Source organism: Papio anubis, chromosome 6, assembly GCF_008728515.1.
Source record: "Papio anubis isolate 15944 chromosome 6, Panubis1.0, whole genome shotgun sequence".
Classification (NCBI taxonomy): domain Eukaryota; kingdom Metazoa; phylum Chordata; class Mammalia; order Primates; family Cercopithecidae; genus Papio; species Papio anubis.
In genome coordinates this window covers 140466476-140610654 of record NC_044981.1, presented here as the reverse complement: position 1 = coordinate 140610654, position 144179 = coordinate 140466476, and the positions used below count along the sequence as shown (strand labels likewise).

General features: G+C 36.9%; 1 protein-coding gene and 1 long non-coding RNA gene across 11 annotated transcripts; one reads left to right on the top strand and one right to left on the bottom strand.

The window, feature by feature from the left end:
• The first annotated feature begins 28792 nt into the window (after positions 1-28792).
• Positions 28793-143768, top strand: PKIB (cAMP-dependent protein kinase inhibitor beta). 10 transcript variants are annotated; one of them, XM_009206183.4, is made up of 7 exons: positions 28796-29236; positions 51873-51957; positions 79340-79406; positions 96033-96098; positions 118458-118562; positions 135582-135758; positions 142987-143512. In XM_009206183.4, exons 5-7 carry the CDS (start codon positions 118478-118480, stop codon positions 143052-143054), a joined length of 330 nt encoding a protein of 109 aa, XP_009204447.2. In that variant the 5' UTR covers positions 28796-29236; positions 51873-51957; positions 79340-79406; positions 96033-96098; positions 118458-118477; the 3' UTR covers positions 143055-143512. The 10 variants fall into 10 exon arrangements, with proteins under 10 accessions (XP_031523320.1, XP_009204447.2, XP_009204446.2 ...); XM_031667460.1 differs by lacking the exons at positions 79340-79406; positions 118458-118562 and adding an exon at positions 118836-118896 and having other exon boundaries at positions 28793-29236; positions 142987-143768; XM_009206182.4 differs by lacking the exon at positions 79340-79406.
• LOC116275372 lies at positions 101051-131663 on the bottom strand. The gene is made up of 3 exons (XR_004184424.1): positions 130872-131663; positions 119260-119337; positions 101051-101339 (listed from the first exon to the last, which is right to left on the bottom strand). It is a non-coding gene; the product is annotated as an uncharacterized LOC116275372 (long non-coding RNA).
• Positions 143769-144179: the final 411 nt, after the last annotated feature.

The window sequence follows — 144179 nt, the reverse complement described above, 5'->3', positions numbered from 1 at the left end:
TTGCAAGTTTCCTGAGGCCTCCCTAGCCATGCTGAACTGTGAGTCTATTAAACTTCTTTCCTTTACAAATTACTCAGTCTTGAATAGTTGTTTATCAGCAGCTTGAGAATGGACTAGTACGCTTCTCCGGCTCAAACCCTTTCAAGACTTCTCATGACTTCAGAATCTAGTCAGGAGTTCAAGGTTGACAAAATTTACCTACCACCTACTTTCCCAAGTTTGTTTTCAATGACTTCCTTATAGTCTTCTTGCATTCTAATAAAACTGACCTTTCCACTGATGCCCTGACACAACAACTGCTTTTCTATCTTCGTATCTTTGCATTTGTGTTTGCTGTGCATGGAATATCCTCCCTTTCCTCCTCTACCCATATGCCCTAACCTATCTTCATCCCTCTGTAAAGATCTCTGGTACATCAAATTCTTAGGGGCTTTTCCCTTGTTTAAACTTTTACCGTATTTTTTTAAATTTTTATGCTACATCCTTTCTGTTACAAGAACATATAATTTTAATTATCTATACTACCTTATAGCCTTTTCCAGAGCAGGAATTTGTATATTACTCATATTTATGGCTCTTTAATCAATAATTAATAAAAAAGCAAAGTACTATTTTTTAAAATATCATGTATTTTATGATTCATTCAAATTTTAAAATTTGAGATGTATCAGTTCCTAATGAAAAGTACTACACAACAAAATGAAAATTATCCTCTAGTATTTTCTCTAGGCCCCATGTATCAAGATCAAGTTGTAAATAAAGAATATTTTTACTGCAAATAAAGCAGCCACCTCTTCAGTTTCAGCTTGGAGAAATCTGAATTATCCTCACACAAGCAGCCACATAAATAAATTTTATCTGCACCTTGACACAACGTGTTTAACAAATGTCAATTAAACACAGCTGGTTTCTTCTCATTGAGAGAAATTAGGTGCAAATAAAAGAAGACATTATATATAGATACATATTGTAATTAGCCTTGTTCTGAGATTATTAAAAACAGGTCTTAAAGTGCTTTCTATACAGTAAAATTAATACCTCTCATTTTAAATTTTTAAAGTAAAAAATTATTCTCAGTGAATGTATCCTGAAATTATTTAATCACTATTTTTATATTTGACCTGTGTTGCTAGTTTGATATATAAAAGTGTTTAAAATTTGTTTTTCTATCTTCAAAAAAAAAAAAATAGAAAGTTCTATGTGAACATAGTCAAATTCAAACATATTTGCTTGAGGATTCTTCTTTAGGCAGAAATGTTTCACGTGGCGTCTAAGCATGCAAACGTTTTCTACTATCTTAAATTATATATTACAGAGAACAAATAAAGCTCTAGAAATTGGAGCTTGGTTGATTTTGACGGGAAACTGGGAGCTCTGGAAAATAATGCTGGCTTCTAATGATGTTATTTGTTTTCATCTATTATATTAAGTAAAGGTAATTGCTAAGCTTATTGCCCATTAGTATGTTATTCATTAAGTGAATTATTAAAATACATTTCTCCTATGTTATGCTTTTTCTCATTCTCTTCTTTTTCTGTGAGATTAACTGGCTTTTTCCTTACCATAATATTGAAGTGAATTGTTTGCCTGTGTAGGGTTTGCCCCACCTCAGATTGTAAAACCTCCCTGAACACTAGGCTTTTCAGGCTGCTGAAACTTGGGGACTGGTATTGTCCTGTATCATATCTATATGCACTATACACTACAAGCAGCAGAAATTATATTATTTTGTCTTGTATCTTCTTAGTTCCCAGTATACCACCTTCCCCCACCAACTTTTAAAAAAGATTGAATCTGTTTTAGTGAGCCTCCTGAATGAAATGTTAATGGATAAATGAAACAGTAAGCATTGTTTGTTTTTACCGATTTGCACTGAATATCTTGTCTGACACAACCTGTGGTCAATCTGTTTCTTTTATACCCTCTAGAAAACATGTGAGTCGTAGTTGATGGGGAAACAGTCATTATCATCAATTCTTGTCTGGGCTACCACTAGGTGGATGGTGCAGATTCTACATTACAGACTGTAGCCTGCCAAATACCCCGGATCTTCCATCAATCACAGGCTGGAGATATACCTCGAGTCCCACCAGAGCCAGGGACCTTTAGTTATTGCACAGGTGGGATATCAACTCACTCTTCAAATAGCTCTAGTATTTTTGTGGAAATAAAAATTTACTGCATCACACTGTGATTTGGAAGAATTTAACCATTATACCACCATCGTCATTTTTCTATATGGAGGACAGAATAGATGTTTCAGGCAATTTCCTGGTATTGCAATGTAAGATTTCCTGGGAAATGCTGGTTTCAATATAGAGAATTTCCTCTTCCTTTATCAGTCATCTTGAAGTTGCTTTTGTTATAACATTTCTTTTACAATATAAGACTATCCTTTCCAACTTGACTTATGATTGTTAGTCATTATTAAAACTAGGCATTGTTAAGCAAGAAAAGCTGAAAAGAAAATAAGAAGTCATACAAATTACTTGGTCAGAGAGCCTCACAAAGGACTTAAATAGATTTGGAATGAAAAAATAGGAAGACTAGGTTAATTTAAATAACTTGCCATATAAATGTTGGAAAACAATTACCAACATCCCTAAAATTTTAACCATCAAGATCAAGGTTTAAAATGAATGCATTTTCTCTTACACAAACCTAAGCCTCCTTTCAATCTGCTTTGTTCTTTTAATTCTGTGATTTACCTAGGTGCATTTGCATTTATTGTATTTTTTTTTCTGTTTTTCTTCCTTATGATATCTTTATCTCCTTTGTGGGCAGGGGCCATTAAAAACCTTTAATTGTGCCAGATGTCTCTGGCTACTGAGTCAACATTTGCGGATTGAGCCATGAAGGTTGAGCTATGAGGATACTGCCATCTTTCTATCCATTACAAATACAATGTTGTTTTTTTTTTTTTTTTCTAGCTTTCTATCTCTGTGGGCAAGTGTGGTCTGAATGGAAGGTGAGCAGTGAGTATAGGTGTGGGATACAACATCATTTTAACTTTTTAAAGTGTTTATGTCCTCTTACAAATTTATACTGCAGAGATGCTCTTTTGCCACTATGAGCCACATAACATGTGATGTACATTAGCAGTTACTTGAAAAACATTTGTGCTTCTTGATCGATGAGGACTTTGTAGTTGCTTATTTTTTTGTCATCCTTATGGAACTAACATGATAACAGTTACATCCTAATAGAAAAAAGTTAAAGTCCTAAAATCATCCAGGTCATTCTTAAGCAGGGCTGGAATGTCTCAGAATTTAGTAACTATTCTTCACCAAGCAGAACTTAGTCACACCACTGTGGACTTCCCTTATTTTCTCCTATTTGCTACCAAAAAAGCAAGTGAAAGAATGTGAGAGAGCGATAAGGCGATGTGGTTACTGTTTAACAACCCATCCAGTTGTTGGCTCATGGCTTTCATCCAGATGAGAATGATTAGGAATGACTCCAAAGGCCAAAAATGTTTATATTCCAGAATGTTACATTCAACATTTCTGAATCCAAAGTCTGAATTTTATTTTTCTCAAAAGCCATTTGTGCTAATGTTTGTATTATAAATATGTCCTTCAAAGAGGTTGAGTTAGGAATGGTATTTTCTGCTGGAGGGGCTAGACATATAGATATGTAACCAGTTATCTTTTATATCCTATGTTCTTATGACAGAAGCTACCTTCTTTGCAGCTATGGAAGGTGTTGATAGAAAGTGCATTTCCTTTGTACTGCTTGCGACAAAGGAACTCATGGCCAGGTTAATATTACATATAAACATGTTTAAGTACAGACTGTAATAGAGGCTCCACGAGATCAGGGATTTTTGGATTTTTTGTTCTCTTAAGTATCCCAAGACCTAAAACAGTACCTAACACATAGTAATTACTAAGGAAATAGTTACTGGATGAAAGACTAGAATATGGTCACATTATTCTTGCATTTTGTTTTCTTTGGCTATGCAAGTTGTATCTTATTTTCCTGTTTTCATAATCATCTTCTGAATATTAACACTTAGTCATATGAAGAAATAGTAATATAAGATATAGAATAGTCTTAACAATCAAGATAGAAAAAACATATCTCAAATGTTTTCTTTCTTTTCCTTTTTTCTATTTATCTTAAATAGGTTGATTATGTGGGTTGATGTTTTGATTTCATTGTGTAATACACTGTTGAGGTCAAACAAACTAAGCTTTAGTGAAGATTATTTTGAAAGAAACAATACAGCATTTAAAAACTTTATTTGCAAAATATGTTTCAAAAACATTTTATTTCTGGCCTTAAACAGAAATCTTAATAATATTTTCTACATTATGCAGGCAGCAAACAGTCAGACAGGCATGCCCAAGCATTTCTATGGAAGGACTTACACATTCTTAACAGCAATTTCAATTGTTCCCAGAAGCGAGAATTTTTATTCTAATAATGACATGGGTAATATGCCAATAAGGTACATACTAAAGGTGAGACCTAAAATTCATCTTGCAAAATACAATTATTCACAAATGACTCTCTGAAATACCTCTTTAGGATTCTTCTTTGCTTTCCAGGCTGTTCCATGAAATTTTTGCTATTACTTTAGAATGCTATTACATCCCTTCCCCTTGCTTACTTTAAGAAAATTCCCTCACGCTGAACATGCACATATACATTTTGTAATGTTAATTCTAGTCTGTCTTTTCAGTTATCTTCTTGGCACAAATATCACTTCTAATAAACACCATTAATCATAATTATGGTATTAATATCAATAACAATGATTACCCATTCTAGATTAGTTTATTCATTTTCATTGACTTAAAGTGATTGCTTCTTGACTTGACAGGTAAGCAGTTCCTTAGAGACCTCTGAGACTAGTGAGAATAGAGCAAAGAGGCCAACTGTTAGGCTTGTCACACTTCCTTTTTTATGCTGGGCTATGGCCTCTTTTCATAGTTTCACTTGGATGAAGAACTGAAGATTCAATAGTTAGTGTCTTTGCAGTGTGGGAGGGTCTAACTTGGGAGGTCATAAAAGAATGAGGGAAAGTCTTATCTGTTTATTTCTCTGGTATTTTTCTGGTAGCTGAATTGATTTAATTTTACCTGTGAGAGATTACACATCATTAATGATTTTGAGTGAGGTAAATGGCTATTGAAAGGTTGACAGTGTGAAAAAACTAATTAAAATATGTACAGTCTAATCAGAAAGAAAATATATGAGAAAAGAGGAGAATGTAAAAATGGTTAAATTATTAAGCATGTGCAAGATCTCAGGATAGTATCTCTACCTTATTGCTACATATTTCACCAAATGAGGATTATTTTTTTCTTATCTCATGGTAACATCAAATGAATAAGTTCAAATTTACATCTACAAACCAGAGATTAAATATGTCAATAAAAAAGTGAAATATCAGTTGGAAATGACAATCATAAATTAAGTAAGCCATAAATAGAATTTCAAAGAGGCATTTTGATTTGTGTGAATGAATTCATTAAATAAATATTATAGCAGCAAGTTAGAATCCTGTAATATACTTACTATCTAGTGGGATTCTTTTCCACTGCATTCCAAATTTATAAGAAATATGCAAAAATTAAGTAAAGAAATAGATCTCAGAGATTATTAACTTTTATGTCATGTAGACTTAAATACAGTTTTAATGAACAGAACCAAAGAAAAATTAAATTATATTTACCATTGTTATGCTTAGAAAAGTGGCTTCAATTTATTAAGAAAGAATCTTGAAATGGAAGATTGAAACTAAGTATGAATTGTCTGATTAACTTACTGTTATCTCAAAATATTAAGTTTATTAAATACTGTATTCACAAAGTGTTATTGAGATAGGAGGTGGGATGCAACTGTGGAGGGTCTCGGACACTGGGACACGAAGGGGACTAGCTAAAACTGGGATGGAGCAGAAACATCTCTCCATAAGACAAGCCCACCAGTGTGCCATGTCAGTTTACCATTGCCATGGCAACTTCTGTAAGTTACTGCCCCTTTCCATGTCAATAACATAACAGCCTGAAAGTTACCACTCTTTTTCTAGAAATTTCTGCATAATTTGTCCCTTAATTTGCATATAATTAAAAGTGGGTATAAATATGACTGCAGGACTGCCTCTGAGTTGCTATTCTGGGCACACTGCATATAGGATAGCCCTACTCTCCAAGAAACAACACCTCTGCTGCTGCTGTATACTGCCGCTTCAATAAAAATTGCTGTCTAACACCACCAGCTCACCCTTGAATGTTTTCCTTAGCAAAGCCAAGAACCCTCCTGGGCTAAGCCCCCAATTTTAAGATTTGTCTGCCCTGTATCTTTATGATCAATGCAAGAGTCTTCTGTACAATGAGGTAAGGTATACAAATAGCAGATGGTCTACTGAATAGTTGAACATCTTTCAACTTCACATGGCCTGTTATTACACCTTTCACCTACTACTTTTCTAACAGTTGACTTATTGTTGGGCTAAAGCTAAAAGGGACAGGAGATAATTTTAATTTCTTTTCTCTCTCACTGGAATAGAGGTCTCACAAGGTCACAGGCTCAGTGCTAAAGGAGAGGAATTTTAAAAACAGGGTAAAAATTGTTATAGTTTTCTTTTTGGTCTTTGATAAGTATTAAATTCAACAGTCTAAAGCTAAAGAAACGTTAAGTCTATAGAAGTGAAATTAATTATGTAAGTGAACACTGCAAATTAGAGAAAAAAGAATAATTAAAACCTAATTTCTTTACTTCTGGTCCAATGTTCTTTCCATGCCACTATCCTGCTTCCTCCAAGCATTTTGTTACAAAATTTTTTAAAATGTGAAAAAATATATTTTCTTGAATTATCCAGAACAGTTATTCCTAATGTTTTTGGAGTGTTATTACTTACATGTTATGTTAATTATGCTGAGTCCTTGTAAAACGTATGTATAATTTGTTTTTGTCCTTCTTTATCTCTTAGGTTTTTCTTTCGTTTAAAGATGGCACATTCTAAAATTAATTTGATTTTGAGATTTGAGAACTTACATACTTCCAATGGAAGGTAACATCTTTTTGGTAGTGATCACTTTTTGTCATGTTTATGTGCCTAGCAGCTAATAGAATGCCTGGTGCATAATGCACATTCCCAGAACTGAATTAAACAAGTTGATACAATTGACGTGTTTTGTGAAATCTTGATTTAAAAATCACCTACTCAGAGAATACTTCAAGTTTCCACTTTGTGTGGGTAGACATTGTCTAAATTGAAAGTAAACTGTGATCTATGGAACCAAGGATGGCATTATCAAACTTATTTATGGTTCTGTCCTGGTTAGGTTTTTCATTATTTGTGTTGTGATTGTTAAATGCAGTCTTGATACCATCATGTGATTTTTCTCATTTTAATAAAACTATATTTTCTATAATTTATTTCCATCTGTCCTTTCAGCTGACTGATAATTCCACGTTACAAATTACATTGTATTTTGATACATGTTTTTGTCCTCATCTAGTCCTTTTGCCTTTGATGCTGCTACAACTTCAAAGAGAGCTTAAATAAATGAAGAGAATGTATGGGCTAAGTGCTAAAGAGGAGAAATCTTGAAAAACTTAGATAAAAAATGGTTATATTTTTCTCTTCCGTCTTTACTGAGTATTAAATTCACCAAAGTCTCTTGTTGAGAAAGTCCTTTACCTGTACTTCCCCTCTACTGACCCCTTCTTTATTCAGCATGTTTGTGTACTCCTTATAACTGATGATATAGCAGAGGAAAGGGCTTATATTTAGGCAGACAATGGAGCAGATGAGTCTTAAACAGAATTTGGGAAGCTAGGAATCTGGAGAACATGAGAAACAACTCCGAGAACTCTCTCAGTACTGGACACAGCATTTCCAGGAAATTACGGCTTTAGGGCCACAGAAAATATATGAAACACCCGTTATAACAAATTTCCCTCTGCCTCCACCTGGGTGGGGTGGTAGGAGGAAGCAACAACTTCACTCCAGTATATAATGTTTGCAGAGAAGGTGTACCAAACAGCTTCTTTATTCAAATAAAACAGACTAAATAAGCAATGTGTTTATTTCTTGTAGTTTTTTAAAAATCACACATTTTGCAGCCTATGTATATTTGTATAAATATCTGTTTATATCTTGCTTTGTTTTCAGGTATTATTTCTTGTTAATTCCTTACAGAAACATTGTAGACTCTTACATATGCCTTGTATATTCTTGTTCAGTGAATGAATACCTTGAGAACAGAAATATGTCATGTAGATATATAAATTTCTGAGAAATAATCTAGCCCTATCTCCTAATTATTGCAGACAAAGAAACAGAAACTTGGAGAAACTGCACAACTTCTAATTAGCAGCAGAAAGGGTTAGTCTCAGTTTCTTTTGATTCCCTCTGCAGTGTGTTTTCCATCAGAAAAATACAACTGCTGCCAAACTGATGGATTTCCTATAACTCTTGACTACAGGATTAGTCAAGAGGTTGTAACTTTAGTGCTGAGCCTTTATGACCTAATAACTTCCCAGCACAGGAATATCTCTTCAACTAAGACGTATGCCATGACCTAGAAATTTTACTTCTCAATATCTACCCTAGAGTAACGCATGTTTATAAGGATTCATAAAAAAGGATGTTGCAGCTATGTTTGTAATAATAAAGTCCTGGAGATAACTTAAATGTTTCTGTATAGGGGAATGGTTAAATAAATCTTAATATTTTTATGCTATGAAATACTATGCAACAATTTTAAAGAATGAGTGATACCTATGTTTGGCAAAAACGGCTGAATTCTAGAATGTTGTATTACAATGTGTAAAACACATAGCCATGTAAAAAGCAGTATTATATAATATATCTAGATCCATATGATGTGTGTGCAAAAGCATTAGCAAAGGGTGGAAATTAAATATGTTAAACTGTGATAGAAATAGTCAACTATGGGGATGGTGGGACTAAAAGTTGAAGGTGGCTGTCAAAGGTGATTTGATTTCATCTCCATGTCTTAAACTTATAAAAAATTTTAAAAAAAATACTTATAAATGTATCAGTGTAATGTAAAAACAAGTTGGTTAAAGCACATTATCCAATAAAAACTTAGTATGTCACTGTTTTGACATGATCTTAGACTAGGGGCTGAGAGAGAATATGCAGATGTGGGAGAGGAGGTGGTCATTCTAGGTCAGCTCATGTTTCACAAAGCAGATAAATAAGTTATTGACATTGCATTATTACAAGACAAAGAAAATAGCAAAGAATAAGGGGTCAGCAATGAAAGAAGACAGTAAAGGTAGTCATGTTTTTATTAACAGAGCCAATTTAGTCAATAACAGGATACCAATTTTCTTCAAGTCCAAAGACGTGATCATCAAATATTTGCTATGCATAGTCTCTGATAAAGTTCAGAATTTTCAGTCTTTGGTTATTCTGAAGTATATTATCTTTTGATGCTTCTGTACATAATCGTAATGTATGTTTTGACATTAATAGAAATCAGAAAAAAATGAGTAAAAATCAGGACACAACAAAAGGGGGATTTTAAACATACACTTTTGGGAAAACGGTAAAGTACTCAGAAATGCCAAATTATTGGTAAAGATGAGTGGTATCTGATTAAAATATTATCTTTCTAAGCTCTGAGTCTGCTGCAGGCAAACATGTCATTTTGAAATGATGCCTTATTTATAGGAAGAAGAGCTTCATGAATAGCTATTTTACATAAAAATCATTCACAGTGAAACTTTGTGAGGTTTATTTATAAGAAGCTATATAGTGTAGAGGTTAAGACCACAGGCTTAGGGTTCAGATGTATCTAAGTTTTGAAACCTGGTTCCACCATTTACAGATTTTAAGACCTTGGGTAAGTTACTCTATCTGTACCTCAGTTTACTCTTTTATTAAAGGCAATTATACTGCATACCTCACAGATTGCTTTAAGGAGGTAATAAATGAGGTATTGTAAGGAAAGCGCTTAGCTCTGCAAGTGCTCAGTAAGCTACAGAAGTTACTTTTTTCTCCCTCCAGTGGAAGTGTATAAATGTAGGCAGACTGTGAAAGGATAGCCTTTTATTAGTGTTTCGCAAAACAAAGTGTAGATTATTTAGCTCTTTAGTTAACTTGGTGAATATACACACCAAAGATCTGAGAATTTTATCTCCATAGTGGATTTTTCTAATTTAGATAAGGGCAGAACGATCAGATATTTCTCGTGGTGTAGCATGCCCAAGAAAAAAGGGAGAGTCGGAGCAAAGCCAGAGAGAGGTTGGAGATAAAGGTGATGGTGGGGAGGTGATGCAAGCTTAGCGTGCTGTCCACAGGGCTGCCCTCTGCCCACAAAGGGTAATGACTTCTGTTGGCAAAGATTTGGGAGAAAAGGGATTAACATAAAAGTGTAGAGCACGTCTGCCAATGCTAAATCATTCCACGGTTGTGTGGTTCTTTTAGAACTACCCCTTGCCTATCATAGAGTATCTTTCACGAGTTTTGCCAAAAAAAAAAAAAAAAAAAAAAACCCTGATTTCAGATATCTGGACAGATTATAGTTTATCCACCTATTAACGTTATCTCTAAGTTAGGAAATTCCACAGGCTCCAGCTTTTCCTTATTAAAAAATTCTATAGAAAGGAAGGTCTCTCCTTCATCTAATTCCTATCTCTCAGTACACACACACACACACACACACACACACACCCCACATACACACATGTTTTCCCAGATTAGACAAACGTTTTCTAACTATATGCCTTTCCCATGAATAACTGAAGGGCTCCTGGAAGTTATTGATTTTCAGTATTTTTTGCATTGACATACTGATTTCCTCTTCTTCCTTTACTAAAATGGATAATATCTATTCACCATTCTTTACATAACATCCCATAGATTTGAACGTCTAAGTCAATTGTCAAGGTGTTAGTTGAAATCCAAGTCAATAACCCAGTATTTTGTTTTGTCCTTTTTAAATGAGTTAAATTACATCTTTGCTCTTATCATTTTCATTCATTTAGCCAATGAGATTATTGTGGCATATTAGACTTCATTCAGTAGAGTAGTATTATTCTAATTCAATACATTAGTATGATACTGAGCCAAATATAAGCATCTTTCATTTACTGTATAAATGTAACCTTTCAGATAAAAATCTGGTTCAAATTGATCATCTATATGTGGTTTGTGTTTAGGTATGTATGTATTTATGTATTTATTATTTTCATTTTTTATAGACACAATCTCACTCTGTTGCCCAGGATGGAGTGCAGTGGTATGATCATGTCTCACTGCAGCCTGGACTTGCTGGGCTTAAGCAGTCCTCCCACTTCAGCCACCCTCGTAGCTGGAATTATAGGAATTACAAGTGTGTGTCACCATGCCTGGCTAGTTTTTTTGTTTGTTTGTTTATCATTCATATATAAGGTTTAAAAAGCAAAAGGAACTGTTTGGTTATTAATGTCCTCAACTGGGATTCAACACATGGTATTGAAAATGCTAACTTGCTGTGTGGTCACTTTTCCTTTTTTTTTTTAAACCTGAATTTTCCTTTTCCTGAACTTAATGAAGTGAAGATTCTAACTTAGTGGTCAATTTCAGTAAACACAGCTGAAGTGGTTGGTACATCTATTTGATTCCCCTTATACATTAAAAAATAAATCTAATTAAAGAATTGTATTTTAGATATGTAATCTTCCAGAACAATAAATTTATTTTGGAAGCTGGCAGGGCATCATTTACATAGAGGATAAATAATAAATTATAAATTATAAATATTTTGCAAATTGCTTCCTGTAAAATGCAACAGGAGATGGATGGACTGACTAACATACTTTCTGGATCTAAATTTCTATTATTACGACTGTGGTTTTGAACAACTGTATGCAACTTTTCCAACAGAAAAATGAAAACTGTTTTATCTTAAGTTAGGGTTTGAGTAAATTCTGAAAAATTTTAATCTTTAAAAGAATCATGAAGAAGTTGCATTTTAAATATTGTCTAGCCATATACAGTGTCTGATAATTCACAGTCAAGAGATCAGGAACACGTTTTCAGGAAAGAAAAATCCCTGCTTTCTTGAATGGTGTCCTACATCACTTCTCTCACTCACCTGAAACTTTTTCTATAAATTACATTTGTCATCACAGAAATGAGATAAACTTAAACACTAAGATTATTGTGAGAAGATGAAAGCCATTGCCTTTTTTAGAGTAAAAGAAGCACAGTTTATCTAGAGTAAAACCTCAAGAGATTAGCCACTGAGTTAAGGATGCAAGTATAGCAGTGCTTTTCAAACTTTAATGGGTTTACAAATCAAATAGTGATCTTGTGAAATGCAGATTGTGATTTGGTAGTTCTGAGATGGGGTCTGAGATCTTACATTTCTAACAAGCTCCCGGTAGTACCAATTCTACTGGTTCGGGGTCTCATGTAACAATAATGTACATAACTCTCATATTTGGGGTCAAGTAACATTAACATTTTTGATATTAAATTTACAAATGTTAGAGCTCACTGGCTTTCCTAAACATTCACAGACTAAAGTATTGATGGTTAAGGTGTGTGGTGTCAAGCTACTATTTTCAGCCATTGTCGGGGAAAACCCTACCTCTGATATTCAATGTGGATTCTTTTCTATTTCCCTAAGCATTAGCTGATCTGAGAAACAAAGGGAAAGAGTACAAGAGAGAGAAATTTTAAAGCTGGGTGTCCAGGGAGGACAGCACATGTCAGCAGGTTCTATGATGCTCCCTGAGCCGTAAAACCAGCAAGTTTTTATTAGTGATTTTCAAAAGGGGAGGGAGTATACAAATAGGGTGTGGGTCACAGAGATCACATCATATGCTTTACAAGGTAATAAAATATCACAAAGCAAATGGAGGCAGGGTGAGATCACAAGACCATAGGACAGGGCAAAATTAAAATTGCTAATGAAGTTTTGGGCGTGCATTGTCATTGATAACATCTTATCAGGAGACAGGGTTTGAGAGCAGACAACCTGTCTGACCAAAATTTATTAGGCGGGAATATCCTTGTCCTTATAAGCCTGGGAGCACTACAGGAGACCGGGGCTTATTTCATTGTTTCGACTTCAACTGTAAAATACAGCTGCCCCCAAAGCAGCCATTTCAGAGGCCTACCCGCAGGGGCCGTTCTCTTTCTCAGGGGTGTTCCTTGCTGAGAAAAAGAATTCAGCGATATTTCTCCTATTTGCTTTTGAAAGAAGAGAAATATGGCTCTGTTCTGCCTGGCTCACTGGCAGTCAGAGTCTAAAGTTATCTCCCTTGTTCCCTGAACATTACTGTTAACCTGTTCTTTTCTCAGGGTGCCCAGATTTCATATTGTTCAAACACACATGCTCTGCAAACAATTTGTGCAGTTAACACAATCATCACAGGGTCCTGAGGCGACATACATCCTCCTCAGTTTATGAAGATGATGGGATTAAGAGATTAAAGTAAAGACAGGCATAGGAAATCACAAGGGTATTGATTGGGGAAGTGATAAGTGTCCATGAAATCTTCACAATTTATGTTCAGAGATTGCAGTAAAGACGGGCATAAGACATTATAAAAGTATTAATTTGGGGAACTAATAAATGTCCATGAAATCTTCACAATTTATGTTTTTCTGCCGCGGCTTCAGCCAGTCCCTCCGTTTGGGGTCCCTGACGTCCTGCAACAAGCCATAAATTGTCCTTTTACTGAAACAATTTGTTTACTGGAATGAAACTAAATCTGATACATCAGGCCAACTCTGTCTACAGATTTGTGGACATAGGTTTTGGAAAAAATAGCGAATTGATTTATGTACCTGTGCTTTTTAACTTTCTTTATTTTGGATGCTCCAGATGACCCAATACAATCCAGGGGCAGGGGTAGAAAAAGTTGGCTGCAGCAAGTTTGTATGCTTTTTATTTTTTTGAAACAAATTTATATAGACTGTTTTTAGATAAATATTGTAGAAATATTTAGTGAGGAAATGGAGACATTTATTAATAAGGAACCATTAAGTCATTAAGTTAATGTAAAAGCTGAGAAGATTATCACTCAGAATTGGTAAATATATTTTATTTGTCCCTCTCCTTGAGATGTAGCCTCAGCATTGCTTTTGATAATGACTTTATCACATAAATTCTAGAGCATGACCCAAAAGCTGATTCCTTGTTGATAATGAATAATTTGTAAACATAATATTCATGATTGTTAAAGCTTTTCAAAGGCGATATAGATGAGATTTCAATACAATCCTAGTTAAGACTGATTTCATTCAAATCTAATGTAAAAGCCCTACTTAATTTTATAGAGTAATGATAATATTAATTACAGTTTTATCTGAAAATTTAGACATAAAAAGTTAAGGACACAAAAGTTCTCAGGAACGGAGTTGAGAATAGGCTGGTTATCTTAGAACTGTGTCCTCTGGATGGATCTTCCTCCCAAGCCACTGACTCAAATGTTAATCTCTTTTGGCAACACCCTCACAGACACACTCAGGTTCAATACTTTGTATCCTTCAATCCAGTCAAGTTGACACTCAGTATTAACCCTCACAAGTCCACCCCTTGCCAACTTGAACCCGTACAAATCTCCTGAGATTGTACATAATCTTCAAATAAAGACAATGAGGTCATAATTATGCCTAATATAATACAACTATCCTTTGTACAACCAGCAATGCACGAATCCCCAACCCAAATGCTGTTACATAAAGTTAACAATACTTAAATATTGATGTGAAGTCAATAAATCTTATGTTACATGATAAAGGAGAAAGGAAATAAAATGAAGACTTTTGTTTGTTTGTTTGTTTGTTTGTTTGTTTGTTTTGTTGGAGCCTTGCTCTGTCACCAGGCTGGAGTGCAGTGGTGTGATCTCTGCTCACTGCAACCTCCACTTCCTGGGTTCAAGTGATTCTTATGCCTCAGCCTCCCGAGTAGCTGGGATTACAGGCATGTGCCACCAGGCCCAGCTAATTTTTGTATTTTTAGTAGAGATGGGGTTTCACCATGTTGGCCAGGATGGTCTCGATCTTTTGACCTTGTGATCTGCCTGCCTCAGCCTCCCAAAGTGCTGAGATTACAGGCGTGAGTCACTGCACCCAGCCAAGACATTTTCTTACTACAAGTGTATATATGCACAAACATGTTTTTAACAAAAGAAGAAGGAAACACTCATGACAATTACAGTCCTCATTTCTGCAGCTGGTCACGTGGTCGTAGCTGGTATTGATGACTACCTTCTTCTACTATCCATTCTGTGTTCCCTTTACCTTCAGCAAATATCTCAGCAGGTCGTGGTTTTTTTCCTGATGGAGAGACCCAAACCTTCATTCCTGAAGGGTCTGAACCATTTGTAGTCCTGCCTGGATTGGGCTGTTGTAGTTTCCCATTGACCTTAATAACGGGACATTGTAATACTGAGTCTCCCTAATGGATCTCCTCTATTCCATGCATACATTTCTTTACCTTGGTTATGGAGTAGATGACTGATTTCATTTATAGCCCGAGTCAATTACCACAGCCAACACTGCAGCTCCCTTCCTAGCCTGTTGACTTACGGGTAGGAGAAACCCGAAGTGTCCAGGTGGCAATCTTAACTTCCAGTTTAATGGGATCGTTGTTGCATCTCCTGGTGGCAGCATTCCTCCCTCTGGAACTAAGGCCTCTAGGCCAACAGAATGTAGTGTTGTGGGAACAGGAAGCAAAAATTTTGCTAGTGGATCACTAAGGGTGATGGTGAGTGGTGCCACTTCCACTTTCACCCCTTGATTCCTGAACCTGTGAACTCTGGCTATGGGAGGAAACAATACCGTATATTGGACACTGATTCAGAGCATACATGGCCTTCTGGAGAACTTTTCCCCAGCAAAGTATTGTCACCTAGTTGGCATTGTAATTGTGACTTCAAAAGACCATTCCACCGTTCCATCAATGCAGCTGCTTCAGGATGATGGCAAACATGGTAAAATCAATAAATTCCATGAGCATGAGCCCGCTGCTGCACTTCTTTAGCCATAAAGTGAGTGCCTTGGTCAGAGGCAGTGCTGTGTGGAATATCATGACAGTGGATAAGGCATTCTGGAAGTCCATGGATAGTAGTCGTGGCAGAAGCATTGTGTGCAGGAGAGGTAAACTCATATCCGGAGTAAGTGTCTATTCCAGTGAGGACAAACCTCTGCCCTTCCCATGACAAAAGAAGCCCAATATAACCAACCTGCCACGAGGTAGCTGGCTGATCACGCTGAGGAGTAGTGCCATATCAAGGGCTCAGTATTGGTGTCTGCTGCTGGCAAATTGGGCACTTGACAGTGGCCATAATCAGGTCAGCCTTGGTGAGTGGAATTCCATGTTGCTGAGTCGATGTGTAACCTCCATCCCTGCCACCATGGCCACTTGGTTCATGGGCGTATTGGACGATGACAGGGATAGCTGGTGAAAGAGGCTGAGTGGTGTCCATAGAACAGGTCATCCTATCCATTTGATTATTAAACTCCTCCTCTGCTGAGGTTACCCATTGGTGAGCACTCACATGGGATACAAATATCTTCATAGTTTTTGACCACTCAGAGAGGTCTATCCACATACCTCTTCCCCAAATTTCTTTATTAGCAATTTTCCAATCATGTTTCTTTCAAGTCCCTGAACATCCAGCCAAACCACTGGATACAGCCCATGAATCAGCATATAAACACACATCTGGCCACTTCCATGCAAAGTGTACACCCAGGTGTACTGCTTGACATTCTGCCCACTGGGAAGATTTCCCTTCACTGCTGTCCTTCAGGGATGTCCTAGAAAAGGGCTGTAGTCTGCAGCTGTCCACTTATGGGTGGTGGACCATGCAGAACCACCTGTGAACCAGGCCCTAGTCTTCTCTTCCTCTGTCAACTGATCATAGGGAACTCCCAATGAGGCCATCAGTGCAGGCTGGGGGAGACAAGGCAGGGTGGCAGGAGTGGAGACCATGGGCATTTGAGCCACTTCCTCATGTAACTTACTTGTGCCTTCAAGACCTGCCCAAGCCCATCGTGTATATACCACTTCCATTCGATGATGGAATGCTGCTGTGCATGACTCACTTTATGGCTATATGGGTCAGAAAGCACCCAGTTCATGATAGGCAGTTCAAGTCATGTGGTGACTTCATGACCCATAGTCAAATGTTCAGTTTCCACCAAAGTCCAGTAACAGGCCAAGAACTCTCTCTCAAAAGGAGACTAGTTATCTGCAGAAGATGGCAGAGCCTTGCTCCAAAATCCTGGAGGCCTTCACTACGATTCACCTATGGGAGCCTGATAAGGCTCCACACAGCCTCCCTATTTCCCACTGACACCTCAAGCACCATTGGATCTGTTGGGTCATACAGCCCAAGTGGCAGAGCAGTTTGCACAGCAGCCTGAGTCTGTTACAGAGCCTTCTCCTGTTCTAGATCCCACTCAAAACTGGCAGCCTTTTGGGTGACTTGATAAATGGACTGGGGTAATACACCCAAATGAGGGATGTGTTGCTTCCAAAATCCAGATAGGCCTATTAGGTGTTGTGCTTTTTTCTTGGTTGCAGGAGGGGTCAAATGCAGCTACTTATTCTTCACCTTAGAAGGAATATCTCAACAGGCCCCACACCACTGGATCCCCAGAAATTTTACTGAGGTAGAATGTCCCTGAATTTTAGTAAGATTTATTTCCCATCCTCTAGCATGGAAATGTCTCACCAATAAGTCCAATGCATTTGCTACTTCTGGCTCACTGGATCCAATGAGCATATTATAATCAATATAATGGCCCAGTGTGATATCTTGCAGAAGCAAAAAGCGATCAAGGTCTCTTCAAATAAGATTATGACACAAAGCCAGAGAGTTGATATACCCCTAAGTTGGGACAAAGATATGTTGCTGGCCTTGCCAACTGAAGGCAAATTGCTGCTGGTGGACCTTATGGACAGGAATGGAGATAAAGGCATTTGCCAAGTCAATGGCTGCATACAAGGTACCAGGAGATGTGTTAATTTGCTCAACCAATGAAACTATATGTGACACAGCAGCTGCAATTGGAGTCACCACTTGGTCAAGCTTACAATAATCCACTGTCATTCTCCAAGATCCGTCTGTCTTCTGCACAGGCCAAAAGAAAAAGTTGAATGGGGATGTGGTGGGAATCACTACACCTGCATCTTTCAAGTCCTCGATGGTGGGACTAATCTCTGCAATACCTCCAGGGATGCAATATTGTTTTTGGTTTACTATATTTCTAGGTAAAGGCAGCTCTAATGGCTTCCATTTGGCCTTCCCACCATAATAGCCCTCACCCTACCAGTCGGGGAGCCAATGTGAGAGTTCTGCCAGCTGCAATTATGCATTCTGGCACTGGGGAAATGACCACAGGATGAGTACGGGACCCATTGTAAGCTGGACCTGAGCTAAAACTCCATTAATTAACTGACCTCTGTAAGCCCCTACTTTGGCTGGAGGATCATAATGATGTTTTGGGTCCCCTGGAATCAACATCAGCTCAGAGCCAGTGTCCAGTAGTCCCCAAAATGTCTGATCATTTCCCTTTCCCCAATGCACAGTTACCCCGGTAAAAGGCTGGAGGTCTCCTTGGGTAAGGAGGGGAGAAAGATTCACTGCATAAATTGTCAGGAATGTAGTGGGGTCCTTCCTCAAGGGCACCCAGCCTCCCTTTCACTCAAGGGGTTCTGGATCTGTAAACTGGCTCAAGTCTGGAAATTGATTGAGGGACTGTGATTCTCTGTTCTATAATTCAAATTAGTCTTTTGTCCATTCCATCTAGAAATTTTTTGTTTGTATAATTTAAGTAGGAATGCAGTAGGCTTCCTATCAATTTAACTTCTAGGAACACCATGATTAATTAGCTAATGCCAGAACTCTACACGAGTCAGACTGTTCTGATTGCCACTTTGCTTCTGCTGTCCATTACAGTAGCTACACCCACCTTACCTTTCAGGGTTGAGTGCTGCCACTTGGCTCCTACCACCTTCGGATCCAATTATTCCCATTGTATTTAAATTTTGTAGTTGAGTGGCTGTGGTTCCCCTGTTAGATCTGACATACAGAGATGAGCAATTACAGGGCTCTTTAAAAACACAGGTGTTGCCCTCACAAGTGTATTTTGCAAGGCATTGGTCAAGGGTATATCTTCTGGACCCTCCCAGCTGGGATGAGTAGGTCTAAAGTGACTAATCCACTCCACCATCCCAATCTCCCTAAGCCTTTGGATCCCCTCTACATTAAACCAAGGGAGATCAGGCATTTCTGACTCACTCACAATAGGCCAACATTTAATCCCTATTTCAGCTAACCAAGCAAATAAACTATTATTACCTTTTTAACTCCCTGAGCTGCAACGCAGCTTTAAGTGCAATGCAGAGTCCCTACTTAGTGGGCCCAAATCAATAAATTCAGCCTGATCCAATTCTACGTTCCTTCCACTATTATCGCATACCCTTCATATCCATTCCCATGCCTATTCTCCAGATTGCTGTTTATATAAATTAAAGAACTCAAACAGTTCTTTTCAAGTGTAGTGCACCTCCTCATGGGTCACACTCTCAACCTCACCTCTAGGGTCCACTGGTAGTTTAGTCTCGTTATAGGTCTGGAAGCAAACAGAGGTATTGGGAATGGCTTCTGAGGAAGATCAAAATTATCTTGCCTGGCAATTGCCTCAGGGGAGGCCATCACTGTTGCCTCAGGCAGCACAGGGTTTGTCTCCTCAGACAAAGGTGTAAAGGCTGATGGCAGCATGGATCAGGAAGGGGATGTTGCCACTACTGGGGATAGGGAAACTGTTTCTTCTGGAAAAAAGGTTCATCAGAGTTTACAAATTCCGTGTCCCCAGCTTTATCAGGGTCCTCCCACACATCCCCATTCCAAGTTGCATAGTCCCATTTTTTTCCAATCAATGCCCTTACTTTAACAGTAGACACCTGGTGAAGCTATGCGTGCATTTTTCATTGCAGGTCAGCCACTCGCATGATTAGAGCTTGTGTCTGTTTTTCCACAATTTCAGCTCTTCCTCTACAGGAGATAAGACTCACTCAGGGCAATCTTAGCAGATTTGAGTCTCAGTGTCTGCTTCTGAAGCTGGGAGACAGAATCCCTTAGTTAGTTATTTTCTTTCATCACTTTGTTCACTGAACTTAGGAGCAACCAACCAGCTTAATTATGTTCCTTGGTTCTCCACATGTGGTCAAAGGTATTATGTATAGAGTCACCTCACTCCTTGCCTCTCATGAGTTGTGAATCAGGAGTGTCAAATGGATTTATTTTGCATAACTCTCTAAACAGTTTCTGCCAAACACTATCAGTGTTCTCTATACTATTAGAAGTAGAGTTCTTAGCATTTTTGGGTCTAATCATATTAAGCAACCAACTCTAGAAACCTCAAAACCAATGAAAGAACTCCATCATTAATACTCTGTTCCTCTAGAACCACTCTTGGTACCAAAATCTGTATTAGGGTTCTCTTAGAGGGACATAACTAGTAGGATATATCTATATCTATATCTGTCTATCTATCTATCTATCTATCTATCTATCTATCTATCTATCTATCTCTATCTATATAAAGGGGAGTTTATTAAGTATTAACTTACATGATCACAAGGTCCCACAATAAGCTGTCTGCAAGCTGAGGATCAAGGAGAGCCAGTCTGAGTCCCAAAACTGAAGAATTTAGAGTCCAATGTTCAAGGACCAGAAGCATCCAGCGTGGGAGAAAGACATAGGCTGGGAGCCTAGGCCTGTCTCTCCTTTTCACATTTTTCTGCCTGCTTTATATTTGCTGGCAGCTGATTAGATTGTGCCCACCAGATTAAGGGTGGATCTGCCTTTCCCAGCCCACTGACTCAACTGTTAATCTCTTTTGGCAACACCCTCGCAGACACACCCAGGATAAATACTTTGTATCCTTCAATCCAATTCAGTTGACACTTAGTATTAACTATCACAGACTGGGAAGAAACCACCTGAGGGAGTACAGGGAACAACAAGCAAAGTGCACAAAGAGTTTGGAGTAGTTGTTCTTGTTCCTTGCAGCAAAAGTGGGAAACCTCATAATTCAAGAGACATCAGATAGAGTATTCAAAAAGTCATTACCTCAGAAGGGGGGCAAAATAAGCCCTAGATGAATGACTTCTTTCTAACACTGCCTCACAAAACTTAATAGACAGACTTAGAAAGATAGTCATTTCAGGTAACATAACTACGACCAAGACCAACATTAAGGAATACTGATAGAAAAACAAAAATATTTATCACCCACCATAAATGATGAAATCACGATGTCTGGATTCTAATAAAAAATGAGTAGGCATGCAGGGAAGCAGGAAATATGACCTATAATGAAGAGCAAAAGCAGTCAATGGTAACAAATTCCAAATTGACACAGATAATAAAATTAATATATGAGGACATTATGAAAGTTATAGTAACTATATCTCATATGCTCATGAAAATTGAGGAAAGATTGAGCTTGTTAATTAGAGATATAGAAGATACCAAAAAAACCAGATCATTCAAATTTCTAGAGTTTAAAAATAGAATATATGAGATAATGAATGCATTGTATAAACTAATAGTAGGTTAAATATGACAGAGTAAAAAAAGAATCAGTGAGCTCTAAGGCCTAGCAACAGAACTATGAAAAATAAAACATAGAGAGAAAAGGGGCCCCAGAAAACATCAATGATCTGTGGGACAACTTCAAGCAGCCCAAGCACATATAGAATTAGAGTCCCCAAAGGAGATGGGGAGAAGGAATAATTATACAAAAAAATGAATGAAATGTTTCCAACCCAAGAAGGTCAATGGGTCTCAAGTTTGTCAAGAAAATTTTATCAAGGATATAAAAATAAAATGATTTAAAATTATTAATAAAGAAAAAACTTCAAAAGAAGTTAGAGAAAAAAAGTTTGTACATGGGACAAAGTTAAGTAACTTCTTTAAAGTGTTGGGAAAATAACCTCTCACCCTAGAATTCTATATCAATGTCTTCCTTATTACTCAAGAAAAAGGATCTTCCTCAAGTACTACTGACCCTTGACCAACACAGATTTGAACTGCGTGGGTCCACTTATCTGTAGAGTTTCTTCCAACTCTGCCACCCCTGAGACGTCAAGACCAACCCCTCCTCTTCCTCTTCCTCCTACTCAGCCTAATCAACATGAAGATGATGAGGACGAAGACCTTTATAATGACAAACTTCCACTTAATACATAGTATATATATTGTCTCTTCCTTATGACGTTCTTACTAACATTTTGTTGTGTCTAGCTTACTTTATCATAAGAATACAGTATATAGTACATATACACATATGCTCATGAAAATTGAGGAAAGATTGAGCTTGTTAATTAGAGATATAGAAGATATGAAAAAAACCAGATCATCAAATTTCTAGAGTTTAAAAATAGAATATATGAGATAATGAATGCATTGTATAAACTAACAGTAGGTTAAATATGACAGAGTAAAAAAAAAAATCAGTGAGCTATAAGGCCTAGCAACAGAACTATGAAAAATAAAACAGAGAGAGAAAAAGGGCCCCAGAAAACATCAATGATCTGTGGGACAACTTCAAGCAGCCCAAGCACATGTAGAATTAGAGTCCCCAAAGGAGATGGGGAGAAGGAATAATTATACGAAAAAATGAATGAAATGTTTCCAACCCAAGAAGGTCAATGGGTCTCAAGTTTGTACTATATGTACACATATGTACTATATACTGTATTCTTATGATAAAGTAAGCTAGACACAAGAAAATGTGTTAATCAACTGTTTATGTTATCAATAAGGCTTCTGGACAACAGTAGTTATTAGTAGTTGTGTTTTTGGGGGGTCAAAAGTTAAATGAGGATTTTCAACAGGCGAGGGTTCAATGCCCTTAACCCAGTGTTGTTTAAGAGTCACCTGTAGTTTGGAATCAAATAGGAAAGCATGGAGTCCTCCATTTTTTTTCCTTGCAAGCTTTTCCCTTCCTTTTTTTTTTTTTTTTTTTTTTAATCAATACAACGTTGGGAAAAAGATTTATCTTATGCATATCTATTAATTGTTAGTTCTGAAGTCTGGTTTGTAAAGGAAGATGTTTACTCCTAGGTATCATAGTGGTGCTTCAACTCAAACCACTGGAAATTATTATCTGACATTATTATCTCCCTAAGATTCTTTTCTGTGATGTAAATTACTCTGCTTCACCTTCCCACAGCTGAACCCAAATAGCGTTGCACAAGAAGCTACTGATAGGGTCAGTGTGGCTTTAAAACCACTTAGGACTCATAGAAGAAGCTCAAGTGGTTGGGAATGGGAAGATGCAGAAAGGAGACAAGCTTTGTTTTCTTCAGAATTTTGTCTATAGAGCTGCAGCTAATGAGAATCATAAGGTGCATCTTAGCCTCGAGGTTCTGAGAAATGTTGATGCCAGAGATTATATTTCAACCATTGAGATGCTTTAAGGAATACAACTTTTGTTGTTATTTACTTTGGATTAATTAGCTAATGTTAATTTTTATAGCTTTTCCAACTCCTGTAGAGTGTAAGGGAAATTCCTTACCAAAAAAAACAAAAAACAAAAAACAAACTACAAAAAATTCTGTGTCAATATGGTTAAGTTGGCTGGGCACTGTGGCACATGCTTGTAATCCCAGCACTTTGAGAGGCCGAGGAGGGAGGATTGTCTGAGGTGGGAGGATCGTCTGAGGCCAGGAGTTAGAGACCAGCCTGGCCAATGTGGCAAAACCCCATCTCCACTGAAAATACAAAGAAAAGAAAATTAGCCGGGTGTGGTGGTGCACACCTATAGTCCCAGCTACTTGAGAGGCTGAGGCAGGAGAATTGCTTAAACCCAGGAAGCAGAGGTTTCAGTGAGCTGAGATCACACCAGGGCACTCCAGCCTGGGTGACAGAGCAAGACTGTGTCTCAACAACAACAACAACAACAACAAATAGGATTAAGTTTACATTTTTGGTTCCTACGCAAACTTTTAAAAGAGACTAACTTTTAAATCCAATTCACCAGGAACATCTCAAAAGCTTCCCTTTTAAAGACTCCATCCACCCCAACTCTGAACAGTGATGCAGAAGTTATGGTTAAATTAGAGTTTATCTAAATTAAAAAGACCTAATTCATTTTATAAGACAACTTAACATTCATTATATTTATCTGGTTACTCAGTAATTTGGGATCATAATAAATAATACCTATTATGAATAATATAAATGTCATAATGATGCTCCTTACCGGAGTTCCGATAAAATGTATATTTTCCAATTTAATAAGAGAAGGCATGAGAGACATCAGGATTTCCCATGTTAGAAGCTGTGAATTCATGTTTTAATTATGATGAGCATCTAATCTTAGATCTAACCCAATCTTAGATCTTATGAATTTGTGCACAGAAGCAATTCACATAAAAGTATATTGAAAACTTTTGAACATTTCTTTTTTTTTCTTTTTTTCCAAGAGGAGGAGTGGAGAATCCAACTTCCTCAGTTCTTTGTAACCACACTTCTCACTGTCCCAGGTACATGACTTCTCAGTGCTTTTTGTACCCAAGACAGATAGCTACTCTCAGGGGTGTAAAGACTCTAGGCATCTCTAATCTTCTGATTTTCATATGTGTTAAATGTCGTAGTTTGAAAGCTTTAGAAACATCGATAAGGTTCATATTATTGTAGTTATGTTTGCCAAATAGACATGAAGAGCTATCATGCCAGTGTCATCCAGTCTTGCTATTCCTCTGGCCTCCATAGACTTGGCTACAGCGGACTGAATGGTGGTCTCTAAAAAGACATGTCCATGACCTAACCTCTGGTACCTGTGAATGTGACTTTCTTCGGAAAAAAGATCTTCAAAGATTCAATTAAGGTAAGGATTTCCAGAGGAGATCATCCTGGATGAATTGGGTGGACCCCAAATCCAGTGACAGTGTCCTTATAAGAGCAGGAGAATACCAATGCCGACAGTAGAGAAGAAACACAGGGAAGATGTGAAGATGGATGCAGAGATTGGAGTTATGTAGCTATAAGCCAAAGACAATCAAGGATTACCTGTGGCCATTAAAAGCTCGAAGAGGGCTGGGCATGGTGGCCCATACCCGTAATCCCAGCACTTTGGGAGGCTGAGGCAGGCGGATCACCTGAGGTCAGGAGTCCAAGACCAGTCTGGCCAACATGGTGAAATCCCGTCTCTAATACAAAAATTAGCTGAGTGTGGTGGCACGTGCCTGTAATCCCTGCTACTCAGGAGGCTGAGGAAGGGGAATCGCTTGAACCCAGGAGGCAGAGGTTGCAGTGAGCTGAGATCGCGCCATTGCACTCCAGGCTGGGCAACAGAGTGAGATTCTGTTTAAAAAAAACAAAAAGCTAGAAGAGACAAAAGAGGATTCTCCCGTGAGTCTTCACAGGAAGTGTTACCCTGCCAACACTTTGACTTCAGACTTCTGGCGTCCAGAACTGTAAGAGAATAAATTCCTTCTGGCATAGGTCAGCAAATTTGTAGTAATTTTTAATGTCAACCCTAAAAAAACTAATCCACTAGCAAATGAAAACACGGCCTGGGCTGATGGTAACTACTGTCCACTTCTTCTGCCCAAGTGTCAGCCAGCCGAGCCCTAAAGAGACATGAAAACTAGATCTCACTTGAAACCTTGCAGCCACATCCTTCTCCCTGCAACTCTTGGTCTCCCCTCAAAATACAAACTTCAGCGTTTAGTCTTTCCCAAACTTTAATCCTCAGAAGGTAAATACTGATTCTTGTTTCACCCATGTGAGAATTTCTCCTTTCTTCCACACAGCATTGGTTACATAATGTGCCGGGCTCAATGAAAGATGAAAATGCAAGTCCCCTTGGTTAAAAAAAAAAAAAAAATATATATATATATATATATATATATATATATATTTCAAGGCAGGGACAGGAGAGTATTAAACATTGCATGGGGCCTTCTTAAAAGTAGATCCTGAGCAAGGCTTGTGGCTTATGTCTGTAATCCAAACACTGTGGAAGGCCAAGGCAGGTGGATCGCTTGAGCCCAGGAGTTCGAGGCCAGCCTGGCCAACATAGAAAAACTCCCTCTCTACAAAAAAACACAAAAGTTAGCCAGGTATGGTGATGTGTGCTCATAGTCCCAGCTACTCTGGAGGCTAAGGTGGGAGGATTGCTTGATCCTGGGGGATGAGTCTGGAGTGAGCAGAGATTGGGCCCTGCACTCCAGCCTGGGCGACAGAGTCAGACCCTGTCTCAAAAACAAACAACACGTAGATCCCTGCTCGACTGAACAGGTAGTAGACTCATGAAGCCAGCCCTACCTCCCACCTCTTAACTCCTCTGACCTTGTAAAATCCTCATTTAATATTGAAAAATACCACCACCCTCATAAACTATTCACACCATGCTTTCTCCATTTTCTGGCATTAAGTAGGAAATAAGCTTTCTTCTAAGAATAATTTCCCCTAGATGTCCCTTTTATGTAGACTGTTCATTATTTCACATTCTAGGGTCACAGGGGCAATGTTGGAATCTTTGTAGCGCCCCAGTATTGCTTCTGAAGTCTTAGTTGTCTCTTTTACCAGTCCTTGATCTACTTAGGCTTTTTCTCCCTGGGTATGCACCTTCTGCCCCAACTTTGCATAGTCATCCTCTCAGTTCTGGATCAGTCCACTACATTCATGGAAGTATTTGTTATCAGATTCACTCCTTTTTTTATTCTGATATTACTATTGGTGGCTTCAATGTCCATATAGTTTCTTCAATATCTTAGTCCCTAATGTCTTGATCTTCACTCTATGTTAGCCAACCCCACCCTTAGCTCCTCCACAAACTACCTATCTTTGTACTTCCAAAACTTCAAAGAAAACAATCCCACTTCCTGACTACAACTTATCTTCCTATCTCTCTCATTTGATGTGGATTTGTACTTGGACTCCTCCTTCTTCTCCCTTCTTTGTCCTCACTTATTTTCCTATTTAGTCTGGTTCACCTTAAAACACTTTTTAAAAATAGTACCCAAGCTTGCTCCTTGTCTTTTCATCACTTCACTTGGCACAATTCCAAAGCTGCATTAAACGTTCTGCATTTAAAGTCATGTATTTGACACAATTCACAATTCACATGATTGTGTGGAATTGCTGCTACCACCAATTCTTGGACTCAAAAACTCCTCTTTGCACTTATGGTCAGGTTCTGTCTAGCATTCCCAAAAGCAACTACGGCAAACCTTCCACATATTCTTACTTTCCTAGTAGAAATGAGAGGCCATCAAAAATTTTAAATCTAAATAGACAAAAGCATTCTATAAATAGTGTTCTTATAAGTCATTATTTGGTCTTAAGTGTGGAAACAAGGTTAATATTTATTCATTTCAAAACTGCCTGTGAAGTACCTACTTTGTGAAGGTACTATTCTAGGTGTTGAGGGTGTGGCCTTCCCGGGCCATACATGCCAGTGGTTCTGATGATTTCATACGTAGGTTAAAAGCTTAGCAGTGAGGTCTAGTGGTTTTATCACATTGATCCCAAAATACAGATTTTACAAAGCAAATTTTTCAAGTGTAGGAAATACACTCTCAGGATCATAAAAATCCAATCATGATACCATAATTCGTAAGTTCAAACATTTTAGTATCACTCTCCGTCATAGTACCTCTAAAATAAATAAACATTAGAATCATTTGCCCTAGATAATAAAAGTATATGTTATTATATAATACAATAATAACAGGCCTTAGAAATATGCCAAATAATAAGTTTTAAAGTTACACTAATGATATAAATAACTCTCAATCTCTTTGATTAATGCTTGTGTAACCACACAAGTAACTATGTTTTTATTAGGCTGGGGCAGAAGTAACTACAGTTTTTGCAAGTACTTTTTTGCAATTACTTTTGCACTAACCTAATAAAAAACAAAATGTGCCTACATCACAATTTAGAAAAATCACAAGCTTTATTAACAGAGTATAATTTAAGGAAGTCAATCAATCTTGAAGGCAGAAAGACCTAAGTTCAAAATTGATTTGGAATCTTCTCAGTTATTTATACTTGTTCGAAGTATCTAACCTTGCTGAGCCTCAGTTTACTATCTGAAAATAGAGAAAATTATTACTATATTGTGGAGGTATGAATATTGAATAAAGAGCTTAATTGTACTGCCATTAGCACACACTGAATAAAATATTTGTCTGATTTTATTTTCATGTTTCCATATTTAGGCTTTTGCCTAAAAAGGGAATTTGGAAGTGGTCATTGGCAGATGTCATAGGCTTTGGGTGGCAAGTCAGAGCATAGTATGAATGAACAAATTAGTAAAGACTAGAGATTAGAGAAGACTTTGAGTACTAATTAAGGGTTTCGAGAAACCAGAGGAGATTTTAAGACTTCAGTGAGAAACCACTTTCTCAAGAAGCAGAGGAATTAATTTTATCAGCAGCATTGTCGTCCATGTAATACGGCTTTTAAAAAGCACAAGGAGACCTTAGTAGTAACGACTTTATTTTTCTTAGTGAGAACCTGAAAGTGAAACTTGATATACATTATTTTCTGCTTTTATTGCACAAAAAGTTGTTTCCATTGCATATTGCTTCCCAATCTGTTAAAAAAAACTCGAAGACCCAGATTCGGGGCGTAGATAAGAAGCCTGTGTACCTTCCTGCCTTCTCCGTACAGCCAACATTAGATCAAAGGGCAATCTTGATGGCACCTGGAGCACAAACCCTGCTCGGGGCGCGTACAACCGGCGGGACAGAAAACACGATGCGACGTCAGAAAGCAGGAAGGGAATTGAAATTCCCGCAGTCACGTCACAGAAATCTTAGCAGAACCTCACGATCGCCCAAGGGAACTAGGAGTGGCGAGCGATGAGGACGCGGGTTGTGTGACGATCACCGATAATTAGTTGGTGGTTAACGCGCAAGTAGAAAAAAGAGCTCGCCCCAGGCTGCCAGCAGAAAAGAGCCACCGTGGCACGTGCCCCGGGGAGTGCCGCGGTGGCCGAGTTTGCACGGAGAGCCGGACACCGCCTGGGGAGCCGCGCTCGTAGCCTGGGGGCGGGACGCGGCGGCCGCTCCCTCCGCCCCCTAGTAGCTGCCACCGCCTGGCTGCGCCCCAGCCCAGTAGCTCAGACGCGACTGCATCCCCGGGACCGTAGCGGCTGCAGAGAGCTAGAACCCGAGTCGCAGCTCCGAGTCGCAGCTCCGGGCCGCAGAGCGCTGGGCGAACGCGAGGGCCAGGGCAACGGCAGGGCGGGCAGCTGCGCTCTCGGCTGGTACGTACCTGGTGGAGCTGGCGCGTGAGTGGGTGTCGCTGTGCGAGGAGGGAGGGGAGGGACTTGGGGAGTCGAGGGAGGCTGACCCAGGGAAGATGTGGTAAGTGCAACTTTCCCATTTTCTGCCCTGCCGGCACAAGTATGGGGGGAGTTCAAAGCAGATGCCTCTTTTGCTTGGGCGACCCGACCCCATCGTTTAACTCACAAGCCAGGGTACTCAGAGAGTGAAAAGGACGCTCACGTCAACAGGCTTGACGTGGGAGGTCTGTCACCTGCCTTTTGCCCACTCTGCCCTGCAGGAGGTCATTGATGACCTCCTGTCACAAGTCGCTGAGCCTTTCGCCTCTCGCCCCAGCAATGCCAAGTCTTTTCCCTGGGCGGTGCTTCCCAAGCCCCAGGTAGTTGCGAGCGGCCGCGGGGTTAGCAGACACCCGAGTTCTAACCCGCTCGGCCAGCGTCCGGCTGTGTGGCTTTAGCCAAGTCACCTCACCTCACTGGCCTACGTCCATTCTTTGGATAAAATATGGAGGTGGGTAAACCGAGTAAACTCAAGGGTTCCCCGTAGCTATTGGATTTTCCCTGCTGCTAGGACCCCGGCAGGCCGCGGGGAGGGACACGAGTGCCAGGTAGTCGCGGGGCTGAGGGAGCGGAGAGCCTGCGTCCCGGCTGGTGCTGATGCTAGTGCTGCTCAGCCCCTTGGGGAAATTCCTGAAGGTGCCTTCCGGAGGCAAATGACCCTGCCTTGCAGCAGGTCCCTTCAGAGGGAGCTCAGAGGGCCAGGTCAGACCGGTCTTGGTAGAGCTCCCCCGGGGAACGCAGCCAAGGGAACTCAGATCCTTTAGAAAAGTGCATGCGTGAGCTAGGCATGTGGGAGGCACTAAAACAAACAACAAACAACAAAACACCCTGCAGGTGGTAGTGTTATTAGTTGGAGTCTGGGCAGGACTGGAAAGTGGAGATTTGAGGCGGATGACCACTTAAACGTTCACCTAGAAAAAAAATTACAAAAACAAAACTCTTTTGTCAATGGTTTGCATACTGAAAGGTATTTGATTAGAAGTACTGCTAGTATTTCATTTCTCTTCATGTACAGATAGATTTCAAAATTCATCCGTCCACTTTATCTCTTCACAAGATGCCTTCCTTCTTACTGACATTGTCACACATTCAAAAAAGAAAAATCCTCCTGGGATTTAATATTTAGAAAGCTCAGCATTTGGATTATTAAAATGAGAACTGATGAGCATAATGCTCACAGAAAATGGGGTAGGTTATGGATCAAGGTTGGTTAAACCAGCAGTTTATAAACCTTGTATCCTGTTAGTGTGCCAGGTGCTGGTCAGTGCCCCCCTAGTGTCATCATCTCAAGAGATCATTTGCTAAAAAGGAGTTCTGGACGTTAAAAGGATTCGATTTTGAAGGAAAGTATAGTTTTGGAAAGGAAATCTTTTGGAAAATGTTTTTAGTAATGGACTTTTCAATCTTATCTTTACCACAACTTTCTTCAATAAAATATCAAAGACTAATGGACCACATTATGCAGAATATTTTTAAATGTGTCAAATTTCATTTTTGTTAAAGAGTTTTTCCTCCTCTTTAGTCGATTGTAAACATATTGTTTAGATCAATGATGGATCAATTTAATTTTCCTCACAGTGCTTACAATTATTTAAATTCTTATGCAGTTTGCATTATAGCATTTTTTTACAACTTTATTGAGATATAATTTACATATTATAAAGTTCACCCTTTAAGGGTGAATAATATTTAGAAATTATATTTCAGTGAGTTTTAGAAAATTTGTAAATTTTCTAAAAGTTGTAAAACAATTACCATATCTGGTTTTAGAACATTCCAAAATTGTAAAACCATTACCATATCTGGTTTTAGAACAGTTTACTCACTTGGTAAGATTCCTTACATCCATTATGTCTTTGTTCCCACTCCCATCCCCAGGCAACCATTAGTCTACTTTCAGTCTCTATAGATTTGCCTTTTCTGAACATTTTATATAAATGGAATGATATACTATATGCTCTTTTGTTTATGGCTTCTCTTACTTAGCATAATGTTTTTGGGGTTCAACTATGTTGTGGCATGTATCAGTATTTCATTTCTTCTTATTGCTGAATAGTTTTCCATCGTATGGATATACCACATTTTGTCAGTTTACTAGTGGATGGACATTTGGGTTGTTTCCAATATGGGAATATTATGAGTCACGCTGCTGAGAGCATTTGCATTCAAGTGTTTGTGAGTACCCATTTTCATTTCCCTTGGGTATGCTTAGCAGCGAAATCGATGGGTTGTATGACAAACTTGTGTCTAACTTTTAAAGAATACCGTAGAGTAATTGTTGTAGAAGTTATATATATATAAAATGTAAAATATCCTCGAAAAATAAATGTTTCTTACTGAATCATATATGATGTTATATGTATGTAGAGAGAGGCTTGGGAGAGGAAACATTGCTTCTCTTCAAATTTAGAGCTGAGGTACAGCAAACACTTTTGAAAAAATTATCGCAATATTTCTCAGAAATGAGTTATTTCTTGTCTAGTATTTTTTAATGCTAAATGAGCGTGAGTCAGGCTTAATCAAGTAGATTTTCATCAATGTCCATTGAAAATGAGAAAGAATGCAGTTTGAAAATTGTGTTTTAAGTGTTGAGACTCAGCCAGCTCTGAATGACTTAACAGTAAATTCAGTGGTTTTCCATTTCTTCAATGCAAAATTTTAATTGACTTAGAAAAAACAAAATTATTCTTTTCTCAACATCAAAAATAAACTATACATCTTTTGATAAGCATTATTAATCATAATTCCATATACTTATTTTAAATAATAGTTAAGCATATTCTATTTGTAGATATAGGGATCTAAGGCCCAAGAATAAGTGATTTACATATACGAAAATCACATATTAGGCCAGGGCTCCGGTTTTCCTGTTTTAAAACTTCCCCCATTAGTACATGTTCCTCTAAATCCTGTTGGTTTCAGACATTTTCATATGTTGTATTACTTTTAAAAAGTCATTACCAGGTAGTGACATTACATGAAAAGAATCTAGGTTAAGCACTTGAACATCCCCATAAAATCAAAGGTGGTTATTATTTTTTATTTTTATTAGAAGTACAACTGATTTTGGTCAAGCTTGGTAGCTCAAGTCTGTAATCCCAGCACTTTGGGAGGCTGAGGTGGGCCGATAACAAGGTCAAGAGATAAAGACCATTCTGGCCAACATGGTGAAACCCTGTCTCTCTAAAAATACAAAAATTAGTTGGCTGTGGTGGTGCACACTTGTAGTCCCAGCTACTCAGGAGGCTGAATCAGGAGAATTGCCTGAACTCAGGAGGCAGAGGTTGCAGTGAGCCAAGATGGCACCATTACACTCCAACCTGGAGACAGAGCAAGACTCCATTAAAAAAAAAAAAAAAAATGCAGCTGCTTTTGAGAAATCAAATGGATATTCTACTTTTTACTGAAGTGAGATACACTTTTTATTCTAGCTGTCAAACGGCAAATAGCAGTATCATATGCCCAGAGGAGAGAGGATTTGTGTCCTTCAGTCACTCCTAGTTGGAAAAATGTGATATTGCCCACGAGTTGGGTGCTTGGTTGCAGAAGAGAGTTCAGAGACATTTAGATGAAAATGAAACAATCCAAATTTGCGTAATTTCCTGAACGGGAAGAGGTACTCTCACCTAGAATCCTGGATCTATTAGAAGCAGGATTTCTCAGATTGGAAAGAGGGCCAAGGAAATGGAGATGCTTTAAGACAATGTGGTCTGCAGCCAAGACAGTTTTAATGTAATTGAAGAAGCAGCAACAGAAGCATCTACAGGCAATATGAATGGAGCTGGATGCCTTCCTGTACCTCCCGGACTCCCTTCCTGCAGTCCCTGCTTTCTTCTAAGTACTCTTATCGGTTATGCTGTTGAAAGTGTTCTCATCCCCATGGGGTTATGGGAGTAAGCATGATTAACTGTAGGCTTTAATTTTTTTTTGAATAAATTAAAGGGGAACTGAGGTCCAGTGTGATAGCTACAGGAATAAAACCATGGAAGATGGGAAATAATTAGGTAGTCCTCTCAAGTATTATATTTTAATGGTCACAAAATAATTTACATCTAGATTAAATTTTATGCATTGAGCTAATACATCTCAGAAGAAGAAAACGCGATTCTTAAAATTCTTAAAATCAGAAAATCTTAAAATCAGTGGGTGTGTATGTGTATGTGCATGTATGTGTAAAGAGGGCTTACGAGTCATGCAATTACATTAGTGTATTACATTAGTTTATTATATTTGTTTACATTTTAAAATGAGAATAAATACCTCTATCATGGAGCTTCTGGAGGCAGGTATAATATTAAATCTTAAAATGCTGAAATAAGCCCTACTTTTCTGACTTTTCCCAAAAGGCCTTGAAATCTAATAACAAGCCAGATTACAGGTATGGTGGATTTTGTTACACTCCAAGGGTTTGCAAAAAGTCTATCAAGCCAAAATTTATAAAGGCCAGGGCTTCCACAGAAACTACTCTGCCTTTCAGTTCCATCATCCTTGAAGAAGGGTGTCTGTGATAATTCTGTGTATTGCAGTGAAGTAGCAGAACTTTTCGCAGTAGTGAAAAGAAAAAAAAAAATTTAAAATATGTCTTTCTAGCATGCCGTGTATGTATGTTAGAAAGACTTCTAACATGCCATGAAGCTGTGCATATGTATATCCTGTTGTAATCCTGAGGAGGTTTCATTTGAAGGCTATTGGAAGGACTGCTGTAGTAGGCAAAGCAAGAGATGCTGAATGAGTCAGGGCAGCAGAATTAGGGATGAGGAAAAGTATTCAGATTCTAGAAATATTAGGAGATGAAAATAATTTGGTTTGATAGGAGCTGTGATATGAAGTTAAGGAGACATGAGAATGAAGAGTGCTTCTCAGATTCTTGGCTTGAAGTGAGAGCTAGCATAATTTACAAACATGCGGATTTAAGAATGGGGCAGACTTCATGGGTGTACTGATTGGATAATGTCTCCCCAAAATTCATGTTCTTCCTAGAATCTCAGGATGTGACCTTATTTGGAAATAGGATCACTACATATGCAATTAGTTAGGATGAGGTCATGCTTGAGCAAGGCAGGCTTTTAACCCAATATGACTGTTTTCCTTATAAGAGGAGGCAAGAGACACAAAGAGAAAGACACATAGAGGGTAGACAACATGACCATGCTGGGAGAGATTGAAGTTATGCAACTGTAAACCAAGGGATGCCAAGGTTTGCTGGCAACCACTAGAAGCTAAGAGAGAGGCATAAAACAGATTTTCCCTCTGATTCCACAAAAACAAACCAACCCGACTGACAGTTGATTGGATTGCTGCCATTCTGAACTGTGTGAAAATAAATTTCTGTTGTAAGTCACTCAGTCTGTGGTAATTTGTTACAGCAGCTCTATCAAACTAATACAGTGGGTATGAGTAAAAGATAACATCCAGGATAAAGATATCCAATAAACTGTTGTATAACAAGCTCAGAAGATGCAGATTGAGTTGACATTGGCATGCAGTGGGTAAATATAATGACGAGATCTCCTATGGGAAGCACGTGGAATCAGAAGGAAAATGGGAGAAAATTGAATCCTGGGAAATGAGTTCCAGTCCCAGCCCAAGAGGAGAAGCAGGAAAGGGTATTGTCATAGCGACGAGGGTATGCAAAGCTTCAAAATGTGTGGCATGATCAACAAGTCATAGTCATTAAAGGGCATAATAGGAGAAGGGTTGAAGGGACTTTTGTTTTGACAAGTAGAAAGTAAGAGTAATGGCTTTAGGATTGGAAGGCTGAACCCAGACTGTGCTGCGTGAGAAGAGAATGAAAAGCAAGGAGATAGGATTAGTCAGTGTCCAGTAGTCATCCCAGGATTATAGGTGAAAGATGGAGGAGAAATTTGGGTGTGCAGGGAATCACGACACAGTGTCCGATTAATTTTTGTTTAATATTTAAAGTAAAGCCTTTGTCCTCTCTTTAGGAGTCATTAGTGTGGGAGAGGCTATAAGTATAGAAAAGATAGTTCATGGAGCTGCTTTCCAATAAAGGGGATTGGGTTAAGGACAAAACTGGAGACCTTGAACATACAATGTTTCCAATCTGTAATAGAAGTTTGAGATGTTTTTAAGGGTGAGTAGTTATTTTTCCTTTCTATGGAAATAACTGTATATGTTAAGAGAAAGGAAACTACTGTTTATTGAGCAATCCGCCAGACCCCTAGGGTTGGAGTCTGGCAGATTGATCAATAAACAGTAATTTGCAGCACATTTTCACAAATTTTATTTGTTCTCCAATCTGTGAAGTTGGTGTTACTGCTCTATTTTTTAAGGTGAATAGGCAAAGAGAGTATCTATTCAGTCATTTAATAGAAAGTGGCAGAACTGAGATTAAAAGCCATTTTTGATTGATGCTTATTTCTTAAATCTACAGGCTTTCTACCCTTCTAATTTGATCTCAGTAAAAATGGCCAGCTAACTCACTTATATTGGACTTCCTTAGCCACTGGCTGAGCACACACTCAGGTCTCATCCTCAGTATCGCTTGTAAATATGGCTGCAAAGAGGCAACAGGTTAATAGGTATTGCATCTACAGTATGTATTACCTACTGTGGTCAAAGTCCTACGCCTCTGAAATAAAACAGGTCGTTTCAGGTTTTTCATTTATTTTTACCTTATGGATTCAACCATGTGGAAATAGAGGGTTGAGGGAAGCAGTTTTTATTCATTTCCCTCGGGGAGTTGTGGAGAAAGTTTTTAGGGGAAGTGAGGAATACTTTTCTGGCATGGTAGATCTGGGTCAGCAACCTGAGGTGCTTGTGGACTTTTGCCAAAGAGTATTAAGCTTCAAGTAAAACCTAGCATAGTGTGTTTCAACTCTGAGAAGTTCCTATTTTAGCTTCCAGGTTTGAATGCTTTGAAAGGAAAAATAAATCCTTCAGTATTCCAATATTGGAGGAAACAAAGCATTGTTTTTACTCATAGATATTTATTTTTACCAACTCTTTAATAAGGTATTTTAATTTATCCCAACTTGATGAAAACTTTTCATATTTTCTTTCAATAATTATTATTGGTCTATTGTCAGTTGATTTGTTTTCTTTTTGTAGGTTTTTGTCTTAACATGACTCATCTGAAATATAAATTAAGTTTGATGACAACAGTTTAGGTTTTGTTTAAGGATATCTAGAATTATTTTAGGTAAGGACTGTTGAAAAGATTTATTTTATTAAGTACATCAAGTATTTTATTTTTATTTTTTATTTTTTTATTTTATTTTATTTTATTTTTTTGAGACAGAGTCTCGCTCTGTTGCCCAGGCTGGAGTGCCGTGGTGCAATCTCGGCTCACTGCAAGCTCCGCCTCCCGGGTTCGTCACGAAATTCTCCTGCCTCAGTCTCCCGAGTAGCTAGGACTACAGGCGTCCGCCACCACTCCTGGCTAATTTTTTGTATTTTTTTAGTAGAAACGGGATTTCACAGTGTTAGCCAGGATGGTCTCAATCTCCTGACCTCGTGATTTGCCCGCCTCGGCCTCCCAAAGTGCTGGGATTACAGGCGTGAGCCACTGCGCTTGGCCAATAATTTTTTTAATTTTAATTCTCACATTCATTCATAATTGTTTTAATATTGGGTATCTTCCAGTCTTTGTACATTTGTACGGATATTTTTTACATGAATGAAATAATGGTGTACAGTTTGTATCCTACATTTCTTCCTCTTAAAGTTACTATTACCAGTGTAAAAATGAGTAGAAACAGCAAATTAAAGAAAATAACATTTCTTAAAAGAATGTATAGTATCCAATGAAACAGTTTTTGGTTAGATAAAATTTCAGATCATAAGGATATGAAACACTTTCTAGTTTGCTGAAAGACTGCATTCTAATTTCACTGCACCCTGTGGTAATCATTGATTTAACTCAGAAATGAGAAAACAAAATAAAAGGTTTGAAATATACCCAAATGATTAAAATTCATCGCTTTAGCTATTAGCAGTATTTAATTGTATAATTCAACTTTTTCAAGGGCAGTATGTACTTACTCTTATAAATTCCTCACCCAGAATTACAGACGTGAAAATATCCTCCAACATCTTTTTCTTTCAATCTCATCCCTTTGTCAACTCTTTATCATTACATAATAATGAGTTATTCCACATGTTACTTTCTGGGCAAGTAATGTTTTCCAGTTAAAATACTACCAAGTCCTAAACTTTAACATTTTTAAATAATGTTTTAGAGATAATATACGGTGCAATGAAAACCAGAAATTTCAGAATAGTTTTAAGAAAAAAATAAGGTCTACCTATATTTGATTTGTCCACCAACTAGAAGTAATCACTATAAAATTATTCTTGGCATACACATAACTTTTTTAAAAACAAAAAATTATCATATCATATTCCCTGTTTCACATTTAGTAAATCATCTTAGTATATATTTCCATTGCAAAAAAAAATGACAGTTTTTAATGGCTCCATTAACTAATTTTCAGGTGACGCCACAGAAAGTTACCAAATTCAGTTTTATAAACAGTAGCATAGTAGATAACTCTGTTCATAATTTTGATACATTATAAACACCTATTTGATTAATTCCTTTGAGTAAATTTCTAGACATAGAATTGCTGCATCAGAAGATGTTAATTTTTAAAGAGTGTTGATATATTTCACAAAATATTTACAGAAAGCCTGTGCAGTTTACATTCAAAATAATACTTTTACTAACATACTCATACAGTTTCAAAAATTTGAAATTTAGAAATTAGTGGGAAAATATAGCTATATTTATATCTTTTTGATTGGTAGTGAGGTAGAATATTATTAGTTATTTTTATGAATTGTTATTTTATATTCTTTGCCTATTTTTTCAATCTGTTTGCAAGAGCTTTTTATTTATAAATATATTAACTTTTTGTATGTTTATTTTGCAAATTTTAAATGTTTTCTTTTTACCATTAGTGATTTAGGGTGCACTGTTTTGTAGGATACTTAATTTTTTAAGAATATCAAAGTTATCAATTTATTCTCACATAGTTTGTGAAGTTTAAGACAGCCTTTCCACTTGTAAAAGTATTCACCTACATTTGCTTATAGTACTTTTTACATCTTTTGTTTCTATTTTAAATTTTAATCCTTTGACGGTTATTTTAGTAAGAAATAAAGTGGGGATCTTATCTTATTCTTATTCTTATTCTTATTCTTATTTAATGGCCAGCCTTGTTTTGCAGCTATTTGTCCTATAATGGGTTCCCTCCCCATTGATTTGAAATAGCATCCTGTGCCTTCTCACCCCCACACCTGCCTTGGAACCTACCTTTCTCATAGCTGTCCCACCATTAGAAGTTCCACAGAAGTGACTGCAGACTCTCTGACTGCTCCCCCAAGCTACCCTGATCCACATCTACCACTCACAACCTGAGCCCTAGAAGGAAAAAAAATTCCTATAACCCTATCATGGCATCCAGCTTTTCTAAATTACCACATTACCAGTTTGGGAACATATAATTTTGTTGGTCCTGAAAAACAGCTAATTTTCAAAAGTTTCAAATGTCTGATTTTATAATTCATCTGCTCATTTTTTCTCTTTGTGTTGAAACTTTATTATATGTTTTGCTACCTTCCCCCAGACCCAATGTCTCCTTTGTATTCTTCCTTCAAAACCATTCCATCATGCTACCTGCAACAACTGTTCAATAATAATAAATTAATCGATGTTATTAATTTCCACCTTTTCCCCTAGCCCTGAAGCTTGACTCTCCCCTGGGTATCTTACTTCCCCTTAGGCCCTTTCTATTGGAGACTGTTTATTATTTTCTATTTTATAATCTCAGAGTAGTAGAGGGGGCACATACCCTTCTTGCACCCATATGCCACCTGTACAGTATTTTTCCACTCTCTTATACTCACTCTCGCTCCTTTGAGCACTCTGGCTGTACCAGCCTCTACCATTGCTCATTTCTATCATCAATGCTGAGGGTTTGCCACCTGAACAAAACCCTCCTTTATTGAACACTCTAGTGATTGGTGTACAGTCATCTTCTCCCATCCTTCTTCTGTCTGAAATCTGGTGCCTTCCTATGTACATCCAACATCCTGACTTCTCACTTACCATGTGGTCATGTGTGTTTCTTGGAATTCCCAAATGTATTCCCAAGAGTACCTAGTTAAAGAAGCACAGACTCAGAAGTATACAGAAACGAAAAGCTCATTATAGACTAAGAATTCTCTCTTGTTTTCTCAACACAGATAGGCTAATAACTCAACTTTCCATTGATCAGAATTTGTGTTGCTTGGTTTAACTTAGACAATCATTCACTGCTAGTATCAAAATATTTGAAAATACAGTTGCATAAGCATATGCATAGAATCAAGACGTTCTACAAAAGGCATGAAAGTGGTTATACATGTCTAGCTCCTGAGGCGGTGAGGTAAGAGGTTGAATGGCTTTGTGACATTATGCCTGGCTGCTGCATTCATGGGCTTTTGTGTCTTGTTTACTCGTGTTCCTATTTAGTTTTTTAATTAGTATGTCGAGGGAGGCAGATGTTGAGTAAATGCTGTTTTGTAAATTATGAAAGGATTTTTAAAAATTGAAATAACATTTTTTTTGCTTTTTGTTTAGCTCTAAATGTTTTTTTGTTTTATATTACTTTCCCTACTTTAGTTGCACCAAAGATTTCTGCATAAACTACTTTAAGATTTGCTCATCTGAATGAAAAGTTATCTTCCCTGAGATCGGATCCAGACCACCTTTTGATGATTTGCTTACCTGACCATGTAGTTCCCTTGAGTTTCTTGTTATTATGATTATAATAAAAGGAGTACAAGCAATCTGGTCATTTTAGCCTACTACTGCCGGATGGATTAGATCACTGCGGGACATTGGCTTAGTTACCGTATAATGACTCATCACAGTTTAGGAGGAAGAAGACCAGCTTAGAGGTCAGGAGATTGACTTTTTTAGTTTTTGGTTAATTACTTTACTACCTATCTGTGATATTATAGGTTAATGGCTTCTGGGGGGATTAATGAGATTAAAAATGGAGAGATGCTCAAACTTCATTTATTTTACAATTTTGCCTAGGAGTACTGTTCCCTAATCTTAATAAATTATAGTATAAATACCTCCTTGATGCTAAGGAATATGCCAGATTTGAGGAGATTAGGTTGAACAGAAGAAAGGAATAGCCCTTCAAAACACAGGATTAGTGTTGGATAGGTAAATAACTGCAAACTCGATGTGATGAAAGCTACCATAGCGTATGAATCAAGTATAGACATGTCCAGAGATGGTTATAAGTAACCCTAAAATCAGGAATGGTTTCTCTGTAGAGGTGATGTTATTGTTAGATCTTGAAAGATAACCACTAGTTTGCCAGATAAAGGGGAAAGTGTTCTAGGAAGAGGAAAGAGACTTAAAGTGCAGCACATGTTTAGGGAACTAGAGTTAATTCAACATAATAGAATGTGTACACTAAGGGACAGTGACAGGAGATGTAGTTGGAAGTTTGATAGGAAATAGATTTAGAAGTGCTTTGCCTATCATGCTGAATAGGTTGGACTTGATTGAAGGTTTCAAATTACAGGAAAAATGGAATCTTATTTGTACAGCGGTGTACTGGCTGAAAGTCCATGTCCCTCAGAGCACATATCTCTTCCTCCATTACAGAGAAGTAAGGGACATTAGAGGAAATACGGGGAGGGCTGGACTCAAGTTCTGAGTGGGTAAATTTTTAGATGGATTGACTGGGTGGTTGCCTTCTAAGAAGTAAGTCACATGTGAATTGAAGAAGTATGACTAATTTAGATTTGTTGAGTTTGAGTTAGGGTGTGTGGAACTAAGGAGAAGTCAAGACCAAAGATATAAAATGTGGGTTTAGCTGTAGATAACTGAAGGCCCTTCATAGAAATTTCTATACTTAAACACGAGTTATGTGTTCAAATATTTTAGCAATAACTTTGCCATAAAAATCATGTGATTTATCTCTTAAATTATGTTTTCCCCATTTTTGTGTGTGTTAGCAGAAACTCAGTAAATAGCAAAATTCTATGAAATTATGGAAGCTTTCAAAGTCATAATTTAAAAGGAACAGACTTCTTCCTTTTTTTTTTTTTTTTTGTAAATACTTGGACTTTTTTTGCCAAAGATTTTAGTTCTAATGCTTTAGTTTTTCTAACAGCTACTTTAAAGTTTCAAGGATAGAGTTTAAATGAAGGATACATTCAAGGGTACCCTTTAGCTAGGAACTAACTCTGCTCTGAGTTTTATTTAGCTATCGTTGGGGAACATTCCGAAAAGTGTGTGTATAGATTATGTAACTAGTCACTTAGGGCCCCTGATCCCTTGTTAACCTGGCCCTCTTAAGAGACAGTGAGCTGGGGGTGCCCTGGGAACAGCTAGGTCAGACGTAGTCCTGTTGCTTAGCACTCCCCATGGATCAGTCACAAGGGGTTGTTGCTGAGTGCTCTAGTGGTGCTTCATCCCCCAAGGAGTTTTGCAGTAGTGGGGGCTCACCCCCACCAGAGAAGCAGTACAGTCAGGCATGGGGCAAATGTCCCCCAGAGGCATGAGGGTTGTTAGTAAGTATTTGACCTTGGAATCAGAGAAGATGACTTAAGTTCTCTGAACATACAAGTGATTTATGGAATTATTGATGTAAATTTAATTAAACATGAACTTGGGGCAGGGCAGGTAGTTCTGGCAGCTAGAGTTCTCGTTTCAAGTACTTTGATTTCAGTTTCTTTCTTCTTCAGCCTTATTTGCAAGGTGAGTTTTCTGGGTCAATGCAAAGTAATTTTTTATGCTGCATGGAATATGTAACTTTCCAATTAGCATTATTAAGCCAGAGCAAACAGTTATGTTTCAGGAAAACCACCAAGCAAATTTTTACTTTGGTCATGTGGGCCTGAATGTCAGAGTATTTAATTCAATACCGATAAAAGAATTTGCCACTGATATTTGAGATGTGCTTTGAATTTTCTTTCTGTGTAGAAAGATCAGAACATAACAATTCACGAGGACCACATCTTATTTTACTTTCAATATTTAACACAGCACATAAATTCCTCTTTAGGAGAGTTGACAAAAAGTTGAAACTAATCAGCTCTTGTAAGGAAGGCTGAGTTCTGCCAGTGTTGAGCAACGGGTTCTTCTTAAGATCCAGGCGCATATTTTAAAGATCAAGCCATAACATCATCAGTATATTGAAGTAATGCACAGTTGCATCAAAGGCTAAAGTCTGGAGTAGAGAAATGTGCCTTGTCAGATTTGGGAAATAATGTTGGCCAGCTCTTTCCCTGCCACTACTTTTTTATTCAGTACCTCTGGCCTTGGGCTGTAACTGTTTGCCTACTGATTCAAAGGGTGAAGAGGCAGGGCTTTGTTCTGTATACAAAGGGGAAGCCTCTTTGTTGGCTTTGAGATCTGTACTCTCTGTAGGATCTACATTATTTTTTTAAAAATACTTAAAAACTTGAAAATTTCCCTCAAGCTTTGCACCCAGATATTTTACACGCATGCATATAAACACACAAATGTGTCAAAGATCATTCAAGTTACTTTTAAGGTATTATTACATGAATAGTAATAGAACAGTGATAAGTTTTTTTCTAAGACACCATATTTAAAGCTACTTTTAAGAGTGATTTTTTTTTTTTTTACTGTTTCTATCATATATACCATTGGCAGGAGTAATCCATTTCTCTTTCCTGTGTAAGAGTATTAATAAATCTAAAACATATTAAACACAGTAGTGCCGGGCATTGTTCTATGTGACAAGAATTCAGTGTGTCATTTAAACCTCTTAAAAACTCTAAGTGATAAATACTATTATTATAGATATTTTTACTTATAGGGAAGCCTAGGCTGTTCCAGAAAGGTTAACTTGGCCAAATGTACACCATAAAGATTTATAATCAGTAAGTGTGTCTTCAGAATCCATGTTCTCAAACATGACAATATATTGTAAGTACCAAATTATTTCATGAGGGCAACTTAATCAAAATCCATAGAAAAACATGTTTGTAAAGTATAATGGTATGATGAAAGAATGCAGGAGATTGAAGATTACAACATCATTTGGGTAACAAGGTTTGCTTATTTTATTCTTTGGGCTATAGTCCATAGCAGGAAACCTTTTTGATCAAGTTTCTTTGTATCCATCCACATCCTATGAACATGAAACAAAAATTCAGGAGGCATATTAGCACCCTTGTTTCTCTCCAGTATCAGATGTGAAGACATATTATCTTTGATATGAGATGTAAAGGAAGAGGAAATCCTTAAAAGAAAACTTAGAGGTAATGAATAAGTCTATGAACTGCTTTTGAGTCAATTCTCCAAAAACATTCATATTTCTTAGAACTTTGAGATATAAAGCAAAATATTAAGTATCAAGGAACAGTCATTTAATCATAAGAGAAAAAATATATAGAGGAAAAGAATATATATATAAGCCAGGTCAAAAGTCCAAGAATATTGTGAGGCATCATGATGTGTAGTGGATTAATTGTGGGCTTTAGGGTTGAACAGAGCTGAGTTTGAATCCCAGCTATGGGAGTTATTAGCTGTGTGACCTTAGGGACGCATCTCACTATCTTTAAGCTTTGCAAAAGGTCCACTATGTGATAGATTAATTACAATGATTAAATGGACTAAAATGCAAAGTGCCTACTAAGGTTCATCATACAAAACAGTTGTTTGTTAAATGTCAAAATCCCTTTATCTCCTTTTCCTCCTAACAGTAGCAAAGTAAAAAGAGATTTATCTTGGGGACTTAAAGGGTGAAAGGAGTTTCACAGTGGAATTACTGGGTTAAAGTTTGCCAACATTTTTAAGACTTTGAGTCAACTTTGCCAAACTACTATGTAAAAGCAGTTGTGCAATGCGATGTTACCTTTTTAATTAAGAAAACCTGATTTTACCTTGCCTATTAAAAATGTTTATGGTTTTGACTTGAATCTAGGAAGACAATTAGATGAGATGTTTAACTAGTTGTATGAACTGATACCTGAAAGATGAATGTATCTCTAATTCTTGGTCATTTTTTTTTCAATTCCTTTTTATTCATTCTGCACCTACTGAGGCTTTTAGTACTTGAATAAAAAATTTCAGATAAATTGGATTTTGGTCATTTCTGTGTATTTTTAAATCAACGAGTCTAGTTCTAACCCTCCTTTGCACAAAACTGGGTCTGTGTTTCCTCCATTGTATCTACCACATGGTAGATAAAAAGATTTTCCCATGAATGTATAAAGCAGGTTATTTGCAATTTTATGTAAATTAAAAAACTATGGGGCCGGGCTTGGTGGCTCACACCTTTAATCCCAGGACTTTGGTAAGCCAAGGCAGGAGAATCAATTGAACCCGAGAGGTGGAGGCTGCAGTGAGCTGAGATTGTGCCACTGCACTCCAGTCTGGGCAACAGAGCAAGACTCTGTTTCCAATAATAATAATTAATTAATTAATTACCTTTTTAAAAGAAAGTTGTGAAAATGTAGCAATTGCCAAGGTTAGTTTAAATACTGTCACAGTTGTAGAAATCAAGCATATATTATAGGGAAAGAAATAGACAACAGATTAGATTGGTCAGCTTCAGTGGCTCACGCCTGTAATCCCAGCACTTTGGGAGGCCTAGGCAAGTGCTTAACTTGAGCCCAGAAGTTTGAGATCAGCCTGGGCAACATGGACAAACTATCTCTACAAAAAAATACAATTAGTCAGATGCGGTGGCATGCAGCTGTAGTTCCAGCTACTCAGGAGGCTGAGATGGGAGGATCTCTTGAGCCCAGAAGGTCAAGACTGCAGTGAGCCAGGATTGCATTACTGCACTTCAGCCTGGGTGACAGAATAAGATCCTATCTCAGAATATAGATAGACAGATAGAGATAGATAGATAGATAGATAGATAGATAGATAGATAGATAGATAGATTAGAGGTCAATGAAATGAAAAATTAGTATTAACTAAATTAGAGAAGTTGAATAGAATAATGCTAATTTTGTTGTTAATACTTATTAATGAATACACTTGAGTGGTTCATATTTTCACAACTGTATAAATTCACCCTTTTTAACTTTATGGAGCAAAAATGAGTGTAAAACACATTTGCAAATATTCTTTAAAGTTATTATATACCTTTTGCTAATATGAGTAAAGATTTATGAATTTCCATTCAATGATCACTTATTGAATACCTAAAGTATATTGTCCTAAATCCTACAGATAATTGAATAAAATATTGCCATTCAAGATGTTCACAGGCTCTGGGGAAGACTATCACACACGGCTGTAACACAAAGCATCAGAGAGTCATGAAAATAATGACTTGGGGGCAGAGATTATGATTAATACCAATCTGGAACAATTCCTACAGCTTCAGAGAAGAGGCAGCATTTGAGTTGGGCCATTAAGAATGGCCCACACCCTTCTAGGAAGAGCAAAAGGAAATGTGTGTTCTAGATAGATGAAGCAGAATGTTTTTTGTGTGGCCTATTTGTGTTAATCTTTTGCTATTTATTGCTAGCCCTATGTGGCCAAGGGATCCAAACAACCACATTTTATCACAACTTGTACAAGTTCTCATACCAAGGAAGCACTCAGTAAATATTGTTTTTTAATATATGAATGGATGAATGAATCAATGAACACACTTAAAAATACTTCTTAATATGAGGTGATAACTTTCAAACAAAAATTATATCACATTGAGAGTTGTTTTTCTTTACCTGATAACACCTATGCAATTCAAAGGAAAATGTAAATTTTCTAAACTCTGATTAACATTTGTCTCACCAGACTTTAACTTCTGTGAGTTTTAGTCCTAGCGCTCTGCTCTTCTCTTTCTATAATTAATTTGTACACTTTTGTTGGCTTGTTTAAATGCATGAGTTAAAATGTATCACTTCTTAAGTTACTCCCTGATTTTGGTCAATTGATTGTATTTACTGTTTTTGATTGTATTTACTGGATTTGATCAATTGATTGTACTTACTGTTAATATTGTTTCCCAGCTGCCTATTGGATAAGCTCTTCTTGGTTGAATTACACTCACTGAATACCTGAATGCCTTAATTTGAACTCATCATGTTCCTTCCAACTTTTCTTACCAATTGTTCCTTTTCTGGATAATTCCTGGGGTATATTGGACTCTTTTTTCTCCCTACCCAAATCAACAATCAACCCTGGCATAAATTATGTTGACATCTTTCACATTTGTCAACTTTTAGTCACAAGCTAAAACACTTGGTTTATTACCCCAAATAGCCTTCATTCACTTTTCTTCAGTCTTGCAGACAGCTAATTGTTCTACATCCTTTCTTGATATAACATAGACACTTTCATGGTGATCACTCATTTACTGATAAAGAAACTTCTTTTTATAAAATATCATTAATTTCTCTCTGATTAGAAAGAACATGATTTAATTTATAAAGTATATAAAATACAGAAAATAAATAAGTTAATTAAAATCATACAAGATTTTAATTGTATATCATCTTACAGAAAACATTTACATTTTGTTATGTATGGGATTAACATATACACTTTTAAAAAACAAAATTGTGATTCTATTGTATATCAAGTGTATCCAGTTCTTTCATTTAACGTTTATGAAATATTTGCCATGTCTTATGATTACATATTCTTTAAGACATGGTGAGTAGAATAGCATTACTTAAAGAGTAATACAGAGCAAAGTCTGAATCTCTCCAGTGGGCTTCTTAGCTATGTGATCTTGGGTAAGGTAGTGAATATTTTTGAGCTTCAGTTTTGTCATTTGCAAAATTGAGATCTTAATAGTTGTAATGAAGATTTAATGACATAGTGCATACAAAGTATGCCCTGCACATTAATAGCTAGAATACATGTTAGCTACAATTTCTGGTTTCTTATAGCTAGATACTATTTCTTCGTATGGCTACATCATACTTTATTGGACTGCACCCCCAGTTAGACTTATTGCTACTAATTCAATCTTAAACTTTTTGCCTGGCTTTCAGGATTCCTTATAACCTAGCCTGACCTGACTCACTACATTTTTCACAATTTAAATTATCTCCTCTCTGTAACCAATTTCTTTCCAGTTGGTTGTGTTCAATATACTGACTTTCACCTTATCTCCCTTACTTGAGGTTACCTAGTGTTGTTTGTGTATACAGGAAACATTCCTGGGTAGAGGGGAAAGCTGATTCCATGGGGAACTCAGCAGCTGGGATGTGGCCTCAGAATCAGGCCAAATGAGGGCTCAGTGCAGGTTCTTTATGCCCTGCAGCAACTCGTAATTGGAAGGTTTCTGTTGAGGGCCATCAGCCACTGATAATCAGCTGGGGAAATGAATAGTTCAGTCTTGAAGGGAGCATCTGGTGGCACACCTCAATGTCCATTACACCTGCTTCATAATACTCTCTGTCTTTCATTGTACTTGAATAAGACTTTTCTCAGCTGTATTACCCAGATAGGGCTATATGCTAGATATCAAGGCTGAAATATTGAGTTGTGATACATAATGCAATATGCATTGCATTAACAGGAAAAATACTACAGGAGCCAACTGAAAGAGCTAATGATGACCCAATCTGGAACAATTTGCAGAGCATAATAAAGTACTATTGGATTATAATCCAAAGTATAAAATATAATATCCCCCAAGAGTTCATATAATTATGAATAAATAATTGAATACATAAATAAATGAGAAGAAGCGATAAATCTCCTGTGTAGAAGAATTCCAAATAATTTATGTAGATACAATATCCTCAAGGAGGTAGAAAATAACTCCTTTCTTCTTAATTGTGGGCTACACATAGTGACTTCTTTCCCAAAAATACTGTGGAAAACAGCAAGAGGCAGACTAACTTTTCAGCGGGGAAACCTGACAAACACTGTCTCATCAAGGTCAACATCAGTAGTGATGCTGTATTGCTTTTACAGACCCTTGATATGATATGATGAAAATGGCACTTTTCCTATGTGGTCTTCCTCCCAAAATCCCATAGCCACAGTCTAATCATGAGAAAAACACCAGGCAAATCCCAATTGAAAGACATTCTACAAAATATCTGTCAAACTATTAAGGTCATTAAAAACAAGGAAAGTCTAAGAAAATGTCACAGCAAAGAGGAAACATGATAACTAAATGTAATACGGTATCCTAAATGACACTCTGAAATGCCATTGGGGCATTAGATAAAAACTAAAGAGATAGGAAGTATGGGATTTAGTTGACAATAGCATATCAATATTAGTTCATTAATTGGTAATGGTAATAAATGTACCATACTAATGTAAGATACTACTAATAGGGGAAACTGGGTATGGAACACTAGAGGAACTTTCTGTATTATCTTCAATTTTTTGTAAATCAAAACTATTGTAAACAATTATGTTAAAAAGAAATACTATTACCGTAGGACCCAGCAATTCCACTTCTGTGTATATGTCCAGAAGATTTGAAAGCAGGGTGTTGAGGGGATGTTGGTACACCCATGTTCATAGTAACATTATTTACAATATCCAAAAGGTGAAAGTAACTCAAGTGTCCATTGATGGATGAACACATAAACAAAATATGGTATGTACATTACAGTATTTTTATTTAAGGCTTTATTCACATAAACAAAATGTGGTATATACATTAGAGTATTTTTATTTAAGGCTTTATTCAGCCTAAAAAGGAAAGAAATTCTGACACATGTTGCCACATAGATAAACTTTGAGAACATTATGCTAAGTGAAATGAGCTAGTCACAAAAAGACAAATACTATATGATTCCACTTATAAAACTATCTAGATAGTAAAATTTATATAAACAGACAGTAAGATGATGGTTATCAGGGGTTTTGGAAAGAGAAATGGGGGTGGTAGCTTAACGGGTATGAAGTTTCAGTTTTGCAAGACAAAGAAGTTGTGGATATTGATTGTATAACAATATGAATATGATGAAGAATACTGAACTATATGCTTAAAAATGATTAAGATGATGAATTTTATTTTGATTTTTAACAATAATTTTAAAAAGCACTATTAAAATTACCATTTTCAATCCATTAGCCTGATGAAATCAATACTGCACAGATATGCTATATCTGTTTCTTTTCAGTTTATGATCCTCAGTGCCCTGTTTGGCCAATTACCCAGTGATCTAAAACAGTAAAGAGGTTAAGTAGGATAATCAGTATCATCCAAAAGTATTTGCAACCAATGCTCATCCAAAAGCCCATATAAAAGTTACCTGGAAACCAGCAGGATGGGATGCTCATGAGAACTCAGGGGTTGAAGGAGAGGAAAACATGGATTAGCAGCATTTTTTGTCATTTTTATGTCTAAAATAAAGACTTCCTTGAGCTGAGGTCACAGTGCTAATTATATATTAAGGAATATTTGGTTGATATCTTTTATTTCCTCTTTGGAAACAGAACAAACAAACATCCTATTGCACACACTCTACATTTCTTTCATTTAAAACTCTACAACACAATGACAGAGAATAGGGACATATTTTCTATTAGTGTCCAGTAATGTCTGGAGATATTAGCAGAGTTTGAAGAAGATGGCATTAATATCTGTGCTACATATGGCAGTTGAGTTATTTTAATTAAATGGCAGGTTCAGACAATTGAGATTTGTCACTGTTTTGAGCTCCCTTTCCTTTTTCCCACTCTTTTAGATTCAGAGTGTCTTTGACATCAAAGTATATTACAGTTTAATTCATTTGGTGCTCTTTTTTGGGGGGTGTGGGGGAAGCCAAAACAAACTTCTTTCCAAAAGAAAGCTGTAAGACTTAAGAGTGTGATCACAGATACCTCTTAGGTCCCAATCTGAATTTAGTATTAAACTAAAGAAGCAAGTTTATACTTTTGCAGATCTTCAGGGAGCGTAGTAACCGTATATTTGGAATTTCATTGTATGTGAACTTCCTTAAATCTCAGAACAACCTGGAGAGACAGATAGGATTAATATTATTGTGCCATTTGGTGAGCAAAGATCTGCCATTCACCTCCCGGAAAGGAGATGACTACTCAAAATCAACAGCTGATAAATAGATGAGTTGAAACTAGAACTGAGTTCAGTTCTTCTGTCTTTATGTTTCAATGTCTTTACAACATTCTTTTGGTGGTGTATTTGTAAACTATGTGAGAAGCAAAGGAGAGAGTAATCAAACTATTTGAAAACTAAGAGTGGCTAACATAACAATGTTGACATTTGGGGGAAAAGATACTTTATTTGAGAATCATAGTGAAATATCTCCACCACATATAGTTCTTGGGTTTTATACAAATTGGAAGTTCAGTTCCTGTCCCAGTGTGAAAGGTGTGTGGAGAATGGATTGGAAGGGGAATGACTCAGGCCAGGGAGACTAGTGAGAGATGTCATAACCCCTGGAAGAATGGGTGGCATGGAAGAAGCTATGACTGGGGAGAGTTGAACTAGATTTGCCCATGCAAATGGAATTGGAAGGAAGAGTGACATGAAGAACATTAAGAGCCTGGAATAGATAGAATTTGATGGTTTATTAGAAAGGAGTAGGGAAGAAAAGACAGCAGACAACATTGATCCTTGAATACATAATATGCAACTAGACTCTTCCCTGCTCTGAATAACCCTAGTGTACAAACAGAGGAATGTTGACATTACTGGCCCCACATTTAGAAAAAGAAACAGATGATCTTCATAAAATGAAAGAGACATGGCTCATTCATTTTTAACATCTAAGCATTTACTATGTGTCTGCTCAAATATGTAGACTGCCTGAGTGAAAGGGCATCTGGTTAACCCAGTGATCAACTGTGGCCACCTCCACAGAAGTATATATGTAAATGAAAAGAACTCGGTTGTTTTCCAACTATTTAAAGCTCATAACCAGCTTTTAAATGGTGACTTTTTTACATATAAATACCTAAAAGAATATGATCAGAAAAAAATTCAAGTGAATTTGCTACCTATTCATAGCAAAATGTTATATTGCCTCTTGGTGGTGAGGCAATATGCATAGACTGGATTTTATTGGATTCATTTCTCTCCAACAATTCCAATCACTAGATCTCGTGATTAGGAAAATAATGTCCTTGCTCCTTGGTATTTAAATTCAAAGGTGAACGGTTGCAGGGATATATTGCTTTTTAAATCACACATTTGAGAAAGGCTATCATTCACCTAGTGAATCTATTTTCAATGGAAATTTGAAAATATATTAAAAAATCTTGCTTTCTTGTTGATTTTACTATTCAGTAAGAATGTCTCTGACTGTTCATGTTACACAGTTTTAGAGCAAAACACGAGAGAGACTGCTCAGAATACAATTGATGTGTTTGAATGGTGAACAAAATAATACAAAGAAATATATTCCTTATTTATCTGGGTGTATGGAGCTGCTTACTCAAGAAAATTTGTCCTGCTCTTGCTATCAGAGAAACTAAATAAAACAATTTGGGGAAAGGAATAAAAAAGACAGTGAATGTTGTTTTAAAAACATGTGACATTTGGTCACTAAATTAGACGTTTTTGTCTAAGGAACGACTTGTTCTTTTTTGCAAGAGACAAGGAACTAGAGATGTTTATCTTAATAAATCTTTTCCTGCCTTTGTTTCCTTCAGGAGTCATGCTATACTGAAAAGACACTCGATCAAGAGAACTCTGGGAGAAGCAGGAAACCCTGTGCCAGGGACGGGAAAGATAGGAGTAAGTACATTTTTGTTCCATTGATCTTGGAACATATGGAATAATATATTGAACATGTTCCTAAAAATATATTTGTTGCTATAAAGCCAGATGACAGCAAAGAAAATGTAAGGTGGGATATCTTCATTTTAGAAAACAATGTAGTTTAATGTAAGTTTGATAGAATATACTGTTAATTTCTAATTAATAGCAAACAATACATACTGGGACCTTGAGATACACATTTTCAGCTCATGTCTGCCAGGGATAAGTGATTAGTAGAGGCTGAGCTTGGTTTGATATTTCCACTCTTAGCTGTGCCTATTTAAATTGTTCTCGTAGAGGCGGCTAGCCCATCAGAATGATATTTTGAAATTTATAGCCTTTAAAATAGAAGAGAAATTCATACTGCCTATCAGATCTTATAAACTGACTGCTTTTCTTATTACTACTCTCCTCAGAGACCATAGTGATAGAATTATAATTAGTACATACAATTAAATATTCTTGATGACTAAACCTCAAGTTAATACTTGTTTCAGAGACAGGTTTTTGTGTGCTGGTATCTCACAGGTATCTGTCCTACCTATGTATCTATCTATCTATCTATCTACCTACCTACCTATCTACCTACCTATCTATCATCTATCTATCGATCTAGGACAGATATCTGTATATACTCGTACTTGCCTACATCAGTAGTGTATCCCTTGAAAACTGAGGCCACATTCATATTGCAGTCTTATTAGTATTTCATAAAAATGGTTTTCAGTTTGTAACACAGGAACAGAAAACCAAACACCGCATGTTCTCACTCATAAGTAGGGGTTGAACACTGACAACACATGGACACAGAGGGGAATATCACACACCGGGGCCTGTCAGGGGGTGTGGGGCAAGGGGAGGGATGACATTAGGAGAAATACTTAATGTAGATGGCGGGTTGATGGGTGCAGCAAACTACCATGGCCCATGTATACCTATGTAACAAACCTACACATTCTGTACATGTATCCCAGGACTTAAAGTATAACAAAAATAAATAAATAAATAATAAATATATAAATGTTATCAGTTTGGTAAAACTTGTATTTGAGGGCACCTGGATCCCTTAGTGCTACATTCTCCTACCCAGAGTGAGAACCTTGCTTCTCCACTGCAGCTTAGGTGACAGAGCAAGAGAACCCAAGGTCAGCTGCAGCCTGAGGGGAGGCTCCAAAGTTCTTCTCCCCCTCTCAGATTCCTGCTAGAACACAACTCCAAGGGAGCAGGAAGGAGTGGATGACATTACGTTTGGTTTAGGCTCATTGCCTAGTCTTCTTAAAACTAGTGTACAACTTTCCTGTTAACCCTCCGTGATTTCGTTTAAATATTGACAATAGGTTCATTTCCATGGCTCACCAGAGCATTTTCACTTTGATGTGAAAATTTAAATTTATGTCAATATATCTAAAAATAATTTAAGAATAACATGTCCTAATTAAAATCTACTTTTATTATAAACTAATTTCACACAAATAATTGTACCCAAACCATTTATGTGTCTACATAAACCACTAGAATCTCTGTATGAGAACAAAATAAGTAGAATTATAAATACAAATTAATTTTATACTTAAGGAAAATTAAAACTAATATATAAAATAATTTATTAGGCCTATATTGTGGGCTGAGTATACAGTGATTTATAAGCATAATCTTATTTAATTCTCACAATAACCCTATGAGGAAGGTAAGGAGGCATGGTTATTTCTTGTGATACAAGCATACCTTGCCAAATGCACACATTTAGCAAGTGGGTGGTGAGTTAGGACTTGAGCCTAATTTTTTCGGATGCATAAGCCTATGTCCTTGACCAGCTTGAACAGAAATGTTTGGTGGGAGGTAAAGCACTACATTTAAATGACTATAGTATCTTATTTTCATCAGCTATCTATAATCAGTTACTAGAAATATACACTCTTAAGGAACAAATTATCCCTATACTCTATGAATTCTTTGAAAGAGAAAACATTTCTCTGATTTATTTAGTAAGAAGCACAATACTAAAAAAGTAAAAGAAAAAACCAAAACTAATAAAAGTATCACAAAAAGAAAATCATAAAAATTCATTGAAATACTAGCTAAAGAATGTAGATATCAATAAAATAGAATAATACAACACATGGTGTTTATTCTAGTTATGTGAAAGTGGTTCAGTATCAGGAAACTTATTAAAGTGATTTCATAATCTTAGACCAAAGAATAAAACCCCTATTTTAACTTCCAAATAGATTTCAAATGACCTTTGATAAAATGCAACCATATTTCTTTTAAGAAAATACACATACATGTAACACAGTAATTTAGGAATAGAGAGATGTCATTAAAATACAAAAAAGTGATTTCAACAAAGCAGAAAAACCCTAGTAGCTTACTACATGACCAATTTCATCACTTATAGTTAATACCATTTAACAAGTTTTAAACAATGCAATAAATGTTTTAAAAGACTAATATTTTCTGCATTTTTCCTATATATGCTAGGAACTGTTCTAAATGCTTTACAAATATTAACTCATTTAATCCTCACAACAATCCTAGGAGATATGGACTATTATCATTCTATTTTACAAATTAGGAAGCTGAGGCCAAGAGATGCTAAGTAACAAGGCCAAGGTCATGAAGCTAATAAGTAGCAGAGCTGAATTAAAACTCATATGGTTTGACCCATGAGTCTTTAATCATAAATACCATGTCATGTTGCCTCTCAAAGGTGATAATTATTATAAAAAAGGTTACATCTTTTTTTGCTTAAAAAAATATATATATTTTACTAAAAATCCCAAGAGAATTAACTGAAGAACCATTAGGGTAATGAACTTTGTTAAGGAACCCTACGAAAGATAAATGTCTAAAAATCAGTTGGTTTTTCTACAACAGCAACAAATAAAAAACATTTAAAAAACTCATCATCGCAATTAAATATTATATAGCTATGAATAAACTGTTAAAGAAATGTACAAGACTTAAGAAAATAACATCTATAGAGAAATACAAGATAAACAATTGGCTGTTAAGTGTGTTATGCAGAAAGAAAAATTAGCAGTAATGAAGGTTTATATTATATTCTTGGATGAGAATAATAGATGTTGAACAGATGTTAGCTTCCTCAAATTAATTTAAAAAGTTAGTACAATTTCATTTAAAATCCCAAAAAGGATTTGGGAGAGAGCTTGGCAAAATGATTATTAAAATTCATTTGGAAGCATGGACAGTCTGGAAAAGGTACATTTTTGAAAAAAGAAGAAAGATGAAACTTGCTATTTCCCAGTATTAAAGCATATTAAAAAGTTACAATTATTAAAACTGTGTGGTAATATTTACTAACATAGAAACTTAGAGAAGCCAAATCAGTTTGAGATTTCCCCAAACAGATCAAAGCACATGTAAAAGTAATGCATAAGAAAAACCACATTTTATGTTGATGGAGAAAGTAGTGACTCTTCAAAAGGCACAACAACAATAATTAGTTAATATTAGGAAAACATGTAAATTTGGATACTTTATTTATACAATATACAAATACTTGTCAGATTGATAAAAGCAGAACAATGACCGAGACATAACTGGAGGAAAATAGATTGGCAAATAATTTCATAATCTTGTCTAACATGACATTGAATGCACAAATCATAATTGGAGATTGATAGACTTAATTGTAGATATATTAAAACTTCTGTACATATAAAACAAAGAAGAGAATCAAATAGCATGAACCTAATAAATGTTTGAAAATTGCTTTTTCTTGATTTTTTGAGGGGAAATGGAATTAATAAATCAGTTAAGTCCTGACTAACATTCTAATATATTACTGTTTGATGGCTTAGTAAAGCAGAAATTGTTCTGGGATAGTACTAATTTGCTATTTTATCTCCTGAAGGCACACTGCATCACAGAAGTTTTTGTGTGAAGAATACATAATATGTCTTAGTTAAAAATAAAGATGAAGGCAGGGCACGGTGGCTCATGCCTGTAATCCCAGCACTTTGGGAGGCCGAGGCAAGTGGATCACAAGGGCAGGAGATCGAGACCATCCTGGCTAACACAATTAATCCCTGTCTCTACTAAAAATACAAAAAATTAGCTGGGCACGGTGGTGGGTGCCTGTAGTCCCAGCTACTTGGGAGACTGAGGCAGGAGAATGGCATGAACCCAGGATGCAGAGCTTGCAGTGAACGGAGATCATGTCACTGCACTGCAGCCTGGGTTACAGAGTGAGACTCCATCCCCAAAAAATAATAAATAAATAAATAAAGATGAAGTTCTAGTAAAGACCAGTGATAATATGGAAAGTTGAATTGTTCCACCTAAAAAGATCAATTAATTTGGCTTAGAGTATCCAAGAGAGTAGAGGATTTCAACCAGACAGTTTTATAATTCTTACATGTGCCAGAGCATTTTATTTCAGTAGAAATTATTTGCAACTACCTTCAGTAATCTCCGAATTAAGATAACATGTTAAAATAAGTGATCTCTAATAAAAATGAAATAATTCAATTTCTGTCTTGAGCTATGCAGTAGATAATCACAGAGTAGTGACACAATGATAAAATTCGGAGAGAAATGTTTCCTGTTTTATTGAAGTTGATGATACAAGAAAGATTGTTTGTCTCCTTCTAGAGTACCTCTGCTCCTTCAATGCTGGGAAATCAGAGGAAGTGTGAAAGGAAAATGTATTATAATTAATGACTAATAATTTTTTTAAAGTTTTAATTTAGGTAAAATAGTCAAGGTTATACCAGCCAGTACTATAACAATCAATTAACACTAACAAAATAGCAATTTCTGTCCCAGGCTGTATTAGCATTATTGCTAGACTCTGAGCTCCAAATAGCTCATGGGAAAGAGTAACCGGTGTACCCGTGAACTTCCTAGTCTGTTCACATCCAGTCCCTATCCATGATTCTGGCCAATGCATTGACTCCTGTTCACTGCTAATCCTCCTGAGAGCACTCACTCTGCTTCAAGTCCTCCCGCTAGCAGTCTCTCAGCTGACAGGGAATCTGCTCCCCTACCTGTGTCGCCCTTTTGTTTCAGGGCTCAAATTGCCCGAAGTTCTGCTTTCAGCCATTCATCTCTTGCCTTCTAACCCTGACTGTTGTCCCTGTATTGAGTTTGGTACCTCAACTCTTTTTATCCATTCACCTTAAAGAGTTTTTTCCCTCACTTACACAAGGACTGGGACTGTTAATAAGTGGCTTTTGGCCAGGCAGGTCTTGGTCCTAAGGGTTTGGCTAACAGCCATCATCATAGTCCTTCTTATAAGAACTTTTACACATTCATGAAGTTATATCCCTGGCAGATTCATACTGCTGGCTCAGGAGACATGCCTAGAAGTGCCTGAAACTATAAAAAGACTACAGAATAGACCTTAACTCTAATACCCTTGCTAAATAAACATTGATTTTTAAACATGTATCTTTATTTGTCCATGAATCTACATTTAGTACATATATTCTTTGACCACCAGAAAAAAGTCTGGAAGTAGTCAAAAGAACTGTGTAAAATGATTTCTTCTTCTTTTGGGTAATAAAAGCAAAAGAGAAACCTAGCCATTTTGTTTTAAGCACGACTAACCAAATCAAACAAGCATAACCCTAAACATAAAGAATAAATCTTGTTACTGTTCATGCTAGTCAGACTGTCACTTTTTGAAGACTGTCCAAACACTGTAAGCAGTGAATTCTGGAGAGGAAATGGAAAACAAAACAAAACAACCAACAAACAAAGGAGCAGAACACACAGACACCTTTGTCAAGGAGAGTAAAGGGAACATATACAAAGAATGAAGGTGGTCGTTAACAGATTAGCACTAATTCTTAGTGATCAAAGTAATTGTCAATTAATGTTTGCAATGTGCCAAACTCATTTTCTCATTTCTTCATTCAGTAAGTGTTCTTTGAGCATTTACCCCATTTACCCTGTGCCCTGCACTGTTGTGAGCTGTGGGGATCGGAGCTAAAGACACTGCAATTCTCCAGAGTCTGTGAATCACTGGCATGGAAATTCTGAACTGGAGAAAAATTGACTAAAGGAGTGTGAGGAGACCCAAAAGGTGTTATATCAGGAGTGGCTGATGATTTACTTTGTGGAGGTCCTAGAGAAGATGTGCTAACTTTCTTCAATTATGTCAGAAATATCATGTCAAAAAAATCTGTGTGATTGAGAAGGCAAAACTAGATTTGAGTGGATGGAATTAGAGGAGAAAACAATTTTGCTTAATCAAGGGAAAGGCTGTCTGAAATTCTAACAAGCTACCTCTGATAATTGAGTTGGTTGATCACAAGTGGGAGGATGAGGGGTTGGTGTTGGGGGTGGGTAATTAATTCATCTCCAAAGACAAAAATTCCAGGGTCTGTTGTTGAAATCATTGATGTGGGAAGGGTTCCTCTGAAGACAATACAGTAAGGGACTACAAGGCTGCTTTTAAGTTAGACCTACCAGCTTTGTCACTTACTCTTAGGCTTTGACCAAATCTCTCATCTCTGATCCTTAGTGCCTACATCAGAGAAAAGGAGATAGTACATGTCACAGGACTGTGTTGAGAAGAGAAAAAAAATGAGTGTAAATGAACTAATTCAAAATGGTTGCTATATAGTGGGCACTCAATAGATGGTACTCAATACATGGGAACTAGAATGTCATCTTGGGAAACACTTGGACTCCCTTAAACAATCCAGAAGGTTAAAATGACACCCACTAAGGTAAAAAGTTCCTCTCTTTGGCCGGGCGCGGTGGCTCACTCCTGTAATCCCAGCACTTTGGGAGGTCGAGGTGGGCGAATCACGAGGTCAGGAAATCGAGACCATCCTGGCTAACATGGTGAAACCGTCTCTACTAAAAATACAAAAAATTAGCCAGGCGTGGCGGCGGGCACCTGTAGTCCCAGCTACTCGGGAGGCTGAGGCGGGAGAATGTCGTGAACCCGGGAGGCGGAGCTTGCAGTGAGCCGAGATCACGCCACTGCTCTCCAGCCTGAGAGACAGAGCGAGACTCCGTCTCGCAATATAAATATATAAATAAAAATTTTTTAAACAGTTCCTCTCTTCTTATTTGGGATTCATAAAAACAAAATGTTTCTAAAATGTACAGTGAGAAATACTAAACATATACAACATTAGAAAAGCTGCCAAGACAATTGTTCTACTTTGTTACCATTTCCTCATTATTTACCTATTCTTAGTTGCAGGAAAGATTTTTTTAGCTCAATTTCTACTTTGTATTATTCTAAGAGACTTGTACTGTCAACTTCAGTTTGTCATATCAAAGGAGATCTTGGACAACACGTTGTGTTACATGTTCAAAGAGAGCCTGCTCATGCAAGTTGGATGAGTTTGAAAGTTGCTAGGGTTTAGTTCTAAGTATCTGTGTTGTAATCAATTCCTATTTTTCAATCATGTTGTTAGTATCAACTGTTCCATAATTAGAACTAGCCAGTAAAAAGTTCAAAAGGACTCAGGTGGTGAACTACATTGAGATTATGCCAACATGAGACACATAAAGCAGTTAGTGATTGCCTGTGAGAACATTAACTCAATGGACTGCGGTTCACTTCTCACATGCTTACCAGCTGCAATAATGAATATTTAAATAAATAAATATTTCAATACTCTGGGCTCACTTTTCCAGGCCTATCTTTGATTAGTTTCACCTTCTCTTTGTTTTCATAGTCTGTGTTCTGTTTTTTGTTCATGTTATTCATATTATACGAATATGAATTCAAATAATGAGACATTTAAATAATGAAGAACAAAGAATAAAATCAATTTCCCACCTCCCAGAATTGACTCATTTTATTTTATAATGTCTGCTTAAAGCCTCCTTTATAAAGAAATAAAATGCAACAGTTAAGTCTCCTCTCAGAAACTCCTATGAATTAGTGTGCATTGTTTCAGTCTATTTTATATTTTCACTCATCTATTTATACAACCATTCCAATATTTAGTCTTGATCTGTGTTTTTTAACTTACAAAAATAATATCACACTTCTTTTCAAAACATTGTTTTTGAAATATATACAGATATATATATAGTTCTAACTCTGTTCTCCCTGTGAAATTTATATTTCACTTGGTAAATGAAACACTTCATTTGCTATTCACATCTAGTGGCCTTCCCTACTCCTAAATTGGGCCCATAGATAGCAGAACGTTATTGCCAGAAAAGTTAGAAGAAAACATCATTCTAATTTATGGCTTTATATATTACCAACACTGGGAACTTTTGAAAATGGCAAAAGCTAAAATGGATGGGAAGTGGGGAAAATATGGTTTCCCAGGCAAACCACAGTGAAGGATCAGACTGTATATGAAGAAAACAAAGCTATGAGAGGTGATGTGACTTTCTGGTGTTAAAGCCAAATAATCAGCAGGCCACTCATGTAGGGTTGTTTCTGTTTCCAGAGCGCTTATACAAGCCACACCAAAAGTTAACTTCGAGGCATTGCCTGTCATCACTGATATATATATAAATATATAGATAGATATATAGATAGATATAGAGATATATATAGATATTATATATCAATATATATATATTTTTTTTTTGAGATAGAGTCTCACTCTGTCGCCCAGGATGGAGTGCAATGGCACAATCTCACCTCACTGTAACCTCCACTGCCTGGGTTCAAGTGATTCTCCTGCCTCAGCCTCCTGAGTAGCTGGGACTACAGGCCCATGCCATCACACCCGGCTACTTTTTTATTTTTAGTAGACACCGGGTTTCACCATGTTGGCCAGGCTGGTCTCAAACTCCTGACCTCAGATGATCCGCCCACCTCAGCCTCCCAAAGTGCTGGGATTAGAGGTCTGAGCCACCTGGCTGTTACTGATGAATTTTGAATTGAGCTTCAGCCAATCACAGACACCCAGATAGCTGATTGGTTATATAACAAGAGACCTCCCATTGAACCGTACACAAATAAGGGAAATGCATAACTATAGTGAATCAAGTAATTTTTTACTTTATTTCCATGTTCAGACTGTAAAAGCCCACTGCTTAGGTTGCTAGAGCAGAACTCTGTGACAGTTTTGAGTGCTGTCTGATTCATTATTCATTATTTGCTTAAATAAGCTGTTAAATTTATTTTGTCTAAAGTTGTTCTTTTAACGCTGGGTTACATAGCTAGTTAATGACCATCCTTGAAATATCCAGCCCAAATCTCAAAATCAAAATATTGCATGGGGCAAGAGATAGAAAGCTTTTCTAGTTCATTGTTTGTTATTATGGTGTTTATGTTTAGAAAACACACAGAGAGCTGAGATAATGCATTCTTAGAGCCACCTCATTAGAAAAATGAAGTCTGATACCTTGCTTTCACAATGGCTGGTAAGAGTATAGGCTTTTTTGTTTGTTTGTTTGTTTGTTTGTTTTGAGACAGAGTCTCACTCTGTTGCCCAGGCTGGAGTGCAGTGGCACGATCTCGGCTCACTGCAAACTCCACCTCCCGGGTTCACGCTATTTTCCTGCCTCAGCCTCCCAAGTAGCTGGGACTACAGGCGCCCGCCACCATGCCTGGCTAATTTTTTTTTTGTATTTTTAGTAGAGACGCGGTTTCACCGTGTTAGCCAGGATGGTCTCGATCTTCTGACCTTGTGATCCGCCCGCCTCGGCCTCCCAAAGTGCTGGGATTACAGGCGTGAGCCGCTGCGCCCGGCCAAGAGTATAGTTTTCATCTATCATTGTTTCCTTGCGCTTGCTATCTCACATACCAGGTAAAGCTATTTGCTCCCTCTTCTCACTCTGTCCCATTTGTCCCCTTAGGTAGGAGAATCTGGTCTGGAAAATCAGGCGTCACTGATGATCAGACATCATCTCTTTTCTAGTTACTGTCAGCTTAGTTTTGTCCCACAATTGTCTTGATTTCCGGCTAGTGAATGAGTGTGACATATCTTTAAGGTTTGGGTGTGCCAATGTACTGGAGACAGAAAATTGACTCACTAATTAAACCATAGCTTGAAACTTGCATGTTCGATATAGACCTGTAATTTCCTTCACCTAGGCTTGGTCTCAGGTATTCTTCATAGTAAAGGTTATATTGCTATTGTATCACTATGATTCATGGTGTTAGGACACAAATTCCTTATTACATCTTTATTTTAAACTTCTAAACTAGTATAGCTCCTAGGATTAAAAGGATTGCAGATTTTTAATTTTTTTTAAAAAGAGGCAGTGTTTAGGTATACCTGGTAGGGGAGAGAGCAAGCATTAGGAAAAATGAATAAATTAAAGCTATACTGTTACCAGCCATTTTGAAGGCAAGGCAAAGCTTTTTTATTTTTCTAATGAGGCAGCTCTAAGAATGCATTATCTTAGTTCTCTACATGTTTTCTAAATGTAAGAAGCAGCATAAGAAACAGAACAAAGGAGTAGAGAGCTTTCTATTTCTTCCTCATTCAATTGTTTGATTTTGAGATTTGAGCTAGGTATTTCAAGGACTGCCATTAACCAGCTATGTAACCTGGTGCTAACTAGTAAGTTTTACTCACTTCAAATTTGTTGTCGTTTCTCCAAAACGTTTTACACATGTATAAGATAAATAAAATCAGCATTCTTAGAAGGCAGCTATGATCACCACTCTACCACCAATGTCACTAAAATCAGTATTCTTGACTACCTGCTGGAAATAAAAACGTAATTGCTAAAATACTCATTATAAATTAAGTGATACATTACAAGTAAAGATCTATCATGTGTTAAGTTTCAAGTTTCACCTAATGTTCTTAATAAAATAATGGTAATTTGAATTCTCTACAAATATGTTCAGCCTATAATATTCTGATTTACAGATGCTTGAGAACACATAATATTTTCTATTAACTTAATGTCAAACTATTATCCTACCTTGTAAATAGCATAGAAATTTTAACTATAGTCATTAAAAAAATCAAATTTCATTGGAAGGGAAGTGTAAATGTATGCTTTTTTAAAAACACATTAAAAGTTTGAGGTTATAACTTTCATAAAGATAAAATCACTATTTAAAAGCTGCACATACACTGATTATTATTGTTTGTTTGTCTTAGAAGATGTATCTTTAAATTGCTGGAAGACATCATGAATATTTTCATTGCTAATTATTGTTTAAAGCCTTTAGTATACGTCAGTTCTTCTTGTGTGGGTATGGTTGCTGTAGTGCGGCTTAATAAAAAACAATGCTTTATATCAGTGAAAGCTCTTCTTTGGTTTAATTTGGGTTGTGGTTATATTGTTTTTTCATATCATGTGAGCTGACTGCAAGGGGTTAACCCAAAATGAGCCACTTCACTTAAAATTATTCTATGTGTTAGTTTGTGAATTCTGTTGTCAGTATTTAAATGTATATCATAGTTTAATCATATCACATAAAGTTGTGATTTCAGAAATAACTTTATATTTCTTTTGCTGCTTTTGCTTGTGACAATTGACCAGCCCACCACATAGAATTTCTTAGTCTTTTTAACACTATGTGAACATCTGAACTGACCAGAAAATTTTATGGAAAGAACACGAGACAATGGAAGTCAAATCTCTCTTCTATACCTTGTTTTGCCCCTTTCTGGCTGCAGGAGCCTCAGAAGTCATTCAGAGATGCTGCAAAGTGCAGGGGATCAAAGCATTGACTGCTGAATTTGAGTCTTACTTTTGTCATTTATGATTAGCTGTGTGACTGCTGGTAAATTACTTAATCTCTCTGTCTCTGTGTTTTCATTTGTAAATGGTATTAATATTAGTGCCTCTCCCCCAGGGTTATTAAGAAGATTAAAGCAGTTGATATTTGTAAAGTACTTGGAATATTGCCTGTAGAGTTAATCGTTTAATAACATTTTAATGTGATGTGAACTCATCAGATCTGATGTCTACAAACAGTACTTTGAGTCTGAGAATTGTATCATTTTAAGTGTTTCTTGCTTTTGCTTTCAATACATCTTGAAATTATTAGACTGATGAAAACATTGTTTCTATGTGGAGTATTAATGATTATACAGCTAATACTGATGATTTTTTTGTCATTTGTTTTAAATCAAGGCATATTTGCAGAAATAAAGGAATGCTTTAAAAATTAAGCAAAATATTCATATATCTTAGAGTTGTATGGACTGTGACAGTTCCTATAACTGGGTTTGGGACTTGTTTCTGCATTAGGTACACATTTTGTTTACCTGCTAAAGGGTTAATGTCATTTATTTTATTTTTCAACTTTTGTCTTTATAACTGTGTTATTAGATGGCAGACTGTTTGGAAAGCTGAATTTGATTATTGCTTTTCAGTTCTATATTGCCAGTGAAAATATTCTGCTGTTTATCACTTTTCTTAGTATAGGTTGTTACATGACTTCTATCTTTTACAGTTATCATACACACATAACTCTTTCTTAAATAATCCACAATCTGTTTTAATTATGCTTGAAACCTGTTAAGTTGGAATATTTTATAGGACAAAGAGTAGTGTAACATTGTCAGTATAAGAATTGGTGGTAGAGGATAGGGTTAGTTTGTTTCTTAATGACAGGGCATGGTCTCCAGTGTGAAAGAGGTCATTGGAATTGGAACTTGATTCCACTGATGGGAGAAAGTCCAGCCGAGCTAGTAGGCTCATTATCTGGAGAGAATAATGATGTCAACAGGAGGCGGTCCTGGCAGATAGGGGGTCGGAGTCCACTAGGACCAGCAAGGTGCAGCAGATGGTGTCCCAGCAGGTGGGTGGGCTGTGGTGACACAGAGTCTGGAAGCAGACAATATCCAGGCAGATAAACAGATAGATCTGTTCACAGACTGTGGATCCCATGGATTGGGGCTGAGGCTGGGGCCTGAAATATAGGCCCTGGGAAACCTGGATAGACTAGCACAGAGGCCAATCTTGGAGGGAGTAGTGAACTACATAGGGCATTAAAGCAGAGACTCTGTTATGTGGCGCCACAGGTTAAAGGATACTTGTGATATCCTCAGCTTTGGGGGTTATATGGATTGGAAGGATACTGGAGCTGGAAGCCAGGAAGGTCTTTAAAGATGCGGACTTCCATATTCCTTAGTGCAGACTCATGTGACTGTCACCTTTTGAAAACTGAAAAACTCAAGTGTGTTAATACAAAATTGTGCTTTACTTTATTACTGATGAGGAGATTAAAAAGTAACTTTGATACAATCAGCCTTGCCTGTTTTTTTTTTTTTTTCCAAAGGCTGTCGTAACCTTCAGATGAGACTTAACTTCCTGCAGTTGAAACTGCTCACATGGGGCCTAGGTGAAGTGAAACATGCAATATGGAGGGGTTATTATTCCTTATTCTGCTTAGATTTATCCTTAGGAGGAGGTTATCTATCTAAGAAGAAAGTATAAAATGAAAGAATTAGGAAGTAGGTCTTTGTTTTTGACTGAAGCTTGCTTGTAATAGAAGAGAAAAGTATGTGGAAGTTGCTGAAATTAATTTCCTTACAATAATATGAGTGTTAACTGGCTTTTTCCATGACAATCATTATTTGGGGGAATATCAGCCCCAGTTACATTATTTGGGAATGCCCTACGTCAAACCAGGGACTTCACTTCTAAGAACTAAGAAAAAATTGAACATTGACTCTTTTGCTTGAGTCTTAGCATTTAACAACCTTCTATTATTGATCTTAGACTTTATGTGTACCCATATATTTGTAATCAAAGAAAAACGAAACCCTTAAAACAAAATCCAAGCATTCTCATGCTTTACATTTTGAAATTAAATCTCTAGTTGATGTCCACTTTTAAAAAATCTAAGTTACTATGAAGTTTCAAAGTGCTATCATTGTTTTTCCAAGTACTATTTTCTATAGAGGAAAAAAAATCCATGTTTCTTTTTATTAGATTTTCTTTACATTAGATTTTCTTTACAATGGTGAATCTTGTCTAGAGAAACAATGCATTCATTTATTAAATAGAAGTTAATTTAAGCAATTAAAATAAAATAAATGTTTCTGCCGTAAAACCTAGCTTCAAATTCTCACCTGTGTGACTTTGGGGCAAGTAGTTTATTATGCTGGGTTTTAGTTTTGTATCTCAATTTACGCCTTCTTCATAGAAATACTGTATTTCTAGTACACCTTTGGGAATCAGGATGAATGACAAAGCTTTCTTTTTTTTAATGGAATTTTTCTTACTGAAAGTCATTTTAGTATGTTCCACTTTTACATGCCCTCACTAGTTATGCAATTGTATCCGTCAGGCTTCCACCAGAGAAACAGAGGAGAAACAGAGAAACAGAACCACTAGGAGATATACATTAAGAAACTCATTGCAAGGAATGGGCTTAAAGATTCTATACACTGGCAGAAGGGTAGGGTGGAAACTCTGGGGCAAGAGTTTAAGTTTCAGTCCACAGGTAGAATTTATTTTTCCTCAGGAAAACCTCAGTTCTGCTCTTAGGCCCTTTCAGATGATTGAATCTGGACCACTGAGATATTGATGATAATCTTCCTCACTTAAAGTCAATTGATTGCAGATATTAGTCACATTTATAAAATTCCTTCACAGAAACACCTAGATGAGTGTCTGATTGATTAACTGGGGACTACAGCCTAGTCAGGTTGACGCATGAAGATGATCACTACATCCCAGTCCATACTTTGTCAGCTTTAGACTCAGGCAAATTTCCTGAAACCATATTTAATCTCAAAATAAAGAACATAGCAAAGTTACTCTTCCACCTAATGCGATACAGCTATCCTGAAGCATGTTTTCCAACCCAAAACATGGTAACCCTTTCCCTACAAGAGGATTCAATGTCATTCACTGTTCTCCTTGACATTCTGTAACTTAAACATTGTAATGTAAAGTTAGCTATTATTAATATATTTTATGTTAGATCATAATCACTTAAAAGAGGGAAAGAAAGCAAAAATCTTAAATATATGTGCACACACATTTCTGACAAAATAAGGGATACTTAAAAATTACTGTCCTTGCTTCTACAACTGGCCATGTCATAAATGGTCAATGCTGGTATTTATGATTCCCTTCTTCCGTTACCCATTTCATAATTCTCTGCTCTTAAGCAGGCACCTCAGCTGGTTATGGTTCTTAGCCTGGCGGGGTGACCCAAACCTTCATTCCTTAAGGGGCTGGGCCATTAGCAGTCCTGCCTGAATTGAAATATTGTGGTTTTCTATTGGTTTTCTTCACAGAATGTGGTAGTAATAAGAGATGCCCTAAGGGGTCTCCTGTGTTTCAGACATGCTCATCCTTACCTCCATTGCGTGGTATTGCCCAATTTCCCCTTGGTAATCAGGATTCACCACTCCAACCAACATAATAATTTCTTCCTTTGCCTGTTGATTCAGAGGTCTGGGGAGCTCAGAGTGACTGGCGGCAGCCTTAATTCCCAGTTCAGTAGAATCCTTTTGTCTTCTAGTGGAAGCACACCTCCCTTTGAAACTAAGACCTCTCCACCAGCAAAGCATAAGGTTGTGGGGACATGAAGCAATTTTTCTCTAGTGGATTGCTAAGCGTAATAGTTATTGATGTCACTCTCGTTTCCACCCCTTGATTGTTGGATTCATGAATCCTGGCAACAGGAGATCAAGCACCACATATTAAGCATATACATTTTTAGATTTTTTACATTATACTTTAAGTTCTAGGGTACATGTACACAACATGCAGGTTTGTTACATATGTATACATGCGCTATGTTGGTGTGCTGCACCCATTAACTCGTCATTTACATCATTTTTAGATTTAGAACATGTACAGCCGCCTAGAGGATATTTCCAGAGCCAAGCAAAATACTGCTACCTACTTGGCACTATGACTGAGTCTTCAAAGGCCATTCCACTGTTTTCTATTATGCCATCTAACTCAGGATGATGGAGAACATGGTAAGATCAGTGAATGAGAGTTTCTGTACTTCATTTGCTGTGAAGTAAGCTCCTTGATCAGAAGGCATGCTGTGTGGATTACCATAAGCATGGATTAAGTATTATGTAAATTCAGAGGTAGTTACAACAGAAACTTTACATGAGGGAGAGTAAATTTATATCCACAGTAAGTGTATAATTCCAGTAATAACAAAGCAGCACTTTTTCCAAGATAGAAGCAGTCTCATATAATCAAGCTGTCACCAGGTAGCTTGGTTAATCACCCAGGGAATGATACCATACTGGAGGCTCAGTGTTGATCTCTGCTGCTGGCAGACTGGGCACTCAGCAGTGGCTGAAGTCAGGTTGGTCCATCTCCAACTTCCCTGTTGAGTGGAAGTTCATGTTACTGAGCCCATGCGTAAACTTCATCCCTCCCCACAGCCACCGTTCACAAGCCCACCAGTCAAAGACAGCAGTGGCTGGGGAAAGAAGCACAGTATCCACAGAATGGGTCATTCTACCCATTTGATTATTAAAATTCTCCTCTGCTGAGGTCATCTTTTGGTGAGCATTTACACGGGACATGAATGTTAGGTTCTATGTCCATTTAGAGATGTCTATCTACATACCTCTTCTCAGCTATCCTTGTCACCAATTTTTCAATCATGTTCCTTTTAAGTTGATGCCCATCTCCAAACTGTTGACCACAGCCCATGAGTCAATATAGTCTTATACCTCTAGCCATTTCTCCTTTCAAGTAAAATGAACACCAGTTTCACTGCTCAAAGTTGAGTCCGCTAGGAAGACTTCTCTTTAGCACTGTCCTTCAGATATATACGAGAAAGGGGCTCTAGTGCAATCTCTCTTTACATTCAGGTGGTATTGGCATATCATGCAATACCATCTGTAAAGCATTCTGAAATCTTGTTTCCTCAGTCAATTGATTGCAGGGAACTCCTCAGGAGACCATAGTGTTGACTAGTAGGGAGAAGGTAATGGCAGGAGTGGCGACCATGGGCATTTGGGTCACTTCCTTATGTAAATTACTTGAGCCTATTTCAGGCCAATCATATATATACTACTTCCATTTGATATTGGGGTATGGCTGTACATGCCCAACGTTACAAGGCTTGGTGGATAAGACAACAACCTTTTAATGATGAGTAGCTTAGATTTCATAGTAACTTGGTGGCCCATGGTGAGGTGTTCAGTTTCTGTATAGACCCAGTAGCAGACAAAAAGCTGTTTCTCAAAAGAAAAGTAGTTGTCTTCAGAAGATGGCAAGGTTTTGGAACAAAGCCTCAGAGTGTGCACTGTGATTCACCTTCAGGGACCTGGCAAAGGCTCTGATCAACATCTCTATCTGCTACTGGCACTTCAAGCACCATCATCAGATCTGATTAATCATATGTTCCAAATGACAAAGCAGCTTACATGGCAGCTTGGACTTGTTATAGAGCCTTCTCTCATTTGGGGAATCACCCAAAACTAGCAGTTTTTTGGGTCACTCAATAAATCAGTCAGAGTAGTACACCCAAATAAAGAATAAGTTGCTTCTAAAATCCAAAGAGGCCCACCCACTTGGCATTGTGTTTCATTTTTGGTTGCATGAGGAGCCAAATGCAACAACTTAATCTTTATTCTAGAAGGGTTATGTCTAACATACCCCATACAACTAGATCCCTGGGAATTTCATTGAGGTGGCAGGCCCTACACACGCCAAGTAGATGAGTAAATGAAATGTGATGGGAATCATCACCCCTGCATCCTTCAAGTCCTCAATGGTGGCATTAAGCTCTGCAGTCCCTCTAGGAATACAGATTTGCTTTTGATTTACTCTTTTTCTAAGTGGAGACAGTTCTAGTGATTTCTACTTGGCCTCACTTCATAGTTCAGTAGTTTTTTAACTCTTGTTTATATATAGATTAAGAATTTAGTAGATTACCTATTTCTTTTCTAGAAACACCATCATCAACTAGCCAATTCCACAGGTCTCCACAAGTTAGACTATTCTGATTACTGCATTGACTTTGCTGTTCACTGTGTAACCACATCAACCTTGTCTTTGATGATTAAGGCTGCCACACGGCCTCTGCCACCCTGGGAGCCAATTATCCTTATTGCATTTAGGTATACCACCCAGTTCAGTGGCAGCAATTCCCATGGTAATGTCTGACCTGTAAGAAGAAGGATCGCAGAGCTCTTTAAGGATGCTGGGGCTCCCCTCACAAATTTATTTCTCACCATCATGATGGAATGTGTGTCCTCAGGACTCTCCTGGGGTATGTGAGCATGTCTTACATGATAAATTTATTCTAATATTTCCACCTCCCTCTCTAGCCTTTGGATATCTTCCTCTTCAGTGTAACAAGGCAGTTAGTTCTGGCATTTGATTTCATTTAAGGTAGACCACCTTGTAGTCCATGTTTCAGCCAACGAACCCAACTGTTAGAGCCTTTTCTAACCCTTTGAGCTAAAATATTGAATCCAGAATCTCTGCTTAGTGGGATGCTATCAATAAATTCATCCTGATTCAACTTTATGGGAAATTTACTATGGTGGAAGGCCTTACACAGGCCAAACAGACAAGTTAAACAAGAAGTAGTGGTAATCATTACCCCTGTATCCTTCAAGTCCTTGATGGTGGCACTAATCCTTATAATTCCTCTAGGAATACACTTGAAAGAAAATGATTTATGTGATTCAACATTATGTTTCTTCCACAATTTTATCCCACATGCTTAATATTCATTTACATAATCCCCAGATTGTATAAATTGGAAAACTCATGCAATTCTTTTGGTATGTAGCACATTTCCTTGTGGACCACACTTTGTACCTTAATCTTTGGGGCCTGTTGGGACTTGAGCCTAGTTAAAAATCTAGAAGCAAAGAGGGGTATCAGGGATAAATTCTGAGGAGAATCAACAGGGTCTTGCAAGACACCTACCTCAGGAGCAGCCATTACTGGTTCTTTAGGCAACACAGAGTTAACCTCAGACAGGGGTGAAAAGATTTTTCTGTTGGCAAAGAAACTCATCAGAATTTAGAGGTTTGATGTCACAAGTTTGAGTGGGATTTCCCATATGTCCCCATTCCAATTTTCAAGATCCCACTTGTTGTCAATCAGTTCTCCTACTTTAACAGGAGAAATGCATTTTGTGTTGTAATTCAGCAACCCGCAGTGTGAGTCTGCTTTTGAAATCTTAGCCCTATGGCTATAGGAGACAAGGATTTGTTTTGGGGCAGACATAGAAGTGTTCAGATTATTTATGCAGAGCTTGAACAAGAAATTTCAAGCCCTGAGTTAATCTTTTTATTTCCATTTTCCATAGCACAGTTTTCAGCAACCTGCCAATTTCATCATACTCTTTAATCTGGCTAAAATGTTCTAAAGTATAAAATACATGGTCACCTAAAACTTTGCCTTTTACAACTATTTCATTATGGGTATTCAGTGGTGATATTTGTATTTCTCTATTGCCACATCACGCCACAGACTACCAGTACCCTCTTCACAACTGAAAATTGTCTTTAATGCCTTTAAATTTAATCACATTAGAGAACATATTCCAGGAATAGCAGAACCAAACCAATTCATATAGTTTATCCTTAAAATTCTGTTCCTATGGAACTACTCTTACTACAAAAATCTGTATCAGTCAGTTATGGCTCCACCAGAAAAACAGAAATTGCTCTGATATAACTTTAGGTGCAACTTATGGAGAATGTACATATATATATATATATACTCATACACACATACACACACACATATATATGTTGTGTGCATATATGTTTGTGTGTGTGTGTCTGTGTGTGGAGAGAGAGAGAGAGAAATTTATTGAAACTAATTGATTTGTGTGATTATGGAGGCTGGCTGGGCAAGTCCAAAATCTTTAGGGCAATCTGCAAGCTGGGAATCCCCTGGAGGAAACTGAAGCCGCATAGTCCACAGGTAGAATGTCTTCTTTGTCAGGGAAAGCAATCATCTGTTCTTTTGATGACTGAGCCAAACCTACCCAGATTATAGAGGATAATCTCCTTTACTTAAATCAACTGATTATAGATGTTACGTGTATCTACAAAATTCCTTTACCACATCACCTAGATTAAGGTTTGAACAACTGGGGCCTATGGCCTAACTAAACAGTAGTTTAACTTTGCTCTGGATGACTCAGAGTCATCCCATATACAGGCAGACGTAGGTGCTGTGTCCGCAAAGGTTGAAGCTAATTATATGCACAGACTCCAGAACTTGGTTTCTTGAAGAAGTTGTAGGTAACAGTTTCTTTTTCTTTAAAACATAGAATAAAATATTGCAGCCACAAAATACTCCCTAGTAATATGATTTGGCTCTTCTCCCGCTTCCCCCCTGCAAAAAAAAAAAAGGTTTAACTGAAGTGGTCTCTTCTCAACAGATTTTTTTTCACTCTTCAGAAAATTGCTTGTGGTCTATTGTTATTAATGTCTTTGAATTGACACATCCATAACACAGTGGGGTTGTCCTGATCTTTGGGTCCAGGACCCTTTTCAATTGTACTCATTTATTGCTGCCTGTGCAGGGGCTAATTCTGCTAACAGGTTTGGAGTTTGGTTTTGTTTGGCTACTCAGGTAGAGTTCTAGAATTGGAAAGTTCCAGAAAACTGGTCCCTGGATAGCCGAGCTTTCTCAGTCTATTATTTAAAATGTTTAAAATGTACTAAAAAGAAAATAATGAGGTTGATACATGGCTAGAGTGATCTCTTGGCTGAGTGAAAGGAACACATTCATGGGTGAACATTTGATTAGTCATCAGCAAGCAAGGCGAAAGGGCTTCCTGGATTGTTTTTCCAGGTGACTAGCATCTCCAGCCAAGCTCTTGTGATTTGCTTATGTGGAGTAATGGTGTGTGTTGGGCTGTTCTCTTTTGCATGTGTTCTGGTGGCCAAGAGGAAAGACATAAATTGCTCTGACAGGATTGCAGGTGCCAAGCTACAGCTGTGAGAGAGATTTTTATGAAGAACCTCTAAAGCAGGTTTTCTGATGGTTTAGCATTCAAACCTGGTAGGGCGGGGATGAGGTGGGGGGAATTTGACTCTGGAACATGCACTTTATTCTCTCTATTAACCTCAGTGCATTCTCTTTAATGTAACTTGAAGGGATTATTAGAAAAAAAAAAAATTGGAGTTAAGGGGTTTCCTGGCCAGATGCAGTGGCTCCCACCTGTAATCCCAGCAATTTGGGAGGTTGAGGTCAGGAGTTCCAGACCAGCCTGGCCAACATGGTGAAAATCTGTCTCTACTAAAAGTACAAAAATTAGCTGGGCATGGTGACGCACTGTAGTCCCAGCTACTCGGGAGGCTGAGGCAGGAGAACAGCTTGAACCTGAGGGGCAGAGGTTGCAGTGAGCCAAGAACGTGCCATTGCACTCCAGCCTGAGCAACAGAGAGAGACTCCGTCTCAAAAAAAAAAAAAAAGGCGAGGGGCGCTTTCTGACAATCAACAATTCCCTCTTTCACTGGGTGCCTTCCGCCTTCTCCAATTATGGCCAGCAAGACATGCACCTCTATTTTATTTAAGGCCAGATAATCTTTGTGCTTGAAGCCAATCTGATTCTTTCTGTTGCCTCTTCTGGTCTTTCATAAGCCCTAATCTTTACGTTATAGATGAAGTGTGAAGAATTTAGGGTTTGGAGTCAGACCATGGTTTGGATTTTTATTAGGAGGTTAGCTGATTTCCTCATAAAGAAAATGTAGATACTTCAGAGCATTCTGTTGGAATAAGATCATGTTTGTGTAACGAGCATGGTACAGGATACATGCAAAGTATATTTTCCTTGTTGCCAATCCTCCATTTCCTAAACATAAAAATATGGAAACAAATAGGATTTTGAGTGGAGATGAGAGTTGCCCTTCCTGTCATTTCTTCCAGTCCTTTAACTGTGACTCCGTATCTTACATGCTAAAGATAAACTCACACAAGTGGCCATTTACCTCTAGAATATTGTTTGTCTTGATAATGGGCATTTATTGAACGCTATGTTCAGGGTTCTTAACCAAGGCTAAGTAGGACCACAAATACCAGTCAACATTATTATGTGATTGCAGATTTTAAGAATGTAAACCTACATTTTGGTATTCTATCCTCAATTTTCAAAAACAGAGGTAAACCTTATTCCCAGTCATCAGTTGTTATATTTTTTCTGTACTGATTTACTCATAATCTGAATATATTACACTAGATTTATATATTTTTTAACTTCATACTATTTCACAATTTTAGTGTTAGTAAGAGAAATATATCTTAATAGTTCAGATTTTTTTTTTTCTTGTAAGAGAAAAATATGAATCATGTTAGCTCACTTTTTGGTTCATTCTCCTAATATGGTTAGAAACTTAAATTACTTTTGGCTTTCATGTTTTCTCTCCTGCATTTCAGTTAATATCCAGGGATTTTTGTTTGTTTGTTTGTTTGTTTTTGAGACAGAATTTCACTCTTTTGCCCAGGCTGGAGTGAAGTGACATGATCTCAGCTAGTTACAGCCTCCGCCCCCGGGGTTTGAGAGATTCTCCTGCCACAGCCTCCCAAGTAGTTTGGATCCAGGGACTTTTAATTCTTATGTATAAGTACTATATAGTCTGTTTATCATTATAAAAATTCATTGTTTCAATAAAAACATATTGAGGGCCTAAAAATGTGGAACAAAAAATGGAAATGGCACCTGACTGCTATAGATAAAATATTTGTGTTCTCTCCACTAAAAAATGTTTATACGTTGACATCCTAAATACCACGGTGATGGTTTTAGGAAGTACGGAACCTTTGTTAGGAGGCTAGAACATGCAAGTGGCCCTCATAAATGGGATTAGTGCCTTTTTAAAAGAGACCCAGGAGAACTCCCTCTCTTTTCCTGATGTGAAGGTGCAGCAAGAATGTTGCCATTTATGAACCAGAAAGCAGGCCCTCACCAGATATTGAATCTGCTGGTGCCTCCATCTTGGACTTCTCAGCCTCCAGAACTGTGAGAAATAAATTTTTTTTGTTTATAAGCTGCCCACTCTATGGGATTCTGTTGTAGCAGCCGAGACAGATGAAGACACTGCCTTCATGGAGGTAACAGCCTAGTAGAGAAGACAGACATAAATAAATAAAAATACACATATATAGCTACTAATAGTGATGAGAATTATGGGAAAAATATATATTTCTAGAGAGAATAACCTTAATATTGATAATGCTAATCAAAATAGCTTACTTTTAAAAAAATTAGATACCCTGTATAAGGATCTCTTATTACTGACTATAATACTAGCCTATATAAGGAAAAAAAGTCATTTTAGGTTTATTCTTCTATGTATAAAATACTGAGAAAGAAGTAGTTATTTATGTTCTGTCCAGATCTGGAGCTTTGAAACAAAAACTTTAAAAGGTGCCTGAAATTGTAAAATTTGAGCTCAACGGTAACCATGTTATATTTTTGTATTTTTTCCTCCCCTTGATAATAATTTATCTTTTATGGTATTGTGAGTTTTGTTTGTCTGAATATGATATAATATTCTTAAGAGACTCTTTTTCTTTCTTTCTAGGAAATCTTCAGGCTTAGCACTTACAAATATTTATAAATAAAAACAATTGACTATGCAACTATTGTATGTACCAGTATAATCTGACCAGATGACTTTTTGTCTCCATTAAATAAAAGATCTGATAAGTTTGTTACATAAAATAATAGTATGTTGTAGACATATCATGAAAGTTTAAATCCTCTTTCAGAGAAGAGTAACAATTGCATAAATCTCATTTTTTATTTTAGGTAAACTGCACACTATGACTTTAAGCATATTGCTATACAGTTGAAAATAATCAGTTCATGGAGAATTAAATAAAATTTTTTACTTAAGTATATTTTAAGTATAGTATTTGAATTTGAAAGAAGTTAAATTTGCCTATTGTGCTAAGAAATTGTTCCCATAACATCAAGCAAAACTGATGTATCACTACTGAGATTTGTTCCCATTCATGCCACATGTCTGGCTGTCACTGTCCCTGACCCACAGTGAGACAGGTCCATGGAGTTGCAGCTTTAGCTCTTCAGCCAGAAACCCAGCTGGGAGAAGTGAGGGGGCAAGAAGTTTGATGGGGGTGTCAGGCATCCAGGGAGTGGAACATGAGAGAAACAAGGGAATTCCGAAAGTATAGACGTAGTACTAAGGGAGTCAAAGCAGAACTGGCTTATAGATAAAAGCCAGTAAAGGCAAGACCACCAATGATCCATATGTTTGCTCTATGCACACTAGCTATATTTGCCACATATATCTCCAGGTTGTTCACCTCCTCAAAGAGGCTGTCTCTGTTTCCTCATCTAATTTAAATACTCCTTGAGTTCTCATTATTATCTAACGACTTATTTTTCCCTTTTAGAATTATAAAGTGTAAATTATGTATCTGATTACTTATATATGTTCTACATTCTCTTTTAGTCTTCTTTTAAAATAAATTGTATTGTGTATGTTTGAGGTTTGTAACATGATGTTATGAAATATATACAGATAACAAAATAGTTAACATAGTGAAATAGATTAACATATCTATCATCTCACATAGCTACTTCTTATTTAGTCTTTAAGGCTTTTTTACCCCAACTCTCTTCCAGTTGTTCAATAAACATTTGTTAAATGAATGAATGATGATCAAAGCTTTCAACAGGTTGCTGTTGGTGTTTCCCTTTATCCAGGAGGACTTGAGTCTAAAATTGCTACTCATGGCTACATATTCATTAGGGGCTCACATGAACATCACCAAAATGCTTGGAAATGTACACATTTTTTCAAAGTGGTTATTCAGTTGACTTGCAATAGATGTTGGTGATCACCTACCCCCAAAATGCAGCTATTTATCCTAACCTAGTATCACAATTATGTTAGCGTCATTAGTTGTTTTTTATTGATGTCGGTGATTGATGTAGATTATATTTTGGAGCTAACTCGGCTTTCATTCTTAGTGAAATATGTAGAATTTGATACTGAGGGGAGTTTATGAGTGAATAATTGCAGAAGTATTGGGATTGTCTCCAGTTTGGGGCATATCTACAATGCTACTTCCTTTTTCATCATGGTTTAGCAGGAATTGCTTGGAATCTTTCTTACATTGATGTTTCCAGAAAACTCTGTTGATATTTATTGCTCTTTTTTCAGCTGTATGTTTCTAATGTTTGAAAGATATGGAAGCTATCCAATTTAAACACTGGCTTTCAGCCACATCTCAATGTACTCATAAAACCAATAAAAATTCTTTCAGTCCAGCTTCACAGATGCAGGAATCACGTAGCTCTTTCTTGAGCCATTAAGGGACACAAGTAAAGCTAAGGGTTTTGTCATACATCAGGTATGTGTGGTGTGTACGCTAGCCTTAAAGATAAACTCACAAATTCTAATTTTCTGCTATTGTCCTGAATCACTGGATTAAGTTCCTTATATCATGCTGATTAGGATATACACTAAAATAAAATTTACTGATCTTTTATGCAAATTCAAAGAAAAAGCTTCCTAGAACCTTAGTTTGTTAATTAAAAATAATTTAGAATATTATGTATTTTTAATCTTCTGGGAGTCTAACATGTTTTTGTAATGGGTTGGTTTTGTGCTGGTTCTGGAATCATTAATAGGAAATATTAGACATAACTTATATTTGCAGAACTAGTTTGGGCCAAGTCGTGTATATTATTCCTTGACAACATCAGGCACACACGCTGACTAAATTAGTTACTGTATAATTATAATAATTAAATGATCTTTACTAAGTGATGAATCATATTTGATTTACAAATTCATAAAAGTAATGCTACAACTTTTGGCTACATCTTACTCTACTGCAGAGTAGGAAATGTATTGGCTTAGTTTGCTGAGTGCTTTGAGATTATAATTTAAATACTGTCCCTTGAGATGTTAATAAATCCAATTCCCTGATATTTAACATTTAACCAATTGCCTTCATTCGTTTATACTCTTATTTTTCCTGTTTTCAAGCTTGAAATTGTTGCTTTCGTAATGGTGTGATGCACAGATCACATGGAAGTTTAACATAAACTTGGAGTTTAAGCTTGATTTTTCCTTATTAGTGGGGACCCTTTCTGGGCAGAGGTCTTTCTGAATTATGGCCAGAGGAAAGCCTTGTTTGTTGGCAAAAGCAGACCTATCTCAGGACCACTACTGGCTGCCACATCCTCTTACCTCTGAACCAGGAATCACTGAAGAGAAGGAATCTTGGTAATGTTAAATGTTTATGTTAACAGTAGCATTTATTTATTTGTTAAGCATTCATTTGACAAATTTTTATTGAGCACATACTTACCATCTGCCAGGCACTCCTCTAGATACTGCTGGGAATATAGGGCTGAGCAAAAAAGAATCACAGCCTAATGGAACACCCATTTTAAAATAATATTAAACAGTAAGCTTGAATTATATAATATTATTAATCAAAGCAACTTTTCATAAGGAATGAAACTACACTTTACCAAATAGAAGTCACATGAACTTTCAAAATGAAGAGACATTTCTATTTGCATGTTATTTACATGCTTCTAAACACTTTAAAATAATTTTTTTCCTGACAAAGTTTAAAGATCTCTAGCTCTCATTAGAATTTTATTTAGTCTGTAATTGACTTAGCAAGTTAATGAGGCTTTATATACATATAAAATAAACTTGAATGTATTTTTAAATGTCTACATAGAGAGTTCTACGTATGTGTGAATACTCTTTAGAAAGATATTTTCAAAATTGTTGACATCTGAAAGATTCATTCCTTACTGTGCTGTTTCCCTCTGAGATTATGCAAAATGTAATTGTGCTTTTAAAGACATTGTGCATAATCGATCTACGGATAAATCAAACTGAATATGAAATCATTTTGTGAGACCATTTGGTTCTTATATGATCTAGCTATAGGTACTTGATTGTTTTCCCCGCAAAAGCACTGAGTAAACTTATCTTTGTGAAAGGAATATGATTTTCCTTTCAAACAGTGAAATGGCAAGAGTGAAACATGGCGAGAGTTCCACTGTTTGAAAGGAAAGGCATCTTCTTAACTAGCATTTATTTTTATTTTTAACTATTATTTTAATTTCAGGGGTACAAGTGCAGGTTAAAACTATAATTTAATAACTCTCAGTCTTGAGCTATTTTTCAGTAAAGTTGCCTATGTGTATCACTAGCACTGATTTAATGAAGTAGCGAGAGGAGAATCTGTAAATGTAGAAATGAAGTAATTGAAAATCTATTAGCTGAGAGGTTCCTGGTCATGCTATATTTAGAGAACACAATTAAAAGAAAAAAATGGGAAAAAAACAAGAAGCTTTCATGTGAAAAGACACAGAGAATGACAGTACACAATAGAAAGAGCTGCGTTAAAGAAAAATAAAAATGGAAACATTTATCTAGTGCAGCATGATATTAAAATATTCTGAAAGAGCATGAAAATTAATTATCTACTTTAGTTTTCCTTTACAAATGAGTTGGAAATGTCAAACAAATTTCTGGATAAATGAGAAGGCTAATCACTGAATCATTTGCAGGTGTTTTCTGAGCACAGCAGAGCCTGGTGGATTCTGACATACATGAGAAAAGCCCTCACCAATTAAGGTGGGTTTCTCATACTCATATGCACTTCCACTGTTGTAGACAATATGGTCAAAAGTGAAGAAGCCCATGTTGCCCTTTGTTTTGAAAGACAAGATGATATGGTGGAAGGAACACTGGGCTGAATCTCTAGAGACCTAATTACACTTTCACTCTTCATCTCAGCAACTCGGAGACCAAAGCATGTAGGATTTCAGCTATGGAACTAGAGGACTGAGATGAAAGAGTTAAACATATTCTCCTCTAAGGTCCTTTCCAAATTGATCATGCTGTAGCCTTGGGATATGTTATTCTCTTACAGACTAAACCACAGATACAATCATGTTCATGCTTGGACCTCAGGGCTGAGAAGGCTTACTATATGTTTACAATTGTAATCGCTGGAAAGTATACAGGGCATGGATATCTTGGAATTAAATGAGCACATGGTTACTTACACTAAAAAGTTTCTGTTTCATTAAGTACAAATTCTTGATTAGAATACAAGCAGGCAGTTCTCCTCACCTTTGCAATTCTATAGCCTAAAGAATTAGGCTAAAATGATCATGTTTATTATTAAGCAACCAAAGGAAAATGTTCTCATATGGAAATGTGTGATTTCTTCAAGAAAACACATTTGCGACAGGATTGTAAATAAGAGAGAAAGCCTAGTGATTGATCTATTTCTGCAATCAATATTACCATTCATCTCAAGACCCACTCATTTAATAAAACTTTTATGTATAAGACACAGTTATAGATTAAATATTTATACTTAGACATTTTTAGTGTTTTAGAAAAATAATCAAAAGGTAGAAAATATACATGATCTGTTAAATGTAACAAGCTGGCATCTTATTTCTACATTTGAAAAAATAAAATAAGCTCAATTTGGGATCTGTAATCAATGTGTTCATCAAAATGCTACAAGAATAAATTGTATGGATAAACATGAATGGCATACCGCACACTGCAATCCTCCCTCAGAGATTCACACTCAGCACTAACATCATCTGAGTCAATTTATTTAGCTTAAAAAAACTTTATTGACATAATTTGCTACCATAAAAGCCTCCCATTTAAATAGTTTCTAGTATATTCACACACTGTCACGTCACCACAATCCATTTAAGTCATTTTCTTCACCCCAAAGATAAACCCTATAAACATTAGTTGTGACTCCCTATTTCCCCCAAAGCCTAGGGACTCCCTCACCATCCTTAGGCTACCACAGATTTTTCTTGTTTTGTAAATTTGATATTTGGACATTTTATATAAATCGAATCATACAACATGTGGTTCCTCTCATTTAGCATAATGTTTTCAAGGATCATCAATGTTGTAGCATGTATCAATCCTTCATTCCTTTTTATTGCCAAGTAATATTACATTGTAAGAATATACTACATTTTATTTATGCATTTATCAGTGACGATGGACCTGTGTGTTTTTTCCACTTTTAGGCTATTATGAGCAACATTGCTGTGAATATTCCTGTAGAAGTTCTTTGTGGACATATACTTTCATTACTCTTGGTTATGGTTATATATCTGGGAGTAGAATGGCTGGATCACATGGTAACCCTATGTTTAACAGTTTGAGGAAATGCTAAACTATTTTCCAAAGAGACTGCATCATTTTACATTCCAGCCAGCAATGAATGAGGCCTGCCATTTCTCTGTATCCTTCTCAACACTTGTCATTGTCTTTTTAAATTATAATCATCCTAGTGAGTGTAAAGTGATATTTCAACATGGTTTTAACTTGCACTTTCCTAATAGGGGATAATGATGTTCTGTATCATTTAATGTGCTTATTGACCATTTACATACCTTCTTTGTAGAAATGTCTATTTATGTTCACTGCCCATATTCTAAATTGGGTTACTTATCTTTTTATTATTTAGTTGTAGTTCTATATATACTTAAGGTCCAAGTCTCTTGTCAGACATATGATTGGCAAGTGTTTTTTTCCAATTCTGTAGGTAGTCTTTTCACTTTTGATGCTGTCATTTGGTGCACAAAGGCTTTTTATTTTGATGAAGTTCAATTTATCAATTTTTTTTTTGTCACTTGTGCTTTGGTGTCATATCTAAGAAATGATTGCCTAAACCAAGGTCACAAAGGCTTACTCCTATGTTTTCTTCTAAAAGTTTCATAGTGTTTGCTCTTACATTTAGATCTATGGTTCATTTTTAGTTAATTTTTGTGTATTGTGTGAGGTATGGGTCCAACTTCATTCTTTTGCATCTGATATCCAATCGTCTCAGCATACCTTTTTGAAAAGACAGTGCTTTCTTGCACTGAATTGTCTTGGCACTTGTTGAAAATCAATTCGGCCGGGCGCGGTGGCTCAAGCCTGTAATCCCAGCACTTTGGGAGGCCGAGACGGGCGGATCACGAGGTCAGGAGAGATCGAGACCATCCTGGCTATCGACAAACCCCGTCTCTACTGCTAAAAAATACAAGAAAAATTAGCCGGGCGTAGGTGGTGGCCTGTAGTCCCAGAAGCTACTTGGGAGGCTGAGGCAGGAGAATGGCGTGAACCCGGGGGCGGAGCTTGCAGTGAGCCCAGATCGCCAGCCACTGCACTCCAGCCTGGGCACTGTGAGCAAGACTGGCCTCAAAAAAAAAAAAAAAAAAAAAAAAAAAAGAAATCAATTCACTATAAACGTATGGATTTACTTCTGGACTTTCAATTCTATTCCATTGATCTATGTGTCTTTTGCCAGTATCATACTGTCTTAGTAACTGTAGCTTTGTTAGTAAATGTTGAAATCAATAAAGGTGAGTCCCCCAAGTTTGTTCTTTTTCAAGGGGGCTTTGGCTGTTTTGCATTTCTTGAATTCTGATTAAAATTCAGGATCAGTATGTCAATTTCTGTAATAAAGCAAGTTGGATTTTGATGGGGCTTGTATGTGAACCTGTAGATCACTTTGAGGAATATTTCCATCTTAAAAAGTCTTCAGATCCAAGATCTATTTATGAACCCTCTCTTTCTTTCTTAAAAGGACCTATTTCAAGGTGCAGGAAAATCTTTAGTGACATTCTTCATATCACTCTTCTTGACAAAACTGTTTAATATTAGAAGGTATTTCAGTCAACTGTGCTGATGACACAAGGCTAAGAAAAGAACATACGTAGACCCAATGATATCAGGACAGACTGATATACTGACATCAACAATATGATATTTTTCAGTCTTAAATATCAATGACTATATTTAGGTTAAAAAATTTAACTGTTCTAGAACAGTTTGGGGGAGTTTTTTAAAAATATTGTGTATGATTGATACTTATTTTAGCTCTAGAAGTGAAGACTTAGGACATGATAGCTGGCTTTTTAGATACTTGAAACTTCATATATGGATGAAGAAGCAAAATAAAGCAAAATAATAGGATGATGTTATCAGGGGATAGATTCAGCACTATAAGCATATTTTATATATTATAAAAGGCTATTGTGATATATTTATTAGTTTAAAGTATAATTTTAAAAAGACCATCTTAATAATATTAGATATTCATAATGATGACCATCAAAACTGCAAGAGACTCAGTTACCAAAAGGATACTTCCTTTTTCAGTATCTTGTATTTACCTAACAGGAGAGAGAAATTGAAACATTTTAGAGACATTCTTAGCAACAAAGTTTACAAAGGTTTTACTCTTTGCAGTGAAGAGTAAAATTGTTCAGTTGAGTCCAGGTGATTGTGGCGGTAACTTTATTGGCACTATGAGTACTTTTTAGAGTTCACCAATTTTGGAGTTGGTCTTCCTTCTTTCCCTTCCTTCCTTCCTTCCTTCCTTCCTTCTCTCTTCTTTCCTTTCTTCCTTCCTTCCTTCTCTCTTCTTTCCTTGTCTCCTTTTTTTATTTTTTATTTTTGGAGTTTCACTCTTGTTGCCCAGGCTGGAGTACAATGGCACAATCTTGGCTCACTGCAACCTCCGCCTCCCGGGTTCAAGCAATTCTTCTGCCTCAGCCTCCTGAGTAGCTGGGATTAGAGGCATGCACCACCATGCCCAGTTATTCTTTTATTTTTATTTTTATTTTTTTGTATTTTTAGTAGAGACACGGTTTCCCCATGTTGGACTGGTCTCGAACACCTGACCTCGGGTGATCCACCTGCCTTGGCCTCCCAAAGTACCTGGCCTCTTTCTGGTGGAAAAACATAAAGCTGAGGCATAGAGGAATATCTTTTCTATGAGTGAAGTGGCAACTTAAGCTAACATTGAAGTTAGTAATAACATTTCTACAACTACTGAAAGCTTTCTTTATGAGGTTGGTGAAAGTATTACTGTCTCTTTACTAATGAGTAAACTGAAGTTTAGAGAGGGTATATAACTTGTCCAAAGACACAGAGCTAGTCAGTAGCGGAGCTAGCAACACTCAGGGGTGTCTGATTCTAGTTGCTGTTTGTCTGCCTTCCAAGAGAGAGGCCTGAGCAATAAATTATGTAGGTTTAGTTTAGTGACTCAATTCCTTAGGTCTATTTCTGTTGTTTCCCTTATCCCGATTGTATTATTTCGTCTTCATTTCCTTTGCCTTGAAAAATTTCATGGAAATTGGACTCTGGTGATTCTGTTACATCTCTGTTCTTTTCAGTGTATTGAAACTTCTGGGCATGGGTAATTGTGGTGATAGCTTGATATCTGTTAATACCCACAGATCATGAGATGACACCTAAAAGCACTAGAAGCACAAGCTATTCTTGAATACTTGGTTCATTTCAAACCATTTTAATGTATTCTTTAATCTAAGATCTATTAGTCTGATCCTGGTTTTGCTTATCTTAGGAATTGGCTACACATTTAGAGATGCTTTAATTTAAAAAATATGAATCTGAGAAAATGTAACCTGAAAGAAGAGTCTGTTAAATTACTACGTTTCCTGGATTAACATAGTTTATACCTGTGCCCTCCAGGAGCTGCTAAGAGTCTACCATCATCCCCAGGTGGATGTACCAAAATGGCTGCCACAAGAAAGTACCACAGACTGGGTGGCTTAAAACAAAGGAAATTTATTTGCTCATAGTTCTGGAGGACACAAGCCTAAACTCAAAGTGTTTCCAGGGCCATCCTCCCTCTGAAGCCTAGAGGGGAGGATCCTTCTTGCCTCTTTCAGTTCTGGTAGCTCCAGGTATCCCTCGGCTGGTAGATGTGTCCCACCTCTCTCTTCACAGGACATTCTCCATGTGTCTGTCCTTACATTGCCTTCCCCCTTTTTATAAGGACACCAGTCATATTGGATCAAGGGCCTACCCTACTCCAGTGTGACCTCATCTTAACTTGGTTACATTTGCCAAGGCCTTATTTCCAAATAAGATCACATTCACGTGTACTGGGGGTTAGGACTTTCATATATTTTCGGGGGAAACAATGGGACCCAGAACACCATATTTGTATTTGTTTTAGGGCTGAAGTATGATTTTTTCAGACCAGTGCCTCAGAGAAATGTGGAGGTGAGTGGAATCATGCTACTGAAAATTAGTATTTTAGCATTTAGAACATATGATCTTTGTACCACTTCCTTCAAAAGCTTATTTACGTATTCATGAGGACGTGGATATTCTCATATTGAAGGTCTCTACAAGATGATGTTATGTCAACTAGTGCAGTATGATATGACAACAGTAATACTGCAATGTGGTGAAAGTACCAACAACTGACAAAATCCACAGACTAGCTGTAACAATCAGAGATTGATTGTTGTTTGAAGCCCAGCTTTCAGCAGCAGCTGCTTCATTGAGAATTGGTTTTAGTGACTCAGCACTGCAGCTGCCATTTTTCTCTGAGCCAGACAAATCCTGACATGAGCAAGGTACTGTTATAGGAAGTATAAATTCAGCTAGTTATGACTGTCATTGGCCTAAATATGAGACTTGTAGTCATTCTCAGATTAAAGGAAGGAGATTATTTTGATACTTAATGTAAATATTAAATTTATTTATTTATTTATTTATTTATTTATTTTAGAATGTGGTTTTTCTCTGTCACCCAGGCTGGAGTGCAGTGATGTGTAATCATAGCTCACTGTAACCTCAGACTCCTGGGCTCAAGCAATCCTTCTGCTTCATCCTCCCAAGTAGCTGGGACTACAGGTATATGCCACCATGTCCAGCTAATTTTTCTATTTTTTCTAGAGGTAAAGTCTCACTATGTTGCCCAGGATGGTCTTGAACTCCTGGGCTCAAGCAATCCTCCTAACTTGGCCTCCCAAAGTGCTGGGATTACGGATATGAGCCACTGTTCCTGGTCTGACATTAAATATATTTTCATCAAGTTTTTTGTTGTTGTTGTTTATTTTCATTTTGTTTATAGCCTTCTTGCCTTTAAATTTAATTTAATGTAATGCCTTAAATTGAAGCATATCTAAATAATTCATCTTCTAAAGGCAAATATATGGTATATAATTGTAATGTTTAGAATTTAGTATGCCTAGTTAACACCCCTTTAGGGAAAAATAAACCTTTGTAAAAAACATATTAGTATATTTTTAAATTCAAATTAGTGACATCAACAGTGTTTACATTTAGCTATTAGTCTTCCTTGCAGCCATGAAGTACATAGTCTGTACAGCCTAATACAGTGAACTTCTATCAATGCTTCTCCAGTTCTAGAAAGATCATGAATTAGAAAAATTAAGCTTTTTTTTTTTTGTTCTTGTTGACCCATATACCTGGGTTAAAAAAATTTTCAAAATGACAGCAATGACAAAAAGAAATAAGGTTAGGCTGCATTGCTTAGTAAACATAAGTAGGAAAACCAGAAATGAACATTTCAACCTTTGTCTCTTTATTGTTGAGCAAAATATGAAACCTTAATTTGGCCAGTTTCCTTTTGAGAGATTGTTCTCACAGATAATGCCTAGGAGTCACTCTTCAAAGGGCCCTTTAAAATGGATTTATTGCAAAATTTTATTTCAAATTATTTTCTTAGTCTAAAATTCAAAACTATCTGCATCTTATTTAGATAAAAGCATCTAAATCTGCAGCATGTTAAATAGGTAGTAAAGAAATGTTCCTCTGAATAAGATCCTTCTAATGCATTCCTCTGCTGTGTGTGCTTTTTCTTGGGTATAGGAGAATGAAAGAGCTATGACAATGTTAGGACAAAGTAGACTTGGGAGAGAGACCTTCAGTCCAAGAAATAATGAGATCAAAATCACACAGGAATTCACACGGAGTTAGTTTTGAAAGGAAACAGATGTCATGGAAAGGAAAAAAGAAAGTTGGTTGTAAAGTCAGTTTTTAATGAAAAAAAAAAATAGTTAAAATGCATTTGAAATTTTCATAGATATTTTCTGGTCCTATGCATATAATTGGTTATTTAGAGGTCATTTGGTTTTAGATGAAGCTGAGTTTATCCTCCACCCCCTAACCTGACACTTCAGTAAAGGAATGGCCTGTGACCTTGTGCTAGTCATTCAACCTTCTAAAGCACAGTTTTTCCTTTGGTACAAAGAATAGTCATAATAGCAACTTCTGTTTATTAAACACTTACTAAGTGTTAGGAATTACATTAAGTACTTTTCAGACATTGTCTCACTTAATCTTCACAACATCCTGTGAGGTGGAAGTTTTATTTCCACAGTATAAATAAAGAAATGTGAGCTGAGTTTGCCCAAGTCATATAGCTATTATGTTCTAGAGCCAGTCTGTCTCCAAAGCTCGCGTGCATAGCATTATACTGTCTTTAATGTTAGTCTTTGCCAGCCTTAGCCTTCCATGACCAAACCTTTATGACCATCTAACTTCCTGTGCCCAGTGCACACACCATCGACACTGCCTCTCAGCCAGATTCAAGCAGGTTGACCTTGCAAAAGCCCTTTAATTTCCGACAGGTTCCCTATGCAGAAGAAGAAACTATTGCTTATTGCTTTGTAAGGGGTCATTTAGCTAACCAAAATCACGTCCATTTAATAGCAGTATCCTGACTGACTCAAAAGGGCACAAAATGATAATATCTACTTCAAAAACATCTTTTAAAACTGGGGATATGTGCTAGCTTTTTTTTTTTTTTTTTTTTTTTTTTTTGGTACTTCTCTTCCACCTTTCCCCTCTGTATCTCTGGAGTCTATCAAATCACTTTCTGGTGGATACGCAATATGACAATACATTTATTAGTAGTCTTGAGCTGCCCTCATGGGCGCATTTGTGTGTGCTTTTTGAAACAGACCGGACTCCTTTGAGCAGGTGACTGATCTTATCAAGGAAGCGATGGAATATCTGGTGTTAAACTATAATGCTAAGAGGGCATCTTATAGAAACCATTTTGAAAAAATATGGGATATATCAAAAGTGACCTCTAAAGTAGAATTCGTCAACTTTACTTTCAGACAAAGTCTGAAAAGTGTATTTCTTTTTGTTGCTCCTGTGAATCAACTTAGTCAACCACTACTACTAGTATTAAGTCAGTATGGCAGGCAGACCTGGATTCATGACTTGACCTTGCTCGGCACTGGCTCGATTATAACCTCAAGCTTCCTTAGGCATCCAATGGTACTAAATTGTTTTATTTTTTCTGATGGTTTTTGAAAGGTTTCAGTGAGAGAATGTTTAAAGCATCTGGAAAATCATGGGCACTCTACAATTGTTTGCTCCCTTTCCTCCCAGTGAGTTGGTATGGTCATTTTTATATGTAACATAGTTTCATTGGCTTTATTTTGTGAGCACAAATGTTTATAGATGACAGATAGAAATATGCATCTATGTATGTAACAATACTGGGCTTAGACTTAACTTTTTTTCAATTTATTTTATAATTAACATCAAAATTAACTGTGATGCCTAACAATTTCCTCTTTAATCTCAGATATACCCATTAAAATGTTGTAAGTTGGCCAGGCGCAGTGGCTCTCGCCTGTAATCCCAGGACTTTGGGAGGCCGAGGAGATCGAGACCATCCTGGCTAACATGGTGAAACTTCGCCTCTACTAAAAATACAAAAAAATTAGATGGGCGTGGTGGCGGGCGCCTGTAGTCCCTGCTACTCGGGAGGCTGAGGCAAGAGAATGCTGTGAACCTGGGAGGAGGAGCTTGCAGTGAGCTGAGATAGCGCCATGCACTCCAGCCTGGGCAACAGAGTGAGACTGTCTCAAAAACAAAAAACAAAAAGCAAAAAAAAACCTGTAAGTCATATGAAAGATACATAAAGCTTATGAACTTTTTTGTTGGTGTTTGAGGCTTATAATATTGGCAAGAAAGTAATATAAACTAAGAAGTTTAATAGTTACGGAAAAAATTAAAAGTTACTTCTTTTATTGAGGCTTTGCAAGCAAGCATTAAGAAGCAGTGAATAGTTTACCAAAAAAAAAAAAAGTGTGAATCTGCTATTTTGGTGCTGTGGTTTTTATGTGGCACATGGTAAAAAAGTAAAGAGAAGATCTTTCCAGGTTGATCTGAGTGGCTTTCAGGTTATATTTAAATGCCAGAAATTCTAGAACCACACAGGCCACACCTGAAAATATATACAGACAGATACGAGTGAAGCAATGGCAATTTTGCATGTCGAATGCTGTGTCATGAAATGCAACCCCCACCCTCTACCCTGCTCCCACTTAACATATACACACTCTTCTCTTACACCAACTCAAAATAAGAAAAAAAGATTTCTGTCCCCTCAAGCTAATTTCTTGGTGTACAGCAACCTTTGTTCAGGTATTCTGCAACCATATGTAAAGGAAAGGTCATTTTAGAGCAGGTTTTCACACCCTGATCTACTTGGAGAAAGGAAAAGTATTGTCTGGCCATTAAGTAAAAAAATGAGAGGGTTTAGAATCCCAAAATGCATGCCAGTATTAAGAATTTAAAGGAATACTGTATATAGGATTCAAGGATAACGCTAAAAACAGCAATGAAAACGGTCTTCCAAACAATTGGAAAGACCGTGGAAAATGCAGTCACTATGTGAAGAGAAAAAGGAGATTACTAACATATTTCTTTTCAAAGGAAGAGAGAGGGATATCAATTTCTCATACAAAGTGAATTAGTATGATTGACTTTTATGAAAATGTGCTGGTGAAGAAAACCGGATCTTTCCTGATGTCCCTTAAGCAGCTATACTTCACATTCTGCAGACTAAAACTAGAGAGAAAAGAATCTTCAAAGACAAAGCTAAAATGGCATGTTTTGTCAATATGAAGTGGACAACGGAATACAAAACAGAAATCTTTGGTCTGACTTCTCCCTAAAAAATATCCTCCTGGTTGGATAAACCAGGTCAGGTGGGGAAGAAGGACGGTTGGAGGGCCTAGTGTAATGTTGCCTGAATGTTCTGGAATGCTGATGACCTTCCAGGAATATTAACACATCTCACAAGTGATACAGATTCCCAAACTCTTTCTTCTTATATGTAACAGTTGGCTTCTATGTTGCCAACTTTATTAACTTCAAAGCTTAATGTGAAATTTAAATCACTGTATCTTCCAATGAAACAATAAAAATTGAGGAGGAGGATTTGTTTCAGTTTGCCATTTCTACTTACAGCAATCAGCCCCTGGCTGGGTGCATTGGCTCACTCCTGTTATTCCAAAACTTTGGGAGACCAAGGTGGGAAGATTGCTTAAGGCCAAGAGTTTGAGACCAGCCTGGAAAATATAGTGAGACCCCATCCCTATTTAAAATACAAAACAAAACAAAAGCAATCAGCCTCTTAGAAAGAATGTGTGAGTAGCAAGATACTTATGCTTCATTTTCCCTTCATTCCTGTCACCTCTTTTCTTCCTCTATTGTGACAATTTACAAAGGACAGAATGACATAGGTACCTGTTGGGTGTTTTTCTCTCTCTTGGAATTCTGGAAATTTAAACTAAAGAATTATTGAGATCTGGCTTGTTCAGAACCGTAATTAATGCCTTTCTATTTCAAGAAATGATTGCTTCAATTTTTCATGGGAGATTTAAATGGATTTAAGGCATTTAGCCCACATTAGATTCCCTTTAAATTTGTTTGTCAGCTTGAATCAAGGCTAATTCTATTATTCCATGATTTGAATCATTAGCTCTTTCCTATAAAGGATAATAACATTTTTTTTTTGAACCTTTGCTGATTACTGCTGCTCTCTCCTGCCTTCTGTGAGAATACCCCATCATTCAGCTTCTGGCATTCTCTGATCTATCTTAGTCTTAGATTCTATTAATTTTCACATTTTTCATCTGTATATACTATACAAATTTGCTGACATTTCTGTTTTCCAATTTTTCCTTTTGTCTGACTTCCAGGCCCATACTTTCAGCTCCTGCCTTGGCTATTTTCCACCATCTGAATTCCACTTGTCTCCCTCTCACCTGTTATTTTGTTGGTGGTTCCACTGTTGTCTTAGTTCCCTGGGCATAAAAAGTTGGAATTGTTTGAGTTCATCATTCTCTCTCATTCAGTGTAGCTTATCTCCACATTCCATGGATTTTTCCATTTTGTAAATGCTTTTTATGTCCATATATATTAGTTTTAGACATCAGTTTGGCAGTTATTGCAAAATCCAAAAATAACAGTGGATGAATCTCAATGTAAGTTTAGTTCTATCTCATGTGCAATCTAGGCAGGTGCTACAGGGCTGGCATAGTGGCTTAACCATGTTAGGGATGCAGGCCCCTTCTATCTAGTTGCTTTGTCATCTCCAAGGTATTGTGTTTGTCCACCTCATCGAGCATGACTCATAACCACAGATGCAGTCCAGTTTTCAGAAAGGGCAAAAGAGGAAGGAGAGATCACATTCCCTTCTCTTGCAGTATGTAACCTGGAAGTGGAATGTATCACTTCTGCACCTAGCCATAGTTAATGAAGAAATTCAGTTGCATGACCTAGCAGCATGGAAGGCTTGGTAATACTATCTGTGGCTATGTACCCAGCTAAACTTTCTATTTCTATAGAAAGGTGCAGAGGAGCAAATGGAAACCGGTCAGCAGTATTCGCCACACTCGTCTTCCTCCAGTTTTATAGTCTTCACCCTTTAGTGGATCCTTATAGACCATTGCCAAGGCTATTTCCAAAACTTTTGCTAGATTTGCTATTTGCTCACCACCAATCCACCCATCACCCATTCTTTCTATAAGGAATCATGTGTTTTTGGTGGTGGTGGTGGTGGTGGTGGTGGTGGTGGTGGTGGTTGTTGTTAAACCTCATCAAACCTTTGCTCAGTGGCCCACAGCAAGAAGTCTCTGTTTCAATGTTCTTTATAATCTGGTCCTAGTATACCTGTTTCCAGCCATCTCTCAACTTCTATCATTTCATTAATTTATTCATTTAGTATATGTATGTTGAGTACTTACTATGTGTCAGGCAGAGTCATTCATTCTCCTAAGCTAGTTCATTTGAGTTGGTGGACAGAAAATATCCTCATGAATGCACATCCTTTTTAATGTCACCATTTCTGTGATGATTGTGCTCACCATTGTAATGCTTGAGAGGTTAAATGCATCCTCTTAAGAGCAGACTTTTAAAAGTAGGTCTTACAGTTGAAGTGGTTAATTTGCTTCACATAGTCAGATGATGTTCACTGGACACATTTTAGCTTTCAGGTTTTTATGTATTTTAGAACTATGCCTTGCTTTTAAAAACAAAACAAAAATTTAAAAGAATACTTATTGAAAGGGGCCGGGTGTGGTGGCTCATGCCTGTAATCCCAGCACTTTGGGAGGCCGAGGCGGTTGGATCATGAGGTCAGGAGATCGAGATCATTCTGGCCAACATGGTGAAACCTTGTCTCTACTAAAAATAAAAAAAATTAGCTGGGTATGGTGGTGGGCGCCTGTAATCCCAGCTACTCGGGAGGCTGAGGCAGGAGAATGGCTTGAACCCGGGAGGCGGAGGTTGCAGTGAGCCAAGATCGCGCCACTGCACTCCAGCCTGATGACACAGCAAGACTGTCTCAAAAAAAAAAAAGAATACTTATTGAAGTAGCTATAACTAGATTTAGTAGCTCATTGACATTGTAAAATAGTTCAGATGAAAGCATAGGTTAGGTCTTATCTCATGTGTTACAGTTGTCTAGTTGCTTATTTGTTCCCAAGCAACTTAACCTGATCCCCAGTCTTACAGACTGAAGCATAAAAGCCTTTACCGGAACATGCCTTTAACTGGACTTTGTCCTCCAAACTACATTTCCTTCTCCCTCTACAGTCCTTGGTGTTTTGAGACAGAAATTTGCATAATGTAACTAACCTGACATGATTTTTATGTTTACAATTCATTTTTCTGAGAAGTCACTGAACCAGTTGAGATACATGAGACTGAGTTATACAAGTTCAGGGTTAAAGCTGTATTTAAAATTTTGATATTTTGATCATCATAAATCTTTGCATAAATTTTTATTTTTAAAATGTATGACATTTACATGTTATTCATCTTGATTTCTGAGCTTTTGGGCACCCCCTGAAATTTTGTGCTTGAGATCCAATAGATTCTTCTCCTTTGTGCATATTATTTGCATGTTACCATGGCTAGCTGCTTGAGTAATTAAAACTCAAGTTAGAAAAGATATATTTGGAAGAAAAAATAAGTATTTATTATTTTACCAAACCCTAGTACCAAAAATTACCTTAAATCCTGTTAGTTAATTGTTTAAGTATTTATATTTACAACTGAAGTCAGCTTGGAACATGCAGAGAAACGAGTCCCTGCAAGCAAGTACTGATTGTCCATCAAAAAGGAGAATGGACAAGCACCAAGATTAATCTTTTTAGCTACGGTATTGTATCTTTCTTGAAATGGCTGCTCTTGTTCCATCTCCAGCCTGGTAGCCTCATCTCTAAAGTGGCAGTGTAGACATGTAGTTTTCCCTGAGAAGGAGAGGAGTAGGGAGGGGGAGTGAGTATAGCATGAGACCTTGAAGCCCGAGGTACCCAGAGCAGTACTGCTTGTATCTATCTTGAATGTAGGCCTTCTACTAAGGGGTTCATTTAAAAAGAAAATATTCCTCAGCTAAAAACAATAGTTTGAAAATAACTAAATGATATTCAAGATCTCTGCTAATTCTGAATGTGCATGTGTTTCTACTGTGATAAATTTCTGCTGATTCACCCATACTTTGATCTGCTCCCTTTGTAAAGGGTATCAATACACCTTGATGAGTCTACTGGCTTTTTTGGCTGTTGGTATGTCTTAGCTTCTATGTATATCACCAGGTTTTCTCTTGATTTAGTTGTAGTTTAAGGAGCGAGAATGCAGAAAGAATCAGACCTGGTGTGGTAGAACCATCATGCAAATTCTGCATCGTATGTTGAGGATCATGAAAAGCATATTAGAACATCTAATTATATCTATTTATATTTCATTGTAATGTCTGTTAATGTATTTAACATATATAATAATATAAGCAAATAAGTTATATTAGACTATTAGTATAGTAATATTTATAATTCATAGTATAAATATTCATATATAGAAGACAAGTACACACAAAAATTATTTTTGTATTTGTTAGGGGCATGCTACCTTTCTTAAAACCTTTCCAATAATTACCGCACTTTTGTTAGTAAAACGTTTGATAATTGATATTTTAAAGGATGAGTAGAGACTCTCATAGTCTCTTAACCTTTAGTATTTTTATGTTAAGCAGATCTTCATTAAATCTGAATTTTTATGGACATTAGTAATAAAAAATATGGATGAAATATTTTCAAAGTCCACCACATAGGTACATTTGTATGTAAAATAAACTAGAAAGAAGTGGAGAGGGAAAAACATAACTATTTCACTCATTTTTTTATTTTGGTTGTATTGCAATAGACAGGGATAGGTGGAATTCTGTAAAATAAAAAGAATTTAATCATGGGAAGGTTATAAAATTATAGGGATATTTTAAACATGCATTTTAAAAATGCAAATAGCAATGTTTAGTTTTATCTAAAAGACTTTAAACCAGATTCCTATTTATAATTTCTATCAGATCTTTGCCAAGGGCTGTGTCCAAATGGTTGAAAACGTTAAGACTACAAAATTTTGTTTTCTTAATCATGTCTTTTACAGGTGCATATTTACATTACATTATATACATTTTGAAGTTTACAAATTTTTATATTTTTACTACTTCCTGTATCATCATTTCTTCATTTATTTCTCATTTCCTCTTCTCAGTTCCTTATATTTGGTCTGGACATATAGGACTCATTGAAGGAAAAAGTCCCAGACAAAGAGTGAGAGAAAGAGCAAATATCATTTGAGAAACTGAGTATGGGAACAAGGTTAAAATGATGTCTGCTTTTAATTTTAAAATTCTTCCAGGGTGATAAAATATGCATTCAGGCAGCTCCAAGTCTGAAAAACACCTAATGCACCTTGACATGCAACAGATATTTATTGCACTCCTCCTACCATCTGTGAAACACTGTGCTGGGGACAAGACAAATGAGTCACAGTCCATGCCCTCAAAAGGTTTAAAAAAATATGTTTGCAGCAGGAAGGCAGACACTAGACCGAAATGTGTAATGCCTGTGATAAGCACAAAGACAGATATATATCAGGGTGTTTTCGAGCACGTAGGAGGAACCTGCCTAGACTGAGGAAGGCATAGAAGGCTCTGGAAAGGATTGCCCAAGTTGACCCAGAATAGATGAAGAAGGTATACTAGCAAGGGGATGAGGAAGAGACTGAGGGCAAATAAACTTAGCCATAGGAGTGACAGAAATAAAGCACAGGATTCTACTGGTGGAGTGTGATTGTGGAGCTTTAGGATTGGTGCAGGTTCAGCATGGGTGAAAAGGAAGGAAAAGTAGCGTGGGGCTAGTTCTTGGAGGGCACCATGTACCATGTGAAGGGATTTGGACTTGATATTATAGGTGATAGGCAGACTAATAAGGGTTAATTATAGAATAATCATGACTATATTTGCTTTGAAATAATTCTGACACCTGTGTAAAGAATGGATTTGCAGGAAGCAAGAATGCATACAAGAAAATCATTAGGATGTTGTTGCCACAGTCCAGGAAGAGTGAATGGTAGGCTGAATGAAGGCACTAAGAGTGTGGTGAAGGGAATTTGCAAAGTGCCTTATTGCTATGAGTGGCTAATGTGTGTACCAATGGTTCATACTCCCATTATTTTTCACCCTTCTTATGCCAGATGCTAAGTCCTGAAATATAAGGCCTATTCTGTGAATAGGAATTATATATAGGTAGTTCACTTTGATTTCCAAGAGCAATATGGTTCGATTTCTTTGACATGATCCTTATGTGGGTACTGGGAATATTGGTACAATGCCTTAGAACACTTATGAAGGGTGCAGAAGATTCTCTACAATTATGTTCTCAAAGTTTGATGTGTTTCTACAAACTTCCAAAGGTGATATCATGCCAAATATTGTCCTACAATCATTTTTATGTGGCTATAAATGTTTCCTGTAATGATCAGTTGTTTTTACATGACGATTTCTCAACTGGACAGTGATCCCTAACAGCATCAATGCAGCAATCATCCACTGATAATCCTGGGAACTAGTAACTGTTATTTGAAATAAGGTCCTTTTGACTTTTAATAGAAAATTTTATGATTGAATTAGAGGTTCGGCTTTTCTCAAGAAAGTCGGGCAAGTCGTGATGCTAACCAGTTTTAACTAAATATTTTAAAAAGCCAAAAGTAATTAAAATTTGATTAATTAACTGAATTGCCACCTTTTCTGGCTTTTCATCTTTTTTTTTTTTTTTTTTTAATTTGCAGGAAAGAAAGTGTATCAGAATTTTTAAACCTGTCTCAGAAATAACAACATATTTTAATCAGAGATTTGTAAGTATCCTTTTCTTTATTTAGGAAATTATATATTGATTTTGTGAAAGAAATGGCTCCTACCATAAAACACTTGACAGGAAACGGATATTTAGTCTGAAGTGTCATGTAAAATTTGATGAGAGTAATGCATATGCAAAACTGTACCACTCCTCAAACAACAAAATAAATAAACCAAAGCCTCAATTAGAAAACCTTCACCAAGTCCATCTGCAGCTCATAAATATTTGGTTTATTCTTTGGACATTTCTCTTTGACGATATCTTTTTCATTATCATTTTTCCTTTTGTGAAAATACATGTGTGTCCACATATTTTAGAGAGTTTGTCACATCAATGAGAAGGAAGAGAAAAAGTTAGGTCCACAGGAAAGGGAAGATATAGTATTCTGTTAAAGTTAATATAGCTTTTCTATGACGATTTTTGGTGAAATTTTTTAAAAAATCAAAGTTAGGTCTTCTAATACTAAGGTCCATACAGTTTCATCATAGTTATGAAAGACCTATTATTGTCCTATAACCAAAACTGATCAACTCAAGAATGAGGAATCTGGGAGACTTTTTCTGTTTTAATTTACCAGAGTTCAAGATAAGCACACATTTTCACAAATATTTTATTAAATAAATTTAGAAGAACCAGTAAGTGAAAAAAAAGTTTTATTCCCTGAAAACAAAAATCATGTCTAATGAAGTTTTATTATAGCACTAAAGCAAATCACCAGCATATTGAATTTAAGAACACAGAGTTGATAGTGTAAAGCACACTTTATTTATATTATTATTACATTGTAATATATAATGAAATAATTATACAATTCATCATAATGTATGTAGTATCAGTGGGAGCCCTGAGCTTGTTTTCCTGCAACTAGATGGTCCCATCTCAGGTGATGGGAAACAGTGACAGATCATCAGGCATTAGATTCTCATAAGGAGTATACAACCTAGATCCCTCGCATGCAGAGTTCACAATAGGGCTCATGCTCCTATGAGAATCTAATGCTGCCACTGGTCTGACAGGAGGCGGAGCTCAAGTGGTTATGTGAGTGATGTGGTGTGGCTGGAAATACAGATGAAGCTTTGCTTGCTCACCTGTCACTCACCTCCTGCTGTGCGGCCCAGTTCCTAACAGGCCATGGATTGGTACCCAGCCCATGGCCCAAGTGTAAAGAAGATCAGTAAAGCAAAGTCATGCAACTAAGGTCTGGAGCTGAGTAGGCTCCTCACTAGCTGTATGAGATCTTGAACAGCATAATTCTGGGCTTCTCAACTATAAATATTTGTGTTTGAGGGTTGTTGACTAAAATGATGACTACCTTAGATCATTTTATGATTCCAGGATATCACTGAAACATTGCTGCTTAGTAGTTAACAGTCACTTTATCTTGGTTAATCTATTATTATATGACATTAACATTTGCATTGTAGTTAATAACACTGACCGACAGGTAGTGAAATATAATTCTATCTTGCTTCATTGGATAAGACCTCAGCAATTGTTTAATGAAAAGGTGTATTAAATGTTTAATTACACATTTTGCAGCAATATAGGCTGTTTCATAGCTGTGTGGCATTAATTTTCAGTTTCATTATATACATTTATTAATCTTGTGATTCCAGGTAAGTTGCCTGAACTTCCTAACACTTCAGTTTGTCAGTAAAATGAGGGTAACAATTCTGATATCACAGGATTGTCTTGGAGCTTAAATGAAATGAAAAATACAATATAAATATTCACGATGACATTAACCTATACTGTAACCGTGATTGCCTATCTTTACTACATTGTTTTATAGATCCTGAGGTTTTGTCCTTGTAAAGATTTCATTTGTAAGTGTATAAATGCTAAGTTATGGATGATATTGGTATTTATAAAGTCACTGGAAGAATTACTATAATGCAGATTGTTGGCCACACTTCCAGCTATTAACAAGTATCTTTCATAATTCTTATGAAAGTAATTCATAAGCTAATCTTTGGGAAATACAAATTTTTCCTTTAAAAATGATCCCCAAATCAAAATTGAAGGGGAACTTTGTAAAAAAATACACATTTCTAGGGTTTTATCTTGGAGATCCTGATTTAGCAGCACGTCCGAAGCAAGGCCTAGGAACTTGTTTTTTTAAAACAACTGCCTAGTTGATTATAATACTTTGAAAACTCCTGCTTTACAACCTCACTGCATCACTATCTTTTGGTTGAAGAAGGTTTTGGCTGTGCTGCTTACCATATATGGATGAGGGGATGTGGTCAGGCTTGTGTGCTTCTGCTAGTGCAGATCAAGTAAAGAATGAAAAGGATGAGTTTGGGTGTCTGCAGTGCATACATTGAGATTGACTGTTTTCTCAACCTTGGCTATGTAGCTGCTTTAAGTAAATCGTATGTCAAGCCCATAAATTGCAGATTTCCTGAACCAGAAAAGGCTGTTGGAGATCATCTAGTTCAAACAGCTTATTTTGCGAAGGAGGGAATTAAACTCAGAGATTTGCCCAAGGCCCCAGGAGAAGACCAGGACTAACAGTTGAATTCTTGCCCCAAGCTTGGTTTCATTTCTATCACAATTGAATGAAGGAGGGAATTAAACTCAGAGATTTGCCCAAGGCCCCAGGAGAAGACCAGGAGTAACAGTTGAATTCTTGCCCCAAGCTTGGTTCTATTTCTATCACAATTGAATGACTCTAATTCTGCCAGGAACCTGTAATACTTGTGAAACCAGCTTTTCTTTCTTTCTTTCTTTTTTTCTTTCTTTTTTTTTTTTAAATGGAGTCTCTCTCTGTCGCCCAGGCTGGAGTGCAGTGGCCTCATCTGGCTCACTGCAAGCTCCACCTCCCAGGTTCAAGCCATTCTCCTGCCTCAGTCTCCCGAGTGACTGGGACTACAGGCACCCGCCACCACGCCTGGCTAATTTTTTGTAGAGATGGGGTTTCACTGTGTCAGCCAGGGTGGTCTCGTTTTCCTGACCTCATGATCCGCCCACCTTGGCCTCTAAAAGTGCTGGGATTACAGGCGTGAGTGAAACCAGCTTTTCTAGCGCTGACTTCGGGCTTCCAGAGCAGGCATAGAAAGTGCTCTTAAGTGTCCAGCTTTGTGAAAGTAAGAGCATCTTCCTTCCCAACTCCAGTTCTCTGTCCTGAGTGAAAAAAGGCAGGAGGGTCACTGAGGGATTGCTGGTACTCACCTGGACAGGACATCTATTCCTATAGTTGCACCATTTTCTTTATTGCCTTCTTGGTCTTTATGTTAGTCAGAGCCAGGCCTTATCTTAAACTCTGTATCTCCAGAAGGGAGAGCCATCATCTTAGTTTCTCCCCCGCCCCTTTTTTTTTTTTTTTTTTTTTTGTGGCATGTCTTTACTTGCCCTAATCTGGACATTTTTCAGCTCTGGAGTGCAATTAAGTTCAACAAATACTCAGTGCTTCTCTGTCCCAAGAGCAGTCCTGGGTACCAGAGATGTAAAATGAATCCAATATAGTCCTAGTTTCAAAAGCATTCACAACATCATGAGAAAGGAGGTAAGTCTGAAAACTGTTGCACGAATGTTTGCAAGTGCCACAAGAGCACTGAAGCCATGACTTCCACTTACTAGGAGAGTCAAAGAAGGCTTTGGAGAGGAGGTGACGCTGGTCTGTTTTAGGCGCAAAACCATAACCCACAATATAAATGTACAACATTTTGAAACCACGTGAAAATAATGTATCTAAGTCTTAATGAAGACAGCAAATGCAATGCAGATAGATGAGGCTGGTGTCAGCATGATGGAGGAAGAGGGACACTGCAACACGTGGCAGGAGGCCTGTGTCTTCTGACACCACCGCCTCCAACCTGTGTGACTCTCGGCGATCCAGTCAGACTCCCTACAGGCAATCCTACATACTTAGGATACCATCAAGTGAAAAAAAAAAGTGCATCCCAAACAAGGTATTATCTGTGCCAAAACTTCAGTTTTCAGTAGTTGTTGCCCAAGTGAAGAGAAGCCTTGGATGAAGAGCATTCCAGCCAGGAGGAAGCACAAACGTGCAGTGGCCTGTGTTTGGAGGTGAAAGGGAGTGTGTCTGAGAGTTACAAGTCCTGAATGGAGGGTAGTTTCTTTCAAGTGCTGGACCAGAGGGGAGCAGAGGAGCAGCAAGAGAGAAGCCTGGGAAGTAAGCAGAGTGTATTTCGTGAAGTATGTTACAGGTTATATGAAGAAATTGTGTGAGCTTTTCGTGATGTAAGGGGACGACTGAAGAACTAAGATGGTAAGATTTGCTTGGCTGGTGTCAAGAATGGATGAGAGGGCAGCAAAACTGGGGCAGGAAACTCAGTGAAGAGGATCATCTAAGCTAGAGAGGCTGGTGTTGTTGGGTCGTGAAAGAGGATGAGAAAAGCAGTCCATCCACAGATTTAAGACCTTTTTAGAGACTAGAGTTTATATGACTTGATCATGGAGGGTGAGGGAAACGCATGTCTCCTGGGTTTCTAGGGGATGTACAGTGGTGTTCACTTGCAGGAAAATCCAGTAGGAGGAACACGATTCAAAAGAAAGGTGGTATTTCTAAGCCGAAGTGATGAGATCAGCTGATTTGTCCTGCGGCTCTTCAATATTAACTTGCCTTCCACATGCTGAGAGAATCACGTACATTGTCACACCTCATCATCTCAGTTGTGAGAGGTATTCTTTTGTGAACTCCAAAGAGGTGGCAGCTGAGGCTTCAAGAGCCGAAGTGCCTTGTATAAGGTCCCTTAGATAATAGGCAGAGGAGCCAAAAGTTCAGAACGGATTCTAAACCAAACCACATGTACCTTCTATTATATCGCTCTGCTTTCTTTTTTCCTTTGACACATATAATTCTGTAAAAATAGGTCAATTGTGGAACACAAATAACTTGGGACTTTATGGATTGTTAAATAGAACATATAAACTCTACTTTCTATAGAAGGTTTGCTGAAAAATCAATTCACAAAGGCTCATTAATTGGAGAAAAGGCACACAAATTTATTTAACATGAATACACAGGAGCCTTCAGAATGAAGACCCCAAGATACAGGGGCAATTTTCCATTTTTACGCTTAGGTTCAAAAAAGGATGGACTCCCGTACAGAAATATGATTAGACAAAACTGGTATGATCTCATGCTAATAGTCTGACTGGGGAAATCCAGCAAGGTCTGTCAGTCTAGATTCTTCTGGGCTGCTCTGAGCATGCATTCTTTCCTTCTGGATTTGGGGCAGGACCCTCTCTGAAATGGAGGGGTTCTTCAGACCTATGGTTGAATGAGTTAGATAATTTGTTTATGGACAGTTTTTACACAGAAAGGGAGAGGGAAGATTAGAGTCACATTTTTAGGTTTTATGGCTGGCTTTGGAAAAATAGGGATTCTGATTTCTGCGATCTGCCTTGGGAAAGAGGGATTCTAGTTTTTATGACAAGCCTCAGGGGAGAATGGGACTGCCAGACAGGAAGGCAGGCCAAGATCAAAGAAAAACTTTTGCTTCTGAGGCTGCTTCTGAAGTTTTCACTTTGAGGCATTGCTTTCTGAACTCCAACATGTCTGAGTTCCCACCATCCCTCACTTGAAACACTGCAATTGCTCCTCACTCATCTCTTGAACCTATTTTTCCTCTTTTCCAATCTATTCCGTTTGCTGAAGCCAAAATGAACCTTTTAAAATTCAGTTTTGATTGTCATACTATCACTTAAAATCCTTCAATGACCTCCTGTCACTGTTAGGATAGAATAGATTCTTAGTATGTCTAAATGCTGTGGCCCCTACTAACTGACCCACTTCATCTTGTGTCTGTCTTTCCCTCATCCCTTTGCTCTGGCCACACTGACCTTCCTTCAGTTCCTAAAATGTGCTCGTCTCTCCTGCATGAAATACTCTTTTCCTGCTTCAATACCAGTTAACTACATTTCTTCCTTTATACAGTTCATACTATCAATGAGCCAAGTCCTGATACACTCACATAAAACCTTGTAATTTTTTTTTTTTTATCTAAGAATTACCACATTTTGGAATTATATATGGATTGGTGTTAATAGTTTTTATAATTTTTTTCTCATCCATTGGAGTCCGTTAAAACAATTATAAAACTGTTTGGGCAGGCATATAATTGACACTCAACAGATATTTTTCAAATGAATTACTACATTCATAAGTGAATAAAAATGACTTTGGATTAGCTAATTTATATTTGATCATTTGTTTGGGAAATTACTTTTTAGAATTCAGAAAAAGAACATTTCTTTTACACCTATAAAATAAACTGAGTTTTGCTCATATACAATATTGTTTTATAATACTTCAATGATATAATATTTCCCCTGGTATTATATTGTAATTGCATTTCTCCTTCTGAAGTCAATTTTCTTTTGCTCAATAAATGAAGATGATTCAAACAGCAAAAGGATAATTACCTAATTGACATTTTTTGGATTAACTAATTAAGAAAAAACAATTAAAACTTGGAAATGGCAACTATAAAGATCAATATATCACCATTCAGTGTACCAAGGAAAGAGAAAAGTATGTCATAATTTACTTTAAATGTCACAACTTTATTGCACTTGCTAATTAAATGATGCTTTTCCATCTCAGTCACATTGAAAATGATTTAGAATTTTTGGGAGTGATACTTAATTGTTCCCTCAAGAATGATTTTCTACCATGTGACTATGCACCATGTAACTAATGAGGCTTGGATATGGCTTAGGAAAGGATGCACTAATGTGTCAGCCTACAGCCCTCAAGTGGTGATGTGCTATCAGTGCCCAATATTCGCTCCAGAACTCAGGACTGAACAACTGATTGAACTGTGGGATAGAGTCTAGCGTGAGAAATTTCTACATCCTATTTTCCAGATATATTGCTGAGGCCCTCTGGGATTGTCTTCTGCATGTAGACAATCATAGTTATCTAGCCTTTCAATATCTATGAACCACCTGAGAAATAGATTAGAAGGGCACTAAGTTTTTTGTTTTTTGTTTTTTTGTTTGTTTGTTTTTTTAGCTCAAATAGTCTATAATTCTAAATAGAAGAAGTGGGGAGTTAAAGATAGGTGGAGGAAGGCTTATGAGTTAGACAGTAAAATTATACTTGTTACAGGACACGGTTGTGTCAGGGGGCTGGCCAGTAGGGTCATGATTTATGATACAATTCCATGTTTGCCAACGTGGGGGTCCTGGTCTCCTAGGATTCTATAGAATTATTAGAGGAGTCCACAAAGCCATGTGTCTGTGTCTAAATAAATACTGTCACATTAATGCTACCATTATCTAAATGTACATGATTTTTTTATAAAGAATAATTTATGTAAAGTATTTAATTAACAAAAATGCTTTTTTGTCCGTTACATATATTCTGAATCAGCAGATTATCTAAAAACTGTAGGTTTTTTAAACTTGAGGGGTTATTTTGCCATAAAACCTCAATAAACATAGTTGTAACTTTTATACTGCAGGATGTACCATATTTTTTAGTATTACCCATACAGAGTGTTTCTGACAATCCTCAGATTCTATGAATCTATCCTGGGTGCTGCCCATCACCTCTCGTCTGCTGCTCTGGTCTCTCTGCTCTCTTCCAAAGACAGACTTCTGCTGTCTTCCAAAGCTTCTTGAGCCCGCTACAGTTTTCTCTGGTCTATATCCTCCTGGGATTGTTCTCAGCAATTTTACTTTATTGTCCAAAGCAGAGACATTACTAGGATGATTGTGGTTCATAGTAAACTTTACCAAAGCCTTGAGGATAACATGAGAGAATTGTAGTGCAGAAATGGGAAACCTGGAACTGGTTATTCAACATCATTACTAGAGTTCATTAGTTGGGCCCATTCACAGGGGTCCTCAGTTGACTGGCTCTTTTCTTATTTTGTAACCTGTTTCAGGTGTCTGCTCATCTCCCACAGGCAAGGTTGACTTAATTATGTCCTGCCTCCCTGGAATCGAGTCAGTAGTTCTCTCTGCACATAAATAAATCAGTACACATTATGATTATTAAAATTTGGCAATTATGGAATTCAAAGCCTATATTGGGCTGTTCTTACATTGTTGTAAATACCTGAGAATGGATAATTTATTTAAAAAAGAGATTTAATTGGCTCACGGTTCTACAGACTATACAGGAAGCATGGTGCTGGCATCTGCTTGGCTTCTAAAGAGGCCTCAGGAAGCTTCCAATCATGGTAGAAGGCAAAGGAGGAACAGTCATGTCACATGGCAAAAGGATGAGCAAGTGAGAGAGAGTTGGGGGGGTAGGTGCCACACTCCTAAATGACCAGATCTTGAGGGAACTCACTATTAGGAAGAGAGAACCAAGCCATAAGGAATTCACCCCCCATGATCCAAACACCTTCCACCAGGCCCTGCCTCTAGCATTGAAGATTCAACATGAGATTTCGGTGGGGACAAATATCCAAATTATGTCAGAACTCAATGAGTACAACTTTGAAATCACATCAATAAGGAACTTTTATCATTCAGAATATTATTGTTCCAAAGTAGAATTCTCGTTTAACCAAGTCTCCTCTACCCCAACAATCTAATCCCAAGCAAGATGGCTTTACCAATGTAGTAAATAAGTTTTTTTCATAAAGCCTTAAAAGAACACAGACTGACTTCTAAGTAAAACTCAAGGGCAAGAAATGTACGTCTTTCCCTAATAGATCTTACAATCAGAAACTTTCCCCTAAACTAACAATAAGACTATTATATGATCCAGCCATCACACTTCTAGATATTTATTCCAAAGAATTTAAATCAAGATTTTATTTATTTATTTATTTATTTATTTATTTATTTATTTATTTTTTGAGACGGAGTCTCGCTCTGTCGCCCGGGCTGGAGTGCAGTGGCCAGATCTCAGCTCACTGCAAGCTCCGCCTCCCGGGTTTACGCCATTCTCCTGCCTCGGCCTCCCGAGTAGCTGGGATTACAGGCGCCCGCCAACTCACCCGGCTAGTTTTTTTTTGTATTTTTTAGTAGAGACGGTGTTTCACCGTGTTAGCCAGGGTGGTCTCGATCTCCTGACCTCGTGATCCACCTATCTCGGCCTCCCAAAGTGCTGGGATTACAGGCTTGAGCCACCGCGCCCAGCCTAAATCAAGATTTTAAAGAGATATTAGCACTCCCTTGTTCATTACAGCACTATTCACAGCTGTCAAAATGTGGAAACACCCAATTGTTCATCAATAGATGATTGGAAAAAGAAAATGTGGTATATTTATACCTTTAAAAAGAAGGCAATTCTATTGAGTATGACAATGTGGATAAACCTTGAAGTGAAATAAGCCAGTCACAGAAAGACAAATGCTGCATGAGCTCACTTACGTGAAGCATTTTAAATATTCAAATTTGTAGAAGCCAAGAGTGGAACGATAGTGGTTGCCAGGAGATGGCAGAACAAGGAAATGGGGAGTTACTAATCAATAGGCATAAAGTTTCAGTAAATCAAGATGAGTAAGCTTTACAGATCTGTTGTACAACATTGGACCTTGGTCAACAGTACTATATTCTATACTTAAAAATTTGCTAATCACCTAGATCTCATGTTAAGTGTTACTTTTATCACAATAAAATAAAATTTGGGAGGAAAAAAACCCTTTCCCCTAAGCACAATAAAGACCTAGGCCTCAAAGAAGGATATCAGAAAATCTACCTTTTTCTTCCACATCTCTCCCAAACAGAGGCTGGGCCTTTTACCTTTACAAATCACACCACCATGCCCACTAGTAATCTGATGTTAGAAACTGATGTTTATTCTTGAAAAAAATTATAGAAACCACCATTATCCTATAAGTTTGCCCTAGAAGTCCAATGACATGGGCTTTAGACTGGATTTTCAAATTGATCAGATGATCAGTCATACCAGCAATCTGGTCTCCTATACACATCTTTGAACACAGAGCTGCTTTTTTGTTTTTATTTTTGTTTTGTTTATTAATGAGCTGATGATTCAAGTTCCTTTTAGCTCCAAAATTCTCAGATATCTACAAATTACACATGGATTGCCACTTGTTTTGTTTTCCTCTTGACTGCCTTTAATAGCATTGATTAATTTGGCTTTGCATCAATTCTCTTAAGTTGTAAAATGAGAAAAAGAAACTGGATAAGGTACGCTTTAGTCAGGGTCAGATATACATGTGAATCTCTTATGCAAAATGTATGTTGCAATCTTAAAAATTAGTCTATTGAAACATTTCTGTATTTTTTTTAATTCAGAAAGCACATTTATTAATTTTCTTCCAGCTGCTCAACTTCACAGGTTATTGAAAATGTGTTATGAAGAGTTAGTTATTTGCCACCAGTCATAGACAGTGATAAAATTAGGAACTGGATCCTATCACTATCTCTAATTTAAGAAATGAGATCATCATGAATTAAAGGGGGTGATTGCACCAAAGCGCAAGTAATACCAAAAAGCTACAGTTTTAAAACAACTAAAAATTCTATTGGCATTTATAATTACTACAGTGTATATGAGCAATAGAAATAATAATGACCCAATTTGTATTTCCCAGATAAATTTTGAGGCAAGTTTGAAAAAAGGATTAAAAGAAAAAAGGATTAAAAGAAAGAGAGAATCTTAGGTTCAAACGAGTTTACATCATGCATAAACACAGCAGCAAAACGCCCATTCTATTTGGCCTTAGTTGGACAACTGCCTATGAAATAAAAGAAATGCTCAAGGAAAATTTCTGCTGTAACTGGACTAGCTTTTTAAAATTTAAAATTACTTAATTAATTAATGAGTTTTTATTGACTTTTTATTTTTAATTTTTGTGAGTACATACTAGTTGTATATATTTATGGAGAATATGAGATATTTTGCTACAGGCATACATCAGGGTAAATGGGGCATCCATCACCTCAAATGTTTATCCTTTGTGTTAAAAACAATCTGATTACACTCTTTTAGTGTAAAATATAAAATTAAATTATTATTGACTGTAGTCATCCTGTTGTGCTATCAAATACTAGATCTTATTCTTTCTATATTCTTTTGTACCCATTAACCATCCCTTACCACCACCCTACCGCTACCCCACGATCCTCTTCCCAGCCTCTGCTAACCATCCATCTGCTCTCTGTCTCCATGAATTCAATTGTATTCTTTTCTACTGTTTTTTGGAATACTTTGAGTAGGACTGGTATTAGTTCTTCAAATGTTTAGTAGAATTTAGCAGTGAAGTCATTGGGTCTCAGGCTTTACTTTACTGGGAGACATTTTGTTATGGCTTCGGTCTTGTTACTTGTTATTGGTCTGTTCAAGTTTTGTATTTCTTCATGGTTCAATCTTGATACATTGTATGATAGATTGCATGTCTAGAAATTTATCCATTTCTTCTAGATTTTCCAATTTATTCCATATAGTTACTTACAGTAGCCACTAATGATCCTTTCCATTTCTGTGGTATTGGTTGTAACGTCTCCTTTTTTATCTCTAATTCTATTTATTTGGGTCTTCTCTCTTTTTCTTTTTTTTTTTTTTTTTTTTTTTTTTTTTTGAGGCGGAGTCTGGCTCTGTCGCCCAGGCTGGAGTGCAGTGGCGGATCTCGCTCGCATCCCGCCTCCCGGGTTCCCGCCATTCCTGCCTCAGCCTCCCGAGTGGCTGGGTTTACAGCGCCCGGCCACAGCGCCCGGCTAGTTTTGTATTTTTAGAGGCGGGGTTTCACCGTGTTAGCCAGGATGGTCACCGATCTCCTGACCTCGTGATCGCCGGTCTCGGCCTCTAAAGAGATGCTGGGATTACAGGCTTGAGCCACCGCGCCCGGCCCTCTCTTTTTTTCTTAGTCTAGCTAAAGGTTTGTCAATTTCAGTTATTTTTCTAAAAACCGAATTTTCATTTTATTGATCTTTTGTGTTGTTTTTTCATTTCAATTCCATTTACTTCTGCTCTGATGTTTATTATTTCTTTTCTTCTACTAATTTTGGGTTCAGTTTTCTCTTGCTTTTCTAGTTCTTTAATATGCATCATTAAGTTGATTACTTGAAATTTTATTCTTTTTTGATGTAGGTGCTTATTGCTATTAACTTCCCTCTTAGTACTGCTTTCGTGAATTCCATAAGTTTTGGTACGTTGTGTTTCCATTATCATTTGTTTCAAGACATTTTTCAACTTCCTTCTTACTTTCTCCATTGATCTACTGGTCATTTGGGAGCATATTGTTTAACTTCCATGTGTTTGTATAGGTTCCAAAATTCCTCCTGATTTCTAGTTTTATACCACGGTAGTCAGAGAAGATGCTTGATATTATTTCAGTTTTTAAAATGTTTTAAGACTTGTTCTGTGGCCTAACATATGGTCTATTCTTGAGAATGTGCAGGCTGTTGAGGAGAAGAATGTGTCTTCTGCAGCTGTTGGATAAAATGTTCTGTAAATATTTATCAGGTTCACCTGACTTAATGCAGATTAAGTCCAATGTTTCTTTGTTGATTTTCTGTCTGGCAGATCTGTCCAATGCTGCAAGTGGGGTGTTGAAGAAGTCTCCAGCTATTATTATGCTGGGAGTCTATCTCTCTCTTTAGCTCTAATAATATTTGCTTTATATATCTAGATGCTCTAGTGTTGGATACATATATATTTACAACTGTTACATCCTCTTGCTCAATAGACCCCTTTATCATTATATAATGACCTTTGTCTCTTTCTATAGTTTTTATCTTGAAGTACATTTTGTTTGATATAAGTATGGCTATTTCTGCTCTTTTTTGGCTTCCATTAGCATAGAATATCTTTCTCCATCCTTTATTTTCTGTCTATTTGTGTCTTTATAGGTGAAGTGTGATTCTTATAGGCAACAGATCATTGGGTCTTTCTTTCCTTTTGTTTTTTTTTTAATCCATTCAGCCACTCTGTGTCTTTTTATTGGAGAATTTAGTCCATTTACATTAAATGTTACTATTGATAAGTAAGGACTACTCTTGCCATTTAACTGTTTTCTAGTTGTTTTGTGGTCTTTTCTTCTTTCCTGTCTTCCCTTTAGTGAAGATGATTTTCTCTGGTGGCATAATTTAATTTCTTACTTTTTTTGTGTGTGTATTTGTTGTGTTTTTTGATTTCAGGTTACCATGAGTATTGCAAATACTATCTCATAACCCATTATGTTAAACTGATGATAGCCTAACATGAATTGCATAAACAAACAAACAAGCAAAAAGAAAACTAATAAAAACTCCATACTTTATCTCTCTGCTTTTTAAGTTTTTGATGTTTCTATTTATATCTTAATATGCTATGTCTTGAAAGGTTGTCTCAGTTATTATTTTTGATTGGTTCACCTTTTAGTCTTTCTACTTAATATAGCAATAATTTACACACCACAATTTCAGTGTTATAGTATGCTGTATTTTTCTGTGTGCTTTTTAGTACCAGTGAGTTTTGTACTTTCAGGTGATTTCTTCTTGCTCATTAACACTTTTTTTTTTTTTTCTTCTGATTGAAGAACTCCCTTCAGTATTTCTTGTAAGACAAGTCTGGTGTTGATGAAATCCTTCAGCTTTTGTTTGTCTGGGAATGTCCTTATTTCTCCTTCGTGCTTGAAGGACTTTTTTTTTTTTTTTTTTTTTTTTTGCCAAATATACTATTTTGGGGTAAAAGGTTTTTTTCCTTTAGCACTTTAAATACATCAGGCCACTCTCTCCCAGTCCTAAATTTTCCACTGAAAACTCTGCTGCCAGACATATTGGAGCTCCATTATATGTTATTTGTTTCTTTTCTCTTGCTGTTTTTAGGGTTCTTTCTTTATCCTTGACCGTTGGGAGTTTGATTATTAAATGCCTTAAGGTAGTCTTCTTTCTGTTAAATATTCTTGGTATTGTGTAACCTTCCTGTATTTAGATATTGATATTTTTGTCTAGGTTTAAGAAATTTTCCATTATTATCTTTCTGAATAAATTATCTACCCCTATATCTTTCTCTAGCTACTCTTTAAGGCCAATAACTCTTACATTTGCCTTTTTGAGGGTATTTTCTAGATCTTGTATGAGTGCTTTATTCCTTTTTATTCTTTTTTCTTTTGTCTGCTCTGACTGTATTTTCAGATAACCTGTCTTCAAGGTCACTAATTCTTTCTCTGCTTTGTCAATTCTGCTATTAAGAGACTCTGATGAATTCTTCAATATGGCAATTTTATTTTTCACCTCCAGAATTTCTGCTTGATTCTTCTTAATTATTTCAATCTCTTTGTTACATTTATCTGATAGAATGCTGAATTCTTTCCCTGTGTTATCTTGGTTTTTTTTATTTTTATCTATTTTTTTTTTAACTTTCCCCAAAACAGCTATTTTGAATTCTCTGTCTGAAAGATCACATATCTCTGTTTCCCCAGGATTGGTCCCTGGTGCCTTATTTAGTTCGTTTGGTGAGGCCATGTTTTCTGAATGTTTTTGATGCTTGTGGATGTTCATTGGTGTTGGGGCCTTGAAGAGTTAGGTATTTACTGTAGTCTTCTCAGTCTGGGCTGGTTTTTACTTGTCGTTCTTGGTAAGCCTTTTCAGGTATTTGAAAGGATTTGGGTATTGTGATCTAAGGCATATCCACATTACAGGGTACCCTAAGCCCAGTAACACTGTGGTTCTTGTAGGCTTGTAGAGGTACCATGTTTGTGGTGTTCAATAAGATCCAGAAGAATACTCTGGACCAGGTAGAGACTCTTGCTCTCTTGCTTTACTTTCCCCCAAACAAACAGAGTCTCCCTGTCTGTGCTGAGTTGCCTGGAGCTGGAAGTAGGGTGATACAAGCACCCCTGTGACCACCACTGCTGGGACTGCTCTGGGTCAGATCTGAAGCCAGCATTGCATTGGGTCTTGCCCAAGGCCCGCTGTAACCACCCCCTGTCTATAGCCTATGTTTGCTCAAGACCCTAGGGCTCTATGAACAGCAGGTAGCAAAGCCAGTCAGACCTGTGTCCTTCCTTCAGGGCAGTGAATTCCCTGGCACACTGAGTGAATTCAGAGATGTCAAATGGGAGCCAGAGACTGGAGTCAAAACCTCAGGAATCTATCTGTTTCTCTATTCTACTGCAGCTAAGCTGGCACTCAAACCATGAGACAAAGTCTTTCCCACCTTCCCCTCCTTTCCACAGACAGAGGAATCTCTCTCCGTGGCCACCACCACCACAGCCCCACGGGGACTAGTTCCAGACCATTGCTTATTTTCACTACTTGCCTAAGAGCTCTTCAGTCTGCTTGTGGTGAATGCTTCCAGGCCTGGGATTCACCCTTCAGGGCAGTGGGCTCCCATCTGGCCCATGGCAGGTCCAGAAATGCCATGCAAGAGCCAAGGCCTAGAACTAGGGACCCCACAAGGCTGCCTGGTGCTCTACTCCACTGTGGTTGAGCTAGTACCTGATTTTTGGTTCTTAAAAAGGTGTAGATAGTTGTTAAATTAAATTGTTGTTTCTGTCTGGGGGACAATAGGTAGAGGTTTCTCTTCAGCCATCATGGTCTATCCCTCATCTGGGTTACCTTATTTTAGATTAAAAATACATCAAAGAAACATTATGTTTCAGACTACATAAAGTCTTCTGATTTATAAGTTACTAGGAAACAATTTTTGAATTTTAATCTTGGCAATTAACAATATTTTAAATTATAAAGACTATTCAAGTTAAGAGAAGGTAGGCACCTCTGCTTTCTCTCCATGTTCCATAGAGGATTTGCTGAGGATAAAGGATTTGCATTTACATGCAAGTGCATAAAAACAAGACAAGAACCAATGCATATCTGCATTGTTTTTTAAAATTTCCGCAGCTGTAACTGGGGCTTCTGAAAATGTCAGAACATTCTATCTTCTGTACCCTGTGATGTATAATTAATTTCAGGGTCCAGCAGACCCCAAAACACAAGGCTTCAAGGTTTTCTGAAACTTCAGTACTCTAGGGTGGAGTACGTAGCTTGGAAGTTAGTATTGCTTTAAATTCACATTTTAAGTCTCCAAGCTGACACAGGTGAGATGAAATTTTCTCAATTTTTTTTCTTCTCCTTTTCACAATTTAATCAAGTGTTAAAGTGAAAAATCTGGTTCTTTGTGGTGTGGTGCAGAAGAAAAAAGGGGAAATAATTTACACTGCCTGGTGTCAGGATGTAATATGATTATGTTGGCAAAGCTATAAAAAGAAAATATCCAAAGCTCATAAAAAAAATTTGAAGGAGGTCACTGTTAGAGCAGATGGATGGAGCAGAGTGCCTGATCATTGAACAGCTACTGAGCTAAAAGGATATTCAGGTCGAGGTGTGCATAGCTGGGAGAAGGTCACAAATCTTAATTAAAGCTTTCAATGGGAAAGTCCTGGATTTGACAGTAAGACACATATTGATTTGCCTTACTGTACAGAAATAACTAAAAGGACTGGTAAATAGGGTGCAGTCAGCTGTCAATTACCCTGAGAGAATCTAATACAGTGGAGGGTTCCTTTGCTGCCTTCTTTGGGGCCTTCTCTCCTTTGTAACCAGAAAATACCCTTCCATGAAATGCAAACTTATTTTCATATTTTAACAAAAAAGCTACAAAGATTAAGTGCATTAAAAGATCTAAAATTAAACTAAAAAATGTAGGGTTATTAAACAAAAATTTATATTGACCTCAATATTTTTAATGAATTCTGCCAATTGTTGTGATATGAAAGATAAGCTAAGAGGCAAGACTAACACACTTTAAAAACAACAAAAGATTTAAATTATATTAGATAGGGTTATACCACCAATGAGAGAAGTATTTGTTTCTATTTTATTCTGTGGAAGAATTTTATTACATCTAAATGTGTGTGTGTTCATGGATTACATTTATCATATATTATATATATGATTATATTGTATATGTATTACACAATAATAGGTATAGAGAACAAAAAAATTTTTTTAAAAATTATGCACATTATTCAATTGTATAATCTTTTTTAAGATTCAGAAATGAATTAAAGTTTTCATATCAGATCAATTACTGAAACAATATTTTGGATTTGGTGAAACACTAGGGTGAATATGTGGTTCAAAGAAGAAAAATATTCTTGTTGAAACGATTCAGGCATATTTTAGATGGCTGTACTAGGTGACTTTTAGGTGACTTCTTTATGACTTTATAAAGTTATTTTAGTCTTATCTCTTCTAAATTTATAAGGGCCTATGAGTCTAGAGAAAGGCAATATAGTGAAATTTTTAAAAATCCATATTTTGGAATCCTATGTGACAGGGCTTAAATGCTATCTTAGGGCAAATTTCTTAATATCTAAAAGACTCTATTTCAGTTGGTTGTTTTGAATTATAGGGAATCTCTCTCTCGTCTCTCTTCTCTCCCTCTATCTCTGACACCTGTGGATAAGATTAAATAAAATATTATATATAAAGCCATGTACAATATATATAATAATAAAAACCCACTACCTAGCTAAGGGCCCAATTAAAAGTAGCTGTTCTACCTGTGTATGATTGATAACATTTTTAATTATCAACTTATATTTCTTTTCTCCTTTATACTTCCTTTAATACTCTGTAAAGGCTGTTCACTGAGGGATGATGCACTTAATCTAGAACAAGTGATCACTTAAGTTTCTGTTTTTTAAAATCCAAACAAAGAGCCATGGTCTTGAAAATCAGCATATGTATGACAATAGCCTGACTTTTTGAAAGCAAAGATTTTTTGAGCTATCTGAAACTGAAGAACTGAGAACAAACCATAGAGTGGGAATGACTATATGGTGATGTAAAAGTTTTCATGTTTCTGGGAAGGGAAATGAGTCATTGACTAGCTAGTGGAGAAGAATTCAGGATGTAATGAGACCCTAGTCATTATTCAAGTCTCTGTGAAGGTGGCCAGGACTCCAGCTCACTAGGTTGAACAGAAGGCAGATTGAACATTAAGAATTTTAATGAAAATCCAAGTGTAGAGATGACTATGCCTCACTTCCCAGGGAAACTCTGGGCATCATAAAGCTCTCTCTGTATATTCTCTGACACTGGAAAGGTAGACAAGCAATGGTCAAGAGAAGCGCCCAGGCAGATGGGCCTGATTGCCACCTGACAGGGTTCCCAGGACCTCAGACGAGCGAGCCTCTAAAGTGATTTCATGGACCTCATGGAGGGCATAGAATAGTTTAAGTAGACCATCAACCTTAAAGTCCAGAGATGGAATAAAGAGGATGCAGATGCACGTATCTCTACCTGAGGTAATAGTTATACCTGACACAATAGCAGTGGATCCCTGCACACACTGATGTAACTGGACACATTGCAGCTCAGTGACGGTCACCATGGACACAGGATATGTGTGAACCTGATGCCTTTTCTCTACACTTTAGGCTCCCTTTCATGAAAGAGAGCAACATGTTATTAGTGGTAGTGTGTCTTAGTCACCTCCTATTTACCCTGTTGGTGAAGGAGCGCTAAACACCACCTGACTCAGAAGGGATAAGATCAACAGCAGGTTATTAGTCACGTCTACTGATGGCCTGGGGGAGGAGGACACAGAACACCTTGCTGGGCCACAGAGGAGTTGCACTCAAGAGCAGAGTGAACAACCAGGGCTGTAGGAAGTAGGCTTTGGAGAATTAAGAGGGTAGGGTGTTCCCAGTTGTTGTGGAATGATGTGATTCACTTGTTTGATTTGGCAGACAAACAGGGAAAAAAACCTGCTACTCATGGATAAACAGAAACTGTGCCTGGTCCTCTTGGTAAGGATGGTGGTTTGTCTAGGGTACCTGATCAGTGGGAGTAGAGTGGGGAGGAGAACTTGTAGTTAGGCCATTAGAGACCTATTTTATTAGATATCAAGCCTTAATTTTTGGCTTTATGCTACAATTGATCACTTGATGCTTTGACATCAGTTTAAATCTTGATGATAACTGAGACTTTTAGGGATTAGGAGAAGTGCCTTCCTAGGAAGCAAAGTAGGCACCTGACCAAGGGGAGAGGGGCACATCTTGAGGTGGTTGCCAAAAACATGAACTTTAGGTATGTCTCCATATATAACCAGTAAAGGCATTTGAGAGACCTGTGTGACATTGATATAGAGAGTGGGTGTTCCCGGTGGGTGTGAATTGAGGCTAATCAATGCTTGTGGCAGTGGTGACATCAAGTAAGTATAGGGACATTTGTCTCCTTGTGACTTAAATAGTTCTTTGAAAACCCATTAGGCTTATCAATTAAACTAGCTGCCTGGGGCTGACTACCTGAGGCCTCTGGGGAGGCTGCATTTGAATGGAAAGCCTTCTTCAAGATTCCACTGTGTATTCTGAGACATAAGATGAGTGCCTTGGTAACAATCTAGTGTCTCGAACTCCAAATGAGATGAGGAATGTCCTGTTGAGGCCTTGTATTATGGCCTTAGGATATGTAGAGAAACCTGTTATTTTGGTTTATATATTTATATTTGGGTATCTGTGAAACAAGAGATTCACAGAGTTCTTTAAAGTGCAACTCTTAGGCAATGGCCTAAGAGTTGTAAAAATATACGTATGAGGCCAAATGGCCAGGGCATCCATTGCCAAGATGAATGCCTGGAGTGTGCCCATTGTGCTGACCCTTGGGTTCTGTTCTTTATCAGGGACATCTTGGTTAAGGAATTAAAAGCAATAAGTCTCCACTGAGCTCTATCATGTATAATTGTGGCAACATCATTGGTAAAGTGTATGGCCTTCTATTACTGTTCATTCAGTTGATCCCAGGGGTCTCTCCAGGTAGCCAAGGACTGTAGGAAAGGGATGACTTCCCCTAGCACCATGGTTTTTGGCAAAGGACTGATGGTACAGGAGGCCACCACCTTCTACAGATAGAATATGCCAGAAGGCCCAAGCTTGACCCCATCCTGTTGCAAAGAGGTCTCACAGCCACGCCAAATTCATGGGGGTGCTGCTCCAATGTATTACAAGGCATTACAGAAGCTGGGTACAGAGGGTCACAGCCTCAAAGTCTGTGAGACCCTCTATTTCTGGAAAAGCCCAGTGTGGCCAGTAATTGCCACTGTAATGGTGTATAGTGCAAGGCCAGGAAAGGCAGTTTCTGGCATCGAAAGCCCATGAGCAACTTATGACCATCACAGGTGGCCCAGAGACTCCAGGAGGCATGAGATGAGGTTGCAGAAGTCTCTGAGGGCACTAACTGGAGTGCCTGTTGATTTCATTTTGGAGAGCTTCTATAGTCTTTTGTTGAGGAGGTTCCCCTTTAAGATGGGCAGTCTGTAAGTAATAGCATTAGTGAGATTAAAGAAAATTTGCAAAAGAATATGTTGTCTCCAGAACCCAAAAGAGACTAAAAGATGTTAGACTTGTGTTAACCTTGTGGGTACTGAGAGGGTTAATACCTGTTTTTTTGACAGTATCAGGGATGGAGCAGCTTTTGGTTTACCAAATAACTTTCAAGAATTTAACAGAAGTCACAGGACTTTGCACTATGTGAGAGATAATGATCCACCCTTTTTGTGTGAGTTCCTTTGTGAGTATTTGTATGTTCTCAATGAATATGTCAAACAAATCTTCCTGGAAAAGGATATCATCAATGTAATATACCTGTGCTCTTGGAGAAAGGTGGATGTCATTAAGATCTTGCCTGCAAAGGCTGTGTGCAGTGGCAAGACTGCTGAGGTAGCCCTTGAGTTGCCTGGTAAAAATATATTGTGTCTTGTGGGAGGTAAAAGCAAACTGACTGCTAAGCTGTTGACATTGGCACCCAATGGATCATATTAGCCTAATTCGTAGTAGCAAAATATCTATCAGTTGCTGATTGGATGGAGTCAGAAGTTTCAATACTCAGTTTGTTGGGAATAAGGGCCTGAATTGTATGGGACCATGGCATTAAGGTTGTAGCAGTCTAGTGTGCTGCACTATTTATTTGTTCCAGGTTTAAGAACAGGCTAAATAGGCCAGATTGGGTTGTTAAATGGAGAAGTAGTGGGGATAATCACCCCTGCACTCTATAGCTGTCATATAACAAATTTTAATCCTCAAAACCCCTGCTTTAAATTACTTTGAGCCATGTTAATAATTATTTTAATTTGGGGTGGAGGCAGAGGAGTCATGAGTTCCCATTTTGTCAAGCCAATTTATAAGTGTCAAGATTTAATCTAATTTCCATTTATTTTTAATTGGATCAGAGCATCCATGTCCATTATGGGATATTTTAGGGCAATGATTGCTATGACCGTGATGGGAAATTTAGGCAAGACAGCAATTATGATGGTTAAGATGAGCCATATCTCTTTGTCCTCTATCCTATATTCCATAACTCCTCTAATATTATGAGGGATACCATGTTTAAATTTAGTATGATCCCTAGTCATAACTGTAATCTGAGCCCTAGTGCCAGTTAAAGCCATGAAGGTTTGCCAATTGCTACATTTCAGCAGGTGTTAAAGTTAATTGAGAATCTATACTGTAGAGGCACAAAAGCCAATCAGTGCTCCTTTATCTTGACTATATAAATGCTTTTAATATATTTTGAATTCCCAATTGGGTCAAATTGTAGATCTTTGTTTTAGGGGTTTTTGTTGTTGTTGTTGTTGTTGGTTTCCCTCCATATCCAGGATTTTTTTTTCTCTTTGCTTTTTAAAATTTCTTTTCTTTCTTTCTTTTCTTTTCTTTTCTTTTTTAAGTGGTGGTGGTCACTGGACATATTTGGTGCTGGTGGGGTGGTGGTGAGGGATCCTCTTTACCGTGATGATATTTATAAGCCTTTTCTCTCAGAGAGCTTCAAATTAGTATCATCAAGGTTGGGGGTTTCCCCCACAGCCTTATAATGGTTGATTTATATGGTTTAAAGAGCCTGGGCTTAAGTTGAGTTTGAATTAATGGTGCCATGGGGTACCACAGTGCCATAAAGGTAACATAGGTATTTCTCTATAACCTCAAGGATTAGGATCTTTATTGCAACAGAGACATAGTAAGCAGAGTGGTACAGGGAAAGAAAGCTAGGTTTTTAACCCAGACTCAATAGACCAAAATTATCTCCTGCTGCCACTGCCTTACCTTTTCTGTCTTGTGGAATTTTTCCCTCTTTCTTTCTTTCTTTGTTTCTTTCTCTGCACAAATTCCTTGAGCATATTTTGAGTTTGTATCTAGGTGAAATTGGAGCTTTCTGTACAGTCACCTGTGGTGCAGACTTTCTGGGTACTTATGGGAAAACATTAGGGAGCTTAGTGGCCTTTCTCAGAAGTGGTTGCCTCTTCCTCTGGGGAGTGCGAGTCAGTGTCTCTAGGGTTGAGGTCCATATCCAGTAAAGTCATTAGTCTATGGCTTGGATAGGGCCAGCAAGCGCATGATTGCAAGATTGGCCGTTTGGTGTGCTGGTAGGCAGCAGTGCTGAGCCCAGGCGTACTGGCTGTGGGTTTTGCATTGGGAGATCATTTGAGTACCAAACGCTCCTTCCTCTCCCCACCCTTTTCTTTTTTCGTTAGCACCTGTGCCACAGGCCACCATGGATCTGCACCTCAATGCCCTTCGGAGTCATGAGAGCGCAAGCAACAGCAGCTCAGGAAGCAGCAGCAGAGGAGACCAGAAAGGTCACTACCTTTGCATGAACAACAATGGCAACCAGGATACCATGCTTAGCTCTCCATGGGGTGGTCACCTTCCTTCCCACAAACGTCACACAGGGCTGCTTCTGTGCCCGTTCCTTAGGTGCACTGTTACAAGCAATGTCCGTATTGCTGCTCCAAGCAGTCAGTGACAGTCACCAGGCTAGACATGGTGATCAGAGAGCTCTAGCCTGAGCTCTGGTAAGCAGGACTGAAGTACTGACTGGTTAAGGCAATGTTTTCTCATTGCATTTACAGGCTGAAGCTTCAGAGATCACCTGCCAAACACAGGCTGAACCTGACAGCATGTCACACCAGGGTATAGTTAACAACCATTTTCTTCTTGGGGACAAGAGCATTGCAGAGTTAAAAGAGATGGCATAACAGTGGCACATAGGCCATAGCTCAAACCCATCAGCAGTTAGCAGTTCTGTCTCAGGTAGCCTTGCCAAATAATTCAGAACCAAATAACCAAGGAACAGTTAATTGTAACTGACTAGGTGTCTTCTGAAATGGTTGGGCATGTCATATGGTTCATAACACCCGTGGATTTTGTTGCTTTCTATTCACCCTATTGGTGAAGGAAAGATTCCTGCCTTGGAGATTCACAGATGCCTAGACACCTAACACCCAACACTGGACAGATGAGATCCTCAGCAGTTTACTGGTCACATATACTCACCACCCAAGGAGAAGAACATTGCCGGGCATGCAGGAGCACGTTGGGGTTGTAACCAGGAATAGTATGAACAACCAGGTGCTGTGGGAGTAGTAGTAACAAGAGTTACTATTAGTTACATTAGGTAACCAGAGTAAGGCTTGGATTTCTAAGAGCGACACGCTCAGTAAAAGGGTAATATGATAAAACCCTAACCTCCTAGGAAGACAGTAAGGAGACTTGCCAGTCTTGACTTTGACTTGGATGGAAATGGGAGAAAGGCTCTCTTAATAACTTATGAACAAAAACGAAACCTCACATTAAATGTGCAAATTTGCAACTGTGTAGTCTATATAATTTGAACAAAAGTCATGCTGAGAATATAAGGCTAATTTTTTTTTTTTTTTTTTTTTTTTTTTTTTTTTTTTTTTGAGATGGAGTCTCACTCTGTTGCCTAGGCTGGAGTGCAGTGGTGTGACCTCAGCTCACTGCAACCTCCACCTCCTGGGTTCAAGTGATTCTCCTGCCTCACGCTCCTTAGTGTCTGGCATACAGGCACACAACACCACACCAAGCTAATTCTTATATTTTTAGTAGAGACAAGTTTTCACCTTGTTGGTCTTGAACTCCTGACCTCAGGTGATCTGCCCACCTTGGCCTCCCAAAGTGCTGGAATTACAGGCATGAGCCACTGCACCCGGCCTTAAGGAAAATGTTTTTAAAAATATGATCTCAGGGCCAGGCTCGGTGGATCACGCCTGTAATCTCAGCACTTTGGGAGGCCAAGGCGGGCGGATCACGAGGTCAGGAGATCGAGACCATCCTGGCTAACATGGTGAAACCCCGTCTCTACTAAAAATACAAAAAAAAAAAAAATTAGCTGGGTGTGGTGGCAGGTGCCTATAGTCCCAGCGACTTGGGAGGCTGAGACAGAAGAATGGCGTGAACCCGGGAGGCGGAGCTTGCATTGAGCCAAGATCGTGCCACTGCACTCCAGCCTGGGAGACAGCGAGACTCTTTCTCAAAAAAAAAAAAAATATATATATATATATATACACACACACACACACACACATACATATATATATATATATAAAATCTCAGAACCCCAAATCACAAAGCAACCAAAGAAATAAGTCTCCATGGGAAAGATTCAACAAAAACACAGTAAACAATAGGATCAGAGAATAAAGAGTTTAGATATTGAAATTTTTCATAGAGAATTTTTTTCACTATTTGAGAAGAATATATTTTGGTTTTAGTACTGTGGCATAATGTATAACTTTTTATAATAATAACTATATATGATATAGTATAGGTCTTAACTATATCATTCATCATACAGTTATATGTTAAAATAGTTAATATTTATATGCCATAACATGAAGCATGATGTTATGTACTTTCTTCTCCACTTTTCATTTGGAATACATTCTACAATGTGACCCAAAAATGTAAGAACTTGTGACTTGTAACTTTTGTTTAAAGCCATAATCGTGCAATAATGTGCTACAGAAAGATTCAATTGACTTCTCTGATGAAACAAGCTTCATTGTATCAGCTCTACTGTTTGGTGAAATGCGCTTTAAGTAAAAGATAATATAACATTTTAATGCATTGTGTATAATGTACACATGCATATTGTCTATGTACTGAACACACATTGTATATGATATTGTTATTACTATTTGTGAAAAATTTTATAGCCTTAATATATTTGAAAGAATAATTGAGGATTTTTTAATTTTTTATTTCTTTTAAACTTACAGAATTTTAATGGGAAAATGCTTATGTCATATGTTAAGCAAACACAGCAGGAAACAGTACAGTATTTTGGAAACTATTTAAAATCCCACAGAAAAAAGACTGGAAGCAAACAGCTGCTCTTGTGTGATAAGACTATTGTTTTTATTTCAATTATTAAAATATTCCTTTATTATTTTTACTGTGAGGAAAAAATATGTAAGTATAAATGACTAATAAGATACTGTAATACAATGAACTAGACTTGAAAAATAAGTAATAAGATACCATAATATAATGAACTAAACTTGAAAAAGAGCAAAGTAGAATGCCTAGAAATAAAAATATGATAATTGGAAATAAAAACTGTGTGGATTATGCGACTGATTAGGCACAGCTGAAGAGAGAATAGTGAACTATATACACTTATGATGCAATTCTCTGAAGAATCTAATACACTTTTGATGCAGTTGCCATTCTTATGTAGAATGTTTTGCTGTTTTTATGTATTATGTGTATATATACGTATATATATGTAAACACTCTATGTAAGAATGGCAAAAATGCTCTCTCTCTATAAAAAACACTACATATGTATGTGTGTGTGTGTGTGTATATATATATATACATATTTAGAGAGAGAGAGAGAGAGAGAGAGAGAAATTGGTTCATGCAATTATGAAGGCTGAGAAGTCCTAAGACTTTGGCAAGCTGGAGACTCAGAAGATCTAATGATATGATTCCAGTTTGTGTTCAAGTCTGATAACCGGGAGACCCACTGTTGTCAGTTCCAGTCCAAGTCTGAGTTTAAGGCAAAAGATTGAAGGCTGAAGACAGCTTGAAGACAGTCAGGCAGAGAAAGCAAATTCTCCTTCTCTCTATCTTTTTATTCCATTCAGGACTTCAATGCATGGGATGTGGCCCACCCATATTGAGAAGGACAATGTGTTTTATGCAGTCCAGTGATTCAGATGTTAATTTTATCTGGAAACTCCCTCACAGACACACCCCGAGAAATGGTTAACCAAGTATCTGAGCACTTTGTAGCCCAGTCAAGTTGTCATATAAAATTAGCCATCACAATTAGCAAACTTCTTAACAGCAAAAATAGAATAATGTGGAATAATATTGCTAGATGCTTTCATCCTAAAATAGTATATTTGTAAGAATGAGGATAAAAATAGATCTTTTCAGGCATCAAAATATCATAGTTCCCAAAAGAATTTCAAAGGCTACATTCCAGGGGAAAAGGTGAATTATCTCAGAGGAATTGGAACATGAAAAAAATAACGTTGTGGAAATATAATGGTATTATGGATATACATAGAATACCAATTCTTAAATACTTAGATATATGCTAAGGTATTTAGATATGCAGTTTCATGTTATTGGCAGCTTGCTTTCAGTTGCTGAAATAAAAACTGTGTGTGTGTGTGTATGTATGTATGTTTAGAGAGATTAAATATAGCAAAGTGTTGATTGTTGAATCAGATAGGGAGGCTCATGCTTGAAATCCCAATACTTTTGGAGGCCGAGGAGGGAAGATCGCTTGAGGCCAGAAGTTTAAGACCAACCTTCAACTCTACAAAGAGTTTAAAAATTAGGCAAGAGTGGTGCTGCCCACCTGTAGTTCTAACTATTCGACAGGCAGACAGGACACTGCTTTTAGCTCAGACGATTGAGGCTGCAGTGAGTTGTGATCATGTCACTGTACTCCAGTCTGGGAAACAGAGGGAGACTCTGTCTAAAAATAAAATCTACCAGAAAAACACTATAGCTGAAAGCCATCTATTTAATAATCCTTAGAATTTTTGTCACAAATTATTGGAAACAAGATCTGTTGTTTCCATGATCAAAAATTTCTCCACCAATATCTAATTTTGTGGTGCTTTTGTGAGTCCTCCAAGATCATCATGGTTCAATGACCACATTAATACTCAAAGCCATTTTCAGAAATCAATGGACGATGAGTGTATTTATCTATTTCTAGAGTGTCTATTTTATTTTTTATTCTATTTGTCTACCCTGGAGGAACACCACACAGAATTAATAAGTAAGACTTTGTGAGCCATCAAGTCTGATAGTGTAAGCTCTTTACCTTTCCCTTTCTTTTTGAAATAAGAAGCTATTCTCGGTCTGTTGCATTTTCATATAAATTTTTGGAATCAGCTTATTACCCCTATTATGGTAGATTTGATTTAAAAACTTCACCTTTTAATATGCTTTAATGGTTCTCCTTGACATCAGTCTCTATCTTCAGAAAGTGCGTCTTTTTTTTTTTTTTTTTTTTTTTGAGACAGAGTCTCGCTCTGTGGCCACACTGGAGTGCAGTGGCGCAATTTTGACTCACTGCAACCTCCAACTCCCTGGTTCAAGTGATTCTCCTGTCTCAGCCTCCCAAGTAGCCGGGATTACAGGCACGTGCCACCACATCCAACTAATTTTTTTGTATTTTTAGTAGAGATGGGGTTTCAACCATGTTGGCCAGGATGGTCTCGATCTCCTGACCTCATTATCCGCCTGCCTTGGCATCCCAAAGTGCTGGAATTACAAGCATGAGCCACAGCGCCTGTCCAGAAAATGCATCTCATACATACCTTTACTACGTGATTTAGAAGTTTTCATGATTCCCTGGTGCTTCCAGGATATGTTCACATATTGTTCATGGTATTCATTTTCTTTGCAACTGTGTTATGACTATGCTCCAACTCATTTTTCCAACTCCATGTGGGCATAACACTCCATGACAGCGAAATGTTTCCTTTTCTCTTATGTGGGACTTGCTTTTTACACTCCCCTCTTTTAGCTTACAGATAACTTCTATCGCTTAGTAAGCCTTTCATTCCCTTTCTACCTGTGTGGATTCCTCCCAATTTTAAGGCTCTGTATGTGTTCTACAGCCTTTGTGAAGTATTCCTTAATCACCTCAAATTTCAATAACCATTTATCTTTTACATTTCTACAGTATTTTTATTTATAACACTTATTTGAATATATCATATATTTACTGCTATTTTTACTTTTCCTTTAATATGCACATATTCCATCTGTACAATGAGTTCACAACCCTTTCAGGGTGGGGACCACATATTAAGCATCGTTGTGTGTCCCCACTGTTTCTATCACAATGTTTAGTTTTATTTGCCACTGTTTTCCCAGAGTCTTGCACTGAGCGGAGGATATAGTAGATGCTTAACAATAATTGATTGAATGAAGACTGAGACTGTGCTCAATAAATGTTTGCTGAGGTGTAATTGACGGAGAAAATAATGAGTTGTCAGATGAAATAAGTTCCAATCTTGTCTCTGTTACTTGCTAGCTAGGTTTAGTTAAACTATTTTATTTCTATCATCCTCAGTTTCCTCACCCTTTAAATGAAGATAGTAGTGACTAATCCCCGGCATGGAATCAGATGAACAAATTCTCATTAAAGTGCTTTAAAACAACGTGTGCTTAACACATGTGTATGCCTTTTTCATATTATAAAAATCTTCATTATAGAAAATTTGGAAAAAAGTAAAATTCAAAGAAGAAAATAGAAATCATTTATAATACCATACACAAAGGGAATAACTATTATGATTTCAGTATATTTCCCTTAAAATGTTTTTCTGTGCATGTATTTTAAAATTGATATATGCATAGTGGTTTTAAAGTTTTGAAAATTTATGTTTTTAAATATTTTAGATATTTTCATGGCCTCATTTTTCTATTTAACTTATATAGTACTAAAGGACTATTGTAACATAATTTTGTACAAAAAGTTTTTATAAAAGTTAAATGTGTCAGTTTAAATAGTGTTACTTCTATTAACTTAATTGCAGGTTAATATAAACAAGCATAATTTGATGAAAAATATTTCCATGAGATGATTTTTCTTTCTAAAGTTATTTGCCCTTTGATTGGGATTTGTTTTCCTCTATGACCCAGAAAAATTCTCAAAACTACTCTTAATTTTTGTTGCTGTAATTTTTATTGAATTTTTTGCTTGCTGCAACATTATAATGATTTCTTCTGTAAAGTACTGAAGAGAACTTAGAAAACAAATCAGAGATTGAAAAGGCGTAATCATTTTTCTTCTTTTTTAGTCGGAAAAAAATGAATATTATATTCATTTAAATAGGGACTAAGAGACATCCTAAGAATTTTTCTTTAAATTGATGAAATAGAAGAAAAAGACACTACTGAAACTGTGGGTGCATTTAAAAAATGCACACTTTGGGTGCATTTAAAAAAGCATTATACCTATCTATTTTATACCCATTTTATTTACCCAATTAAAGAAAAATTTATAAATAATTTCAGTACTCAGCCATGTTCCTTGCTTTTTGGCTATGCATATTTTACACTGTTGGTATATGCTCTGTAACGTTAACATTCAAGAAAATTTTATTTTTTCAAAACCGTCATTAGAAATTTTGAATTATGTTGATTTGAGAAATATTGCATTTTTAACATATAATAAAATGACATCAAATAAATATCATATAGCTTCAAGCTAAATAGTGTGTAAAATATGTTGTGATATTCTTGTGTATGTGCTACTGAAAAAATTCTGGGAGGATATGCACCAGAATTACAACAGCACTGTTACTGGATAGCAGGATGGCAATCTCTTTTTCCTTCTTTATGTCTTTTGGAATTGTCCTTTTCCCAACAACAAGCATATATTAACATCATATGCAAAAAGAAAAAATTTCATGTTAAAAAGAAAAGTGGAAAGACAATTACTTTATTTATTGAGTGCCAGCTGAATAAGCATCAGGTATGGCTTTTGGTCCTATGAATACATCAATGAAACAACCTACACAAACAAAAGCTCTGCTTTGTGGAACTTACCTTCTAGTGAAGGGAGACATACAATAAGCAACAACTGCAATCATAAGTAAATGAGAATACATTTTCAAAGCTAGTAAGTGCTAAGAGAAAGTAAGAGGAATCAGAAGCTGGAGGGAGGAGATGCAATTTTAAACAAGGTGGTTAAAGCAAGCCCCACTGAGAAAGCAAGACTCTCTCAATATTATCTTTTGTGACCCCTTTTCCTCTGCCATATTATCTCATTGTCATATTACTCAGATTAAGAAAGTTTTTTAGGCATCATGAAGAAATTAGGAATTTCATTCCCATTTTAACCGCTGGAGAGAACATTTAAACATGGTTTGTTTTTGAAAGTACGTGAGAATTTCACCTTTAGGGAGAAATCTTCCTACGGACAGTGTAGGGGAGATACGATTTTCTGTGACTGGTGACTTGTATGGTTCCGATGTTGCAGAAACGTAGACAAATTTGAGGGTGTGTTGGGAAGCAGATTGTAAATGATTTTTTGAATGCCTTTTTAAACAATATCAACTTTCTGGAAATGTCCCAAATGTCTCAGAGTTAATCTCTCTCTCTCTTTTTTTTTTTTTTTTTTTGACATGGAATCTTGCTCTGTTGCCCAGGCTGGAGTGTAGTGGCATTATCTTGGGTCACTACAACCTCCTCCTCCCGGGTTCAAGTGATTCTCCTGCCTCAGCCTCCTGAGTAACTGGGATTACAGGCATACGTCACCACACCTGGTTAATTTTTGTATTTTTAGTAGATACTGGGTTTCATGTTGGCCAGGCTGGTCTCAAACTCCTGACCTCAGGTGATCCGCCTGCCACAGCCTCCCAAAACCCTGAGATTACAGGCATGAGCCATCAATCACACCCAGCTGCGTTAATCTCTTTCTGTCTACAGTCCAACATCAGAGGTTGTCTCTAGAGCTACGTCAACACTGTTGCATAAAAGAATAATTGATATTCATAATGATACTCTTTCATATTGCCTATAAATTTATATGACTGATACCTAAATAGATTCCATTTGTGTAGTTGTTAACCAAGCACATTTATAGCATTACTTCATTTGCATTCAGGGTAGTAAAACAGATAATATAAATCCTACTTTTTAAAAATGTAGAATGCTAATCAACCAAGAAGGTAGATGTCTTTCTAGAAGTTGAAAGTCCAGGATTCAACTTCAAGAGTGTCCAGGATTCAACTTCAGAAGACCAAACTTCCCATTGCTCCATATAGACCATGTAACAAACAAGAGGACTAAATCAGGGCAGTCACTTTGAGAGTGTGTTAATGCAGTTCAGTAGTACTTAAAGCTCTGCTTTGAAGTCGTCTTTTAAAATAGTTTTCTTTTGAATATGTGCAAATCTAAATTATCTAAAGAGGTTTTGAAAAGTAGCTGAAGTCATTCTTAGTAGAAAGAGATGGGTGATCAAGTGGGAGATTTTTTTAAAAATTAATAACAGTTCACTATAAAATATGTTATATTTTAAATAGAACATGCTACCACTATTTGATGTATGAGTATAAAATGAGTTGCAATGACGGAGTCACGAAAACAGATTCAGAAGTGGAATAAGTATGTGGCTACTTGAAGTAATTGCTTTGATAGATGATATACATTTCCATCTATAAATTTTGGTGTGTTAGTAAAAATAGTTCTATTATTTGATATCACACTGCATTTTCCCTTTGAAAGGCAAATAAGTATATATTAATTATAAATGCTTCCACATCTAAAAGCCATTGTATTTGTCATTACTCTACAGCCTGACTCCTGTCTACTTTGATGTTAACAAAACAAAATCTATTTTAATACTGAATAACCGAACTTTCAGTCTTATTTTATTCTTTATTTACTTTTGGTCTTTATTATGAATATTAATAATGAAAAGGACCTTCATTTTCAGCTCATAATCAATAGGTATCAGCTATTAATTCAACATTGATTTATTGAGTGTATTAAGCAGCTATGTTCCAGTCCCTCTACTAAGTAGAGGGATACAAAGCCATTTCTATTGTGACCACATTAGTAAGAATTAACTTCCCCTCTGTTCTTCCTACTGATGTCATAAACAGTCATCTGACATTTTAAAACCATATATCTCATTGAAAAGGGAACTGACTTTTTAGGCCTTGCATGTAAACCCCTGACACAGACTGGCTGCATTCCCTCTTTATAGGGAAGAGTACAAGCAGACTACAAGAACTTCAAAATCACATTGTACACAAGAACTTCAAAATCACATTATTTTCCCACTATGGCAAATTCAGTGCTGGGGATTTTGTGTACTTGGAGCATATTTGTGCCCCCTTTGAAATCTAAGAATGCTTTGTGTACAAGAGTAGTCGGAAAAGCAACTAAATGAGAAATGGGTGGTCTGAGGGCGGCCTTTCTCTGGAATTTGCTTACTTACTTTCTGGGGTTCCATTAAATGCTATGTTCCCTGTGAAGCCTGGCTTCATTTTCTATTCTGGAATGAAGCACTGCCTGCCCTGCTCATGTGGTAAAGGTACCTTGCACGCAGCCTTCACAGACTGCCAGTTAAGGCATGGGAAGACCTTATTGTGCCAGATTTCACAGTGTCTAGCGTGGGGCTTTGCAGAGTTGGTAAATGCTTTTTGAATTGAACCCTAACTTCTTTAAGCAGGCTCTAGTACCTTTATAAGATAAGAACCAACAATATTTGAGTCACGGTTAGAAAGAATAATGTGAAACAAATGAAAGTGAAGGAGTATAGGTAGGGTTTGAGGTAAGCTGGGAAAAAAAGAATGAGAAGGGTTTCTTCAAATCCATGCTAAATCCTCTCAATTCTGAACACTCTGAAGCTAGAAATAAAAGCCAAACTATTTAAAATGTAGGCAGGAGGGATGCTTTGCTATGATTATAACCACTTAGACTTATACTCCTCTAAAGGAAAAGTGAAAATATCACTCTTTATTCTGGATACCATCCACCATACATAGCACACACACAGACACACACACACACACACACACACCACATAGGGACACACACACCCTACTCAAGCTAACGTATTAAAAAGGAAACTTGTTTAATTTTTAAAAAGACTTTTTGGTATACAGTGAATTTTCATTTTTATTTTTGTCCCTGTAGATAACTGGGTTTGGTTTTGTTTTTTGTTATGGAAAGCAGCAGGGGGAATCATAGTAATGGAAGAAAGAGTACCATCTAAACTTAGGAAAGACTTTGCCACAAATTGGCTATGTTACGTTGATGCATCACTGAAGTGTCTGGATCTAGAAGTTTGGACTATATCGTCTTTTCAAATGTAATATCCTGCAATCATGGGAGAAATTTATTAGTCCTTTTGGGAAGCTGCAGGTGATTGGGAGAAGCCCAACTTAACTCTCTGAAAACCTTTATGGAGGGTACATGTTGAATAAGTCTTTTTAGCATGAAACTAGAAATAATTAGATGACCAGTTAAATCTGACTCCCCCAAACACAGACACATACTCAAGGGGGCTACATAGTTTATTACAATTAATCTTTTATATCATTAACAACGTTCGTGTATGTTAGTGTTGTAAGTGGCCCTATGTTAGTATAAGAAGTAACATTGTGCTGGAAAGGTATTCAGCTTTGTGCATTAGTTTATGTGGAATATTATGAAAAAATTAATTTGACTTTGCATTATGAATTTTATGTGTTTAAGCTGTCAAAAATTCTCTGTGGTAAAAATAACTTCCATGTGTCTACCAATGTATATTGAATGATCTGTCTGCAATTAACAAGCAAGAACATAAGCATTAAAAAATGTGCGTGTCAACAAACAAAAGTAGAGTTCCCTTTGACTTACACTAGAGTCACAGAAATACCATCTTTGGAAAAATTTCAAAAACAAGAAGGTTTCTAAGTTTCAAAAAATTATACGGGTCTACATTTCATGTAAGTTCTGTTTAGCTTAAAATGATCTTGATACTTAAGGGAATATGAGATATGCAAAGCATTTACATGTTAGGAATGGGTAATTTTACTTTATTTCCAAATAATAGGATTTGAGGTCAGGAAAGGTAACTGGAAAGATCAAACTATATCTCATGTCACCGGACTATGGGTTCCTCTCTGTAACTTGTGGGCCAAGAACAAGGCTTTGCACTTGATAATTTAGTAGGAGCTCAAGAGATGACTGGATGAATAAATAATGATCTGTTTTTGTTGGCACATAAAGAAGTAATTTTAGTTCTTGCACCTTGTTTGGAAGAGGTTTGTATGTTTCAAAACAGAAAATTATATGAAATTAATGATTTGTAGGCAGAGAACTGTAAACATCTAGCATAAGGTATTAGGATACTGAGAGCTGGAAAGGGGCAGATAAGGCATTTGGTTATCAGGGGAGACCAGTGTCCAGTTTGTCCATTTGTCAGTCTCTCCTTCTCTCTCAGGCTTTGGCCAGGAAAAACACTGACATTTTTTCCAAAATGCATGTTTTTACTTCTTTGTTATTCTGTGTTTTTTCAGAAAGTCTGACTCACACCTCCAGGGAACTAATTTAGTGGGCAAGAAGTTTATTTGAAGTCTTAGGTATAAAATGAACAATGGTATAAATGAAAATGAACTATTTTCCACAGTGATGTGGAAGATAGGATGAGTGATATGTATCCGGAGATGAGTAAAGAAGGTATCTACCATTTTGCAATCTTGGCCTTCAAGTAAGGAAGCTTGAGAAAGTAATGTGTGTGAATTAAGAAAATGGACCTGTTGTGGGGAGGAAAGAATTTGCAAAAACTTCTATTTGTTTATAATTATGCTTCTAACATACTAACATCCTCTTTTTCTTAGCAAGCTCTTTGGGGCCCACTGGGTTCTGACTGTTGATTTTTTAATATGACTTTAATGCTCCATTTATCTTGGACATCTTGTCCTCTTGAGTTGTGCTGGTGTTGCATTTTCAGTATTTTAGAGACTGTAAAGATGCTGGTGCGTGTGTGTGTGTGTATATATATATATATATATATAACTGTGTAATAGTCTTTTGTCAAACAGTCTGAAAATTGCATATTTTCAATAGAGATAGAAGTGTGTCTCAGGCAATGTAAATCGCATTACCTTGCTGTGGGACTGCAAGGACTTCTGTGAAATCTCCAAATGTCTAAATGGTTCCAGCTTCTGTAAGCAGCCACAGTTGACAAAGCAGCACTCATCTAGAGTCCTTTGTTAATTCTATAGAAGAGAAAGAGGAAGAGTTACTAGTGAGTCAGCTGCCTTGGTTAGCAAACATAACGTAATTATGCCCAGAAAATTAAAAGAACCTCAAGTGAATCTGTCATTTTTCTCTGAAGTATTTCCTCATCTTTGTGTGGGCTATATATTTTAAATGTCACAAGGCATTTGAAGACAGCAATCATCTCTTTTCTATTTGTGTATCACCCCTTTTAAAAAAATCAAGCATATGCAATCAGTGTTGTATAGAAAACCAACAACAGACAAATGAGAGATGGCTATTGGGGGAAGAAGAAGCTTTCTCTTAAGGATATGCTATTATTTGGTTAAATTTTCAAAATGTTACTTTTAGAGCCTTTCTGTGCTAGAATGTCTATTTATTCATAATTTTTCTTGGTGGATGTTTCAATTCTTTTAAATTACAAAGGTATCATTAGTGCAAGTCAAAATATGTAAAGAGGTAGAGAAAAAAAGGTTAATATTTTCCTTGTTCTACCTTCCATTCCCAACTAGAATTTTTATTATTTGTATAAAGATGAGATTCCATTGTATTCATAATATTCTCTCCTTTTCCCCCACACTATAAATATTAATTTTTAAACTTGCTTTATTTCAGTGTGTTATTGGATCTAATACATTCTTTAAAATTGTAGTATAACATTTCGTAACATAATTACATAGTTTATTCATATTTTTTTTCTTGATGAGCTTTCAGATTATCTCCAGTGGTACAATAAATCTCTTTGCTTTGGAGTTTAAAGAGCCCAACTAAGAGTCATCTTGTGGATTCAAATGTTCCTGCCACCAATTTCTAGGCCATTGGCACATTTGGTCAGGAAAATAGCTTTTCTCGGTAGAATGTGCCATCTTCCCACATTGCTGGGCGAGGTTAGCTCTTTGGTCTGCCTGTGGTGGAGCATGACATCTTGGTCAGTCAGTATCAGTGGCAGACTTTGAAAGGAAGATGGTGCCAAATGTGAGTTTGCCATGGCCAAGTTCAGCCCCGAAGTAAAGCAGTTTTGTTACTTAGCCTCCCTATTTGGCCAGTTCTGTTTTCAATCTTAAAATAGTAGTTAATGAATAAAACTTTAGCAAACTTTTAGATAGTTTTGTGATTATTTTATTTTCCAGCATCAATCTACAAAATAGAACTAATTAGAAAGCCTATGTCTGAAATAGCAATATAAAGGCAAAAGCAAAAACTTCCAAAATAGCAGCCAGCTAGCAGCAAAATGATCTTGAAATAAACGTGAAACCCAGAATTTCTTTTTCATGCTGATCACCCACTACAAGGGCCACTTTTTAGAAGATTCTTTTTTAGCAACAGACATTGGGGTTCACTTGAGGGTGAAGGGTGGGAGGAGGGAGAGCTGCAGAAAAGATAACTATTGGGTATTTGGCTTAATACCTGGGTGATGAAATAATCTGTACAGCAAATCCCCATGACGCAAGTTTACCTATGTAACAAACTTTCATATGTACCCTTGAACCTAAAGTAAAAGTTAAGTAAATTATTATTATTGTTTTTTGAGACAAAGTCTTGCTCCATCACCCAGACTGGAGTGCAGTGGCGCAATCTTGGCTCACTTCAACCTCCACCTATTGGGTTTAAAAGATTCTCCTGCCTTAGCCACCTGAGTAGCTGGGATCACAGGTGTGAGCCACCATGCCCGACTATTATTTTTATTTTTTATTTTTTAGTAGAGACAGGGTTTCACCATGTTGGCCAGGCTGGTCTCAAAGTTCTGGCCTCATGATCTGCTCACCTTGGCCTTCCAAAGTGCTGGGATTACAGGCATAAGCCACCATGCCGAGCCAAAAAAATTATTTAAAAAAAAGAATTTCTTTTTCAATATACAAATTTCAACTCAATATTCGTTTAAAATGTCCCATCTTGCTGAAGAAGTTTACCCATTTTATTTTATATAAAATATATACATTTATTTAAATATTTAAGATCACATATCTTAACATTTTAAAAACTATTATCATATTTAATTTTAAGGTTTTAGACTAGCAGGCAAGTAAGAATTCAGTTATTCATGGAGTTGTTCCTTTAAGACCAGCAGAGTTAACTTCTTTGCGGTTACACAGGAAGAGATACTTGCAGTCATAGTGGTTTCTGATGTGATGTGAATTGGTGGAGGACAGAGTGGAAGCCAGTAAATGGGGTCTACTTCCAAACTAGCCACTTCTTACAAGCTGTTGAGAAGAGATCTGACCAAAATTAATGTATCATAGGAGAGCTCACAAGATAACCAAACATTCAAACTAGAGAGCAACACTGTGAAGAGATGGGGAACCAATTATATGCATCAGTTGTGTGTGTGTGTGTGTGTGTGTGTGTGTGTGTATATATATATATATTCAGAGAGAGAGAGATTATTCCATCGTCCAGGTATTTTTTTATATATATGTGTGTGTGTGTGTGTGTGTGTGTGTGTGTATATATACACATACACACTTTAACAAACTTTTAGATATATATATGTATACACACAGACACATTTCCCCCCCTATTTTCTCTATATAAAAATAATAAAGGCAGAATATAAAGTAACTTTATATGGCTATGTGCATTATGGGGATTCAAAGAGACAATTTTGTGATAATCCATATCGTGTTGCTTTCAGAGTGAACTGCAACTGGGTTTGCATGCCTGAGTGCTGGCTTAGCAGCTGTGCAACTTTAAATGAGTCGCTTAACCTCTCTGATCCCCAGTTTCCGCATCCACGAAACAAGGGTCATACTTCAGTACCTCATGGGATTATTGGGAGGTTTAAATAATATAATATAAAAATGTTCTTGTAGTATTGAATAAAAATGCTGGTTTTCCTCTTAGAAAATGCTAGAGGTCTTCTCAAGAGGAAAATACTTCTTGTCAGGATTAAAGAGGATACACAAGAAGGTGGTACAATAAAGAACGCTTAGTGAGATATGAACAATGATGCCAACAATCAAACATATGCCTTATAGTTACAAAGAGTTTATTTATTCTTTATGTCATTAGTGCTTCACAAGCATCCTGTGAATCCATAGGCTAATTGCTATGCCCGTTATATAAGGGAGGAACTGTGACTTAGAGAAATTAAATGGATTGAACAATATCACCTTACAAGTCTATAATGGAGCATATTCTTTTTGACCAATAGTCTATTGCTCTTTACAGTACACTAAGTTATCTATATGTTATCCACAGTTGCCAAATACCAAGCAGTTAAAAGTCTGATGGATTCCAAAATTGTATCTCAAAACATAGCTCTGTTCTCAAATTTCCCATGATTCCTGGAAAGACAATAATATCTATGGAATTAATAGAATGACTCTTTTTTTGGGCAATTCCGAACTATTCCTGGACTCCTAAGGACCATGCTAAGCTCAATTTGCATTTCTTGGATTCTGTGAACCAAAGATGTTGTGTTTCTATTGTTAAATGCACTATGTTTTGTGACTGTGTCATTTAGTTTTTAGCATTCCCTGAATTGAAGTTACTCCCTCCAACTACCATGAAAAGTTGGATTTGTTCTGTGTAGCCCAAGGTTTACATATTTCTGCCCTTTTTAGGTGTCACAAATGAGCATCTCCATCCCTCAGTGCATTCTATATTAGGGTATCATAGTGCATTCTATGTTAGGGTATCTATCTTTGCATGCATATATTTTCTCTCCCTTTTGAGAGTGCAAGTTTCCTAAAGATGGAAAGTATACCATACGTCTGTACTCTCAGGCCTAGCTGAGAGGCTAGCATTAAATAGCTTTTCAATAAAATGCTTACTGCTGCTGCTGCTTTAAAGATGCTCTTCAGAGTTGACTTCTCAGGAGAGATTCACTAGAAAACATCATAAAAAGGTCAATTTTAGAGTAAGCAATAACTGTTACCTTCCTCCCTCTATAGTGAATGATCTCTTGAGAATTCTTTCTTAGAGAGAGACAATTGTTAGGGAGACAAAGGGTGCTTAGGAAAGAATTAATAATTACCATGTCGACCTGAAGATTAAAAAAAACCTAAAATAGGTCCTACTTTTCCAAACATTAACATGAATTTATCGAAAATTAGGTTTCAGACCAGAACAGATCAAAATATCCAGTGCTCTCTAGGGAAAAAGCTTTTGAGATAAAGTAGAATTTCTTATTTCTAAGAAGTAGGAAAAGAGTGTTTTGTTTGGTCCCTACAAATTATAGTTATTTGGTTTCAGCCTGAACAACTACCACAAGCAAATACTGGCAGGCCGAGTCTCTACAGGAGTGGTCAAAAAAGCCAGTTTTCATTTCCTTCCAAGCCCTAGTTTGGCTGATCCATCCATAGAAAAGCAGAACAAAAGGCAAGGGATTACTGCACCCTTAAGCATCCAAGTGGCTCATTCGGCTCAGGGGTTATTTTTAGCAATCTGGCTCACACTAAGGACTTCCTGCTCTATTCAGCAAATGTGCAAATGGACGCTGCAGGACCGTAACAGTAGACATTGATGAAGGTTGTGATCAATGATTAGACTCTCAAGCCTGTTGTGTTTTTGATCTAGCCATGCCTTTCAACCACTGTGGTGAACATTTAGCTCTGAATAGGCTCATCTTCTTCATATGCACATTCTATTTGTAGATGTTGCTATGAGGACAGATTCATCAAAAATGACTGATGTGGAGTCTGGGGTCGCCAATTTTGCATCTTCAGCAAGGGCAGGCCGCCGGAATGCCTTACCAGACATCCAGAGTTCAGCTGCCACAGACGGAACCTCAGATTTACCCCTCAAACTGGAGGCTCTCTCCGTGAAGGAAGGTAATACTCAAAATCCTCTTACAATTAACAGCATTTGTCCCTTCTTAACCAGTCCTTTTCTCTGGACAGTCTTTCTTTTACCTAGTTAAAAGTGCTCAGTTTCCTTATTTGTTTACTTAAACCTCTCAGCTTTTGTTTAAGGCTTAGTGGATGTTCAGCCTTTTCCAAAGTAGAATATTTCATCTTTTTGTCTCATGCTGTGTATGTAGAAACTGAAGTTTTATTTATTCATTGCATGTGTGTAGTTATAGTCATGCACAAAGCTAATAATTGGGAATACAAAGGTGAACAAATATGATCTTTCTGTCAATGAGCTTTCAATTTTATTGAGAAGTATTCATAAATAAAGTAATTTTTCTTCTGCCATCCATTGACAAATCACTTTGGAAGCTTCTGCTTCACTGTAGTGTGCCACAAGCCCTTTAATTCTCAAATCTAGGAAGAAGTTTACTCTCAAGTAGGGATGAGATTCTTTCAAGAAAATTTTTGTAGAAAAGGTGATCATTCTTGACATTAAGAGAAAGGTAGAGCTGTCACACCATGAAGGGAAATCTTAGGTCTCTCTCTCCATTGTTTACATACAGTTTATATAGCTTCCAGAATTTAGTCTCCTGAAAACGAATATAAGGATACTTTCAATAAAGTGTTAAAAGGTGCCTTTCATTTAAAAACCCTTATGGAGATTTAAAAAAAAACAACAACAAAACCCTGAATCAAAGTTAAAAACTACACTCAGAGAGAGTAAAGATCATTTTTGTTCCAAGTCATTAGCAAACTACTCACCTTTTGTGCCCCGTTTTAGACTCTCAGGTGAACTCTAGTGTATGTTTGGGAATTTATTCTTGGTGACAACAAAGCAAGTGAGAACCAGAAGCCGCTCACATCTGGCCCATTCCTGGGAGCCCAAGAAGAAGGCTCTTGGTTCTTTGCTTCAGGAGGTTATTTACTACCTGGTAAAGTTTCAAATGTTCCTGGTTCATTCTCTATGAAATGGTTATATCCTTGTAGGCCAGGAGCTGTGACCAGATCCTGCAGTTCCGTGATTACCTCATCTTTTTCCAAAGGCCACTATTTCTCATATGCGACACTATAGGTGAGAATTAAAAAGCATACAGTTCAACGTAAAATATAATAAGAAGAATGAAAAGATGGAAAAGATAAGGGAATAAAGAAATAAACATATATGTAATGTTCTTGGCCTTCTAAGTTTGAAAATGTTATATGACTATAGGAACATGATGTTGCTGTTGGAGTCCGTTCTAAACTAGTGAGGTAGAGAAGGCAATTACTTGTTAGTGTAAAAACCCTAATTAAATTTTATACACCTTCAACACACACAAAACCTTAATGTAACTGACATTACTTAATCAAGCAAAAGAGAGCAAATACACTATGGGAGAGTCAGCAGTGTTCTCCATTTTATTTTGGTCACTAGAGAGACTAGGATCTGAAAGAATATGTTACTGTTTTTATATTTTTCTTCATATCATTTTAAAATAAAGTCAAAGGCATCAGTTAAGAAACTGAAAATGGTAAAAATGAATTCACAAATAACACCAGATGCTAAAGATTATGCAAAAGGATGAAGGCATGTTGTAAAGTGAAATAGGCCAGGCACGGAAAGGCAAATACCACATGATCTTATTCATGGAATCTGAAAGAGACAAACAGCTGGAATCAGAGAGTAGAATGGTAGCTACCAGGCAAATTAGGAAGATGATGGTCAAAATACATAAAATTACAATTAGACAGGAGAAATAAGTTCAGGGGATCTATTGTAGCAAAACGGTGACTATAGTTAGTAACAATGTATTGTATAATTGAAGATTGCCAAGTGAGTAGATTTTGAGTGTTTCCACCACACATACACACACACACGTAAGTATGTGAGGTAATGAATATGTTAATTAGCTGGATTTAGTCACTCTACAATGTATGCATCTATCAAAACATCATGTTGCACAACAACATAAATACATATAATTTTTATTTGTCAATGAAAAATTAAAGAGTAGAAAAAAATACACAAAAGGATATAGGCTTATATAGGTAGATGACATAGATAGTATTTTATTAACAAAGTTACAAGTAAGCAATTTTAAGGTTTATCTTTTTCTCATTAGCTAAGCATAGATATTATTATGAATTTTAAAATGAATCGTTTCCAATTGATAACGAAAACTGAAAGCTGGAGTCTTTCTCAGATGTTATGGTTTCAATAATTTATTCACTTAAACATACAAATTATGAGGTGAGGAAGATCTGCAGATTTCCCTCAGGTCTATCCTCTTTTGTTTATATTTTTAATTTTTTTAATAAATATGCGTAAGTGGCAGGAAATCTAGGATTTCCAGTGTCCTGCATGCTGTATGAAATTAACCTGAGGTTTGCCCAGTTCATAATCTGTCTTAATCTATTCCCTATAAATTGATAACCATGATAAAAAGGTCAATGATATTTGATGACATATGAACAAGAGGTGACAGAGGGTGGCATCTTGGGATGGAGAAAGGTCAGTGGATTTGGGATATGTTTTGTAGGCAGAATCAATAGGACTTGCTGATGAATTGGATGTGGCAGAGATGAGGAAGAGAATTGGGGGATAACTCCTCGAGCAGTCAGGCAGGTGCTGATGCCATAACACTGAGAAGTGTTAGCCTAGAGGATGGGCAATTTTGAGAGTTGGAGGAGTGAAAATTTTTGTGTTTAGGATACCTATGAGACATCTAAATGGACAAGTCAATGAAGCAATTTGATATATAGGTCTGGTGGACCAGAGGGGAAAAGATTCAGAGATACACATTTTTGAATATTTGAGTGTTTTTTGTTTTTTTTTTTTGAGACGGAGTTGCATTCTTGTCTCCCAGGCTGGAGTGCAATGGCATCATCTCAGCTCACTGCAACCTCTGCCTCCTGGTTGCAAGTGATTCTCCTGTCTCAGCCTTCTGAGTAGCTGGGATTACAGGCGCCCACCACCACACGCCGCTAATATTTGTATTTTTAGTAGAGATGGGGTTTCACCACGTTGGGCAGGCTGGTCTCAAACTCCTGACTTCAGGTGATCTGCCCGACTTGGTCTCCCAAAGTGCTAGGGTTACAGGCATGAGCCACCGCGCCTGGCCTTGAGTGTATATTTTCAAAATTTATTTTATATGATTGAGGAGAAAATAGTGCAAATGAAATTCTCCCATACCTCATAAGCCACACAAGTAGATTACCTTTACAGTACAAATGGAAACACAGAATATGAGAAAGAAAGAGAGAGCCTTAGAAGGCCTCCACTCTTTTGATATATAGATGTTACCATAACTAACCCCAAACAGGTTAAGTGACTTGCTCGAGCTCACAAAAATTAAGTGATAATAGAATTTCTGGTTCCAAAGCCTTCATCTTTCCCATTATACCAACTTTTCTCTATAAATGCTTCATGGAAATTCTTTTAGGTATTAATGTGTCACCCAGATAAAAAGGGTGCTGTGGTCAAATAAGTTTGGAATTGCTGGTTTCAACATAATTGGCTTTTTACACTTCTTGGAATGTTTCCTTTTTAGACAAGGACTTCTCAGAGCCTTTGTTACAGAGACTTTAAAGTAATAGTGTGTCTACACCCTTCTAAAAATAGAACATACAGCGTTTTTTTCCTGTCATTTATTTGACTATCTCTAAAGAAGCATCTTGCAGAATTATTGTTCTGTGAAGCACTCTAAAAATGTGACAAGGAGTAGAAAAAACAGTTGATACAAAGAAGAGCAGAACACAAGGATGGAAATAGAAAATGTAAAAAAATAGACTATTATAATCTGATTTATGTTAAATGTATATTAATGAAAAGCCTAATTTAGTAAACGGTTAAAGTGGTTTATTACCTAAAAGATATATAATAAGGATCTGAACGTAATATTTATATTAAGTAACGTGTTGCTACATATGATAAATGTTTTTCCAAACTAGGCTTCTAGAGAACAGAATCAAGCCAGATAATCTAGAACTCAACATTTTCTTACTTTCTCAAGAGTTCTTATTATGATCAAAAAAGTGAGATAAATAACTGTTCAAAAAAGCTTATTAACATTTGAAATGACAGTAACAGGCTTGAAAAGGAAGTTTGATGTTGCACTCTCAGAGAAATTATGTTGAAAGAATATATTGAAAATATATTCAATTACATTGAAAGCACTTGACATGTGCAGAAGCTTGAAGAATAACAATGTTAACTAGGAAGTTCATAATATATGAAAAATAATTTTCCTTTCATTAACATCACAATACAAAAAGTTTCCTTTTCATTAACATCACAATTCAAAGTTGACAGCAATCATAACCTCTTGAGCAGATTATTGTTTCTTTTTATCTACAATCATCTTTCAATGTATTTCTAAACACTTTCACATTACAAAGCAAAAAATGAGACTGTAAGAGGTATTTGAAATCATGTTTTATATTTTAGTTAATAATACTGAGCAAGATACTAGATTGACAACAAATGGTATCCTGTTAGTTTTCATCTAATTATTACCTTGATTTCCTAGTACATTTCATAGAAAGATAACAACTTAAGGGGATTTCATATTATTATCTGCTCATTAGACAAACTTGAGATAGCAGATTTAACAACTCTTCTCTGAAAGCTATAAAGCTTTGTGTGTAGCTTGCTTAGAATCTGTGGTGGCAAGTGCAGCTTCAATTACTATACAAATAATTTAGTTCTTTGTATTTCATACTGTTATAGAGTACCATTTTCCACCAAGCTTATTTTTCTAAGGGATTTCTTTCAATACACACTTATTAAGCACCTGCCATGTTAATTAGAAGGCAACCAATTATGATTGCTAGGGGTACAAATTCTCCCTTGATCCCAATTCTCCCTCCAGCTACTGTCCTAGTTCTCCATTTCTGTTTTGTAACAAAACTTCTTGACAGAGTTATCTGCTTCTGTGGCTCCAAATCTTCTGCGTCCCATTCTCTCTCTCACCCTAATAAGATTTTCACCTCACCACATCACCCCACTGCTATTTCAAGATGACAAATGACATTGTCTCTGCTAATATCAGTGGTTCATTCTTAGCCCTCTTCTTGCATGATCTCTTAGTCATAGATGATTGTCACTCTTTCCTGTAACGTTTCTCTTCCCTTGGCTTTCCGGACACTCCACTCATCTAGTTTTCTTCCTGCTTCCCTGGCTGCTCCTCCTTCAGCTTTACTTTCCTCATCTCCCCTAACTCTTAATAAATTGGAGGTTATCAAAATTCGGTCTTTGGACATCATATCTATCAACACTCTGTCACTTGTGATGTAATCTGATCTCGTTGGGATAATGATCGTGCTTTTGATGACTTACAAATTTGTATCTGCAACCTGGAGCTCTCCTGAACTGCACACTCATATACCAATTGCCTAATTGGCATCTCTGCTTGGATATCTAATGGGAATCTCAAACTTAATGGATATAAAAGCGAACTCCAGATAGTCTCCCAACAACAGCTCTTTCTGCATTTTCCCATCTCTGAGTGGCAATTTATACTTCCAGTTAACAAAATTATTGCCAAAAATATTGGAATCATCCTTATCTCCCTTCTTTTTCTTGTATTCTCCATCTCATCTATCAGTGAATACTGTCAGTTCTACTTTCAAAATTGATCCTTAAATCTGCCATTTTTCACTCACAAGATCTAGTTTTTTTTGGTACCTCTGTGACTCCATTTTCCATTCTAATTTTCTCTACCACTGTCCCATTTGCAAATCCTTCCTGTGTATTATTGTCTTTGGCCTTGCTTTTCTCTGTGCTTGGAATGCTCTTCTCCCTGCTATCTATATAGAATTCTTCTTCAACTTTTCAGGCCTTTACTCAAATGTCCCCTTCTCAGTGAGGCATACCCAGCTAACTCTGTCTAGAATTGCATCCTCCAGGCCCCAAGACTTCTTGAAAATTTCTATTTTCTACTCCTGCTTTAATGTCTTCATTAACCCTTTTTACTTCTGATTGACCACAATTTTATTTATTTTGTTTATTGTCCATATTTCTCATCAGATTTTTCCTGAGAGCCAGGATTTATGTTTTGTTCATTGCCTTGTACATAGTACACGCTTAATAAATATTTGATGAATTAAAGTTGAAGAACTGAATAAAGTCCATCAGATTTCAAAGATGCCATTGATGACTTGGCGGGAACAGTTTTGTAGAAGTAGTAGACCTAAATAGTTTTACTTAAAAATGGAGACAACAAAAGAGGGATACTTCTTAAAGGATGAAAGAGAAGATAGGATGTGGAAGACTTACAGTTGAAAGAGGGTCTTTTTTAGTTTAAACATGGTAGTGAATTGAGGGAACGGAGGAGCCGGGAGAAAGGAAAAGTCAGATACAATGAAGAGCAGTAGATGATTATTAGAGTCAACCTCTTGATGAAGCAAAAATTGATAGGATGTGGGATCATGAAGGTATTAGACTGCACAGCAGGAGTAACATCAGGAGCCAGCTCCAAAATTGTGCAACCAGGGTGGTTGCATAGGGCTCCTTGATTAGAGGAGACTTGCACTTGGTTTAATGTTCTATTGTTGCTGTCTTGAAATTTTTCATTATTTTTGAACAAGGGTACTGCATTTTCATTTTGCACTGGACACCAACAAATTACATAGCCAGTGCTGAGGAGTGCATCTTCCATTGTAAAAAGAGGGAAGGCAGAAAGAATAAGCACAGATCACAGAGAGTTTTAGACATTTAATGGCAGGAAGTTGAGGGAGCTCCCGTCTGATAGCTTTGATTTTTTTTCCTATGAAGTAGAAAGTGAGGTTATCTCCTAAGAAAGAGCAAAGAGTGTAGAAAGTGTGAAGAAGCTGGGGAGAGTACAATCCTGCATAGGGAAATGGCTAAGGACATGGACCACAGAGTCAGTTGGCCCAAGCTCAAGTTGTGACTGTCACTCACTAGTCTCTGACTTTGGACAAATCGCTTAACTTGCTTGTGTTTCATTTTAGTAATCTGTAAATGGAGGCTCTGAGAATACTCTAGAAGACTGCCTGGCACTTAATAACTCTGTAGAATAGGAGAAAGTTGATCAGGAGAAGGTAGATTCCCAAACCTACTCATATCTCTCTTCTTTGTATAGTTTCCATATCTGAATTGAGGGCAAAATATGGACAGTGGACAAAGGAAAAACCAACAGTTTTATTCCAATATAATATAAAATAAATTTCAATATATTCCACATATGAATGGAATTTTTATTTTCAGATGCAAAAGAGAAAGATGAAGAAACAACACAAGACCAATTGGAAAAGCCTCAAAATGAAGAAAAATGAAGGCTCATAATCTGTCAAGAGTGCTGAATTTCCGCATGTTGAAAGACTTAGTGGTTCTGTTTTCCTGAGACATTTAATCTGGTGGTAACTGTGGTAACATTGCAGCCCTAAGCAGCATGTGTATATTAGATAATTGTGTTGTGATGCTACTCACTTTGATTGCAATGATGATGTCCAATCTAAGCTATTAAAAGGCAGGTCACTTCCAAATCGCACCGAAGGAAAAGGTTAAAAATAATACATGATCACAGAAATGCATACCATTGTCTGTAAGCCCAACAAAATTCACTATTCTCTTTTGGATTTACTTAGCCTGATGTATTTTTGATTCAGTTTTTATGGTGATAAGCAAATCATTTCTTGGTAAATGTAAATCAAAAACCATTGATTTAAAACTTCATGGAATTTGTAGAAAATTATGGACTTTTTTTTTTTTTTTTTTTTTTTTTTTGGTGAGAAAGAACAATAGTCAAAACTCACATGGATAGTGTTTGTTTTTAGCCAAAAATGCCCCAGATTTTTTCCCAAACCTCAAAAACGATTTGGAAAAATTGCAAAAGTTTGATAACAGAAACATCTTTAGGATATTTTTGCCTGACATATTTTGCTTCTAGTATGTGCCTACTCTGATTTTTTTCATGTGGAAAATGCAAAATTTGTAACAAAATGTTATATGGAACATGCCTATTAAATGAGTTTTACTATCTTCCTTAACTTTGGTATGTGTATGTGTGTGTGTGTTTTACTTTAATATGAATTATACAAAATACTAGTGGTTTTACACTCTCTTTTCTTATTCTTAGGGCTTTTGTGTATGTCTGATTTGTTTTTAAATACCTTCCTCAGGAATGCAGACCTTAATTTTTATATTTTTTTAAAGTAGCTAACATAGCAGTAGGCACTTAAGCATTTAGTCAATGATGCTGGTAGAAATAGTAAAATACATCCTTTAAACATGTATATCTAAACATATTTTAAAAGGAGCAAAAATAAAACCAAAGTGTTAGTAAATTCTGATTTATTAGACATTTTAGAAAAATAATAGAATTCTGAAGTTTTAAAAATGTCAGTGATTAATTTATTTTCATTTTCAGAAATTTATGCATGCAGTTATATTTTATTTGA

What these genes read in the sequence shown, in the direction of transcription:
- PKIB (XM_031667459.1), top strand. An exon ending in CAGGGACGGGAAAGATAGGA is followed by an intron (nt 51,958 to 96,032) that starts GTAAGTACATTT and finishes TTTAATTTGCAG; the next exon opens with GAAAGAAAGTGTATCAGAAT. An exon ending in GGCTCTCTCCGTGAAGGAAG is followed by an intron (nt 135,759 to 142,986) that starts GTAATACTCAAA and finishes TTTTATTTTCAG; the next exon opens with ATGCAAAAGAGAAAGATGAA.